Source organism: Cajanus cajan, chromosome 6 (genome assembly GCF_000230855.2).
Source record: "Cajanus cajan strain Asha chromosome 6, NIPB_CcT2T_4, whole genome shotgun sequence".
In the NCBI taxonomy this organism is placed as follows: domain Eukaryota; kingdom Viridiplantae; phylum Streptophyta; class Magnoliopsida; order Fabales; family Fabaceae; genus Cajanus; species Cajanus cajan.
In genome coordinates this window covers 52,449,809-52,567,308 of record NC_138522.1, presented here as the reverse complement: position 1 = coordinate 52,567,308, position 117,500 = coordinate 52,449,809, and the positions used below count along the sequence as shown (strand labels likewise).

The window sequence follows — 117,500 nt, the reverse complement described above, 5'->3', positions numbered from 1 at the left end:
CTAATTATCATTTTATAAAGTTTACAAAAATTTAACATTATTAAAATGTTACAAAATATCTCTTTGATAATATTTTTAAAACTGTTTTTATTAATATTTAAAATATTATTAAAAGTTTTTAACAACATAGGTCTTATTTACATTTGATAAAATGTTATAAAAGTATATTAGTATAATTTACTCATAATTTAACAATATTTTTCTAATGTTTCTAAAAAGATATTTTGTTGTAGTGTACCTAGCTACACAACTAAAATTTTCAGCTTTAAGACATTATATTATAAAGTTACCATATTCTAATGGAAAGAGAGAGAGAAAAAAAGCATTGAAATTGTCTATTTTTAATGAAAATTAAACTATTACTGCAAATATCATATATTTACATTTGCAATATATTAATTATACTATTAGTATAATGTATAATATGTAGTTTTAGTTCCAAAGACATTGTGTGTTAATATTATGTATCATATTATTAATATAGTTACACCGAGGAAAGCAATAGCATGGAAATTTTTATACCTGTGAAAACAAAAGTTAAAATCATAGCAATCATAATAAGGAAATACAATAATATTCATGGTTTAATGATGATGATTATTGGATGAAAATTTGAAGAATCTTAAATTAAAAAATATAAAAACTATGAAAATTAAATACAAATAATTAAATTAAAAAATAAAAATCCCAAAAATTAAATGCCAAGGACAATTCGATGATTAACCAAAATTCTTCGGCCAAAGTTGAGATGAATATACTCGAACCAAGGTCAGAGCGAGGATACTCTAGCCAAGGCGATGCCAAAGATGCTCCAACACAATCATGTGTAATCCAACTGAAATTGAATTGAAGATTATGTTTCGGTCACGCTCATAGCCAAGCCAAAGATAAAATGTTAATAAATAAATTGGATGAATTTTTAATAGGTTACATATGGATAATTTTTAATCAAATTTTAATGGATATAAATGTTTGGATAGTTTTTAATCCATCCTATCAAAATTTATTCATTCTATCTATTTTCTCTCCTAAATAAGAATCATATGTTGTGTTCAAGAAGATGAGAGTCAAAAAAATTGGACGAAATAAATGCACAAGCTTCGCAAGTGTTGTAAATTTGTTGAGAGGCATCTGGTGATGGTAAGTCATGATAATGATAACCAAAGGTGACATAAGGCACCTTTGAGACTTTAGGAGTAAATTAATAATTGAAATTGATATATTGTGTCGTATAAACAAGTCTAAGCGTTAAACATGTTTATTTTTGTCTCTACACAGCTTAAATACTTGTTAGGGTCATATGCTCACTCAACACTTTCGAAACCAAATAAACTATTTATCATATATTATATCATTCTTAATATAGTGTTTGGTTAAATGGTAAAATAAGAGTTAAAATAAAATAAATTTTACAATATATATTTTAAAATAAATAAATCATTATAATTATAATACCACATTATAAGAAATATTATCTATTAAATAATTTTATTAATAATATATATTTATTCAAGAATATTTAGACCGAGCTAAGATCACACAACATAAACCTAACTAACCATCAAAATACATGAAATCTTATTTTTAAAACTAAAACCCCAAAAACAATTTGAGACCGAACCCTGTTAGAGGGACAATACAAGTCCCTCATCCGTAGTTATAATGGTTAAACTTACGAGTGCCGAGGCTTGAAGATAGCAAGAGTATGCATATTATATATCGTGACTACATATTATTTTAAAAATATTAAAATAAAATTAAGTAATAAAGATATTTATAAGTAATAAAAACAGTAGAGTAATTATTGAAAAAGAATAATAGTTACTAAAAAAATTTAATAATAAAAAAACATAACGGTGAGACCAAAAATAATTACTAAAAAGTATAACCTTCGCTGATAAACACCTTCGCTGGATGTGATAATTACTATAAGAAAAAAAGTTTGGTTAAATCCCTCTTTTTGTCGCTTATAATATTTTTTTATTTTAATTTAATCTCACTTTAATTTTAAGTCTCAATTTAGTCCCCAATAATTTAAATCATTACAATTTGGGACTTCCGTCTAAATGATTTAAACGGAGTTAACTGGTGGCCACATGGATGCCACGTAGATGCCACGTAGGTGGATCCCAAAATACTTGAATACACCTAGAACCAGAACGACCCATTCTGAAACCAGAACGGTCCGTTCTGGTTACATTATTGGTGTGTAAATTTTATACCTGGAACGGGCCGTTCCAGATGCAACATTTATACACCAACAGTGTAACCACAACGGACCGTTCTGATTTCAAAATTTCGTGAATACAAAGCATTTCAAACACTAGATTTAGTAATATTGTTAATGGGAATTGATAACTTCAATTGCTAAAAATTTGTATAAATTTGGATTATACAGTGTATCATTAAGGACGATACAGTGTATCACTAAGGACAATGGTAACAAGTTTTATTTCATTGTTAGTCAAACTGGAGTGAACCACTTACTACCAAATTGACACTATACAGTCAAGGATGAAACGAAACGGTGTTTTCCCTTGAAGTCATTGACAATGTTCCCCAACAATAACAACCTGTTTTTGAGGAGATATAACCTGAATTTTTGTGGTTTAGGATTTCCCTTCAGCGTATGATTTCCTTTCTCAATAATTTCTTTAAACTTTTTTAGTATATGTTATGTTCTGAATTTTTGTTTTCAATTTCTAAACCATGTTTCTGTCTTTGAATTTATGATATATTATGAATTTTTATTTTTAATTTTTGAATCACATTACGACATTTTAGTCAAGATTTTGAACTGGATAAGTTCAAATCAAAGAAGGATTTTGAAAAGTCTTATCTTATTTGATTTTTTTTTAGTTTTATTCATAAATAAATATTAATTTATTGTATTTTTTATTTATTATATTTTTATTAATATAGATATAATAAAAAAATACAATAAAAAACATGAAGTTGACGTTCTAGAACGGGTCGTTCTGAATTCAAAACTGCCCGTTCTAACAGCAGAACGGCGCGTTCTGGATTCAGAATGACCCGTTCTGCTGCACTCATGTTGTGTTAAATTTGCATTTGGAACGGCCCGTTTCAGTTGCAAAATTAACACATAACATATGCATGCAGAACGGGCCGTTCTGGTTCTAGGTATATTCATAACATTTGACATCCACCTAGCATCTACGTGGCATTCACCTAGCATCCACGTCAACAGGAGTAAACCCCGTTTAAATCATTTAAACGGAAGTCCCAAATTGCAATGATTTAAATTATTGAGAACCAAATTGAGACCTAAAATTAAAGTAGGACTAAATTGAAACAAAAAAATATTATCAGGGACCAAAAGAGGTATTTAACCAAAAAGTTTTGTATGGATGTTAAAACGAAACTGAGTTGAATAAAAGCTCTAGATAAACACCATCGCTGATTATTTACATTAATTTTTGAATATTTCACCATAAAACCTTGTAAAACCATGAATGAAAATAAAATCATATAGATTACGGATATTCAGGCATGATCAGTGTTCTAAGAAAAACAACCAAAGTAAAGCAGTCCCTTCTCAACTCACTTTCAAAGTTCATAGTTTTTCAGTTCCACTTGAGTCCACCAATATTACATCCATTAAAGCAACCTAAACCACTCTACCCTTTATGTAAACATATTTTAGTAAATTACTTTGTAGCTACTGAAATACCTACATTATAATATGAAAAAGAAAAACATGATTTACATACCATTAACAACCAAAGAAATATTTTTACCGTTAGTCTAACAAAAGAAATCCATGTATATATTTTAACTGTGTTCATTCAAACCATACTGATCTTCCCTTGTCTCTTAAAATCAAACCATAATTCGTGAATGAATCATACTTATCTTCCTTTCCTCCTACTAAATCAAACCACAAAATAAACAAACAAAACTAAACCAGTCGTCAATTTATATTTTTTTTTTCTTCTAAAACACCTGTAAATCAGGAAAGATGATAAATCTCTCGCGTAACAATAAGTCAATTAGTTTACTAAGTTGGTGTCCGTAATATGATATTACAAACAGAATTGTTTTAAAAAATTTGAAGGATAATTCAAGAAACTTAAAACAGAAAAGGAAGGAAAAAAAAATGAAGAACCACCCATGAATTAGTTTCTTTTAGTAATAAATGTCAAGTTCCACAGACAACCGCAATAAGCAGATTCTGATTCTAATAAACATACATTAAGTGGAAACATTTTTACTATGTCAAGAATATAAGAAAATAAAACCGGCAAAAAAGGGAGTGCAAGGTCTAATAACAAATATAACACAGTCATAATACATCAACACCTAACCATACTGTGTGCCCAACTCTACAGTGAAATATCCTAAGTTACCTCACCCAGAAAAAGAGAAGCAAAATGTTCAAAACCCCACACGACAGGAAATATATAGTCCTCAATAAGCCCATGCAAACAGAAAAAATTATCTGCAATAAACAGAAACGATATGTTTTCAGCATTATATTTTAATATGGTTAGTGAAAAACAAAATGATGTAAAAGAAACTCAACTGCGCAATAAACAATTAGCATTCTAATGAAATAAGAAATGCTGCAATGAAACATAATTTCATGCCTCCATTTATGATAGATATATGTCTAGCAGTACCACAATTCATATGTCCAGTCGTCTCACTACATATAGAATTTGAGAAGACTTGTGAACACCCCAAAGCAGTATAACGCATTTCAATCAACTAAAAGCGATTTTAAACCAATAAGATGCTCAGACAATGTAACCAAGTGAATTCCACTTCTCTTGTTTTTTTATGACCCTCACTCTTCTCGTCATATCAAATTCAAATAGATTTGAGCATACAAAGTATCCTCTAAATTCCAAGACTCTCCATGCTCTTTACTTGTTGAGCTTAAATTAAGATAATAAAAAAATTAGTTTAGCAAAAGAGCCTTAACTCAATGAGCACCAAGTCCCTTTCGGAGACTGCTTGATCCTGGGATCAAAACCGCACTTTTCCCCCATTTTATCCTACCCTCCCTCTCCCTACACTTGCTCATAGATCTCCTCTATAACACACCCAGAAAAAATATTTTATTCTACAGTGATGTATCTCCAAATGCAAAACAAAATTATCATAGTCATACAAATATTGGTTTTACATTTCCAAATGAAATCACATTGACAAAACCCAGGGAAAATTAACTAAATAACTACATTGAATTACACATGCTATGGCACTTAATGTCTTGCACTCACCTTCAAAAACATTTGTAATTTTGAATTATATGCCAGTGATGTGACAGTTATTTTTCTATTGACCACACTATTTGATCCAGGAGGAATATTAACCCTAGCAAATAATAAGGCTAATAAAATGTAATCCTCAAATATAATTAAAGATTGCACGGGCATTGAAGCTTCTTATCTTATAATTTAAATTAGAGATACAATGTTATCCTCTGAGAAAAATATCATTTCACAACAAGGTGGTTTGGGTATTTAAAAGATCGAACAAAGTATTCCAACGATGTTTAGTTCAACACACAAAATTATTTCCCCTTTAGATCTCTAATTTGGAAGTAAATCAAATTAGCCCCCCCAATTGAAAATCCAAGATGACTACGAAGTTCAGGACACAAAAATTGAGAAATGGCAACATACCCATTTAACATGCTTTGTTTTACCCTCAACCAAAATCTGGAGACTATCCCTTTTGAAGTAGAGATCATAGAAGTAGGTTTTAACTTTCCCAACAAAAACTTTACCATATACACAACTAAGAATCACACACATTGTCCTAAGACTTCTTATTTTTAGGTGAAAGTCATGTGGGACCTCTTAAATAAGGACTGACTCATATTATTTAGTATAACCCACATGAATTTTACCCAATAATAATGTGTCAAAGAGTATTGTGAATGTTTTTCATTGATATTCACAAAGCAAATTGTGCCACACCAGCATGATAACACAGCTTATGGTAAAGATATCAAAGCACGCTTTGAATCATACATGTCACAAAAAAAAATATAAGATGAAAATGGGCTACAGTCATTACAATCACAGTAATAAAAACATCCTGAATCAAACCAATAATAAAACATCATACCTAAATTTCTTTCCAGGAAAAAATAATCAGGAACGAACTTCATGCTGTTTGCTTGTCTTTGTCTGGATGCCCTCGCTTAGCTTTACGTCGTGCATGGTGACTGTGTCCATGTCGAGCAGGTTTATTCACTTTTTTGCTGCTGCAGAAAATAAAAGTGTTTGTTACTATTATAAGTTCCAAAAATATATGTAGGCTTAAATATGTTTAGTCCTTGTAAAAAAAATTATTTGATTTTCATCCCTCAATGTTGAAATCATTATTTTTTATCCCTGCTATTATGTGATCCTTGTTAATTGTTTGTGTTAAACCGGGATATTAAGTGACCATCACCATCCCTAGTGACACTCACTAGTCTGCTAGCATGTCATACCTCTAAAAAATTTCAAAATCTAGAAAATAAATGTTATTTATTTAGCTTAAAATAAATGTTGGGGATCAAAAATAGTGATTTCAAAGTTTTGAGGGATAAAAATCAAATAAAAATATTAGATGGCGACCAAACAGAAATTTGCTAATTTTACAAAGACCAAAAACTGCTTGTAAATTTAAGAATGATGAAAAGTAAAGAAAAGGTTTAACAAAGTCCAAAATCAAAATCTACTTATTTTTTAGGGACTAAACATATTTAAGCCTATATCAAGAGAACATACAAATCAACAAAAAGTGATTCAGCATATGGATTTTTGAATAAGACAACTAAGACTCACCAGAAAACAGCTGAAAACACTCTAGCCACAAAAATAATTGGTAAAGCTAAAAGGGCAGAGGCCTGCAAGAGTGCAAATTGACAATATCTGTCAAATAATCTGATCACTGAGTGAATTTCAGTAATATTAATCAAGACAGATAAAATCATCCATTACATACCGCAAACCATTCCAACTCTTTAGTAGCAAGAGGTCTAGTAAGCTCGTGCTTTTTCAGAGTCTCTTGGACAGTAGCTTGGACCTTAATGAGGGAAAAAATCAATACTCAAGTAACAAAAAAAGATAATGTATCCTTATATCAATACCAGGCCAAATTTTCAGCATTCAATGATTAAACAATAATTAAAAAAGTTAACAGATGTCTTTACTATTGTAATAGCAATAAAGGCAAAAATGTTATTCCAGATTCTAAATCTGAGTGAAACTCTATCAATATGCAGTCAAGAAAATAAAATCCTAGTTCTACATATCAACCGACAATAAATGAAAAGGAACATTAACACTTAGAACCACATCTGCCTTCAGCAAATTCACTACTATGCTCAAATTATGTTATGATCTCCAAACTAAAGTAAGCAGTCATAGCATGTAATAGTCAAGAAGAAAATATCATATAACCAGCAGACACTCATACAGCCCCCTAAAATAAAATAAATACTTAAATATGGTGCTGCAACAACATCAAGTTGGCTTTCACTGTATTTCATTCTTTTATAACAACCAAGACTGATAGCAGTAATGGGCAACTACAAATATCAAAAGACAAACAGACTGCCAACCATAGTTTATATACTAAATCTTATGATAAGAAGTTACAGTGCAACAGGAATACAAGTAAAAACCATAAAATAGTTGACATCAGCAACAAATAATGACAAAAACAAAAGCATTTCACAAATTTTCTTTTGTTTAACTAAGACTGATTGCAGAAATGGGCAACTATAAAATTTCAAAAGACAAAGATGCTGGCCGAATTTTATATTTTCAATTTTCTATTAAGTAGATACAGTGCAACAGGAATACATGGTAAAAAACAATCATAGTGTTGACATCAGCAATAAATATCAACATATACAATAAAGATTTGCATAATTTTTTCAATGTCTTTGCAAAAGATGAAGACTGAAACCTGGCGATGATATGTAGTAGCTGATTCCAAAAACTTCCCATAAGCATGAACAACCACCTTTGTGTAGGGCTTCAAAACCGCTTGTACCTTGTCAACATGAGGTTTAGCTGCAATAGCAACCTGATCAATGTATGGCTTGCTGAACTTTCTAGCTCCCTGTCAACCAGCACTGAATACCTTAAAAAATGCATCAACAAACAAACAAACCATAAAGGATGAATTTAAGAGATTTATACCTGATAATAAGGATCTACAAATTCTTTTGCCTTGCTTAAGTGGGGAGCAATAGCATTCTTTGATGCCTTGTAAACTTCAACTGTTTTCGTGGTCACCAATTGCACATGAGGTTCAGCATTTGTTTTCACAACAGACCAGTGTTCTTTTACAGTCGGGATCCATTTCTTCAATTGAAAAAGAGAGAAGAGAGAGAGAATGAGAAAGAAAAAGAAAACAATTTAATTTGGCTAGGTTATCTAAGAAAATTCAGAGCTTCTTACAAACAAGGAAACTCCCAAATAGATACCAAATCTAGGGTAAAACAGATAGATGGTGAAGCAAGTCCAATACCTAGCCATAGGACACAGTAATTGCAGTAATCCTTTTGGTCATCATTACATTACCACATAAACAGAACTATCCACAGCAAAGCATAGCAAAATACTGAAAGATATAAATGGAGGCCTTACAGTTTTAATGGTTTCCACATGAGGCTCGGCCCACTTTCCAGCTTGTGCCTTTTTCTCTAGGGCCTAGAATAAATAGGAAAGACATTGAAATGAAGAACCCAACATGACTTGATAGTGGTGATAAAGAAATAAAATAAACCTTTCATAATTAATTAACATGTCAACTTTAATAGCAGATAAGAATGATTGATAGTCAAAATAAACACCAAAACATTACCTTTTGAGTAAAGGTTTCAAAGGCAGGTTTCCCATGTTTGTTCCAATGAGCCTCAAGATAGGACTGACAAATAAAATAAAATACTCAGAAGTCAGAACTTGTGAGGAAGGCTGTTCTAACAAACATTAGAGGAGATGCAACATAGACTCACCTTACTGTGAATATAGTGTACAGCAAGCCAAGGTGGAAGCCAAGCACCATGGGTCTGATTATTAACACCAATATGGATCAATTCAGTACACACAATTATAACTATTATTATAATCAAAATTTCAAAACAGAATGAAATGGCTTTTCAAATATATCATTAATTGTATAAATGGGAAGCTGCAGCTTTCAAAACCAAAATGGAAAGGCTAAAATCCTACAATTTAAAAATAGTAAAAAAAAAATGGTAGATATGACAAAAAATAAATATAGTAAAATACTAAAATCATTTCAGAATGCATTTCAAAAAATTAGAATTGTGAAAACTCGATTTCAACTAAAGATTTTTCATTTTCATATTTAAAGGGTATTTGGGCAGGGAAGGGTGTTCTAGGTTATGGATATTAAACTAGATTTAAGCAAGGCTCAAAGCAGTTTGGCATTTGTCAGGAACATCAAAATCCACAAGTTCGTCTCACCCTGGCTGTCTGCAAGTGTCTGTCTGACTCGAACATGTTAAAGCTAAGCTTTCTATGATCAAGTCACATAATCATTTGAGTTACAGGGTTCCATGGTGGTTTGAGGTTTCTATGGTCTGTTGTTTGCAGTGTTTTCAATAAAATTAAGCACTGTCAAGTATTGCTGGTGATAGTAGCCCTATCCAGACTACCCACACTCAAAAAACCAAATAAAGGATAATTATATAACATTTTAGTTTTTCTATTTTATGAAATATAAGTTATGACCTTATGTTCAGTTAGTACTTAAATTTAAATTGGAATTTATACATAAGAAACCATTATTTATATGTACATATATGACCACTCTTTTAATATAGTGTTTTATATAGTATGTGACATCACATCTATACTTTTACAGTTCACTTTTACTTGACCCTCCAGCGGATTTTGGAAAAATAAGGCATTTTTGAGAACCCTGGTCAGTGCCACATTGTTTATCACAAAAAACCAGGCCTAAAAGCAGAGGAAGCACTGACATCCCATCAGTAATGATTTATTTTCCTGCTTTTATTGTTAAGATGCTAACATTTTCAAGAACAACCCTAAAACCTTAGCCATCTAGATGAAGTATGTATAAAATAAAACGACACAATTGAAAGAAATTCTTCAGTTTCAAATAGAAGACACAGTATTGATACCAACTTGAATTTTTATATGAATCTGAATGCTTGAGGAGAATGATTCCTCAGTCCTTTAATTATAATTATCAAAAGAAAAAAAAATTACAATAACAATAGGATCCCTTGATTTTAGGGATTATACAATAAGGCATTAAATACAATAAATGGTAACTTATCAAGAATAGTAAAAACAGAAATATGGAATAATAATAATAATAATAACGGTAGATCTTATGGAAATCAGGGTAAATCAAGATCAAATCTCAACAATAATTAACCTCGACTACTTTGGAGGCTTTCAACTGGCTATCAAATTTTACAGACATGTAAGAAATATAACATGGTTCAGCTAGTCAAATGAATTGGTCAATTATTACCTCCCTCAGCTGTTTTTCTATGGCAGCTGCCTCAAACTTTGCATTCACCATTTCTTCCTAAACAAGAATATTAGGTGAAAAGCAAGAGACTTCCATCAAAAACATCATCAAGCATCCTGTACAACATAGACAATAAAATCTATGCACTAACCTCAGCCACTTTAAGAGCACGTTCAGTTTTACGAATTTTTGCCTTCTGTTCCTCATTTATCTTTTGAATCTGTGAAGAAGGTACTTCTCAAATCACCACATGATCATTAAAGAGATTGTGTTTCGATAACTCAAAATTTAAATTGATTACAGTCCTACAGGTAACTACTTCTGGAAAATTATAACACTTTGGTTTTTAATTAATTTGAGGATTCAATACAACATGTATCAAGTCCTAGTGGAAGGGAAAAGTAGACAGTAGTATGCATGAAAAATAATTAGCAAAGAATTTTCTTCTGAGCATGTTGATCACAACTAGAAATCCAGCTACAATCACAGCACCAAGGAAGGAGGGGAAAAGAGAATAACATATGAAAAGAAAAAAAGTAGGTATGGAGAAAGCAAAGAGTAAGATGCCCTTCCCATTGTGAGCATTGAACATGACAAGTTGCACAGGGTAATCCTATAACAGATCAATTTTATTACTGGGCACGTTAACAAGAAGAAGGTAATTGAAAACGGAATATAACTCAAGCATAAATGTTTTTCAAATGAGTAAATTAAGATACACGGCTTTAACAAGAACATTTATACAAAAATCAACAGTAAATAATGAATAAGAACTGGTTCCGAAGACAACAAACTTGAGAGGTAATTAATGCAGATTTGAAAGAGAGAAAAAATGTAGCCAAACCTAAACTTACATCTTCTAATTTTGAGTTCAAGTCATGAATCTTTTTCTCTGACTGAAGTACTCGAGTTTCCCAGTTCACTTTCTCCTTGTTTTGTGTCTCTAGTTCCCTTTGAAGCTTGTCCACCTGCATAAAGAATATCAGAGTATGCACTAAGGAATAATGATCATACATCATCTACTAGCTCATTCATACATAACCTGCTTCTGTAGTTCACCAGCACGTGCATGAGCCTTTCCAACCTGCTCCTCGGCATCCAACGACCCTTTTTTCTGAGAGGAAAAAAATAATAATTTTCTGAGAGGAAAAACAATTTATATATATATATATATATATATAAACAAAAACAAAAACAAAAAAAACAAAATAGCAAATGATACTGAGTATTTGATTCCGACTCTGTTAAGTGTTTCGGGATGGATGCTCTAAAAACAACAAAGTCTGAGAATAAGATATTACCATTTACCACTGTTACTCAAATTATTCTTATGTAAAGAAATACAAAAACCAATATTCAAAAATAAGAAGAAAAATGAAGAAAAACTGTAAGCCAGGTCTGGTCCCACACCTGGAGAGAAGCAATTTCAGTCTGCAAGGATTTTATGGTTAACGATCTCTCTTCAATGATTTTTTCTTTTTCTGCTACAATTTCGTCCTTGTTCTTCACTTCCTCAGACTTTTCACTGATTTGAGATTCTTCAAAATAAAATTAGGCACGATGTGTATTAGCTATGAAAACGAAACCATCAGAAGAAACCACCACATGTCCGATGAAAAAAATAAAAGTGAGGGAATTATAACTCCTTGGAATTCGAATGATAACTCCAATCATAAACCATTAGCCACTACGCAAGAAACCGACTTGTGTAGAAATCAATCAACAACATAATAAAACTCCAGAAAATGCTTTTAAAACACAACGCTTTCTGCTGAGTGACTGCACTAATTGAAAAGTTGCAAACACGACAACACAACGATTCACGAGCATAACCGTACACGGTCCTAGTTTACACACAAACAAAAAAGTTCCAGAGAAATAAAATAAAATAAAATCGTATTTGTAACTGAACAGTGTAACTTGGAAAATTGAAATATATAAAAGGAAAGAATCGAGTTGGTGTAGAAAATGAAAACAGACCGAGACTTTGGATCTTAGAATAGAGTTGATCTAATTGGATCTTGAAAGCGGAGGCATCAGGCTCTTTGGTTCTTCCTTCGATGGAAACATCGGCTTCGGCACCGGCGAGGGCCAGAATTAGGGTTACTGAAAGCGCCAAGACGAAGAGCTTCGGAGGCGCCATCGCAATGCAGATTTGCTTTGCCGCCAACAAAGCTTCGGAGAAAACCACACGCTCTCTGCGTTTCTGATATTTATTATAATAAAATTTAATAATAATAATAATAATAATAATAATACCCTCGTCGGAATCAAGGAAGCCTTTTCTTTTTTCACTTTCACTACAATTTAGTATATGCACGCACTTATTTTAGTAAATACCATATTCAACACATATTCATTCAATAAATTAGAATATTCTTTTTAAATCACTTCTCCAAGCCTTATTCTTAATTTTTTATTTTAACATATTACAATAAAATGAGTTATAATCATTGAAAATGTTTATTACAATTTTATCATTGAAAAATTGTTCACGTGAATTAAAGAAAAAACGTGACTAACTTCTAAGTGTTCTCTTTCTTAATTATTTAATTACATAATTTTTTTTAATATATTTATTAATTATACATGAAAATTAAACTGTCATTTTTTCTATCTGTTGAATTAAGAAATTTAGAAGTTTTGGACCGAAAAATTATGAAAAATAAATAATGAAAAAAAGGAGACACGAGGCGGGCGTTGGTCGATTCCACGTACCAAACTGATGTAATGTTTATTTTAATGCGATGGGATGTGAACATGTGGCAAACGAGGGGCAACAAAATCCAATGATTCACCGATAATAATAATATTGATGGAAGACAGTTTTGTTCGCAATCGATTAACTTATTCAATTACAAAAATCAATTACTAGTAACTAATAATTTTAAAAACTGTTTAGACTTTTTGATTATATTAATAGTACAGATTATTTATTAATTTTGTTGATTATTAATTTAAGTCGATTGCGATAAAATTAATTATTTTTAATGTAGTGTTTTTTCGAATAAGTTTTTTTTCCGTGTACGATACTCTAATTTAAAATCTTATTTAGAAAAATTACGTTTTTTAATTTATTCAATTCTACACAAACGACGATTTATTTCTAAAAGTTTAAACTTTTGTCAACAAAAATTATAGCAATTACAATAAAATTCGAACTTAAAATAATATGTATTTTATTCCATATTTTCGTACTTTTACTTTTTTGATATGTAAATACTTTAAAGTCTACTTAATTATTTTATGTTATACGTGAGAAAAAAATATCATTAAAAATGATAATAAAAAAAAACTAATGTTGTACATAAAATACAATATTAATTTATTTATACTTTTAAATCTCATTCCATATTCCAAGCATGATTTTAATCTATGTTATTTTAAGTGTTCAATTAATTTTCATAAATTTTCAATTATTAAATTTATTTTTTTATCTCGAAATTTGTATATTAATTAATGAAAATAAAATTAAAAAAAAGTGTGATACGAGATTGATTTATGTGGATTAAAAATTAAAGAAAAAAATAAAATAAAGGAATATGTACTAATAGGGTAATAGTATAAAATAGTATCAAAACTTTTATTTATTTTTTGTGTTGTTTTCTAATAAAATTGAAATTCATAATCATAATTTATGGAATAAATTAATTCAACATAGATTATTCAAACAAATCAACCTAATTGTAAAAATTAAGGCAATATGTAATATTGTTATAGATACCAACATTATTGTTATTATTGTAAATTTTACTATTGATAACAAAAGTTAAAACTTTAACTTTAGCTAAAGAAATTCTTAATGAAGTATTGTTCTAACTTGTATCATTTTAATGTTAAGACAAAATTGAATATAAAAAAAAAACAAGTTTGATAATTAAAAATCATGAGAATTAAATATTAACAATTAAAACTAGGGCATCAAAACTTCGCATAGATAAAACAATGATACAAGAAGTATAATGAAGGGGGGAAAATCTACAATAGTGCATTCTTTATTGTTAGTGTCTCCAAATATATGTTTGAATTATGTACTTAATTATGGGTATAACTAGAAGTATGAACATAAATGAGAAATGTGGTTGAGTAGTTGCGTTATGGGGTAGGTGATGAGGACACATGGGTGCCGCCAAGAAAGGTTTGGAATTGATCGACAAGACCACCAAAAGTAGTTGACTATTCAAGTGGAATAGAAAATGCTATGCTAAAAGGGAAAGAGAAGAAAGTTTAGAAAAATATATATTAATTTTGTGATATTATTTCCATTATGCGCTATCGCACTTTTCTTTCTTCGTGTTTTCGTTGTACCAAAATAATTTTTGTTAAAACGATGACGAGGTTGTTGGGAAAATGTTCTTGCTAATTTTAATTTACTATGGAAGTCAATTAACGTTATTTGTTGTTGATTTAATTAACGGAAGACATGGTGAGTGTGATGATACGTGTGTTGTGGGGGTTGGAGTGAAAAGGGGAATTTTAGGGATGTCACCTTCTTCTTGTTTATCCCATGAATATGATGAATAGCATGTTAACGTGACGATGACGATGACGATTCGAGCCACAAAATCTGATAACCTCAAAATATAAAATAGATTGACAGTGTCCTTCCACGGAAAAATACGGTACCAAACGTGACAGGGGAAATTAATCTTCTGCTGTGGAAGTTGGAAATTTATTTTATTTTTTAAAAAATGGTAAAAGATATATTTTTTTAGCTATAAATTGAGATTAAAATAAGACAATTCTCCTATTAGGTTTTAAAAAAATTATCAACCTCTTTCAAGATTTACAATGAGATTAAGGATTGTCTATATGATCTCAAACGTAAGTCTTAACTTAGTAAAAATTCAATATGAAATAATTTAAAAAGTATAAAAATATGTGTATAATTACGTGAAATATTAAAAATCATATATCAAAGAATTTAATACAAAATAATAAAATGTTTATACCTGATTTTATAAATTAAATGTAAATTTTAAAATATAATATATTAGGCATAATATGTGATGTTCTAAGAAAAATATACTTTAAAAATATAAATTTAAAGAAATTAATTTTATAGTATAAAAAATGAAATTTATATAAAGTTAATACTTTGAAGGTTAATGGGTTATAGATTTCATGTTTTAAGATAATAAACAATAAAATAATATATACCATGAGTAAATAGGACTTTTTATCTCTTAATTACTCTTTTTTTATATATATAGATGTGATAGCAACATCTCAAAGGTGAAAACAAAATATTAATAAGGAAGAAAAAGTGGATCAATCCATTTAAAATAGCATAAGATGAGTGGATTTGTCAAATAAAATGAATTAACAAATGTAATATGCACCACTTATTAGTAGGTAGGTTAATTCACTTTTGTGAGTTTGAGTTAAAAATTGTGGATTATCAAGTTGATCCACCTTTAGTTCATTCATTTTTAAAAGAAAAAATTAATTAAAATATTTTAATAAATATTATTAGTTCAACTTATAATTTCATTATTATTTATAGAATTAATAAGAATAATTATAATTTTTCATGCAAAGGATTAAAATATTATATTTTTATTAAAAAAGTACTATAAATGAAAATGTATTAGTAAAAAATATGTAATTAAAACAACATAATTCTATTTTATATTAAATGATAATAGTTATCTAGAAATAGAATTAAGTTATAAAAACATTAATCTAACATAAATTTACTACAAATTCACATTTTAATAGTATAAAATAAAATAAAAAAATAGATTAACAAATTAATTCATTAAGTTAACAAATTGAATCGGTCGGATTAGACGGATTAATTCATCAAATTTAACACATATTATCAATTAGACGGATTAATTCACCAAATTTAACACATATTATCATTCTTTAATATGTAATTGCACAACATGCACTAATTAAATATTATTTTAATATCACAATATTTGGTCGTGTTATAAGCAAATAATAAATAAAAAAAGGGGAAAAAATAAAGAATAGTTGATATTCATTATCCATGTTTGAACTACTCATGTACAGTATTGTTATTGTTTATGGTAAATTTTATTCGTAGATATTTGTGGGTGTAAAATATTCTGTGATCCTATTTTAACTATGTTATTAGTCTGAATGATAAAATTATTAAATAATAGAACCTAATTCAGTTGACTAAACAGGTAGTGTGATTTTTCGTATTTGATCAATAGTACAAGTTTAAATAACCATTTTTATGTTACATAAACAACATCACTATTTAATTAACCATCTTAAATAGAATTTATCTTTTAAATACATTTTTGGTTCTTCTTCAAGATTTAAAGTTAAAGAGCTTGATAACTTGGTATTGGGAACAATGACATATTGGGACGATACACTTCAATATATATATAAAGATGAAGAGAAAGAAGAAGTAGTGCTTGGCATGACAAAAGCTGAGGTCGATTCACGTTGCTCATATATTTTGTAATTTATAATTTATTTGTTCAACGGATTTTTTTATTTTATTTTATTTTATTGGCATTTTGCAGCAGGAAGGGTGGGGTACGTGTCTTATCATGTTTGTAAGATTATGCCAAAAGAAATAGAACGAAAGGTAAAAAGTTAAAAGGGTTAAAACTGACTCTACGGATGGCAGCTTCTTATTTATTCCACAACAATGAGATCACAAGTTTATATAACAACGACTCTATTTACTACATCAATTAAATCGAATCAATAAAGACTTTAATTTTGATATATTCCCAATATAAAAGATCAACTGATTAAAATACATTTTAATTATTCTAAAAGAACATAAAATAGATAAAAAAAACAAGAGTATGACAATGTATAAAATAGTTTGTTAAGGTAGTTAAAATTAATTTGAAGGTATGTGGAGTAGTTTAGTATTTAAATGCCAACGGCAAACGGTTGGTCCACATATTATTTTTGGAGATGGCAGACAGGTTACATTTATACCTCTTTCAGGGTTAGGAGTTTTTTCTGTCTACCTTTTCTCTTTTACTCACAACTCTTAATAACTCATTCATTAAGACAATTATATTACTCGTATATTTTTATTATTAGTTGATATTTACGAAAAATAGTTAAAAAAATTATGATTAACAACCATTAAATAAAAGATAACATGAGTTGTGTTAGATGTGTTTTGCATTTAACAAAAAGTAGAGGTAAAATTAATAATTAAATTACTCAAGTCTAACATTTAAGCTAGTTTAGTAAAAGAAGTTAAAGTAGTATGTATAAAATTATAACTTCAAACTATGTTATCTTTGTTATAATTTTTACGGAAAAAAACTATTTAATTTTTATTTTTATTTGATTTGTTTAATTTGTCTCCTTTGTCATTAAAAGATTCAATTTTTAGTATTGTCTGAAACGATTCGACAGGTTCTTACATTTTACAATTCAACAAGTGACAATAGAAAATATAAATTTGACTACTTAAGGTTAACATGCAAGCGGTACTTGGATATATATATATATATATATATATATATATATATATATATATATATATATTTCATCAACAATTGAAATAATAAAATAAACTCTTAATGGGATTACAACTATAATTATGCAAGCATATATAGACACAATAATCTAGCATTGAAAGCGTAAACCTAGGTTGTTGATTAAACAACAATTACAAAAGAAATGTTACACCAAGGTAACTAAAAAATCAACAATGTCATCCTTCGGCATGACCCACAAGATGAACACTTCCTCCAACCTATCCTTGTCTTGTTTTCATATTAAATATAATTATTGCAGTTTAACCATAAGAAAACATATAAGGATAAATTAGCATTCAAAAACAATTGACGAGTATAAAAGAATTAAACTAGCTATACTACAACTCCATCGATTCAACATTCAACCAGAAGTTTACAACTCAACAACATGGTAACAAGCTCGACTTACGACACAATTACACAACTTATTAACTTAGCATATGAATACCATAATTATTCAACACAACACAATAATCCGCAATGCAAATCGTTCAACAACTATAGCAACACAACATATAAATCATTGAGTGCACACCACAACAACTATATGCATTGTCACGTATTCAATTAAGAAATCTCTTATAACATTGGTGAGCAAATTAAGTAGTTTGACTCTACTGAACCAACTTAACAATGTGATATTTTTTGGGCTTGGTAAATCAACAACAAATTTGGATACTAATCCATAACGCAATAAAGTTTCTCAAATTTTGCTACTTAAACTAGGAAAATCTAATATTTTTGTCAGGATAAAACAATTTGAGTGTGAACCTATTATGACCTTAGCATGCGTAACTAAGCCTCCTATGGGATTAGTTCATCAACTACCCTCCAAATACTAATCCCCTTCTAATACTTAATTAGAAATTATGGCCTCTAACCTAGTACCTTACTCAATTTGGTCACTTTGTATATGTACGGCTCAAACTTGCTCCTGTATAGATCTACATTGGTTGCTTTATAATCAGTATAATTTGACTTGGCTCTTATATTATTTTATATTGATCACTTTATACATGTATGACTTGACCTGACCCCCATATGACATTAACTAAGATCCTATAGGAGACTCAACATTAATGGGATATTCAACTATTAAAATAACACATATCCTCTATTCCTAAGTCAATCAACACAACTCAACATCATGCCTTAAGTATTCTCAACATATCTACTTAATACTACACAACATGCAACTCTTGTTACATTCCATCATTCAACAACTTACAGCTTTCAACAGTTTAAACATCAATATATCTCATCATAGATCAATGTATAAAGAATTAACATCATGCATCAACTTATGTTATGTGAGCAATTCAATCTATAAATAATGTTCAACACTTGGTTAATGAAACAACAAGTTTATCCTTCAGCATCCCATGCCTGACATCATTTTTCCCGTGCTTGGTGACATTGAGGCAAAAAACCTTTGGCACCCATGCCTAGAGCCAAACTACTTGCGTTCGACGTGATTAAGGTAGAGAATTCGTGTGTCAATCATGTATGGCACAACAAAACCTATGCTTAACCCATTTCAAGCAGAGAACCTTTGCTTGACTAATGTCTAACATCACAGCACTAGCATAGGCAGAAAACTTCTATCTTGATTACGCCTAACGTCACTCAAATAGAGCCCTATGTCACCAAATTAGAGTGTTTTAAGGACATCCACGTCTGATGTCATTCAACCCACGACCAACATGACAAAGTCAGAAAGCTTTCATCTAACTCACACTCGATGCTACCAATCTTGCACCTTGTGTTAGAGAGATAGAGAGCCTTTGCGCCCAACGCAATGTTGTATTCTACACTTGGTAAATTCACGTTTTTGGTCCAAACCACCTGAAACTTAGAAAATCTCACACATGCAATCCATAATAATACACATAGGCACTCCAAGCATGTCAAATATAACAACAAAATCAACATGCAATCGTTACACAACAAAATCCAACAATTTCTCTTCAACATTCTCAAGGACCCAAAAACTAAACTCTCAAATTTCATCCCTACATCAATACAACCACAAATTTTAGAAAAACTCAAGTAATATACAACATCATAAATCACCAAGAAGTTAAGTTCTACCTTCTTTTACCTTTTGTATCAAAGAGAAAATAGGAGAAGGAAGACGAAAACCATTTCGAACTAACCTCGCACGAAATCACAACTACTTGATTCTTAGTTTAAGAAGCTTCGAATCTCCACCTAACTACTTAACTATGACCAGGGAAAGGTTCTTTACACTCACTGGAAGGCTAATAAGAAGAAAGGAGAATCTTGACTCTATAATTCTCTTTCTAACTCATTTCTAAACTTTTTAAATATATAAATTTATGAGGTTCACTTCTTAAAAAATACCTTATATACCCTCGTTAGATTAGCTAGCTTAATCTATATTCAAAGCAACTTCTAAATAACTGAAAACTCCTAAAAGTTTATAAATTTCTAAAATTTCTCAATAATGAAACAATAATTCGCAACAATAAATAATTTAATAAAATAAAAAATTATTTCACAAAAATTCTAGTATACACTATCATTTAATTTTTAATAATGATTTAATGTTATATTTTTGTCCAATTTTGACAAAGAATTGTTAATCTTTTATACACGCTGCACAATAAAAAAAATAATTATCGTCGTGTGTATAAGAAAATAACATTGTTAGTCTAAATTAGATAAAAAAATAATAATACTACGTTATTTTTAAAAATTAAAAGACTAAATCAAATATGTTATGAATGGACTAAATTAAACTGATTAAATAAAAAAGAAATAGAAGAGTAATTTAACCTAAAATGAAATTTATAGACGTGCTAATAAACTAATTAAAAAATACTTATATATATACTACTATAATTTTTTTTATTACATGCGACTTTTCCTGCGAATTTTTATAAAAAATTCGCAAGAAACGTTGTTCCTACAAATTTTTTTACGAAATTTTATCTACAGGTAATACCTTCGTGGATAATATATTTTTGCAAATTTTAAAATTCGCAGGAAATTTTCTGCGAAATTTATTGCAAAAAAAATTCGCAGAAAAGTTTCCTGCGAATTTTTTCGCAAGAAATTCTGCATGAATATTTTTTACAAAAATATTAAAAAAATTACTATAAATTCTATCAATAATTCTTCAACTTTCAAATGCTCACAATGAATTCATCCGAAACATTTATTTCCATGCCTCCAACATGTAATATATAATCATTTAAATTCTAAGATTATAGATAATAAGCCTAACACTCAACCATACAAAACAACTTGTAAGGTAAGTGTTGCCCCAACTTATATACTCTTTAATTGTTTTATTTTCAAGCGATGTGGGACTTAAAGTGTTTTTAAAATATTAAACTTATAAATTTAAATATTTTTTTTTTAATTTTTCCTGCAAATTTTAATTTGCAGGAAAATCCGCAGGAAAAGATACCTGTAAAATTTTTCTACCATTTAGTAAACATTACTTGCGAATTTATTTTTGCAAGAAAATTTGCAAGAAACAAAATAAAATTCTTGCAATATTTTCTTCAAATTTTTACCATGAAATTTTTTTTCTATGATCATTAAAATTGTAGCAAAATTTGTAAGAAATATCTGTAAATTATTTTTTGCAAAAAATTTCTGCGAATATTTTTTTGCAGGAAAATTCGCAAAAAATTTCTGCAATTATTTTTTTGCAGGAAAAATTTCAAAAAGTTTATGCGAATATTTTTTTCAGGAAAATTTGCAAAAAATTTCTGCAAATATTTTTTTTGCAATAAAATTCACAGGAAAAAGACACTTTTCTAGTAGTGATATATATATATATATATATATATATATATATATATATATATATATATATATATATATATCGGTGAATTTTGTAAATTTAAATTTGTGTTTAAGATAACAAAGTTGTCAGGTATGTATGAAAGCTTAGAAGGAGTTTTATGGTGTGTTTGGATGAAGAATTTTACAAATTCAAAGAATTTTAAATTCTTGGTATTTGAATTACTTTGATTTCAATTTCTATCATTATTAAAATATTTTGTTTGGATAAGTCAATTCAAATTTATCAAATTTTAAATTATTAGGTTGGATATGATAATTTGATCCCACCATGGTAAAATTGATTTTAAAAATATATTTATATGTTGAGAATTTTTAAATTAAATTTTATAAAAAATAAATATAACAAATTTTTAAATATTTAATAATTTTAAAAAATTAATATTATATAATATTTAATAATCTTAAAAATATTTTTGAATATTTAATAATTAAAAACATGAAGAGATAAGATAAAATATATAAGTGAAATAAGAAGAAGAAAAAATATGAAGAATTTCAAATAATTACTTTTTTGGGAGAATTTGAAATTTTACTATTTTAAGGAATTTCACAAATGCTTGAATTTCAAATTCCTTATAAATTCTTCATTCAAACAAGGTATTTCACCTCAAAGAATTTGAAATTCTTTAAATAAATAAATTACTCCATTTAAATTCCTCATTCAAACACAATATTAATGAATACTATTAATAAAATTGTCAAGGGAGATTGACACAGGTGTGGGATGTTGATATAATTTATTTGCTTTTTATGTTTTTTATTTATTGTTTCTAAAACATTTTAATTTTTTTATTTACTTCCAGCCTTTATAGTATACACGGGCCTGTTATTTAGTTGTTTTGGGAATTTATAAATAAAAAACTACTAAAATATATATTATATTGAGATTTTTATTTGTGGTGGTATCTTTCTTTAAATTACAAAAACACACTAAATTAAAATAATGTCAATTTCTTAAAGTTATAATGTAAATAATTATGTAAATTTACAATATAAATTTATTATTATTTTTGAAAATGTATCTGTACTGGAACCCGGTTTTATAATTAAAAGTACGTGACAAAACAAATCATGTTACTTTCATATAAAGTACAAGTAATTTTGTTTATATTTAAAATTTCTTAATATCTGTCTGGATTAATAGTAATATAGATTATTTCGATGGTTAATAAAAAACTTTTATATTTAAGCGTGATAGATGAAAAGATATTTTGAGACATGTTTTTTTTGTTCAGTTATAACATTTAAAAAAAAAATCGTATAAATTTATATGTAACAATTGATTTTTGTGTTAATGTTTTAAAAAAATAAGATTATTAAATTTGTGAGTTTGTCAAATGGGTTTGTTGGCTGGATCGAAATGTCTAATCATACTGGGCCCATCCCGTTTCCGCAAAAGCATAAGTTCAAATCAAATTACATGAGTGAAATCAAGTTAATTCAAGGCTCATGATATATACTTCTAAACAAAGAAAATGAATATATCATGAGCCTAATTAAAAACAGGCAAGCCCAATTGACTATTGAGTTTGGGCCAAGCCAGAACTACATTACATGTATATATAATAGATATATTGGTTCCATTTTTTTTTAATCAGTCAGAAAGAACGTTAGATTACAAACACATATCACTTGTCACACTTTGTATCTATGGTACAATACTAGTTATGCCTATTGCCTTTGGGAATTGAATCTCGAATCCTTCATCTGACATGCATTGGAATTTTAACTCCATCACAAAGGAAAACAAATTAAAAATAGTCCACGTGAATGTGATATGGACAACACACACACTTTTTTTTTTTTTTTTTTTTTTTTTTTTTTTTTTTTTGTGAACATACAATTCATGCAAGAGGAAGTGCAACAAATCTTTGAAAAATAAATTTAAAAATTTGTTGGTACAGCAACAAAACGCGGTTTCTGCCCAAACATGTTTTAAAAAATGGTTGTGGCAAAGTATCTTTTTCAAGAAGCTTGATTCGATCTAGAGCATAATATTATAAAGTATAGCATGGAGAATTGCAATAGATTAGATTAGTGTCTTCAAGGAAGGTACTGCCTAATGGGACGGAGACTTAACCAAGCAAGTGGATATTAATGTCTGCAATCTTCTCTACTCTGCCAGTGTTTCAATTATGGGTGTATTAAAAATTGGTAAATGCTAATCAGTGTAAAGGAAATTAGTTAATAAATTAAAAAAATATATTATTAATATACGTAATTTAAAGTGAATGCGAAGTAAATGGTATTTATATATATATATATAGGAGAGTGAATGACATTTTTGGGTAGAAAATAAAGGTCACTAACTTGATACCTTTACGCTAAGTGTAGCTTCAACAAGCTTTCCTATCACGAACAAGCATCTGGAGCACGAAATAATATCATAAAATGCTTGATTCGGGGTTGAGAAATTTGCATAAATTTCTACGCATGGAAATAAAACATGTTTAGGTATCTTTTTGGCAAAATCTACACGGTTTTAGTATAACATACCGTTAATTATATCACCTAGTTATAATCAATTTGGTATGAGTTGTTCCACTTGAGTGATGGATAAGTAGTTGTTTTAAATAGATGATACAAAATTTATTTAGTATAATTTGACTCATTGATAGAATGTTTATCATCTCATTATATATTACAAGTTTTTGAAGAAACTTGATAATTTTTTTTTACAAGTTTTATAATTGAAACTTTGTAGAACCATCCTTACAATTTTTTTTTTGGTGAAATTTGGTAAAATTTTCTTTTCATCATATATCCATCTCTCTCATTTAGACCGATGTAAATTGATCTTTTCATATAATAATTTTTATTTATTAATCTAATATTCTAATCTTAATAAAAGAGAAAATAAAAACTTCAAATGAGTGGGATATCTCACTGTGGGGGTTTTATTTAATTCTAAACAATATTTTAAAGAAAAATGATATCATTTTATCTACAAACAATATTTTCGAAATTTGAAATTAAAATTTTGAATTTTTAAACCAACATTGCATCTTGTTATTTGGTCTTGATGAGAGAAGACATTTCACTGTGGAGTGTTGAGAACCAGGACACACACAGTGTCAACACCTTTATTTATATTTGTTACCGTAACAGTGCTCAATAAACTTGCCATGCTCATGGGTACAGTGAACTTAGAATACATTATAGTTATACATCTCATATGTAGTACATAATTAATACGTAGTATATATTATTCCCTTGTGGCATTCAATTTGCATGCCAGCTGTCCCGAAACTCTATAATGGCAATTAGTTGTATTCAATTATTATTACTATATAATTGGTGATTTGCACCATATACAATGGCACTTGAGTGATTTAGAATTGAAACAAGGGTGTAATATGAAGGATCTAACTATAAAAGAGGTGTGACACGAGTTTAAGCTCTGTACCAATGCTTTGATTTGCTCAGTAATATTCACAAATTAAGTCATAACATATTATTGACTCAAATGGGTATAGCAGAAGCATGCTCCAGATTCCTGGTAGACTTTTTACAAGCATTAAAAGTCTCCCTTCCAATAAGCTCAGTGTCTCACCTTGATCATCACAATCACCACCCTACATGCAAGCCAGAGAATATGGTGAAAATTGATGACAAGATGGTAAGTGCCCTTGTCACAGTTTTTGGCATGGAAACCAATGGGAGAATCAAGAAGGAGAATGCTAGGCAAGTGGTGGAGAAGCTTGGTTTGATGTGTGGTTGTGAGGGTGAAAATGAGGATAAGACTTCATCAGGGTTTGAGCTAGGTGGTGAGGGTGGCTTGATGGATGATGATGAAGTGCCTGTGGAAGATGTGCTTGGTGAGTTGGAGGACGTGTCAAAGCGCAGTGAGCTGTTGCATGAGGCCTTCAAGATCTTTGATGAGGATGGAGATGGATACATAGATGCAATGGAGTTGAAGAGGGTGCTTCATTGCTTGGGATTGGATAAGGGTTGGGACATGAGTGCTATTGAGAACATGGTCAAGGTTGCTGATTTGAACTTTGATGGCAAGGTTGATTTTGGTGAGTTTGAATTGATGATGGGGTAGGGTACCAGTTATACAAATTCTTTGATCTTAGGAATAATGGTTGAGCTGCTAATTGTATATTCATTTATTTATTCCAGCATTCTATCAAGAATCAAGAATTCAAGTATGAAGATTGTTTTATTTTGCATTATCTGTTTTCTTCATTTCTTATTGCACTTTTGTAGGCAAATTCCATTTAGCTAGCCTTTTCATCATTTCTAGAGTTCACACATTTTTGTTTATTCTGTTTTTCCATGCATAAGAAATTGTAAATTTCAGCTCATGAACAGTTGTTCCACTGCTTCCTGGTTATATTAAAGGAGGCAAAAAATCTAAGCAGTAACATAATTCAATGAACTAGAAGCATATAAATTTGTATAAAATTTAAGCATCATCTGTTATTTGTAAGAGTGATATTGCGATAGTATTGTCAACCAAAGTTGAATAGTTTACTATCCATTCAACAATAAATTAATGGTATTCTAATAAACTAATTGATTAATTTTTATTATCGACCTAATGTATGGACATGATGAATAGTAGGTAAATTGCCCTTAAGTTCTTAATCGTAGGGTCCATATCTTTCTGTATATACAAATGAAAATATATAAACAAAATAAAATTAGATAGACGAAGTTTTGAAACAAGAAAAAGATCTCACTTGCTATAATTTAGATAAACACAATATATATATATATATATATATATATATATATATATATTATTTATTTTTTATTCATACAGTACATCATGCGAATCTTCTCCAAATAATAACATAGGTTGTGATCAGTTGTGAGACGAGTTCTATTGGCACTTAATCTGACGATTTCTGCCAGGTATTTGGCACATGAATTAGTATATTGGATCTAAAGCAATAATAATAATCAACAAATAAAAATGAAGAGAATTAATGGATCGGAATGGAAGTCTTTTAAGGAATATTTAATTTAAGGAAATGAGACAAAATAAAATAAGTTTTTTTTTAATATATATATATATATAAGCTTAGTGCATTTTTAAGAATTTTTTTATTTATTAATAGAGAAATTTTCAAAATCAGTTCTTGTACTTATACGAATCAGGTCGGATTCCTAACTCGGATAAGTCTTCCTTGTTGGATTCAGCCGAGGTCGTATGATGATATCAGTACGGTGGGTTGAGTTCTTTCTCCTTGGTGTCCTTGGTTGAGTGTCTCGGATGTACCTGCAAAAAGGACTCCGACAATCAAGTCAGTTGGTGTTTCTGGTTTCACGTATTGGTTATATCATTACCTGTGGTGGTTGTCCGAATAACCGTGTAACTGCTATATGGTTATTTTCTGAGGTGGTTGAATTATCCTTAACGTTGTCAACCTGCCAAGGTGTCTTAATGATATCTCCTGTGACATGTCAACATTTCATAACTTTATTTCAGCTTGTCTAAGAGGTCACCTCGGTCAAGTTAATTCGTGGACTCGGCTAAGCTCGGCTCAAGTCAGGTTGGTACAGTTCTAATTTGTATTCAAACAACTTCTAAATTATTATTATAATTATTTTAAATATGAGAGAGAGCAAATGATACCAAGAAAAATAACATCCTGCAAACAAAGTTGGATACTAGGGGAAAAATTGAGAATATTACTTTAAGTGTGATTTCTTTATCATTATATATTATCCACGTTGTTTTGATCAATTTTATCATAAATATTTGTAAGAAAAGTAAATAAAAAGTGAAATGTTTTTTTATAAGTTAAAATTAATTTATACAAAAATTAATTTATAAAAAAAAATTATATTATTTTTTAAAAAAATGTTAATTTTAATTTTTGCATAAAATAATTTGAACTTATTAAAAAAATCATTTTCTACTTCTCTGTGAGTGCATGCATTGATAACTTCATTTGACCCATTTTCAAAAAATGAAATAAAATTGACACATTAAGTTTAGAGAAATTTTGGCTATTGATAAGCGGTTGATCATTTTTGAAAATTGAAATGCTAAATGTTCAACTATTTTGAATGAGGTAAAGTGGAAGAATGAGAGAGGTAAAAGAAAAATAATGAAGAGAAAAGTGATAGATACAATAACCAATAAGTGATAAATAGATTTAAAAAAAAATAGAAAAAATTTAGATAAAAATGAAAAAAAGAAAATGAATTTATGTCTATAATAAACTCGTGATTTTTATCTTTATTAATATAAATACACAACCAAAGCACAAATCAAAATGCATGTACTATATTTGGTCGTATTTTAATTTGTCAGCCAAATGCTACCTAAGCATTAGCATGACCCTAATAAGAAGCCATGTCAAATAGAATTTCTTGTCCACTGGATGACATGGCAAAGTAAGATGCTTGTCTTTTTACAATTATAACTATAATCGGAAATGGATAAGGTAATAAAGTCTTTTTATACAAACTAATACAACTACTAAGACACCATTTAACAGGCATCGTTAAAGAAGAATCAAGCGAAGACATAACATAGCCTACTTATCAAATTAGACAAGACGTAAAATATAAAGTTGGATCTAATTGGAAGCTACAAATAAAGTCTAATCAAGTGGCCGAATAGTCCCACAGCTCGACTCCATTGTTGACATCGTTGTAAGCCATGTCCAAGTTTCCAATACCTGAATTCTGTCCACCAACTGTGACACCATTGTATGAACCATCATTTCCATGAACGGTGATGCTTGGAGAAACGTGAGCCATGCGCCGCAGATTAGTTGTGTTCAGTTGCTGGGGTGTGCTCAATTGACACTGTGTCTGAAGAAGTTGAGTGTTTAAGGTGGTAAAAGAGCTCCGAGTCACCATATCCTCAGCTAACTTCACCTATGAGTGGATAAAATTTGTTCAGTCACCAACGTTTTAATCAACCTAGACCCATTAGCTTATCTTAATCCTTTATCTAAACAAAGTGTTTCTTAATTATTCGGAGCACTAGTGACAGTTGAAATTCTATTGAGATATTTTCCATAAACCTAAATTAATTAAAACTATACGAGCTTCCTTTATTATTCTTCTGTTACCGCTAGTCCATTTTCAAATCTAAATAAAACAAATTTAAATTTCTCCAACATGGCAACCTGCATGAATGTAAAATGTTGCCAGAATAGTATTGCTAATAGAATCTAATACCTTGGCTCTCAAAGCTTCTACATCTGATTTGAGCACCCGGTTATTCGTATCAGCCTCACGAAATTGTTGACTAGCATCAGTGAACTGCTTGTATAGGGTTGCATTTTCCACTTTCAGTTTTTCAACCTGAAAAAGCAAAATTCAAATAAAAACAAAATTTCTTGTGCATCTTATCAAACATTGAAATTGATACTTAAATTCAATTCAGAGAGCTAGAAACGTTCCATTATCTTGATCAACAACTATTCTGATGCATCTAAGAATTCTAATATCACTATTTTATACACTTATCATATACACTCATTGTGCTCCCAACAACCAGTTACCTGCAACTCAAGGTCAGCCAAATGCGCTTGTTTTCTTCTTCTTGACCTTCTGGCAGACTCGCGGTTAGAATCCATCCTAAAACCATAATGTAATTTAAAATCTCAGGGAGGTTGATAATCATCTAAACCCTGTTTCGGTAATTTTTTTCGTAAGTGAAATAAAATAAAAAGGACAAATGAATTGTACTTCATTTATAAGATAAAATCAACTTAATTATACTCTTCAAATATCAGAGAAGCTAGATGAAAGAACTTGTATAAAAGTTAAGTGCGATTTTAGGTGATGAAAAAAGTTGGATTCATTTTTTTATTTTTTTTCATAACTAATTACATATAAGTTTATCCAATCAAAGGGTAAGTTTTTATGATATTTGCAGTGCTTTACTTAGACATACCTTTTAAGGCGCTTCACTTCAAGTGGATTTGTGCTCTGTTCACAAATACCTGCTTCATCATCCTCGTCAGACGGCTCAGAGGGACCACTTGTTGCTCCTTTAGTATGATTCTCTCTGCCCTCTGGTTTATTAGCTGATACGGGGCTGCCAACTGGCCAATTTGCAATTCAATCCATTAAATTGCATAGGAAAACTATATTTTTGTGAGCTATATACTTATTTGCTACAATGCAAACAAAATGTGCTATGATGAATGGCACTCGACATTGAAGAAATAATGGCTATATATAATATACGTAGTGGCCATACCGTTAGCAGTGCCACAAATCGATGACTGAGTATCAATGGTAGCTGTGATGGTGGAATGCTTGGGAGTGAGGTTTTGGGAACAAAGAGGGTCTGCTAGTTCACAAGTTGAAAATGAAGTCATCGCATCCTGCAATTACGAACCACTGGTTAAGCTGGATGGAATTTTGTACATCATTTTAGTCACCATAATCAACTTTTTTCCTTTTATTTTTTCACTTTGTCTGGCCAGACTTTTTTTTCCCCCTTTTCTTCACATGCAAAACAGAAATTGGGGCAAATGTACAAAAGATAAGCTATTCAGGGAAGCAACAACCCATCATTCCAACAACCCACAAACTTAAAAACGGGTCCACTTAGATAGAGACAATAATATGAAAGCTTTATAAATACATTCTCATTTTTATTTTTTACAGTTCTATAAAAAAGTCTTTATAATAAGCACGATAACAGTAATTAAAGATGCAATGCAACCATTATTTTTTTTTCTAACCTTCAAATATAATCTAAACCAAATTAAAAGCATATTTTGTCATCGAAATAAGGATAATTTTTCTAATGGAATCGAGTTATCATGTTAACTTTTCTAACTTACTAGTTACTACTTAATTTGGTTGAGTTTAACTCAAACAAACCTGGAAAAACAATCGAGTTGAATTAGGTCGATGAGGTTATTGTGTCAACCCAATTCCTTGCCCCCTTTTTAAATTAATTTTGATACATTGTTACTATAAATTTTTTTTATGTAGTAATATATTTTTGCATTTGTAACTTATTTAACGATTATGATTATGATTATGTTTACATTTTAGACTCATCAAATAATTTAATAACGTTTTAATAGCTATAAGAGTAAAACTTTTTTTTTATACTTAAATACGTATTATTATTATTTTTATATAACGTGAAAGTAAAAACACTTGAGATTTTATGTATAAAAAATAAAGGAAAGAAAATAAACTGGGTCTACGGACAGTTGACACAAGTCATTTATTAGGTATACCGACTCTTTTTCCTTCCCTTCCACCAACCCAAGATAGAGTGGTTGATTCATATTAATATTATTGCTAATGCCTCATGATGTTGTTCGTGTAGGAGTATTTGTTTCTCACGAATTTAGTGATGATGAAATATTTAGGACTCATTCGCAAATATAGCCCAATAGTAACTAGTCTCAACCTGTCAACCATTAGAATAATTTGATAGCATCGTATCAATATTACATACAACGAAAATATGTTCAATAAACTTTGCATAAATTAATTTTAAAATCATGAAAACTACTCGTATTTGGATTATTCCATAATATTAATAACAATAGTTTCGTATTGGTTTTCGCTTCTTCATTTTGTAGAAAGCTTTTCCACGCAGTTTTTCCCCTCTTTAATCTGTGGGCCGAGTGAAGTAAAACTACTTATATATATATATATATATAGAATAATATTATTTTTACAACAAGTTGTATATACTAATTAATTTTATGTATAAAACAATAGTAGTATTACTGAAAATAATAAGGAGCAAAGTTTTATTGATCCAGTATTATAAATTTGTAAAAGTAATCATAGATTAGATCAATTATTAACATAGTTGAAAGTTACATAGAGGTATAACTCTAGGTTACAACATACCACTTCCTTTCTCGAACCCAAAAACATACCACTTCCTTTCTTCTTGTGACTTGTTGAAGGAATTAATAATAATAATAATAATAATAATAATAATAATAATAATAAAATGATTAAAAACTATGGGGTATGGGCTTAGGTTGATGGAACCCACTCGAAAGTCGAAAAAAAAGAAAAAAAGAAAAAAAGCGCAATATGGCAATATCCCAAAGTTCCCCGTTCACACGAGTTCTCAACAGAAAGAACCCAATAATGAAGCGGTCCACGTCACAAGTGCCACCTTTCTATTCGGTTTTTTCACCTTCACAATCTAACGTTCCAGATCTTCTTAATCCACCTTCCTCAACACACTATAAAACCTAATTCCGAAGCAAAATTATGATCGCTCCAACACCAGAAACTCGACGCTATTAATTCATTCAATATTAATTTATGAATTTCATTAAAATTAATCCTGAAATAGGAAGCGTTGAGTTCGGCACGTGCAGGATGACGTGGCGAGAGAGTGTTAGAGAAAGAGAAGACTAACCGGTAAGAGGCTTTGGAAGGCGGAGAAGACGTCGGTTCCGGCGAGGCTGAGAAAGCGAAGGTCGTAATCGAGAGAGGGGAAGTCGTAATCCAGATCGGAGTCGGCGGTGGCCATGTGGCCGGAGAGAATCGACGGAGTGAGAGATTGAGAGGAGAGAGAAAATAGGGAGGGAAAAGGGAAAGAGAGTAGCAGCTCCACGGCTATAAATAGGACAACACAATGCGCATCAACGTGCGCTCGCTCGCTTACCACATTTTTCAAAAAATCAAAAAAGCTTAAATATATTAGATAAATTTTATTTTTGTCCACAATTTAAATTTGCTATTTTTAATCTTCTAATTTTTTAAAAATTTATTTTAATTTTTTAAGTCATTAATAATATATTTTAAAAAAATTAATTAAAAAAATTATAAAATATTAATTAAATTTAATATAATATTTTTATTAATAAAAATATTAATAGGTAGATTTTATATAATAATGTTTGATAAATTTTTTAACAAAATTTAAATATAAAAATTAAAATAAAAATTTTAAATTACAAGAATTAAAAATATACTTACCCTAAAAAAATATTAAGCTAATAAAAAAATATAAAAAATAAAAAAATGGGCGGCACTTGACACTAAAACGTACCAGAAAGTTTTCTTCCTTGTTGAAATCACGAAAGTGACATAATCCGTCACGTGGAATTACACTTCCAATCTCTACCGTTTATCTAAACCACGGGGCACTAATAAACTGACACGTGGCATAGTCAAAATTACACCTCGCTACATTTCTCCTTTCGTGTGTGTAAAGTATTTCGGTTTTGGTTTGGGTCATTGTTAACATTATTATGGTTTTCTCTTGCAATATGATAATATTAATAAGTAATATTAGAAAAATTCCAAATAGATTATAAAAAAAAAAGGGAATAAAGGGGGTAGGATTATAGGAATAGGATTCACCCGTCCTATATTGAAAATTCTAATTGAACTATGTAGATGACGTTTGTATAGAATAATAGCATGCTCTTGATCGATGTTGTTGGCTAGTGAATCATCACTCCTCTCTCTGTTTTATATTAGTATATAATGTAGTTTGTTTTGAAATGTTTGTCGTTTTAAAGAATTATAAAACATCAATTATTTTTTTAATTGTGTGTATATTTATTGATGTTCAATTTAAATTCTTAAATAAGTTTCGAATTACATTAATTCTTCTAACAGGAAAATATTTTTTTATAATAATAGTAATAGACAAAGAAAGTAGTATAATTAATTGTGTTTTGTTGAGCAATAATGACAAATTTGTTAGTATTCGTAAATTCATGGATCTCTTGTTGAGGCCGGTTTGACTTTGATTGGATGTGACGACGGAATTTCATTCTCTCAAAATGTTGGAAGGACAAGTTGAAGCTACAAGTTGCTAAAATATATTACGCTCCCCTCTTTTTTCATTTTTTTTTTCTTTCTAGAATCACATACTTTTTTATTTAAAGGAGATGATTTAATTTTATTTAACTTAAATAATTTATAATATGATAGGAATATCTTCTTAATATTTTTATTTAACACAAGAATCAAATTCAAAAATTTTATATTAAATATATGAACCCTAAACTTAAAAAGAAATAAAAAAAATGAGAGAGCAAAAAATTATAAAATTATTGAAATAATAGTTCAACGTTCTAATTTTAAATATCTGAAATATTATTTAGATACATAAATATATTTAAATAGTAATGAAATTAGAGTAATATATATAAGGTACTTAGATTTAAATTTTAATATTTTATTATGATTCTAATCGATAAAAAAATATAGAAATATATTATCTTTTTATTAGAGTATTATTTAGAATTAAAATATTTTATTTATTTTAATGATTTGTCTTCTTTTTTAAGAATTAGAATGCAAGATCGTTAATAAATGATATTGAGATGAAAAGAATCACTCAAATCTTTTAAGTAGGGTTGTCATCACGAATAAGAAGATAAAATGACCATATGAGATGTTGTCATAAATGTAAATATGAGAAATTCAACTATGTTAAACAAATTAAATAATAAATATTCACTAAGATGTTGCGGCACATATATACATGAGAGGGTAAATCAAGTTAAATAAATTTATACTATATTTTTCTATTTTTTATGATATTTTTTGTGTGTTTCTTATCACCGACATTATGTGAAATAGTAGAAGGAAGATCTTTTTTCAACAAAAATAAACAGCACAAAATTATATTGATGGAAGAAAAATATTTAAATAATATGATATGTTATTTATTAGTTGGCTTATATAGTATAAAGTTTATCATATGTGTGTTATTAATCATAGTGTATAGTATTTGAATATGAAATTTCCATATTTGAAAAATTAAAATTTACATTGAAACAGATAAAATATTGGAATTTACTTTGATTATATGACTTCTCTATTATTATAGGTTATGTTTGGCCCAGACAATTTTAGGCTTAATTAAAAGTTATCTTAAAGTTTATGCAAAAAACAAGAGCTTAAATAAGAATCAGGCCAAAATACTCTTAGTAATTAGTATCATGTTAAAATATGAGTAGAATATTAAATGACAAGAAATTTAATGTTCCAAAATTTTAACTATTAAATATAATATTCAAAGAAATTAATATTAAACGACATTACTACATTTAATATGTAGTAGTTAAATTCAATAGACATTATTAGTGTTGTTTACATGATAAAGTTATAACCAAATAACAATGTCAATACGAAAACTTATATATTTTTAGAACAAAGATGAAATTTGAATCTAGAAAAGAGTAGTTGTAGTAGGGTACGTACGAAGATACAAAAGCACGCGCATCATAATTTTTGGTTCTTTGTTTTCTTCTACGAACATAAAGCATGTCTATTCATAAAGCAATAATTAATGAAGTGTTGGATTGGATGTCATCTGTCACGGAACAAGAACATTAAACAATATTTACCACAGTTGGCAATCACAATCTCAATCATACAAAAGTTCACCTTCTCCACAACCAAAGTACAGATTAAATCAAAGAGGTAAACTCAAATATGACTACAAATTGCACTTTTGATATGCATCTTTTTAAAAATACAATAAAAGAAGAGACAGAAAAAATAAAAACAAAATGATTGATGTGATAAAAATATAAATACAATGTTATAAAACATATTATATAAATCATAGAAATTAACATATGTGCTAATAATGCAAAAAAAAAAAAAAATGATATAGCGTTACTTATTAGTTTCTTAATGACTAATGCTTTAAAGACAATAAAAGAGATAAAAATGTGGTAAAAGTGATTGTGGCAATTAGCCAATAAACTGTGGTCCAAAATGAAGAAAAGGCAGTGAAGCTTTACTTTTGGAAAAGCACTAAAGCCATTTCTGTGCCTTGACGTGACTTCTGCAATAAGCAGGTAGCAAGGAAATGAGGAATGGCAAATAAAAAGTAAAAAAAGTGAGGAGAAGAGTTTTTAGCAATTGAAAGTGGGTTTCTTAAGGAGGAAGTTGTTTTTAAAGTAATGGACTTTGATTGGGACAAGCACCGACCCAAAGCAAAAAGTCAGTAATTAACAGTCACATATGCATACATACATATCTGATTTTTTTTCCTTCTATAACGTTTATTTATTAGATGCAATCGGTAGATTATTATATACTATAAAACTTTCTTTTCTATGTATTTAATATAATTACTGATATATTCAAAAATTAAATTCAAAATTAACAATTAAATTAAAATAATTTTACACTCATTAATCACGTATATATATAATATGTTTGTGAAGACAAGTGTTCTCGCTATTATTAACGTAAATCTTTTCTTTACTTATATATATATATATATATATATATATATATATATATATATATCATGTAATGTCAGAAAAGTAGGTTATTGGTGTAAAAAAAAAAAATAATAAAGTTATTAGCATAAACAATTCACATTCACATTCATTATAAGGAGAAATGTCTCCACTAATATTATATGGTAGATGCACCCATTTACGAGAAAATTAACTTAAATTTATTTTATTTAATAACTCACATTTTATATTATATTTTAATGATTTAATAATTAAATTAAAAAATTTTAATGTATAAATAAAATTGTAAATTTTTTAAAATTAAAAGTTATTTGATACTTTATTTCATTAATTTAAATTAATAAATAACTTTAAAAGTATTTTATACGTTAATTTGAATTAAGAAAATGAAATATTAAATAATTTTCAAAATTTTAAAAATTTACGGGCTTGATTTATGCATTAAGAACTTTAAATGCAACAATTTTATCTTTGAAATTTTATGTAACATGAATTATTGAACATAATAAGCTTATTTAGATTTACTCATAGAATAGATGGATCTCTCTCTATATATATATGATAATCTGATTTGGTATACATATTTTTTAAACAATTTTATCTTTAAATTTTTAACTAATAAAAAATAATATTAAAAAATATAAGATCATGAGATTTGAAGACTAATCACAATATCAATTCATTTAACAAACATTAATAATTCTTAAACATTTTTATTGAATATTTCGACCCACTAATTTATAATAATGTTCTTACACTTGTCATGTTAAAAATTAAGTGTCCCACTCTTTTTTGTATTTTTACTTTATAAAAAATAGTTAAATTTAATATATTAATTTTTTGAAGTAGTTTTTTATAATATATAAAATATCTCTCAATCTCATAATATGTGTTATGTTAAAAAAAATCCCCAAAATAAGTATCATATATTAACTTTTTCAATGTAATATTAATTACTTTTTTTTATTTATACCTTTTACGTAGATATTATATTACATTATTTATAATAAAAATATTAATTACAGTTTTTTGATTCATAATCTGTTTAAAATAACCTAAAACGATACTTATTGTGGATCATATAGAGTATTGGTTATAGTTGTCAATAAAAAGATTATTATGAAGTGATGATTGATTGTCCAAACTCATATTATACTATTTTTATAAATAAAAAAAAGTCAAAATTTTGATATTAGATATAAATAATTAAATAAATAAATAATTAGTTATATATAAAGAGATATTTTTGAAAACGAGTTAAAAATAAGAAAAACTATTGAATATTTTTAAAGTACGAAATCTCATAAAATAATTTAATGTATATTTATATGTTAAAAGACATAAAGTTAATTATTAGAAAATGATATATAAATACTGCTTTCACTATGTAAAATCTTTTAGTCCATCACCGATCATAAGACATATAGTAGCTAGGTTTGCAATATTTGTTAATTTATAACCTGACTTTTTCCTTGTTACTTAAGTGTCTACATAAATCCCCAGTGAGCTTCAAGACACGTTAAAAGCAGCTCAGAATAGTTTATGTGATAGGGACAAATGAGAGAGAGATATTGGGATACTATTAGGATTGCATTGCATTCTACACTTGTTCGGTTTTATTTGTCATATACATCATTCATTCATTTTCTTGGTATCCACAATGTCATATCCAACCTTAAGGAGATCAGCATCTTACATTGATTTTTGCGAATAAGCATGTTACAGTGGTTGTTTTTTATAAACAACGTTGGTGCAGTCTGCACTATGGTGTTAACTTTTATGCTGCATGTATAGTGAAAGCTAGGGTTTATAACAAATTGATTAGAGATGATAATGGATGGGTAGACACGGTTAATAATTTTCCATCTATTATGTTAGATGAAAGTATGTGTCATATTTATAGGTTATGTAAATATATATTTGCTTTTATTTATATATATATATATATATATATATATATATATATATATATAAGTTGACGGTGACAGAAAATAAAGAATGATATAATTGAATACTTTGCTGGTGCATATCGCAGAAGCTTCTGGGCCGTCCTATATGCAAGCTTAATGTTAACACTATGCACTGAGTGGGACACTTACTTGCTCCACTTACAAACATTTAAAGCCCGTTTATTTTATTTTATTTTTTTTCCATAAAAATTGTTTTTATTTTTAAAATTCAACTGTGTTTACTTAAGTTTTAAAAATATCGAAATTTGGAAAATTTATTTTAAATAGATTAATAAAGTACTAGTAAAAATCCAAGTATCTTTAAAGATATAAGATGCTCTTTTTTCTTTTTATAATTATAATAAATAAAATATATTTTCTTTACATAATATTTTAAAATAAATTATTTTTATTTAATTTCAAATTACTTTTTTCAAAGGGCTTAAAACAACTGCTTATTAGTGAAACTGCAGGTATTTATTAAGTTTTTTTTGTACGAAATTTGGATAACAGAGAGAAATAGGAAGAGAAGAGAGTGAAGAATGAAAAAAAAATAGTTGATATGATGAAAGGAGATAAAGAGAAAAGTAATATTGAAAAAATTATTGTATGAATAAAAAATTAACAGTGAAATGTTAAAAGCCAATTTCACTGCCAAATTGTTTTTCTAATAGAAAAGATGGAACCTAAGCAATATCACCCTAGGTGACTGATGAGGCATGACTACTGATTATATATAAATGGTAAGCATACATTTTCTAACATTAAGTACGTATTTAAATGAAATAGGATTCTTCCCTGTAAGCTCTTTTGTCTCTCTTCTGCAAAATCTGAACATACATTAATTGCATTTAATGGTTTGTAACGATTGTTCAATTGACTGTAAGGTTAATGAATACTCCTATCAATTAGATTGGTTAATTTTGGAGATTGGTCAATTTAGGCTTTAAGATTTATTGATGAATCTCCAGTAATCACAAAACCAATGTACCACACGTGGTCATGGAAACGGATACAAGAATGTCGCAAAATAAAAAAAATATAAGATATGTACACATGACATTTATATAATATGAAAACATGATAAAAAAATTTATATATTGATATGATAATAATTTACTTAGTATAAAAAATAAATTACTGAGAGGTATCATAGTGCACAATAAAAAATATTTCAATTAGTTTTGATTCTATGACTTTGGTTCTGTTACATGATGGTTAAGTAAAGAAAAACAAGAATGATTCTCTTTCTTATTTATGTTTTTATCAAGATTTTTTTTAAAAAATCTTGAATCTACTCATCAGAGAGTTGGGTCATACATGTCAGGATAGAAACAAGTCTGTTTTATAAGTGTTGACAATGAAAACATGTTTAATTTGTGTAAATGCAGCTCACTGTCATGTCTCCGACACGTCCGCTCTGAAAAAATTATCGGACAGTGGGACACGGCATTTCCACGTCGTGTCCATGCATCATAGCTTAAAACAAATTCATCGATCGTTATGAACTGTAAGATGCATTTCGATTGTAGTTTTACTAAAAATAAATCAGAAGTTGTGAAAGACTAAAATGGGGAAATGTAAGAGCAGTTCAAGCTGTTGGAGGAGAAAAGCCAGGCCCAAACCCAACTTTCATGTGTTTGTGTGTAAAATCTAGTACTTTTTTAAAAAATGAAATAAACTTACGAGATCACCATACGCTTCCCTTAAGGTCCAAATTGGTGGCTCTCGTCATCCTTCGCAATAACAAAAAAAAAAGTATAATACTTTTGGAGAAGTGTAATTGCATTAATAATAATATATCTATATAAGAGTAAATAATTATGAGAAATTCTATGTTACCCGCACAAATTTGATAGATTTTGAAACTTTCAATTTTTAAGTTAATAATAATTAATTTTTTGTCATGTTATAATTTTACACTTGTGTTAAATATTTGATTAGAAATATTGTGAACATTTAAAACTAGTGAACAGAATAAAATTTAAACTTTTCACCTTTTGTTAAATCAAATTAGTATTACAAACATTTTTTCTTTAAAATTTTATTTTCACACTTCTATTGAATAATTAATATGGTACAAGAAAATGATTGAAATGTGAAGCATATAACAATGTATCAAAATATCTTAATTTATGAGGGTAACATAATAACACTCAATAATTATTCATTTTTTCCCCTTCCTTGCTTGTTAGAGCATCAATGAATATGCATGGTTCAACAGTAGCATCTGTATTCTGCAAACTCGTAGTAGTTTTGAAACATTCAAATTTTGGTCACGATACCAACAAAAGAGAACATCTTTATTGGCAAGGCGAGGGATTTATTCGATATAAGGGCTGGATCACATATATATTAATTTGTTAAGTCCACTTCTCATGTTTCGAGATCAAATAATTTCAATAATAAAGTGAATAGCATGTATTGCAATCCCTGTGAGAAAAAACTGGGTAAGTGAAATAGCGCCACCGATAAAGTTCATTCACAAATGAGATATTTTCCCCTCAAGTAACTTGTTGAAATTACTCAACTAATGGAAAATGACAATAACTTCTCTCGAGGTATTTTCGCACATATTAGTGAATAAAATAAATCTCCAAACCCAATTGTCAATTGACTGCAGTTGCAAGAAACTAATCCAGAGTCATATCAGCATAGTATGCCTACTTAATGCCTGAAGATTCTAACAATTCTCTCGGTCCAAGTGTTAAGAGACCACATAATCTAGCAGCACACGCATTTTTATGAAAACAAGGTTGGAAAAGTGGCTGTGACCACCAAAACCTTTAAACGTTCAGAGCCACCGGAAGAGGTTTCCCACAATTGAGTTTAACAAAAAAAATAAAAAAGACAAACGAAACAAATAATAAGCTAGTCACCATTAAAAAGAAAACATCAACAAGGAATGTGACACCAGAGTAAAATGACCAGAGAGCTCATGCCATTATCTTGGCAGACCTAACGTAAAGACTGTCCACAACCTTCCCAATATTGGAAATGGTCTCCAGAGTTGCAGGATATATAGCATCAGTCTTAGGATCGTCGAATATGACAAGGCATCCAGCACCTTGATCCAATGTTCCAGCAAACTTTTTGTCCAAAATCATCTGAGACAACTTTCGCTCCACGTGATCAATAGGAAGCTCAATAAGTTCAGCAATATGTGCAATCTCAACCCTTGAGAAGGGCTCAATCAATCTGCAAAGATTCTGCTCCAGAAGGGTATCGTACAGGGATGAAAGGTGCCTGTGGACAATTGGGTCTTCCTCCAATTGTGCCTTGAAGTCACGCAAAGCAATTTCAAACAACTTAAGGGACCGCTTAGAATGTGCATCAGCAACAGCTTTCATAGCATCCAAGTCAGGGCCAACAAATTTCAGGCCTGCTTTAGAAGAAATAATTCCACCTACATCATCAGCTTGGTTCACCATGATCTTACACAACAACATATATTTCAGGCTAAAAACAGCCTTGGGATCGTCAAGAGCATTGAATGATTCAAAAGCTTCAAAGAAATAGCTATAAGCAGTTTTATAATCCTTCTCCTCAGCATGAAGTATTCCACTCTGCAGATCTATGGCACCCTGTTGAGCTGGAGGCACATAAATAGCATTTGCAGCTGTTCTTGCAGCTGTGAGCGCAGCTTTTGCCTTTGGAAGGTTTCTTAATGAGAAGTGCAGCTTGCTTTCCAGCAAATCTATGTCTACAAGAAGAAGTTTGTCATCTAATCTCCTCACCTCTTTGACCAAGCCAGAAAGAAGAGTTAAAGCTTCTGAATACTCCTTGTTTTCCATCAGAAGTGCTGCAAGCCTTGCCTCAACTCGCTGCCTCAGAAAGGTACGCTTTTCAGCACGAGTCCATAGCACCATTTCTTTGCAGAGTGCAATTTGTAGATCAGATGTCCCTGGAATTTTAGCAACCGAGTCAATTATTCCCCTAACAATCTTTGCAGTTTTTGCCTTGGGTATCAAGGAGAAGAATGGCCTCAACTGAGTGAGAAGACTGCGCAGATCCTCTCCCCTATTCTCTGCCGTGAGATGCTGAGTGAGGTTTGTGATTGCTTGCTCTTTCATACGCAGAGCATCTGGTGAAGAAGAAGGATCATCAAGTATCCGATAAAGAATGGAGATGGTCTCGGATGGGTCTTTGGCTTCCATTGCCAGAGCAAGTGACTCAGTTGTGGCAGGAAGATGAGAGGAAGACATTGCTCCTGCTTTGAGATACCCCTGCAAGAAAACATTTGTAAATGAAGAGGAGCATTTAAAACTATAAACTTCACATTACAATCAATGGATTGGTGAGTGAAAATTATTATCTCATTGTGTAGCTTCTTTTCCCTTGTTAAAAATTGGACACCAGTAAAATGAATAGAAAAAGAGAAACCATTTTCCTGAAGAAAGGACTAAAGGAGCACATGAAAGGACAATAGATGGCAGACTGAATAGGCTTTAATAATTTTACGTTATTATACACATATTATATGGGTTGGGACAGAAAAAAATAAAAATTATATGGGTAGTGTAGATTTAATGTTGAAGTTTCTTGCACCAAGACTTGTTGAGTTCTCTAAAAAACTTGCCATCTGTCAGTTATTCAAATTGGTCGCAGAAATTAAATAGATGTTTTTTAGTCTTTGTTGTTAATAGGAATAATTCCCATCTAAAGTGAGATTATGCACAGAATGAAAATTAGGAGAAGAGGCTGTATTATTGTTAAGAAAGATACAAAAGATACAAAGATAGTTTGCAGAAATAGTAAGAGCAAAACTTGATCCCAGTCAAGGAAGGAAGAATTTCCCTAAGCCTCAAGCTAAAAGCTGAAAAATAAAAAATATATACATAAGCCCTCCTTACTCTTAAATTCCACTATTTGAAAGATTACTCAGACCTATTCCCGCTCTCTTCCAACTCCCCCAACCCTACAAATTGAAGAATCCCTGTCTTGGGTCTTCAAGTTGTAGTGGCCTTTCAGTATTGACCCAGCCTTAGTAGCTACTAGGTTAAATGAATCATGGTCCACTAGAGTAGTTGGATCCAGATTCCTATCTGGGGTCACTGGTGTATACTGTATAGCATTGACAACCATTACAGACATGCCCCAAAAGAGCCATCATAGCACCACAAGTGACATTGCAGGAATCAATTTAACACAAAACAGTAACTTTTGCAATATAATAACCAACTACAAAATAAAAATTTCCTGCTAGGTGCGGTTGGCCAATGGAAGTTCTAGAAAAAACAAAGTTAATTAAATGCACTAAAATGAAGAGAAATTCATATATCATGAAAAATCATCACAAAACAATATATTCATCCCAAATTTAACAATCCACAAAAAGACAAGACAAGAGAAGAGAAGATTTATCTTTTTAAGAAAAGATTTAAGAGAAGACAAGATTTATCAGCACCTTAAGAAGTTGTGTGGATGAAAAGAATCTTAGAATGAAACAATTTGTCTTGATTTTAAGAAAAAAAACAATAATCAACAAAAATGTAGTGCAGTGGGAGAGTTCAGAGTTCATTATCCAGTTGTTACCCTCTGTAGTGATTTCTGTGTTATTTTCATCTAAACAGGGCAGAATGACCCCTGCGCCTCTTACAATTACAAGGTCATTGACCAACTGTGATAAAAAAAAAAGTGGATACAATATGCAAAAAGCATGCCACTTTTGCTCCAGCACCATGGCATCATTATCAACAGAAACCTTAGTGCTTCCACATTGAAGGTGCTAAGTCATTCTTAGATGGAGGAAGACATCATTGACAACCATAATCACTAAAAACTTAAATGGGACTTAAATAGCACTCTCTACAGCAGTGTGTCCAACAAAGAACTTTATCATTTCACTTATATAAAAATAGGAATTTTTCATCTCCCCTCACTTTAAAACTGCCAAAGATTTACTCTCATGTTCCATCTAACCCCCCCCCCCCCGGCCCCAAACCCAAAAAAAGAAGAAGAAATTAATTATCAAAAGGGGGCCTTGTAACCTGCATGCAATAACTGATTCAAACAAGTTCATGGTCTACAATGACAACACTATATCAATTGCAACCTATATCCTCTCATTTTGATTTAATTTTATGTTTTACTCAAGGAAATGCAGAAGTAGAGGACAACACATCCAACACCAAGCCCCGCAAACTTCACCCTACACAGATCTTTGTGGTCATCTCTCTCCTCATGACCCTATCCATCTTATAAAAAAAAAACTCGCAAGTACGGATCCAAAACCAATCTATTGGAATATTCAGGAATTTAAAACAGAGATTAACAGTGGACTAGCACAGACCATGAATCCAATGATGAACACCAAAATTGACTTCAAAACATCGATAAGAATCTCGCAAACCAGAATGTTAAGCTACCCATTGGATAGATAACTGAACAGTTAGACGAATCGAAAACCCAGCTCACACACACAAGAGCAGAAAACCTTGTGTTGTTTAACACCATACTTAACGTCGTCGGCATAGAAAAGACGAAGGAGCGACAATTGAAAGCAATGAAATGTTAAAATAAAATCTGAGAAAGGGAAAAAAGAAAGGAACGGAATAACGTTACCTTGTTGGAGAGAATTGTTTGGTGGCAGAAGCGGAGTATGGTGGAATTTGGAAGTGCGGTTGGTTTGGGAAAAGTGGAAGGGTGGAAACCCTAAGACAGAAGAAAGGAGGAAAAAACGACGACGCAGGAAGGAAACAAAACAATGTCGGTTACTGTACACACTTTAAAACTTTAAACGCATCGTTGCATTAGTCAGCTCAACTCATCTAACTCCTAAGCCGAGCCGGTTCGGTTGTTGTATTCAAAAAAAAAAAAAAAAAAAAAAATATATATATATATATATATATATAATTTTATTTTTTTGTTTAAATATGTTTTTAATCCTCAAATTTAAGATAAATTTATTTTTTGTCTCTCAAATTTAAAATTGTTGTTTTTAGTCCTGTAATTTTCAAAAATTTTATTTTAGTCCTTTAGGTCACCAAACATATTTGAAAGTGATTAATCAAGATAGTTATGCAATATTAACCAGATTTAATGTGATATTTTCACTAATAGAGCTACCAATAGGTATATTTTATACAATAATGTTTAATAAATTTCTTAACAAAATTTGAATATAATAACTAAAATAAGATTTTTTGAAATTACAAGGACTAAAAATAATAATTTTATATTCGAGGGACCAAAAACATATTTATCATAAATTTGAGGGATTAAAAACATATTTAAGCCTACTTTTTTTTTACCTAAATTATATTTTTTCTTTTTATTTTATTTTAAAAATTTATATTAGCCTTTTATTTTTAAATATTCATTTTAGTATTTTATTTTTAAATTTTAAATTTTGATGATTTTTAATCCTTCTGACATAATTTTGAATTTTTTTTACTAATTTGAAATGTAAAATTTATCTCATTAAATTTACTTGTATAAAAATTATAAAATTTAATTAATATTGAAAATAAAAAATAAAATTTTAAAATTTTAAAGTCAATAAACACAGTTTTATTATTTTAAAATAAAGATAATAAAAATAATGTGAAAAATAAATTTCAGGGATAATTAAAAAATAATATGATGTTATTTTTTTTATTATTTATCTATTTTTATGTGATTTTTCGTTATGCATGTGATTCTTTTAGATTTGAACATCAATTGAATTTCAAAAAAAATTTATGAGTGAATTTGATGTGATAAATTTCATGTACTGAATTAGTTAAAAGAATAATTTAAAATTTTGTTCCAAAATCAAAGGGGATAATTGTTTTAGAAGAACCAAATTAACTAAAATTTAAATAATAAAGAATTGAAATAAATTTTAAAAGATAAATGACTAAAATAAAATAAAAGATCAGTCATATAATTTAACCATTTGTATTTCTACTTACCAATTCTATTTTAAGGATTAAATCGTTGGATCATTCATATTATTAAAAGGACTCAAATACTAACAAACATTAAATTATAGTGACTTAAATACAACATTTCAATCTCACAATTTCTCTCAATATTGTAAGATAACAGTGAGAGAATTTGTTAGGATTGAATTTCATTTATCTCACTTCTCTATCCTCTTAAGATTATCTACATATGATTCCTATTACTTAGTATCATTAAATTCTCAAAAATTATTTTAAGTCAATTCCTTATATTTAAAAATTTTAAGAATCCTAATTTTATAATTGATGCCTCAGTTTATAAAGTCATAGTCCTTATATTAAGCTCAAGAATTTATCCAACTAACAACTTGTTGAGATTTCTGTTGAAATACTTTTGTTATAATTGTAAATCAGTTTAATTCTATCAACGGTCTCAAAAACGGCAAGTATACGGCCGTTCAAGTAGTAAAATTATTGTATCCACAGGGATTAGAAGGTAATATAAGCATTTATTGACTATTCGTGACTAAAGAATAATTCCAATTTCATAGTTTGTCATGTGAATTCAAGGTTATGACTATTGGAATGAAAGATATATCAAAATATTGGTTTGTGTGTGGAAAAGGATAGAAATGGTATAATGGTTTTGTGAGGTTGTGGGGGTCAGACTTCACCAAACGTTACACTAATGAATCCTTAATCTCTTGTTACATACATTGCTCAGTCAACCTGTAACAGCCCAATTTTCAATGGGCCGTAGGCCCAATTCGTTGCCCAGAACGGGTTGTTTCAAAAGTGAAACGGGCCGTTCTGGAATAAGTTAAAGGCCCAAAATTTGAGAAGCAGAACGGGCCGTTCTGGAGGGAGGACGGCCGTTCCGGTTTGGAGAACGGGCCTTCCAGAGGGAGAACGGGCCGTTCTGGTTTGGAGAACGGGTCGTTCCGGAGGGAGAACGGGCCGTTCTGCTGGGATTGGGAACGGGCCGTTCTGGTTTTGGAACGGGCCGTTCCAGTTCAAAAATTTGCGTAGGTTTGAAGGGCCCAGAACGGGCCGTTCCGATTTTGGAACGGGCCGTAGTGGTAGGTGGGCGAAAAATCCTATATATAGGCCTCAAATCCTCTCATTTCTACACACCTCTCATTCTCACTCTCTCTTCTCTTCTGTTATCTCTTTCGTTCCTCTTCTTCTCTCTGAAGACCAAGAGGAACTCAGAGGATGAGGTTCTGTCCCAGATTTAGTTCCGATCCTTGTTTAAGGAAAAAGAGGAGGAGGTTCTGCCCGAGTTCCTATTTATCCAGGTACGGGGGAAAAGGAGATTATTTATATGTAGAGTCACATGAGGGAATTGGGTAGAGGAAGAGCCCTTAGGGTTATGAATAATTTTATAATTATTTTTTTTGGAGAATTAATTATCTTATGTGATTCTATATATATTTAGGATTACGAATATATGTTTAACTTGTAAAAATGATGTTCTGGGAGAGAGAACGAAAGTATAGAAAAGTGCCTGTAAGTTAGGTTGTGAAAAATTGGATGATTTCTGTTTGAGAAATTGAGGATCCCATTAGATTCTGTATGTGTTGAGGATTATAGATATGCTAATAATTTGTAAGAATGATGATCTGAGAGGGAGAACGAAATTGTAGAAAAGTGCCTGTGAGTTAGGTTTTGGAACAATTGAGGATTTTACTGTTTACGTTAAAATTATATTAAATTGATAATTCTGTTGTTTGTTATATTATTTTATGAATGTTATTGTTATATTATTTGATGATCCAGATGATGAATTACTTGAGGGGTATGTGAATCACCATTTTGTGTGGATTGTGTATGTATTGTGGAATTGAGATGTGGATGTGGATGTGGATGTGAATGTGAATGTGGATGTGGATGTAGATGTGAATGTGAATGTGGATGTGAATGAGATGTGATTGTGGTTCTTCACACCTATGACCAGGGGTGAGCACGGCCCGAGATTGTTACATGAGTATCGTGACCTTGGTTAACATGTCAGGGTTGAGCACGGCCCTGGAATAGGGGTAACGTGACCTTGGCACAGTGTTATATCAAGGGTGAGCACGGCTCTGGATTGTTACATGAGTATCGTGACCTTGGTTAACATGTCAGGGGTGAGCACGACCCTGGAATAGGGATAACGTGACCTTGGCACAATGTTATATCAGGGGTGAGCACGGCTCTGGATTGTTACGTGGGTATCGTGACCTTGGTTAACATGTCAAGGGTGAGCACGACCCTGGAATAGGGATAACGTGACCTTGGCACAGTGTTATATCAGGGGTGAGCACGGCCTGAGATTGTTAAATGGGTAGCGTGACCTTGGCATAGTGTGAAGTGAAAGATTTGTGATGATTGGTGTGATTGAGAATTATGATGTGATGACGATGCATGATTGATTGAAATACGATATGTTGAAATATTTATGAATATTAAGTTACCATGAGATAATATGTTGTGTTTTCTTATGTATTATATATATAGATGTTTTCTTTTCTCACCGTGCGTTTTGTGGATATGCTCTGATATTGTGACATCGGGGCAGATGATTTTCTTTAGGACATAGATTGTTATATGGAATTAGAATTATAAATATTATTTTTGAAAATCATTGGTAAACTCTTACGTTTCATTTTCATTGTCGTGGTTGTTGAAGAATAATTTTGAAGATTCTCATGTGAACCCTTTTACCGAAACTGAAAATTATTTTTGTTGAGTTTTCATTATTACAATACATGTGTTGGGGTAGTAAGGGTGTCACACAACCCATAAGTTTACTCAAACCTAATCCCTTAGAGCAAGAGCCTAGGTGCGGATATTGAATATCAATCCCTTGAGTACCCAATATCTACACCCGCATTACGGGCTAGGGTTTAAGACTACTAATGGATCAAGCTCTATCCCTAGATACAATCCCCACTAGGCATATGTTTCAGAAATAGTTTCAATGGTATTTCCCAATACTCAATGGAACCTTAAATCATGCAAAGGGTGATCAATCTAAAACAAGCATTAAACATCGAAACATACACAACAAAGAATGAAACAACATGTATATATATCATTAAAAACGTAAGGATTACAATAGAGTACGTTGATAGAATCACTCAACAATGAGGGTAAATACAAAATAGAGATGAAGGGAGAAATGAATAAATCGAAGGAAAGACCCACACACGAACGACTCCAAGCTCTGGGAATCCCTTCCACAGCTCCTAAAACGCGCCCCTGTGTGAATGAGGGAGAAACCCTCGAAAATGGCTTCAAATACGAGCTTGGGGAGATCAGATTAGGGTTTCGCGCCCGGCACGTAAGTCTTCATGCCCAGCTCGGGGTCTTCCAAATACTCTCTGCCTTAGGACACGTCCGGCGCAATTAATTTTACGCCCAGCGCAGATGTGGCTTTGCAGAGGTGAGACTCTGTTTTGATCACGCCCGGCGCGGGTCATGTGGCGCCCAGCGCATTCACTCTTCTCTGCTCCTTAGCTTCTTAGATTTCCAATCCAAAGGATCTTCAACTTTCCACTCTTCACTCAATACCTGCACAAAAAATGAGGTGGATTAAGGTATTGTTAGATGAATTTGAGTTAGTTATATCTGCACACAAAATGAACCAAAAAGAGAACAATTATATTGCAATGGTTCAGAGGATGAGTGGAATTGTTCAATAAGTCTCATCCAAAAAGAAGTAAAATTGAGACTTAACACAACTCTAAATATATTATTGGATGATTTGATTCAAAATGGATTTAAAAAATATTTTTCAACCAAAATCTATATTAAAAATCAAAAGATGGGTAAGTAGTTCACCTCAAACATTAAAAACAAAATCAAATCACTAACATTGAATAATAGAACATCATATGTATAAATTAAAATAATTACATTCGAGTTTGATGAATTACATTCAACCCTAACAAAAAGAAAGGATTAACTACTTATGATAATGAAAGCAATTTTCATGTACAAAGAAAGTATAAAAGGAAAAGATGAACCCAAAATCCCTATCCCCAAATGACTCTTGAAGTTCTCTTCCTTCAACTTTGTTTCTTGCTCTATTCTTTGTTCTAATTGATAATGTTTTTCTCTCTCATCAACCCTTAAATATGTTTGGTAAATAAAACAGAGTAAGCTTGAAAGAGAACAATCTGTTCAACCTTTTTCCAAATGATTGAGTTGATTTTTTAATTCTTTAGGGTGAAGAAAGTGTCAAAAATTTTACCGTTTTTTGGACCAAATTTATTCAATTCTTTCAAAAAGGCCGAGTATATCTTGTTCTAGCGCCAACCTTTCTCTCTATCTTTGATTTGCTAAGTTCTTACGGATCGACTAAGCGTATTGAGAAATTTTGAAGTCTTGGTTCTTCATTAAATCTGCATGAAAAATAAGGATTCATAATTCAAAATCTATTAATTCTTTATAGACTACCATATTTACACATCCTTTTGATTCCTTGAATATTTAAGGAATTAAAGCACATACTTCTTTTAAACCTAGTTAGATAAATATCAAAATAATCATAATTTCTAAGCAAAATTAACACTTTTCAATAATCCTTACCAAAACTAAAAGAGTCAAATTTACATTTTTTTCCTATTGATATTTTTTTAACATTTTTTTATTTTAAATAAAATTTAATTAAAATATACAAATAATGTGATTTCATTAGTTTTACTTTACGATGTGAATCAATCATATATCACTTTTTATTAGTTGATAATATGAAATGTTTATGTTGACACTTCAAAATTATACTTAGGAAGTGTTTGGTAAAATTATACGTAGAAATCATGACTTTCAAAAGTTATAAATTTTGAGAATGACTAAAATCATGACTTAAAAAATATCAAAGTGATTTTTTTAAGAAAAACTAAAATTTTTAAAATTTAAGAAAAGAAAAGGCCCCAAAATGTATTTAATTTAGAGGAAAAAAAAAGTAACAAGACTTACCAATGTGACTAATTATCTTGATTTTCATATCTAGGCTTATAATAATATTGAAAAACCTAATAATTATAATATATCACTATTGAATAAATATTAATTAATTAATTTAAATTATTGTACCAAATACAAATTGTAATATTTATAGTTAATTTAGTGATATTATATATAAATAAATAAATGTGCGTGTGAGATATAATATTAGAATAATTTTTTTATATGACAATAAAAAAATAAAAATAGTTGAGAGTTTAGATTGAAATACTTGTGGAATTAATAGCAACAAAATGGTGCCGATAGAAATTGAAATAATTTTTTTTGGTAAATAATGAAAGAAGGATAAAGAAAAAAAACAAGGATGAAACTGAAATAATTATTAAAATAATAATAATAGTAATAATAATGATAATGACAATACAACAATAATTTTAGGGATAATGGTATAAAGGTGACTATAATAACAATAGTAAAAGTGATAAGAATAACAATGCTAAATAAATCATGATAAGAGAGTCTGAATGTCACTTGTCATATACTTTTAATAGAGATAATAAAATAACAATAATTATTAATAAGGTGTAATATGATTAATAAATATATCATGTACCTTATCAATTAAGTATATGATTAAGAGTTTGATTTTTTATAAGTAAAATAAAATTAACAAGAATATAATGAGTACACTAACCCATATAATTTGATTATTAATATATATAGAAAAATATTTATTAAGAGTATCAATACTTATAGATTTTGTGACATACTAAATCAATTCATATCAGAACGGATGTAAAATTTATCCAAATTCTACGTATATTTTTCTTGTAAAACAATGTAAATGTGTATATGCTATGTGTGTTTAGAAAATCGTGCAGAAGGATATATACTTTGGATGTTACTTTATTATACATATCGATTCCATAACTTATGTAAAAGATTTTATAGAATCGATGTAGAATGTGCATCTAGAAAAATTTGTTATTAGTTCTCAATATTTTATTATTAATTTTTTATTATATGCAAAAAATTTTATGAATTTTTATAGTCATTAGTTCTCAATACTTTATTATTAGAATTTTTTTTATTATATAATTTTTTCTACGAAATTTTATAAAAAAATTCGTAGGAAAAATTGTTTTTATAAATTTTTCTGCAAAATTTTATCTGCAGGTAATACTTTCGTGGATAATATATTTTTGCGAATTTTAAAATTTGCAGGAAATTTTCCTGCGAAATTTCTTGCGAAAAAAATTCGCAAGAAAGTTTTTGCAAAAAAAATTTGCAAGAAAGTTTATTGCAAAAAAAAATCGCAGGAAACGTTGTTCCTATAAATTATTTTGCAAAATTTTATCTGCAAGTAATACCTTCGTGGATAATATATTTTTGCGGATTTTAAAATCCGCAGGAAATTTTCCTGCGAAATTTCTTACGAAAAAAATTCGCAAGAAAGTTTCTTGCAAAAAAACAATTCGCAAGAAAGTTTCCTGCAAATTTTTTCGCAAGAAATTCTGCAGAAATATTTTTTATAAAAAACATTAAAGAAATTACTATAAATTTTATCAATAATTCTTCAACTTTCAAATGCTCACAATGAATTCATTCAAGGCATTTGGTTCCGTATCCTCAAAAAGGATAACGATAATCACTAACCATGCAAACACAAATAAGAGGCTGTTGTAGTTAAACATAATTGGAATGCTGCAATATATTACTAGATTAATTTACGGACTCGTAGACCGTCAAGTTTACATAATCTTCTGGGTAAGTAAAACTGATTCTTCGATCCATCTTGACATCTTGTTTCGTTTTATAATTACGGGAAGTGGATCCTGTGCAGCCAACTTTTCTGCACTCTCTTTATTACTCTAACTTTTCTTTTACCATCTTGTTTCATTCTTTATTTTTTTTCTTCCTTTTCCTTTTGCGATTTTTGGCTGCAGACCCCCGGTTATACGATGAATAATTGAATATATATGTCCCACATATATATACAATGTGTATGAAATGAAAGAGCATGAAATTATTAGCATCTTTTTCGTTTTTCCTACCGAATGCCACAAGCTTTTTTGACGTATACCTTTTTCATACTAAATTAGTGATAGTTGGGATGATAGAATTATGAATTAAAAAATAACGAAGTAGTTGAACACCATTATAGCAGAAAATAATTAATGCAATATGTTGTGCAAAAGCATAAAGTAAATCAAAATCAAGCACAGGGAATTATACAAGATATGCATTCACACGACCCACATTATATTGAACAGTCAAAATCCCTTGTTAAATGGGTAGAAGTAGAACATGCATACATGTTTCTGATCATTGAAATATTACAATGTACTATAACTTCAATTTTTATTTAACACATAACTAACTCATACAAAATCTCTATTCTCATTCTCATCCATCTTTCCCTTAGCACTGGTAACCACAAAGTCAAGATTGTAGAGCACAGGAACCATAGTGAGAAAGCACAAGAAGACCAAGACGGGGCCAAATATCCATAGCAGGAGAGGAAGTGCTGCATAGAAGAGTCTGTTTCCAACAGTGTTTAGAATGAAGCCTCTCTCCAATATCTCATTCACATATTCAGGGGTCACCAAGGACATGGGGTCCTGGGGGGTATTGATTAGGATGTTAACTTGGTTTATGAACCTTATGGACAAGGAGTGGCAAAAGAAAGAGAAGAGGAAAATAGAGAGAAGAGTGACATATTTGAGTGACACCATGAACTCCCCATGACCCCCATAAACAGTGTCCTCAAGTGGCTTTTTCACACTGTAGCTGCTGCTTACGATTGCTGCAAGGCCTGAGCATAGGAGAATTGAGGTTGTGGCCATTAGGGTCGCACCCATGATTGTGTTTCGAAGTGACTGAACAGCGAGGATGTTCTTTTTGTCATTGTCCTGCATGCCATATAATCGTCACTCTTCAATTATTGTTTTGTGTTATTTCGTTTTCCAATGAAATTCCGTGTACCATGCACAAAACTAGTGGAAGAGAACATTTTGTAATATTAGGTGAAATAGTACAAAATAATGAAAAGTACAATGGCACATGCACTTCTTCATGCTACTTATATACCCTATTTGTATATGCGATTAATCGAATGACGCTTCAGAAAACTTTAATTGGGATATGATATGCGATAGATTTGGCAAAAGTCAAGAGTCTCACAAATTATGTATAGATAAAAAGTCTTTATATTATTATTATTCTTATCTTTTTTCTTAGGTTGTATATGTCATCTTGTTTTACTGGTAGTGGTTTGCTATATTATATTGAAGAGATGGTACTTAATCCTATTGGTGATACCAAAATTAGTTGCCATAACGCGTTAAAACTAGAATATACTGAGAGAACATGGGCGATAATACAAGATGAGTTTAAAAGAATTAATCATTTTTAAACTCATGCATCTCGGAATTTTAATTTGGGGAGTTTAATAATATTTTTGGTTTTCATTTTTAATTATAAACATTTTGAAAATTTACATACAAAAGTGGTATTTTTATGTTTTCATTTTCTATACACATTAATTCGTCGTTGATATTGCGACCAAGGGTAATTGATTTGTAGTGAGAGCATTGGTTGTTGTAATAAACTTTTCAGCAAAATTAATAAAATACTTAACGGGCTAAAAAGTATTCATTATTCATTCAAAATATTTTAATTATAATAATTTTTTTATTTTTTATCTCACTTATAAATACGTTGTTTGTGAATGTATCACCATACAAATAGATTGAAGATAAATAATTTAAGATAAAAAAAAATAAGAAAAGATGAATGGTACAGTTTTGATAATATATGTGATAAAAATAATTTTAAGAAAAAAATATTTAAAAACTGGTAATAAATAGTGAAATAGTATATATATTTAAAATCAAGTTTTTTTTAAATAGTATGTTAATAAAGTTCTAAATAAGGGTAAATTGGAAAATAAATATTAAAAGAGTGAACAGACGTAATGAAATTATGAAATGTCGTTAGTCTCACACTTCCTATTTTAATATTTTATTAACATGTGGATTTGCATGCACATTATCTACGTCTCGTGACTTTTTTATCCAAAGGTGTTCATTATGTAAATATATTATATAAAAGGACTATTTCAAAACATTTTACTGTTTTGTGTGGTTAATAGGGATCTCATTTTATGTGGTTAATAGGAATATCGTTCGTCAATGTAACATTATCTTGTACTGAGTTATTTAATTTTTTTTAAAAAAAAAGTGAAGTTAGAGTCGTGTACCTCAATAATGATCCTACGTACGACACAAGCAACACTTATTCTAAATAATTATAAATATAAGTGTTATTGTCTTGTAAAGAGGAGTTACTTTCTTTTAATAATGGATGTCGATACATGAAATTCATGGAGGACTAGATATATATATATTGTTTATTTTAGTAGTATTATTGTTCCTTTCAATGGTTTTTTTTTTTTTTTTGTTTGTAATGGGTGCCACTATCTCCACTAGAGACTAAGTTTGATATATTTTTTTTTATTGTAAGTAGTGTCACCACTCTTAATAGAAGATATTTTTTTTTTTTAAGTGTAGTCCTGCTATTCCCATTGGAGACTACCATTCGTGAGATACAAATCCATGAGGATGAAGTCAAATTCAATTGCGGTGTACATTATATAACTCAATAAATCTTATGTCAAATGATAGTGTCTGCCTGAAAATGATTTAAAGGAATGATTGATGTGGAATTGCTGATTCTGCTTTGATGAGTACAGAATTGTTTTAGGAAGGAATTACACTAATTAATCACAAGTTTATTAAATTTTATAATAATTGCGTTAAAAAGTTCATGGAAATTAAGCTCTAATTTATAAAGCAAAAGCTCTTCACAGTTTTATGTGCTCGGTTGAACTAAACTCATTAACAGTTAGAGTTTCATCCCTCTCAAGTTTTTTATTATTATTTTTAACTAAAACTAATTTTTTAATATGTAACTCCAATCTGATTTTATAATAAGTGGCATGTGATGTACTCATCGAGTTTTATGACGCATTTTATTGCTTGTTACAGTTATATCAAAATGAAATATGTAAATATCAGACTACACTGAAAAAAAAAAAAAAAAACTTTCATTGGGAGCAGGACATTACCTAGATAAAAAAAAATACCAAACCTAGTCTCCCAGTAAAAATAGTGACACCATATTTTGAAACACACCTTACAACCGCAAGGTAAAAAGACTTAGTTTGATCGATATAATACATATTTAAGTTAGAAATTTTAATATAAGTCATCAAATATTATATATTACCAAAACATTGGACGTTAAATTTCAGATGTAGAAGAAATTCTAAATTAAGATACCTTGATCATCGCTGCAACCCAATTCCGTCGACCAGTAGCATTGATGCCAATGATAGTTTTGTGAGGATGAGTTCGAACAGTGTGCCACAGCCATAAATGGTAAGCAATACTCAAAAGAAATCCTAAGGGCACCAATATCACATCCAAATAACACTTCTTCCATTCCATCTGCCTCAGAGTTAATTAGCTTATCGTTTTCTTCAAATTAATCACTTGTGCCTGAAAAGTTAGCAGTCTCAGTTGAATTTGATATATATTCCTCTCTTTGTGCAATTCCATATATCCATGGTTTATATACACATCAACAAAGGATGAATGTGGACTTATTTGACTACACGATTCAGTCTGTACCTTAGTTAATAAAGAATAACCCTTACTTTTCTCACTAAATTACAAACCTTATCCTAATATATTACATGTGGGGTTCTTTTTGTACACCTTTAGTCACCTATTACATGTGTGTACGTGTTTTCTTTTTCATCTTCCAATTAGTTAGGCCCATTTGCTAGCTACTTGTATATTTTTAGATTATATATATGGTATAGGTTGATCTAAAGTAAGTGACTTACGTTAGAAGATATTGGCTAATTGTATTATGAGAAAAGTTTTAAGAAAATCCTTTCAACGTTGTTCCATTTAATTTGATGTAAAATTTTATGAAATAAGGTTTTAAAGGTATAATTTTGGTTTAATTGTATATTTTGTCATCAATATTATATAATTATACAAATTTTGTAACTCAACTTTTAAGTTTGTATATTTTACATTCTAATTTTTAAAAATTTGAACATTTTATTATTAAGTTAATTGATGAAAGTGTCGTAATATAACATATAATCTATGATGTGATATATAAATCACTAATATAATTTAATATGTTAAAGTATTCATTCGTATGTATTTCATTAATCATTTATTTATGTCAATAATTAATATATTATGTTAATAAATAATGTGTTATATAGATAGTCAATGTATTATGATGCAAAATTTAAAAAGTTAAATAGTAAAATATAAATATTAAAAAAAAAGTGAATAAACTCTCGAAATCGTAAAATAAGTGATGAAAATATCAATTAGACCTACAACTAAGGTATAATATATAGCAACAATTGGCCAAATTTAGACAGAATGTTATATATGTCGTTTGCACGTACGCAATTCTCAAGATATTTTCAAGCTAAAGCCCGTACATAATAGTATGATCAGGGTACATATTTTTAAAGATAATTGATGTAATTAATAATAGACGCACTCGTATAGTTGGGGAAAGCTTTTACATAGTATGATCTATTTTAACATTTTTTAAATGTATTTTAACTATTATTTGAAAAGTATCACACTTTCACATCCTTATATCATGCAGCATATCAAACAATGATTTGATTATTTATGATAACATATCTTACGTATCATTTTTAAATGAAGCTAAAAATTAGAGAAAAGATAACATGGCTACATTAGAAAGGAAAAGTATAACACCTAAAACTTAAGTTTAATTTTGAACGAAGCAGGAGTAATTTCCTATTGCTTCAACCTACCATAATTTTTTTTCCAATTGAAAGTAATTTTATTTTAGTAAGTAGTAAATAGAAATCTAAAATTTGAGTAAAAAATTTCATTACCAAGTCAAACATGCATTTAATTTACTTAAATAAAGTCATTAATAAACTATGAGTGCATTTTTTTTTACAACCATGAGTGTATTTTAACAATCTTAATAAAAAAAAAAAGTTTATGATATATAGGTTTTTTTCTAGAACTTTTATTTAAAAAAAAAACTTTTTTTAATCTTTCGATTGAATCATTAATTTTTTTTACGGCTTTTGTCTTTTTCATTTTTCTCATTAAGTGTCTAGTAGTATTTTGGAAGTCTAAATATATTTTTTCTGGATGGAAATATGGGCATTGTTGTTATTATTTGGAATCAAAGTAGGTTTTATTTGAAGTTAGTAGAGCATTTTTCCTGCATGCAATTAAGATATAACTAGTATTTTAATCAATGTACGTAATACATAAAATAATATTTTATTATATATAACTAAATTTTATAATAAATAAATATTTTTAAAATCTAAATTATATTATTATAATTAAAATTGATATTAATAAATATTTTTATTATATAAATTATATTTTAGATTTATGATAAATAATATATTTTGTAATACAATTATATTTTTACTGTTGATAATTTTTTAAAACAAATATTAAAATTTAATTTACAAATAAATGAAGGATAAAAAAATATAACAGGTTAATAAACATGTTCTCATAAAATAAAAATTTATTAAAATATTTTTGTTAATAAATAATTCTTAAAAATACTATCTTTTAAAAATATATTATAATTTATATTGATAAAATTATAAAATAATGATTTAAATATGTATTCAATTCTTTTAAAATGAACAAGTTTTGAATTTTTTTTTTATAAATTTTTTTTTATTTTTATCCTTTTAAATTCTATAAACATTAATTTTGAGGTTTTGTAAAATAATTATTTTTTATTTTCATTTCTTTAATTTTTATAAGTGTCATATGCTGATAAAGTATTACAAATAGTTGTGGATACTGCCTGAGATAATTACTTGACATTCTAATAAAAGTATAAGTATATGTTTGAATATCAGTTCAAAATCATGTTCAACAAAAAAATACACATTTTAATAAAAAAAAACTTGTGAGAATAACTTTTTCAATGTCAGATGAGTTCAACTCAACTGATTCCTAATTACATAATAAGTAATTAAAATGGTTAATTTTAGTATGGACTAAAAACATAGTTTCAAGTTTTAGATAGAGGAAAAAAATTATAGAAATCAAAATCAAAATTCACTCATTTTATATATATTACATACATATTTAAACCTAAAGTAATTTTTATTAATAATATGTAATGAAATAGTTTAAAAATAAAGATAAACAATGTGGGTATCGATAAAGGAATACATCGATATATAACCATTTTTTGTCTTCATATTTCTTAAACAATTTTACACCCAAATTTTTAAATAGTAAAAATATACACATCTATATATAAAAGGGATACATAAATTTATAACCGTTTTTCGTCTCCATATTTTATAGACGATTTTATTAATAAATTTTTAAAAAATAATAAAAAATAATAGAAGTTATTTATATTCCTATCACTCAAATAAGTTAACGGCTTGTGACTAATTAAATTCCGAAATCTTTAATCACCAATTGTATCTCAATTTTTATAATTTTATTTTAAAAATTTAAATAAAGTATAGAAATGTGTAGCGGCCTATTCGGACTTAGGACTTAGGAGTAGTAGGAAGAAGAATGAGAATGAGAATGGCAATTGGGTTAAAATAAAAGAAGTGAGGGGCGGAAGGATAGGGTTGGATTGGAAAGTGAGATTCTGACAAGGCGCATTCTAATTAATTTCATGTGAGGCCGATTACGAGATAAGGAAAGGGCCACTCTCAAGTGGGCCCAAGCCCAACTAGTGCGTTCTCACTTCATCTTCACCCACTTCTACACTCTTTGCCCTTAGGAGTTAGGATTTTGGAGTTGAAATTTTGAACTTGGACAACTGATAGAATTTTCTACAAGTAGTTTTCAAAAGCAAAATATTGTGATGATATGGTATGACCTATTCCTTTTTGGAGTTGTAATTTTATAATGAATATTAATTTTCAGTTAATCGTTTTTCATTTTGATGTACATACTCTCGTGTGTTTTAGGTATTTAACACCATTTTCTAGCAACCTTTGTAGCAAGATTCCCATGATCAAAACCACATCTGGACAAACTACCATTCCCCCCTAAATTTGAAGACCATCGAAGTTACGATGTGCCTACAACATGTGATGTTATATTTCTCATTCATTTTCTTATCCCACGAACACCAATAACTACGTGTCGCAGTGCATGGAGGTGCATTTTTCCAATCGTCCATTTTTGAAGCCATGTTGCTAGACAATATTCTCACCCTCGTCTATTCTTGGTTTCTTGTTTTGGGTTTTTTGCGTGATGGAAGTTTGATGACAAATTATGCACAATCATAGTATGTTATAATTATATGATACTTAACAATTATAAAAGATTGATAGGTGTGTACCTAAAAAGGAAATCGCTATATGTTCGCTATCTCAATCGAATCACAAATATGTAATGAGGCAAATGTTTGTCCTCTTGTTTAATAGTTAGGGTTTTTCACACCATGTTATGATATACAAAATTATCTAATATGACGACAATTTTATAATCACCAAATGATAGAATAAATCCCTCATTTAGACACCATGTATGAGCCTAACACTTCATAATTCACTTTCATCTTAAACTCAAGTATATAATATCTATCAATTAAAATAAAACATACTGTTTTATAATTAGTATTAATAACCTAAAATTTAATTTAATAATTAAACAATGCTATTTTACAAAGCATCAAACATCTTCCACTTGGATTTCTTTTAAAAAAATTATTTTCATAATTCATATCAACTTTAGGTCTCTCGCAAGTAAGAGATAGAATGAAAACGTATTAATTGATCTAAAAAATTGATAGCATACAAATAAACACAAATCATGGTTAAAGTTAATTAAAATTAATCTTTTTTGTTTACCACATAAATCATTTTTTTAATTTAAAATAAATTTGAGAAAAAGGTTAAGTGATAAAAAGTTGAGGAGTGACTGAAAAAAAAGGGGAAAAAACGAGTGAACAAACTTAAGAAAAGGTGATATGTGATTTAGTATGTATAAAAATTTACAATAAATACGAAATGGCTGAAATTAATTCCATTTTAGTTCATACAGTGGTATATTTTATTTTATATATCTTACAAGCCATCCTCAATAATTTATAGCTAGACGCTAGTAAATCATTTCCGACTTTGAAAAAGTTGGTCAAAGAGAAACAAAAGCAAGTTAAAGAGTAAAGACATGTTTATAAAGCAAGTACGAATATAGTTTTAAATGATAAACTTGCTGGTTGCTGCATTCATTTCCACAAAGTCCCGGTTTGGAAACATTGAATTTGATGTTACTTAATTAGACTTTAACTGATTTGAGTTATTTAAGAAAGTTTGTTGATTTACACTCACTATCTTTTTTAGAAATAATATTTTAATAAGTTATTATTTTATAAGAAAATTAAAATTATACTCACTAACACATTATTTTTTTTATATATATATAAAGTAGATATACGTTAATAAACATAAGTTTTAATATACATTAATCATTATTATTTTTTCTTCACATGAAATATGTTATGTTGGTAAGTTAAATTTATTTTATTTTTTTTAAAAGAAACCAAACCTATAACTGCTTCATATATGTATTTTTTCTATAAAAAAAGCAAGTAGATATATATTAACAAGTTTTTATTTCTAATGCTACAAAATGTAACCAAACTAATACTTCAAATATTTTTAAACAAAGAACTTCAATATTGACTATTGAGTAACCAACTTTGTATATGCTTTTATAATTGCAAAACCAAATTAATAAATGATTCCAAACATTTTTGAAGTTATGCAATATTTCCAGTAAATATCATGAATGAGAGTAATGTGAATTGAGTTGGTGTCAACTTCTTTGATACCATCTCTTGTTAGTGGTTCAAGTAACAAGAAGCTTTATTTTACTTAAATAAGGTCTTCAAATTTTGTGAGCAGAAAAAAAAAATATGGAAAGAATTTTACCTCTTTAAATTAGTTGATTTAGCTTGACTCAAATAATATGGAGAATCTAAACAGAAAGAAGAAAAAAAAAGCAAAATTTGACAAGACCTTAGTGGGGATATGCGTGATTGTTAAGGACATTGCCTATTGAATTATAAATTTTCCTAGGGCAAGCTAGAGGGGAAAAACCCTTAAAAGAAAAAAAGGGTCCTTATCTTTGCAGAACTTTGGGATAACCATCTTCATCGAAGAGAGGAATAAAAGCAAGAAATGTTAATTATGCAATGAATGAAAAACTAAAGAGGTTGTCCAATCAAACAGAGGATACCTAATGGGATGCCATGGGGCATGGGAAGGAACAAACCTTTGCAATAAGTGGATACTTGATGTCCACCTTGTGCCTAGTGCTCCAAAACCGAGACACAAAACAAAACACACCAAAATCTTCCTGTAATTTAATTGTTCCAACTTCAATCACACAAATAAGAATTTTTAAACATCCTTGATATTATTTGAAAATTTTCAATTTAATAAAATAGTACAAAGACAAAAAATAATTATATTTTAAATATAAAAATAACCTTTTTTACTTAATAATTACAAATTATTAAAATATAGTATTACAAATTTTAAATTGTAGATCCATTAACATTTAATTGCACTAAGCTTCTCCAACAGTCTAACCCAATTGAATTCTCCGAGGCTTAGTCAAATTGACAACCAGAGTAAACCCATTAATGAGAATATGCTTAGAAGATGCCTGCGCACAATTAGTTTGTGTACACTAAGCAAGTAATTTGGGTGACGTATATGGATGGATCCATGGAAAACGTGTTTATATGAATCGTCTAATGTTTCTAAAATCGTAGATATGTTATTAATGAAGTGCGATATTTTTTATGTTATGGAAAAGTATTTAGTAATAAGTTAAAACGAATTGTTATCGTGAAGATGGAAGCTAAACTCAACTTTTCCAAAATTCCGTTGGGGACAACTCGTGGTAAATAGAAAAATTGCTGCAGAAAAATAATACTTTACAGAAAATAAAAAGGTGAAATATTCAATTTTTTTCAAAACCCTTTTGAATAGTAAATATGTTACTTCTAATTAAAATGGTCCACTGAATTGACGCTTAGAGCTAGGAAAAGGATTTTAGCTCAATTTAGCCAATCGGATATGACTTAACCTCTGAGTTTATTCATGATTCACCTCAAATTTGTAATGGAATGATTGGATTTGTTTGAAAAGAAATAAAGCTAATAAATAGTTTTTACATTTTAGTAATTTTTCACCTTTCCAACTAAAATATTATTATGGTAAAAGAGTGGAGTTTCATTCAGCCTTCAAAAGTGAAAAAAAAAAAAAAAATCTTACCTTTCTATAAGGTGTGAAAAAAATCTAACTTCTATTACGAAAAAACTACTATGCAACTCCAAAAGAAAATGAATTTCTATTTTTAATAAAGTGAAAAGTTATTTTTTAATATAAAATAGATATAAATATCTTTAAAAATGTGAACACCAAATAAGTGTATCATCTTTATATATAGTTTATATATAATTATGGTCAGTCCAAACATAAGACTGTTTAAACCCTAACTTTAAACTTTCAAAATATTTTTTTTATTTATAAAACTTAATAAATTAATTGTATTAGTATTAACTTTTATTTATTAATCATTATTTAAGTCTAATATTATAAGGACTCATGAGATTCAATCCTAATATTATAATTTTTTGTTAAAAGCTTTTTTTTTTTATGGATGAGTGTTAATTTTTTTATCACTCTCTCATCTTTAAAAAGGATCAACTTCAAAACTTGTTTTAGACCTCAAAAATATGTTTATTCATTTGTTTGTTTTCTAATCAATCATGTTACTGGACATAGCTGAATTGGGCCGTAACACTTGATGGGTTTTTAGTCAACAAATTTGGAAGAATGGGTCGTTGATAAACAGCAGCCTATTGATAAGAATAATATTAGCCCAAAACCTTGTTAATCAACGAAGATGAACTAAAATATAACATTTAATTAGATTAAAACATATTTAAATATTAAATTATCACATATCATTATATCTTATAAGGATAAGTAGTATGGCATATTCATTATATCACATACGTTGTTTGCCTTTTCCTAAACACAAAATTGATTGTACACTATGAAAACCATATATGTTGCTTGTTTCTATCAAATAATGAAATGGATTTTAGTTTAGTATGTATATAGTTGATGAAATGCAAAGGCCATATGATCGATGTGTGTTACAGAAAAAAGTATTAATTGTGTTTGTTATTCCAATGATTCTGTTATATGGTTTAAAATAATCACCGGCCATTTTCAGTGATAGTTTGCAATGGTCTTCAACATATATGAGGAAGCAAATGCAATGCATTGATAAGTTATTATCTCAAATGGTGCAATGGAATGCGGATCATGGTCGGAGATAATTGTTCAATTTGCTACACCTAAAAGTCAAATGGCTTATACTTTTTTCTGCCAACATAATATATAATATTTTATTTATTTTGTTCAGATTCACCTCCATCTATGATAAGTCTTCAAGTACCCCATTGGATGACGTACTCCTTGAAGTTGAACAAATTGGAATGGTAATTTCGTTGTTAGCCACGAGGAAATAGTAGAAAACCTGTATAAATTGTGCAAGAAATTAACCTGGTGCTTCCAAAGTCTTAATTTCTGGTTCTAGCTGGAGTGATTATTTGATTATTTTACTCTTTCTTCTAAAAACAAACAAAAGAAGAGTGGTTATCTTTCTTTTTCTTCTATTAATTTTCACCACCTATTTGATAGTGCATTGAACCTGTAACAAAGAGTTTTAGCCTAAAGTTGAACATGACCTAGACTTAAATTATGAAAAAACTGACTCAGCCTTTGTCTAGGTCTTTAATGTCGCGTATGTCATGGGAACTTTTATATTTTGTTAAAGCACTGTATCATCTTATTAATTGATCTTCAATTAAAATATCATTTTGCAATGCGAAAATTCCTTATATGTTTAAAGAAATATTCAGTTTTTTTTCCTATGAATTTAAATTTGTAAAAAAAACCATAAAATATAAAAATTTATAGAATTTTATCTGTAATTGAAATCAGCAAAAAATATATATAATAAATATATAAGTAGCAAAACTTACAGGAAATTTCAGCAAAAACAATCTACAAGAAAATCGTATTTTAATTTCTAATAGTATACTCTAACTCATATTTAGTGTTCAGAATAAAATAAGAAAACTAAAAGTATGAACATAATAAATACTTGAGCCAGTGTATAACATGCATTAAATAATTTAACATATTGTAATATAGACTGTAAGCAAATAACAAAGTTTTCCATAATTAGAATATAATTAACACTTAATTTTTCCTGAAATATAAATATTTTTATAAATAAAATAAAAGTATTTTAACTTGCTTTTACTTGCAGTTTTATTGGTCTTATTTCACCACTGTATATATATTACCCCAGTTCCAAATAGTTCTTCAAACACAAAAGTAAAAAAAAAAAAAAAAGTGGATGTGATTGAAGACGTGAAGCAATGCGAGAATTTGCAGATAAGACAAACAGCAGCAAACAATATTTCATTAAATAAGCATGCTAATAAAAAAGCCTTAATTTGGAAATTTGAAATTGAATACTGCAAGAAATAAACGCTTGATCTCAATTTCATGCTAGCTGTATAGTTTCTCCTTTTACTTGCTCCCCTTCCTTATATCAAATGTTTTCAAAATCCTTTGAAAAAAATAATAAATTTGATTTAAATATGTTTTTAATTTATGTAAAATTAACTTGTTTTTATTTTAGTTCCTGATTTTTTTTCTTTGTTTTCCATCTTTTTAAAATTGAAATTATTATTTTTAGTCTTTTTTTTTATATAATTATTTTTAATTACTTTTTATTTATTAAAAGATTAAATGATATAATTATTCTAAGTATTATTCACGACTGTTAGTAATATCATATATGTATTTGACACCTTTAAAAATTTATATATATCCTTAAAATAAGTTTTACTTTTTATATCTTAAAATAATTGTTAAGGACTAAAAGTAATAATTATAAATTTTATACAAATAAAAATTAAAAAAAAATATTTTACAAAGATCAGAATCTATTTATTTCACAAGAACAAAAAATAATGTTTGTAAATTTTAGAAAAATAAAAAATATCTAAATAAATTTATAAGGACTAAAACATATTTAAGTCTTATTATTAATTATTACTTGTTCAACATTTTCTTATGCAATATTGATTTATGATTATATATGGATTAAAAACAATTTCAAAAAAAATATCTAAAAGAAATCTCTTGATAATCACATAGATAACTTTAATTTAGGCAACATTCTTAATTAATCTTTTATCATTTTAGACATTAAAATTTTTTAAAAAATTCATTTCAAAGGAGTTAATTATAATATTAGTATTAATTAGATTAAAATGTATTTTTATTTCTTTATTTTTTAAAGTTATTTTTGTCTTTTAATTATTAAATTTGAGTTAATATCGTCATTTCAAAACATGGATATTTTTAGGACACAATTTTACTTTTTAAACATGATCAAATTTATCTTTCAAACTGAAAATGTCAGTAAAATTTTTGTAGAAAATGAATCTCACGAATATTAAAAAAAATCTAACAATTTTTTTTCTTCTATTCATGTCATTCACTTTTGAAGATCTTCTATTTGATATGATCGCGCCGTTGATTTAGGTAGTTGCATATGATCTTGAACGGTACACATGTACAATTACGTCGTACGAGACTTTTTAATTTTTATACATAGGACTTTGCGTTCGAAACCAAATCTCAAATCAACCGCTAGCTTTCAACATAAAATATTTACTACTAAAGTATTTAATAATTGACAATTATTCAGTCGTACCTAGTCATCCATGATTTAAATTAATGAAAACCATGGTGGATTTAACTTCCAAAACAAAGAATGGTGAGGCAGAAAGAAAGCTCTGACTTGCACTAATCACTCACATGCCTAGCATGGGAAACCCAACTTGACGTTTAACTCATCCTAACTTGGACAACATCTTTTTGTTCCTTTTCTCATGCATGCATGTGATTTATTAAATATAATATTCCTCGTTTAGAGAATTGAACCTTTTAACTTTTAATATTCAAAATTATCAAACCATGAGTCTTCTATAAATTGAGAAAGCCATGTTAATTCTAATCCCATAGTTAATATTTCTCTAAGAAACTAGAGGTCCATCCTCCATGGATCCTCCAAAGAAACCTAACAAGATCAGGGAAATCGTGAGACTTCAACAGATCCTCAAGAAATGGAGAAGGGTAGCCAACTCTTCAAAATCAAGCAGAAGTAGCAACAACAACAACAACACCACCACCACCACAAGCAGAAGCATCAACTTTCTTAAAAGAACACTTTCTATATCAGAACGTGAATCAGCATCAAGCAATGTTGTTCCAAAGGGCTACGTAGCTGTTTGTGTTGGCGTGGACCTTAACAGGTTCGTTATACCAACCGAGTATTTAGGTCACCAAGCCTTTCACATGTTGCTCAGAGAAGCTGAGGAAGAATTTGGGTTTGAACAAACCGGGGTTCTCAGGATTCCTTGTGAAGTATCAGTGTTCGAGAGTATCTTGAAGATAGTGGAGAGAAAGGACAGGTTTTTCACACAGAAATGCAGGTTTAGCATTGAGAAGATGATGGGGTATTGTTCCTCCAATAACCACCTTGATTATTCTTCTCATCGTCCTCAAAGTCCAATGTGCAGATAGTTTAGGAATATTTTGACAGTTTTATACATTTTTTATCTTTTGCTCTTTGTGGAAGCCAATATTCCATGTATGAGGGTGAGAGTGAATTCAACATATAAATTACGTGTGAGATGACCCTTTAGGAGTTATGAAGCAAAGAATACAACTTTTATGGATTGTCCAAGTCCAAGTCTTGTATTTTAGGGATTAATATTTGTCTCTCACGCAATTTTGTATCAGGGTGATGATAAGGCAAAAGCAATTCCTAGATATGACAAATCAGAGTGCTACTAATTTCTGATATTCTAGAATAGAAAGTTATGGTATTTTATTACAGTTCAATATTCATAAAATTCTTATACTAATAAGAAAAGTACTTGTTACCAAACAAGACCTTTAACAAACTCGTGATCACGCATATGCATTATATTATACAGAAGGATATAACTAGTGAATAAAAGAAAAGTTATTTAATTGGAACGAATCAATCCAAATCTTTGAGTCCAAGGTCAATTTAGACGCCAAAAGTAGACTGTAGTTTCAGGGAAAAAAAAAATACTGAAATAGTTAACGATTTTCCCCCCCTTGATCTCTACAATAATACACGCTCTAAATTGATAATTAAGAATGGAACTGTGTTGTTCATTTTGAAAACACTCCCCAGTCCCCATTTAGGTTCTAGAAACTAACTTTGCCTAGTTTTGCTGAGCAACATGAAAAAACAGAGAACTAGGCCTGCACAAACCAACTTTCGATACCTAAACATACACTTATAAATTTTCTATTTCATTTTATTTTATCTTCTTTTTTCACTATATCTTCTATCATATCTCTCTCATGTAGGTCCTTGATAGATAAGGTGAGTTTTAAGAAATTGCATTTATACATTATGTTCGCAGAATTTTTTTACAAGAAAAAGAAGATAGGAGAGCAAAGTAAAATGTGAAATAAGACGATTTGATGCAATGGAAAAACAAATGAGTTATGAGAGTATTATAAAAATATACATGTTGTAGGAATGCTATATGATAATATAAGTAATTATGTATGTGAAGTTAAATATTTGATGTGTGAGAGTGGCCACATGCATGCTAGATCTCCAAGTGATAATTGGAAGGTGGAAATGAACATACGGATAATCTACGGAATTGTCCCATCTTAAAAGCCATGTCATGTTTTCCCTTCATTTGAATTTCCTTCCCATGTGGCTTTTGTCAAATCATTGAGATAACAAGTTGCAATGCCAGAATCATCTGCATTAGGCAAACACATGTTTCAATAGTGCTGTTACGCTTAATAATATTAAATTGCAGTCACTTGCCCTCAAGTCTTGCTCATCTAAAATTTATTTTTGGTGTTTATTTTAGTAACTTACCATGAATTTAACAACACATCATTTGTAAAAGATTTTTTTGATTTATACTACTGAGGAGAAAGTCTAATTTAGTTGATTGAGCAGAAGGTACACGTTATAAACCTCTTTTATTGCGTTTTATTCTCATGTTTAAAATAAAATTATACCGGTATAGAAATTAAATTACAATTTCAAACTTATATTACACAGCTAAACACATGCCAGCATTCATTTCAGCAGCAGAAAACACGTGTAAACTGTGAAACGTGAGAAATCAGCCCTCGTTATCTGGTGGATATCACAAGACTAAAATTACAAGCCTCTGCAGCATATGCATGGAATCTTCTATTAAGTTCAAGACTTCTGCTAACTACTATGATGTATCACATGGCCAAATAATTAGTGGCATATATCATTCGTATGCTGCCTTCAACTTAAACAAATTGTTGAGAATAGTTTTAAATCTCCCCGTAACATTATTCTCTTAATAGTCCTTTTAATTACTAAGAAAAAAGAGTATTAAATGTTTTTTTAACAAGATATTAAACTTTTATTTATTACTGTATGCAAACTAGTAAGAGGATGTGGTAAGAAATAATTATTTAGAGGTTAATTACTAGCGTAATGGCGTTCCAGTTTCTTAAGAAAATGGTTTTACGGCATTCAAATCAAAACATATTGGCATCTAAAATGCAATAGATTCCATGCAAACAAAGTACAATAGTAGAGAAGTCAAATAGCTATTTTTATTTTTTAGATCCGAATTCAAGAATGTGATATCTGTACTTGTGTCATGTGTAATCAACTGAAAAATCCAGTAGCAACTCTAGTCAGATTTTCAAGGAGACCACGTGCTACCTCCATATTTAAACTATCATAATCATTACAATATGTCTGTGTAAGTGCAACTTGAGAAGAGATTCATATATGAGCTAGTTTTATCCTTGTTCATTCAACTTGTTATGAAGAGATATATTAACTCACTTTCAGACAAAATGGAATGATAAGGCGTTTCAGGGTTATTTTGCTTCTTTATTCATATATTCAATATTATTTTTTTTATAAGATTTACAATCAAGACAATAATATTTCAACATTGAGTCTTATGCATACTATCACAAACAATAGTACCTTATTAATATTATGGACCAATTTTTACTAAAATATCTAATTCTCTTTCTTAAATTTTATAAATACTTCATTATTAAGTATTTCAAGACAACAATCTTTATTAGGGAGCAAAACTAAAATAGAATTTCAATATTTTATTAAAGATTGAAAAACATCAATCAAAATAAAATTATTTTTGAAAACTAAAGCATCAATTAATTTGGAACCGGAATATGTTAGAGGCATTTCTCAACCCTCCAAAACCACATTGTTTTTAGTCAACAAACAAGCAACCACATTGTTTTTACAAGGTTTCCCTCAGGATTTCTACTAGGATCAAGTGTTGTTTTCACTGCCCCTTCTCTCTTTCAAACTATCAACCTTTAACTTTTCACAGGCTCAACTAGGAATGCATTTCTAATACCAAAACACTGTTAACTACCTGAGCAAGACTTGCACAAATAGAAGATATAAGCTGTAAACTAAAATAAGTACAGGTGATGAGTGATTAGTTAGCAACACAATGAAGCACCGTTTTGAAAACAAAAACCGTTTCAAGGTAAATATACGAATTGATAGCTTAAACCTGATTAAGATTTTCCCTTTGTAATTTATAGGTTTCCTTTTGAATATGGTCTTTAGTAGTCTATTTATATTGTGATGATCAATTCAAAGTATCAAACAGTCTATTGTCTGCTTTTCTTGCTTCCAGGATTAATTTCCCGTGTTGAATTTTGAACCGTTCCACACAGACGAAAAGTTTCCATGAACCCCAGTTTTCAACCCACATCAAAATGTAAAATATAGAAGAGAATAGGAAAGAAGAATGGAAAAGAAAAAAAGACTAGGGGGAAAGCATTTACAGGAGGAACTTTACGCAGTTAAATGTATATTGTCATACATCACGTCATATCTCATGATGTTTAACCCAACCTTAACACAATCTAACGGAATGCAACATAAAAGTAACCTAAAGCAGAGCTAAATCAGCAGAAATATTTGCTAAAACTTGAAGCTAGCGGTTTCAAATTTGTCAACCACATTTAAAGATTCCAGGATATAACTCAACTCCATTTTTTAAAAAGTAAAGGTAGAGTCAATGGAACAGGAACCCTTTGGCGAAACTTGACTGAACAAGAACAAGTACAGTCCTACTTAAAAATTCTCCAACCTTTCTAATTAAGAACAATTATATTGCTTCTAAATTTGTGAAATTGTGGAAAGAATATTAGCCACATACTAGAAGTTTGATCGATAAAGATATTAGAAAAAATCTAAGTCCCACTTATCTTATATCATTAAATAGGATCATTCACTAATCTATGTAACAATGCCTATAGTGTTAGGCATGAGAAAGTATTAAAAAAAATTCAAGTCTCACATCTATTAAAGATAAAGTAAACAAAGAGTTTAAAATAGTATCAAAATCTATCTTAATTGTTGTTGGTCTTATTAGGCAACCGCTATGTCTTATCCTGTGATGAACAATTCTTGTCTTATAGATGATATTAGAGTCTATCTAACCATTATTATTGAACTTATTAGGCCACCTTTTATTAAGTCATTATTGGACCATCACATATGTCTAGTTTTGCAAATTTTGTGTTTTGAGATGTTCAATCCTCGGGAAGTGTACTAGAGATGTGGAAACAATCCTCATCTTTCAAGTAAATTTCCAAAGGTTGAGTTAGACTCTAAATCTCTTTCTTAAACAGAGGTTACGAGACATTAGAGACCACTGAGAAATATTCATGAAAGAGGAAATGTAGAACAGAAGTTACTTACATTACATTTTTCCGAACATTGACTTTGAAAAGCATAATTACTAGATATAAACTAATATGTATTAAGAAGAGATACCCCCTTCCCTTACATTGTACAAGAATGTTTGATGGGACAAAGAATTTGGCATTGGAAAGTCGATGATCAATTGGTGGAATCGTTGAAGTCAGGAAAAGTGAGGCATTTGAAGACCTTGCAGTTGGAACACAGGACATATCCAACCTGAAGAAGAAAATGTTAATATGAATGAGTATGATGATATGATGTTAGTTGACTTGAGTTGACTTACGGCTTTGCAGGAGGGACATCGACGGTAGATACGCTTGTTGTTTTCTGCTTTGACGTTGGTCTTTTGGCCTTTGCAGAAGTCACAGACTAACCACCCTCTTCCATTGCAAGGCTCACACAAGATACCCGCATCAGAATCAGCATCCACAAGCTTTGCCTGAGTCTTAACGAAAACAGAAGGGCTATGCCATTGCCTGAGTCTGAGAGTGGAAATTGAAGGAAGGTGAAGAGAGGGTGCAAATGCAAATGTAAGGGACATGCTTCATCACCACTCCACACTCCACATTCTTCCTCCTCTTCTTTCTTATCCCACTTTTCCACATTTCCATTTCTAACCCTCTTTATATTTATGTTAATGGATTCGGCCCAACCAAATGCCGGGTTTGGGCCCAACCGAAACACGCAAGACAGACCCACTACCCATTCTTCTCAATCACAAACCCGCTTTAAAGGCTACCTAATTTAACCTTCTTCTTTTATTTTATTTTCCCTTCAAAATTTAAACGTCTTTATTATGGCTTAATTCAGTAATTCCACCATCGGATAACACTAACAATGTAATATTCACTATCAGAATTAAAGTTACACATCAGTAAAATATATATGGGATAATTCTTCTCATTATAATTTTTTTTATCTCCAAATTTTATAGATCATTATACCTTCAATTTTTAAGAATTTTTTTTAATAATTATCATTAACTTACTCTAAATAACTATTTATATTATTATTTTTTATTTTATTTTATTTTAAAAATATTTAGAGATATGAAATGTCTTTTTTCTCTTAATATTTAATAAAAGATTTTATTAAACATATTATTTTATCAACTCCTAAATCCCAAACAAAACAATTTAAGTGAAATTCTTGAAAGAAAATCACCTCAACCAAGAAGGTTTAGAGAAGAAGGAGACTTACGAACTATAACATTTCTCTCTAGAATTTTCTCTTTCAAGATTTTTAAAAAACGTAAAAAACGAAACTTATGATGTTCAATTCTAAATTAAAATCTTATATACTTCATTATTGGAATCAAATTAAACCTCTATCTAGAAAAATCTCAAAAACTACTTATACTCATAAGAAATTCTCAAATTCCAAATTTTTTTAATACAAAATAACAATTTATACAACAACATATAACTAATTAAAATAATAACAACAACTTAAAACTTACGGTACCACAAAAAATCTTATTGTTAATTTTGAATTTTGAAATAAAAACCTGAAATTAAGGTAGGATTCGAATCCTTTACGGTCCAGTTGGCACAATGGAATGTGTGGATGGGAGGAAAGGAGAAGAGGGGATGAAATTTGAGTGGATTTATGATGAGTTGGGTTTAATAAGTGTATTTGGTGTACAAGAAAAGAGAATAGAGTGGAAAATAACCATGATATTCATTTATTTATTTTTTTTACTTACATGAGATTAGGAGATTTGAGGAGAAATGGTAGATTTTTACAGTTAAATCCTTGTGTTTATCATGTGAGTACATAAAGTGGAGTCTTTCCATTACTTCAAGGGAGCTTGACTTACTCTTTGAAAATTCATATAGTTGATTATGTCACCATATAATCCAATTATATGGACCTTGTATTTTAATATCTAGTAATATAGAAAGAAGAATTTATACAACAACTCCCTCCCTTCCAAAACTACTCCTATATTTTTCAATATATAAATGTTATTATAACATAAATTAATATTAAAAATAATTAAAATAAAATAAATATATCAAAATAATTAATAAAGGCGTGTTTTAAGTTTTACCTTAATAATCAATAAAATTTTTATAATATAAATGATTACAAATTATTATTAGATATCCATTTGAAAATTATTGCTTCAAAAAAATTACTTTTTGTTTTTTTTAATATTTCGGCAGAATTAATGAAATTATAAAATTATTAATTATTTTTTCTTCCAAAATTATTCATATATATATATATATATATATATATATTAAATATCTCTTATCAAAACCAATTATCAAACTGTTATATCTTTTCTTAGACTAATCTAATCGTATACGTTATAAATATTATTTTTGCAAAATAAAAAAAATTGGATAAAATAAATATAGATCATATGTAAAATTATATTTTTAAATATTTCAATGAGTTTGAATAAATTAAAAGAATCAAAATATATATTAATATTTTTCATTAATAATTATTTTATAATATAAAACATTACTATTCATTATTAGATTTATGTTAAATTATAAAAATTAATTGAACATAATAAATGAATAAAATTGAATAGAAATAAATACATATTTTATGTTAACAAATAAAATAATTAAATAATGTTTTAAAAATATTTCTACAGGAGCAACTAAATTAAAATAGTTGAAATCTACACTCTACGTAATTTTTCTTTTTAAATAAAGCGAACATATTTTACAATATTTTTCTTCCTAAAATATTCCACCAAAATATTCAACATATTATATAGAATTAAAATTAAAATTAAAATTAAAATTAAAATTATTATTATTATTATTATTATTATATAATAGCACATTAATATGAAAAACTATGACAACATCATAAAAATTAATTATCCTAAAAAAAGTTATCATATTTTTAAATTATCTTTAAACATTTTAAAAGATTAATTTCTTAAAATTTAATTAATAATTAAGATTGTTGTTAAAATAAAATAATTTGACAAATTATTTCAAAAAATTAGTTTTTTACCTTTTCATAAAAATAATTTTATCAGAAATTTATGTAAAAATAATTCTCAAAAAATATTATTTTTAAAAAATATTATTTTAAATAATAAATTAAATGCGGAAAAGATGAGCTTTTTGTGTAGTGAACACTTCCTTAATGAATCGTTAAAAAATAGTTGAATTGTATTTTTCTCTTTTTAATTTTCAACTCACGTCCTTAATTTTTAACTACATAATTTTAATTCTTCAATTAAAAAATGCAATTTTACTTGACAGTTAAATATGCATGCATTGAAATTTTAAATTCTAAGAAAAATTGTCCATTCAAAAAGCGGTCATGTTAATCCCAAGCGTGTAGTTCAGTAGTAGGGGTTGATCCACACTTAAGCAAGGTCAATTTTGGGGTCAGCTATCCCACCCTTTGAGGTGCCTACAACGTAGCGAGGAGATTAGTCACTACTATCGACAGTGAATACTCCAGGGACGAATAAAAAAATAATAATTATGTTTTGACTGTATAAAATAATAATATTTAAGATTAAACTAATTGAATGACACTTATATTTAATATTTATTTAAAAAATTATACAATATAATATTAATATGAGAAAAACTTAAACACAAACATTTTATTAATCTGAAAAAATAACACTTAAAAAAGTTTACATTTATCCTAAAAAAAATTGTTATTATCTAATTTAATCAACATATTTTCACACATGTTTATTATTTGGGAATGAGAGTATTTTTTTTAAAATGTTCTTATTATTATAAAATCAATCTTAAAAAAAATAATTATTGTACTGACCGTACTTCGCACCCGGGCTCCGAGTCCGGATTAGCGATACAAAGCCACCCCAAGCACACGCTGAGCGACGTCAGCCCGGTATTTGGGGCCCGGTATTTGGGCAGATCATTCCTGTTGGATCCACTCGACATTATGGGACTCGAAACGTTGGATTGATAGCGTTGCCCGAAAAATAAAGGTCAAGTTAACACATGCGGAGAACCTGACAAACCCCACGTGGGTGTGCTCGAGATAAAGTCGAACAAGAAAGAAGGATTACTCGAGAATAATTGAAGTGTTGAGACTCTCCCAGAACCAGTAGGTAATTAAGCCAGAGCGGTTACCAAAAATTCAATCGAAGAAACAAAAGACACGTGGGAAGAGCGGTTAAAGGAAGTTACAATTCATGACCACGTAGCAAGCATAATGGATAGCGGTTATGAGTTAGAGGCGTACATGCACAAAAGTAACCACTCTTGATTGTTCTATAAATACAAGGATTACGTACCTTTACAAAGGTCGGAAAACTCATACTCTAACCAAATTCTGAAGCATTCTCTGCTTGCACATATGGCTTCCATGCAAGGAATCATCTTTGGGTATGATTACTTCTCGGCCACTTGTCTTTTCTCTTTTTAGGAGTAGGATTAGTGTAGTCTTTCTTTTCTCTTCTCTCCCTTTAATTACGTAGTTATAGACTTTAATCTTGTAATGCTTGAACATTATGTAATTTGAACATGATTTGTATTGCGAATGTATACATTGTTCATTCTATTCATATTGTTATTTGCATGCGGGAACATTGCTTGTTTGTTTTAATCGAAGGACATTTCGAAACAAGTAGTTGCTAAGACTTTTTCATCCTACTCTCCATTCTTGGTAACACGATAACACAGTAAAGCACCTAAATTGAAATACGTTCGTGTGCTAGTCTAAATAAAAAGAACCCAGGATTTGATGGTTAATTCCACCGTAAACAAATTGGCACGCCCGGTGGGACCCGTTTAATTCAGAACATAATTGGACTAGTTTAGGTGTGTGAATTTCATGAGATTAAGGAGTGGGAGAACTATGTCTACGTCTAATAATCCGAATGCAAGCCATAATAATGCAAATGTAGAACAGCCTAACCCCAATCCTGATAGTGCTACTAATGTGACCGGGGGGGCAAGGTCTCCTCCTGTGTTACTCGAAAACACAGCAAGGCCAAATAATGTAACTCAGGAACTGGTAGATGTCACGAGGGAGTATCCTTGGGGTATGCCACCTAATTGGCGAAGTACCCAACCTATACATGCTGATATGCCAGTACCCTTGATAGGGCCTAATCCCCAAATGCATATATCCCCACAGGGATATAATCCTGGACCAAACGGCATGGGGTTTGTTATGCAAGACCCCTATCAACATATAGGAACGAGTCAGGAAGGTTCGTTAATTCGACAAGGCAGTTACGTACCCACTGGAATTAGTAACCAAGCTATGATGGCTCTTAGACAGCAAATGGACCATAGTAATCATGACATGGTCAATTTGTTGTCAACTCAAATGCATAACATTATGACTCCCCTGTATGAATTGATAAACAAAATAGGGGATAAACTAGGTGAGGGAACACCTTCGAGAGCCATGAGTGCGAACTTGAATGACAGAGAAAACCTTGGGGGGCATGGAAATTTTCAGAATGTAATTCGACCTAATGGGAATCCCAATGATCATTTAGACCAGATGGTGGAAAGAATATTAAATAGGCATGGATTCGATGTAGGTCGAAACGAACGCCCATATTTCGTGTCAGCTTTTCCTGATTATATTACCCAAGCAGAACTACCCCGAGGAGTAAAAGTACCCAAGTTCTCGAAATTTGCAGGAGAATTGACTGAGTCAACAGTCGAACACATAGCTAGGTATGGAGTCGAATGTGGGGATTTAGCAAATAACGAATATTTAAAAATGAAATATTTCCCTAGTTCATTGACTAAACATGCTTTTACATGGTTTACTACCTTACCTCCTAATTCGATACACACATGGGTACAGTTAGAGGGTAGTTTCCATGAACACTTCTTTAGAGAGGAAACAAAAGTTAGTATAGTCGATCTGATGAATATCAAAAGACAAGATAATGAAACTTTGGATGACTATTTGAATAGATTCAGGCAATTAAAATCTCGATGTTACACCAATATACCTGAACATGAATTAGTTAGGATTGCGGCGACAGGGTTAGATTTCTCGATACGCAAGAAGTTAGTGAACGAACAGTTGAGGGATATGGCCCAACTGGCTGAAAAAGTGAGAAGGATCGAACAAATTAAACTAGAAAAAGAAAGGTTGAGAAAATTTGACAAATTTGTTCGAAAGGAGAAGGTAGCGTATTTAGAAAATTCAGATCTTGGGGAAGATTCTAATTGTGAAGTCTCGAGTGAGGAGTTTGAGATCAACTTAGCAGAACTACGCCCTGGCCCTACGTATCAGTGTCAAATGTTAAAACCAGGAGATAATGTAGAAGGTAATTCGAGTAAGAAGTATAGTTTTGATGTAACCAAAGCGGAAAAAATATTTGATATTTTATTAAGAGATAAACAAATCGTACTCCCAGAAAATCATAAAATTCCCCCATTCGAGCAAAGAAAAGGAAAGAAATTTTGTAAATATCATAATATGTATGGTCATTGGACTAACAATTGTGTGCGTTTCAGGGATTTTATCGAAAAGGCGATTACTGATGGTCGCCTTGCTTTTGAGGAGAAAGATATGAAAGTGGACACAGACCCATTTGCTGCTCATACTGGATATGTCGAGCCAGTCTCGATAGGAGGGATCAATATGGTGGATGTCACTGTCGAAGAGGATGACAATATTGAGCCCATTTCTGATGAGAAGCTCGAGGAACTAATGGAAGATTTTGCTAAGGAGCAGGAGCCCATTTATCCTAAAGAGGGGGATAGCTTAGTTGATTTCTTGTCGAAAAAGAAAGAAGCTGATAGAGAAGTGATGTTATGCCCTCGATGTAGTGCTGTATTTGATAGGGCTGCTGCTAAGGCTTTTGAGGAGTCAGATATGATGATGAATTATAAGGCTGAAAACCTTCGACAAAAGCCTAAGCCCAACGTCGGGTTGAATGCTGGGTTAACTATGAGGCAGGTTCACATGCCTCAATATAACGCTCCAGTAGGAAAGATGGAGATGTATAATTCATCGAGGTTTGGTAACACTTTTGTTCCAAATGCTAATGTGCTTATTGGCAAATGGAATGCACCGCCAAGACCTATGGTCGGAGGAATAGGTCGAGGGAAACAAGTGATGGCTTATCCACGGAACCCAGTGCAAGGAAATCTAGGGAAATTCCCAACGGGAAGTTATGGTCGTGGCTTTCGACAACCTTTCAACAATTTGAGTAAAACTCAGTGGAGAAGACAGCAAAGGATGCGGAAAGCTACTTTTGAAGGAGTAAAAGGAAATCGTTTTTCGATCCCTGTTCCCCAGAGAGGAGAGTCATCTCAAAAGTTCGTTGAAGATGATGAGGAGGACATGATCACTGATTGCTTCGAGAGTGGCTTCGAGGACTCTTTAGAGGACATTTGTGGGATAGTTTCGATCTTACCAACTGAGTATGCTGGAGCCATGGAAGTTGTGAATGAACAAGAAGATATCCATCGAGAGGACTTCTTCGAGGACCCCAATTATGAGTCGAAAATCGTATGGGTTAGCCAAATATCAAGGGTTATTCCCAAGTTTAACACTGCTGTGTTCGATTCTCCTACTGAGGAAATGAAAGGACACCTCAAGCCTTTATTGCTGACATTGTTGATTGAGGGGCAAGAGGTAAATAAGGTTCTTGTTGATGGAGGGGCAGCTGTGAACATCCTACCCAAGACAATGCTGAAGAGGTTTGGAAAGTCCTTAGCGGATTTAAAACCTCACAACATAATGATTTCGGATTATGCCGGAAAGTCTTCTCAGCCTGAAGGTATGATTCTGCTCGACGTAAAAATTGGAAGTGTGAGGAGGACTACAATGTTCATAGTAACGCCATCTAAGGCAAACTTTAACGTCCTGCTAGGTCGAGAATGGATTCATGGAGTAGGAGCTGTTCCATCCACTGTACACCAAAAGATTTTTTTTTGGAATGATGATGAAGGGTTAAAGATGCTTGAAGCTGATCAGAAAACCTATGAAGTTGGGATGTATTTCGCTGACCAACAACTTACAGCGTTTGCGAAAACTAAACCTTTCGATGCTTACAATTCTAGAATGATGGATGAAGAAGAAGGCATCAAGAAGACGTTTTGCTGGGATGTAAGGAGAGGTTTTGTGATTCGAGCCGAGAAGGATTCGGCTCCACTTGAAGAATGAAGGATAAAGATCCTTACTCGAGCTTTTTAGCTCGAATATCGGCTTACGTAGCCGATCGAACGGCCAATATGGCCGAAGAAGTTCAAAGTGAAAAAGCATTTTTGAAGGAAGTTGATAAAAATAGTACGGCCACATGGGCCGAAGAAAACCAAAAAACAGGAAATCAAAGAGACCAAGATGTCTCGAGCAAAAAAGAAGATCGAGGAAACGGAAAAGGCCACGCGGTCGAAAAAAACAACAGAAAACCAAGAGCAAGAGCTAGATCCCAAGTTGGATTGTATCTTCGACGACTCACCATTGGGATTCGAAAGAACGGAGAAAGAGGAATATAAGTTAGAATCTCAGGATCCACTCGAGGAGGTAAACTTAGGAACGGGTGAGGCTAGAAGAGTAACCTACGTGAGCAAGTTCTTGCAAGGAAACCTAAAGGAGGAATTGCTTCGAGTTTTACATGAGTATAAAGATTGCTTCGCATGGGATTACGAGGAAATGCCAGGATTAGATCGAGAATTGGTGGAACATAGGTTACCCACAGTTCCTGGAAAGAGACCTGTTAAGCAAAATCTCCGAAGATTTGCCCTTGAAGTAGTCGAGAAAATTAAGGAAGAAATTGAAAGACTGCTAAAAGCGAAGTTTATTAGAACTTCAAGATATGTTGAGTGGGTCTCGAATATTGTGCCTGTGATTAAAAAGAATGGAAAACTCAGAGTCTGCATTGATTTTCGAGATCTCAACAAAGCAACGCCCAAGGATGAATATCCTATGCCTATTGCTGAAAACATGATAGACGCAGCTGCAGGTAATGAAATTATGAGTTTGCTTGATGGTTATTCTGGGTATAACCAAATTTATATTGCAGCTAACGATGTGCCGAAAACTGCTTTTCGATGTCCAGGTGCCTTAGGCGTCTATGAATGGGTGATGATGCCATTTGGATTAAAAAATGCTGGTGCTACTTATCAGAGGGCAATGAATTTAATATTTCATGATCTAATTGGTAAGTTTGTACAAGTATATATTGATGACATAATTGTTGGGTCGAAACGAAAAGAGGATCATCTAAGCCATTTAAAATTATCTTTCGAGAGAATGAGAAAACATGGTTTGAAAATGAATCCACTAAAATGTGCTTTTGGTGTTACAGTAGGAGAGTTTCTGGGGTTTGTCATACACCAGAAAGGAATTGAAGTGGATCGAAACAAAACGAAGGCTATTATGGAGACTAAACCTCCATCGAACAAAAAGGAACTTCAATCTCTCCTAGGTAAAGTGAACTTTTTGCGAAGATTCATATCGAACTTGTCTGGTAAAACTAAAATCTTTTCTCCTCTTTTACGTTTAAAAAAGGAACAAGAATTTCGATGGGATAAAGATCACCAGAAAGCATTCGATAACATCAAAGAGTACTTGGCTCATCCTCCAGTACTCGCACCAATCTCTGAAGGGAAGCAACTGAAGTTGTACATTTCAACTAGTGATTCGACTATTGCGGGCATGCTGGCGCAAGAAGATGAAAATGGCATCGAGAGAGTCATCTATTATCTAAGTCGAATGTTAGTAGGAGCAGAAATTAGATATTCTCCTTTAGAGAAATTGTGTTTAAGTTTATATGTTGCTTGTACAAAGTTGAAGTATTACATTAGGACTCGTGATGTTGTAATATTTTGTCGAAGTAATGTGATTAAGTATATGTTGTGTAAACCTGTTTTACATTCTCGAGTTGGTAAATGAGCACTTGCATTAACTGAATATTCACTTACTTTTGAACCACTAAAAGCAGTTAAAGGTCAAGTACTCGCAGATTTTCTCGCTGATCACTCGAATGAGTCAAAAGAGATTTTATACTTAACCACGAAACCATGGCAATTATATTTTGACGGATCGAAACATGAGTCAGGCTCTGGAATAGGTCTTTTAATCCTAAACCCTCAGGGATTGCCGACAAAAGTGTCACTTAAAATGAACAAAAAGTATTCGAACAACGAAACTGAGTATCAAGCGTTGATAGCTGGACTCGAAATATTAATGGAGTTGGGTGCTCGAAATGTATTGATTCGAGGGGATTCACAATTAGTTGTCAAACAATTAACACAAGAATATAAGTGCTTAAATGAGAGGTTAATTGAATTAAAGGCTCGAGTCGTGCAATTACTTAACACTTTTGATGAAGTCGAATTACAACATATTCCTCGAGGCTCAAATATCATTGCAAATAAGTTGGCTCAAACAGCCTCAGGGTATAAAGTAAGTGAAGAATGTCTCGAGTATTTAATCCACACAAAAAATGAATTGGTGGAGCACCGAGAAATTATGAATGTTAGTTCAGTAAGTCAGCAAGATTGGAGAAGCGAATTGATCGAATACTTGCGAAATCCCAACCTAAAGGTAGAAAGGAAGATTAAACTCCAAGCCCTTAGTTATCTTTTACTGAATAATGAATTGTATAAAAAAGGGTTTCGACGGAGTTTTATTCAAATGTTTGGGGAAAGATGAGAGCTACATAGCAATGGCGGAGATACACGAAGGTATTTGTGAAGCACATCAAGCTGGAAAGAAAATGAAGTGGGCATTATCAAGAAAAGGTTTGTATTGGCCAACTATGATCAAGGACTGTATCGAATTCGCAAGAAGTTGTGAAGAGTGTCAGAAACATGGACTGATACAAAGAGTGCCGGCCAGTGAGTTGCACTCGATTATCAAGCCTTGGCCATTTCGAGGGTGGGCAATGGATTTGATTGGCCAAATACACCCACCTTCCTCGAAGAACCACAAGTATATACTAGTCGCCATAGACTACTTCACAAAATGGGTAGAGGCTATTCCTTTAAAAGAAGTCGAGCAAAAAGACATAATTGATTTTGTCGAAGATCACATCATTACAAGATTTGGGATTCCCCAAACAATTACTACAGATCAAGGCACAGTCTTTACAGGTCGAAAATTTGCTCAATACGCAGAATCGAGAGGAATCAAGCTAATAGCCACTACACCATATTATGCACAAGCAAATGGTCAAGTAGAGGCTGCGAACAAAGTAGTGATTGGTTTAATCAAAAAGCATATTTCCAATAAACCTCGAAGCTGGCACGAAACGCTGGTTCAAATACTATGGGCTTACAGGAATTCACCTCGAGATGCCACGAAAACTACTCCGTATAAGTTGGTATATGGACATGAGGCTATTCTTCCTGTTGATATTAATTTACAATCAATTCACATACAAAAACAAAACGAATTACCTGTTGAAGATTATTGGAATTTAATGTATGATGAGTTGATTCCTTTAGAAGAAGAAAGGTTAATGGCCTTACAGAATCTTGTTCAACAGAAAGAAAAAATTGAAAAATCATATAACAAGAAAATCAAAGTACAACAATTTCGAGTAGGGGATTTAGTTTTAAAGGTGATACTTCCCATAGAACAGAAGTCTCGATACTTAGGAAAATGGTCTTATAATTGGGAAGGCCCCTTTGTAGTAGAACAAGTATACACGAAAAATGCCTACGTGATTAAAGAGATGAATTCGAACATAAGTAAGGTAATAAATGGGAAATATTTGAAATACTTTCATCAAAGAGAAGAATGATCCATTGTACATCATACAAGAAGTCTGAAAATAAAAGCCTACTTATTACAATATTTGGACTTAAAATCTTTAAAAGCATTGTAAGCCTCATCTAAACGCGTCCTTCGAGAGGAACATTGAGCTTCCAAATGTTTCTTCTGCTCTAAGGTCTTCGCAAGTCGAGAAGAGATGACCTTGCCTTCCTCCTTGAGACCCGTTTGACGCTGCTTGATCTCTTGACTTTGAAGCTTAATAGCATTTTTCTGCGAGCGAGCTCTCTCTAACTCATGTTGGAGAGATTTGATGGTTGCCTCTATGTCCTTTTCTTCTTGATGTAATTTCTGCAGAGAAGACACCATTTCCGCTGTTGAGTCCTTGATCTTAAGCAAGTCAGTTCGGAGCTTTTCGAGTTTAGCACGGTCTTCTTCGCTTTCAACCTCGACATGGGTCACCTCTTGAAAGGAAGTAGACCATTGAGATCGAAGGTCCCATGCGAGGCTAAAAGGTTTGACAAACTCTTGTAACTCAGAATGGACCTCAGGAGGAAGGCTCAGGTAGGATAAGAGATCGTCCATCATTTGTTCAACTTCTGTCTTGAATTCAGGAATAAGAAAAGCCTGATCAAGATCATCAACATATGCCTTTGCTCGAAAGGAATCAAGCAAAGGTTGATATGAAGGAACCTCAGAAACTGGCTCCACGGTTTTATCCTTCTCCTTCTCCGACCCAGAAGGACCACTTGTCCAATTATCTAAAACTTCGAAGATACTGTTAATATCTTCATCTTCGTCGTCGAAAAAGCTCATTAAGTCCAGGTCCGGAGAAGGAATTGACGAAAGACCGTGGACAGAAGAAGTAACCCCGCCTTGGGCTGAAGGGGAAGTTGTGAAGGGTCGAGGCGATTCAGTCGAACCTGTATAAAAGGAAAATACATCAGAAGGTGTCATTAAAGAATTAAGATAATAAAGTTGTAAAGTCGAAAGAAATACCCTTGTTCGGACTCAAGGGAGGTCGTAGCTCAAAAGAGGGTTCACCTTGAGCAGAGTCTTGTTGCAAATTCTCTTCATTGACAGCTGGTTCCGATTGAGGAACCTTATCTTCTTCGATTTGAGGAGGAATTTGAATGGAGGCCATTATCGAGGCCATCTCGGTACATTCAATTGAGACATGACCAACTATAAACAAAAGAAAAGATAAACATTTGGTGTTATTAAAATAGACCTCGAGCCAGGTAATGAAAGAGAAAGGAACAAAAGTGAACCTGTGGGGACGTCTCAGTGGCAAGAGGAATATCTCTCGACATGTCTCGAGAGGAATCAACATCAATAATATCAATACCCTATGATGAGTGAACAATGTTAGAAAGAGTTAATAAAATCCAGTTGAAAATGAATTATTGGTCAGAATACCTTGGGTACTGATTTCATCGCATCTTGAAGAAGTTTCTCAGTAGGAGGTTTCTGAGTTTTCTTAGGAAGAGAAACTACTAACTTTCCCTTTCCTTTATCCTGCTTCTTCGTAGTCGAAACCTGAAAGTAAAGAAACAAGATGAGTAGGATTTAAAAGGATAAGAAAATTTAAGGTAAAAGAACTCTCTTACTGTCTTGATACTACTTGACTCGACTTTTTGCTTCTTAGGGATTTCGATATTCTGAAACATGAAAAGTAGAAGATAAAATGAATGAAGAATAATCGAAGAAGCCCAAAGAGGGGGTGAGTAAAAAACTCTTTACCTTAGAACGAAGAGTAACCTTATCAGAAGCAATCTTTCTTTTTCGACCTTTTGCCCCTTGCACACCTTTGTCATCATCGCTTTCCCAATTAGGAATCTGATCAGCGTGTTGGGGAACGCGTTGAGGAATAGCAGCTGGATAACAACGCAGAAGGATGAGATAAGTACACACAAAGATGTGAGAAAGGATCTTGGTTATAGTTGTTTACCGGGGGGAAACTTAGTGTTATCGACCCAACATAGTGGCCACCATCTTCTTCGAGGAAAATCGTACAGGGAACATCTCGCATAAGTAACTCGATCCTTTATCGGGATTGCTTTATGCTCAGGGTAAAGCGGGTCGAGTGTTTTTACCCAAGGAGGGTAAGATAAATACTTGGCTAAACCAAAAAGAGCATTGGGCAAAGGTGGTATACTTTTAGGGCAAAATTTTTCGAAATCAGTTTTTCCTCGAGGATTAATTACCTTTTTCGAGCGAATGTTCCTATGTACCATTTTCGACAGAGAGACAGAGGCATCGAAGATGGTCCGGAACATGTTGTCAGGTCGATAACAAACTTTAAAAAATTGTTCAAATTGATAAATTATAGTTTGATTCTTGAAAGTACCTGATTGCTTGGGACCCTGCGAACAAGAGAGAGGAGAGTTTATCAGCTTCTTCAAAAAGCCATCAAAATTGATGAGCTTATCTACAATATAATAACACCACCATCGAAGGTAGCATGTTGAAACCAAAAATGAAGGGGAAAAGTTGGAAGGCGTAAGCTTAAGTTTTTTCTCTGGTCGAAGAATGAAGTTAGTGACTTCCTCATAATTGCCCTCTTCGACACAAATATCTGCATCAATACTTTCCTTACGTCGAAGAGGTAGGGGTTTCATTTGGCAGAGACCAAATTGTCGAGCAAAGAGTTGACGCTGATAAGGGTAGAGTCTAACATCTTTTTGCCTCATGCCTGAGAAAATGACGTCCCACGATAAGAACCCGAACCAGATGTCAGTCGAAGAAGGATTGATGCTCCCAACCTGATTATTTTGACGTAGCCAGACTGAACCTATTAAATTTTGTCGAAGAAAAGGGGCTAAATCCTCGGTGAACTCAGTGAAACTAAGAAACGTTCTAATATATTTTTCAAAATTATCTACTAGACGTTTCCGTGGGGTAAGGGTAGTCAAACGAGCTCCTTCGAGTTCACACAGTGAAATGGGAGTTGAAGGTAAATGGAGCCTTTTCTCGAGAATGGCGTTGAGCCATAGTTGGAGCAGCCATAGTGGACCGGAAAGATTTCGAGGCCCTGACTCTCGAGAAAGACTCTCAGAAGCTTCGTCGAGGCATGTGTATAGAGAAGCTAGAAGCAACTTGCTCAAACATATGTGTTTCTTTAGATGAAGAGCCTGAGCCAGAACATAGTAATATTTTGGGACTTGGAGGGAAGGAGTACAGAAAACACAGGCCGATAACCAATACATCAGAAATGCAATGTGTTCTGAAGAGGAAACAGGGGTACCAGGTTGTCCCATATGGGCAGTAATGAAAGCCAGATAGGTTTTTTTATCCCAGGTGATCGAAATATCCTTAATCGAGATTTCCTCCTCAAAGGCATTAGGATGAAACCTCTCCCCAAGAGGCAGTAACCCTGTTATAGCCGCAATGTCGAGCAAAGTGGGGCAAACAAAACCACAAGGAAACTCGAAAGCCCTAGTTTCTCTATTCCAAAAGAAAATAGCAGAGAGGAGCATTTGAGGGTCGAAAAGGTGAAGGTCAAATTTGGCTAGCTGGATAAATTCAAAAATACCTATCTCTTTCCATTCAGAAGACATAGAGGCTTCTATACGGGTTAGCCAAGATAAATGTCTTTCTTTAACAGGGGGAAAAGCTCTGAAAATTTTGGTGGTATCGGCAAAGAGATTTAAATCTATCTTGGGTGAGTAAATGAAAGGGATGGTGGTGGTATCCTCAGGAAGAAGGGTATTACTAAACTTCTTGTTGTTTTGACCAGCAAAAGGACCAAGAAAAGCATGGATAGAATCATTCTCTAGGGAGAAAGGAAGAAGTACCTGAGATTGATATATCTTTAAACTGGCCTCTTCCATGCCGGGAATAGGAACGAAGGTATCATCGCCCTCTTGAACCTTACAGACTTGAGCATTGGTAATGAACAAAGGAGTGCCCTGAGTAGGAGTAGCAGTGGCCATGGTGGATGCAGTGGTTGTGGTCAGAACAGGAGTTGAGGTAGAGGTAGCAGCAGGAGAAGTTGTAGAGACCACAGCAGCAGAGCTGGAGGCAGCAGAAGAGGCCATTGGAACCAAGGAAATAAGGAACTTGGAAGAAAGAAAGAATGTGGGTGTGCAAGGTTCGCCGGAGAAGAAGATTCTGAAAGCAAAGGAAACTTGAGCGCGAAGGAAACAAACGGTGAAGGTGATTTTAACCCTAGGGTAAAAGATAACAAGTTAAAGGGTCACAAATGAAATGGGCTTTTCTGAGTAAATTCAAATATAATTTAATGATTGTAACAGCCGCCTAAATATTTTTGGTAACAGTAAAAAACAGAAAACACGCGCCGTCTCTGCCATCAAGATCAGTGCGACAATGGTCATATACATTAAATGCGAATCCAGATATGAGTCAGACTAGGGTATCATCGAAAAAATGCGTGCTTTAAGTAAACATCCGTAGGAATTCGACTTTCTCTATATCAGCATATATATCAAGATCGAATTCCTAGGGGGGCACTTGTTGGATCCACTCGACATTATGGGACTCGAAACGTTGGATTGATAGCGCTGCCCGAAAAATAAAGGTCAAGTTAACACATGCGGAGAACCTGACAAACCCCACGTGGGTGTGCTCGAGATAGAGTCGAACAAGAAAGAAGGATTACTCGAGAATAATTGAAGTGTTGAGACTCTCCCAGAACCAGTAGGTAATTAAGCCAGAGCGGTTACCAAAAATTCAATCGAAGAAACAAAAGACACGTGGGAAGAGCGGTTAAAGGAAGTTACAATTCATGACCACGTAGCAAGCATAATGGATAGCGGTTATGAGTTAGAGGCGTACATGCACAAAAGTAACCACTCTTGATTGTTCTATAAATACAAGGATTACGTACCTTTACAAAGGTCGGAAAACTCATACTCTAACCAAATTCTGAAGCATTCTCTGCCTGCACATATGGCTTCCATGCAAGGAATCTTCTTTGGGTATGATTACTTCTCGGCCACTTGTCTTTTCTCTTTTTAGGAGTAGGATTAGTGTAGTCTTTCTTTTCTCTTCTCTCCCTTTAATTACGTAGTTATAGACTTTAATCTTGTAATGCTTGAACATTATGTAATTTGAACATGATTTGTATTGCGAATGTATACATTGTTCATTCTATTCATATTGTTATTTGCATGCGGGAACATTGCTTGTTTGTTTTAATCGAAGGACATTTCGAAACAAGTAGTTGCTAAGACTTTTTCATCCTACTCTCCATTCTCGGTAACACGATAACACAGTAAAGCACCTAAATTGAAATACGTTCGTGTGCTAGTCTAAATAAAAAGAACCCAGGATTTGATGGTTAATTCCACCGTAAACAATTCCCGAACCCGGGGATCTCGTCCCAGATCAGAACCGCCCTCCAATTATATCATATCATATCGTATCATATCATATCATATGATATCTTATCATATCATATCATATGATATCTTATCATATCATGTCTTATCTCAGGCCCAAGGCCCAAGACAACCCTAATTCACACAAAGGTATGTGCATTATTTATACGAGACTCATACTCCCACAAACACTAACTTTAGCATCGGAGTCTCTTTTGCAGGTACCACCCCCATCTTGGGGCACCAGCGTACCAGTGAAGGAGGCTCGCCGATCTTACCCGGCGGATCAGCTCTACAGCAGATTTTCGGTAAGAACAATTATATTATAATTTTTCATACTTTTTTGATTATTATTATTATTATAAAAATATCAAATCTAATGTATTTTTTTTATTGTTATTTATTTGACGATTTGAAACAAAGGAACAAAACTCTTTGCCAGTGATTTAGACATAAAAAAAAAATATAATCTTTATAATTGTATCATCATTTGAAATGATATAAAATATAAAATAAAATTATTTTAATAAATAAGATTTAGATTATTATTGATAAAAGAAATTTACTAAATCTTTATACACTGTACGGATAAATCGACTAATTTTCTTAAAATTCATTTGATCAATTATGATTATCACATAATCAATTATATGAAATTATTTAATAAAAAAATGCTCAAATCAGCAATTTAGTTGTAACTTGTAAAGGACAATTTTATAAATTAATTTATAATATTATTTTAATTTTTATTTGATCCAATATTAATTAATAAAAAAATAATCTTTCTTACAATTCTCTTTTACTTCCCCAAATAACTTTAATTTTCACTTCTTTTCTTACCTAGTTCTATTCTCTTTTTTTCTCACCTATTATCTCCATTTTCATTCTCACTAGCAAACATAATTAGGGATGGCAAAAATACCCGCACCCGCGGGTATCTGCGGGTAAAACTCGTTACGGATAATAAATAGATAGACTAATTGGGTACCCGCAGATAATGGGGACGGATAATTTTTTACCCGTTTATAAACGGGGCGGGAGTGGGTATGATGATATCCATACCCGCAGGTACCCGTTTAATAATATTTCTTAAATATTCTAATTATCCTTGTACCACATAACCCTAAAACTATATTCTCTCATCTTATTTTCTTTCAAAAGTGATGTTGATGAAGTTACCAACATGTGTTAAGCATGTTATAGAATTATATTGGATGTAATTTGATTGATTTTCTAGCTTTGATTGGACCAATAAAATTTATGTATTGTAAGTTATTTACTTTCATTTGAAATTATGAGATTGAATTATTGTAGCTTTGTGATTAGACTTTAACTTACTTGTGAGATTAATGTATATTAAGTTATTAATTATCCTGCATTTTTATTATTATTTCAACAAAATTAACGTTAAATACAAATTCTAAATTAACAATGAATTTTTATTTTTTAATATTTTAATGACATTAAATATAAACTTAAAATTATTTATAATATAATTTTTTTAATTTATTAAAAGATTTATAAATATCCATGGATATCCGTAGATATTTAAGAAATTCATGGATACCCGCTTAATGGATACTCGCACAAATATAAGATAGGTATAAGGCTAATTTTCATCTCGCAGAACAGGGACGGTTTACTATTACCCGCCCCACGAAGCCCCATTGCCATCCCTAAACATAATGTTAAACAATACTTATATTCGATCACTAGAGTCGGCTGATGGTAGATAGTTAAGGGAGTATAAATTAAGTCCTAGACTCAAACCTTGTCGTGTAGCTTTTGTTATTTTGAATGGCAGACACACACAAGTTGAAAATCTTAAAACACTAAAGCAAATCGTTAATAATATTTTCTTTATAGTGTGTTTGGATGAAGAATTTTACAAATTAAAGAAATTTTAAATTCTTGGTATTTGAATTACTTTGATTTCAATTTCTATCATTTTTAAAATATTTTGTTTGGATGAGTCAATTCAAATTTCTTAAATTTTAAATTGTTAGGTTGAATATGATAATTTGATTCCATCATAGTAAAATTGATTTTAAAAATATATTTATATATTGAGATTTTTAAATTAAATTTTATAAAAATAAATATTAATCTATTTTTAAATATTTAATAATTTTAAAAATTAATATAAGATAATATTTAATAATTTTAAAAATATTTTTGAATATCCAATAATTAAAAGGATGAAAAGATAAGATAAAATATATAGGTGAAATAAGAAAAACAAATATGAAGAATTTCAAATTCTCCCATTTTTGTGAGAATTTCAAATTCTACTATTTTGAAGAATTTCACAAATGCTTAAATTTTAAATTCTTTGTAAATTCCTCATCCAAATAAAATATTTCACCTCAAGAAATTTGAAATTATTCAAATAAATGAATTATCCTATATAAATTCCTCGTCCAAACACACCATTAGACATATGATCATATTGACCTTAAAAACTTATCTGGAATATACGTTCAAACTTCAAGATAGAACAACATCACAATAAAGATGAGGAACAAAACTAGCAAGATCATAAAATAAGTAGAGAACCTAAAGAAAGTGTGGAGATTTCAAGTGAGTGAAACTCATAACCAGTGCAAAAAATAAGGGATATATTTATTAAAAAAAATGACGGTCACAAAATAAAATATTTTATCTTATAGATCTAGTCAAGGATGGCAAAAATGGATAAAAAAAATTTAGACTGAATCTTGTCTTGTGTATGTAGCCGCGTTAAATTTTGAGACCAGCTATCTTATTCTTTAAGGTACCTCTAACATAGTGAGAAAATTAGTCACTGCTATTGGCGGTAGATACTTCAAAAAAAAAAAAAAAAAAAACCAAACATAAAGAAGTTATATTTCGAATCTCATTAACTGGAATACTCGAGATTTATTAGATTCTAATACGAAGCTATTGAAATACACTCTGCAGCAATTTTCACATTAAAAAAAATACCTACATTCTCAAATGATGTTAGAAAATGCGATTGAGACATGTTTGAATAAATTTATTTATAAAATTTATGAATGATGAAAAAAATAGAATTAACTTTTTTTATAAGTAAAAGTTAGCTTGAAGTTGTTATATTAATTTCTTAAAAAGTTGTTTAACTTATACACGAGTTACTATTAATTTATAAAAAGAAATTCTATTAAGCATTTTATAATTTTTTTCAACATGGCGTATCTAGCTCAACATTACAAAGTGGAACTTTGCATATATAGGGAGGTAATGATTAAGTGTTAAAGGTGATGCAAAATGGGTTAAAGGTGATTAAAAGGGTCCAAATTTCCATGGGTTCATGCAAAATGGTTAAAGGTGATGCAAAAGGGTCCAAATTTCCATCGGTTTCATTATAAGTTATCGATGCTGTTTCAGAGGGTCTGTAAAGAAGGACAGGTGTTACCTATTTCAAACCTCAATTTCATGCAAAGCCGCCACGACATGCAATGCAGCCTCACCTCTTGCCGCGTACCCTTCCACCACCTCCTCCCACACTGCTATATACCACATTCCCTTCTCTATTTACACATTATTATTCCATCTCACCTTGGTTCAGCCTTGAAAAAACAAGAGAACAACACCAACCATGGTTGATCAACCAAGAACTGGAGCCTCTTACTATGGTTCGCCCTATGGAACATCCTACCAGACCAACAACAACAACAACCCACCTTCACGCCAAACCGTTAAGTTCATAACAGCCGCCACTATTGGCATCTCACTCTTGCTTTTGTCAGGGTTGGTCCTCACAGGAACTGTCATAGGGTTGGTCATAGCAACCCCTCTTCTTGTTATCTTCAGCCCCATCCTTGTCCCTGCTGCTTTTGTGCTGTTTCTAGTTGCTGCTGGCTTCTTATTCTCTGGTGGCTGTGGTGTGGCTGCCATTGCTGCTTTGTCTTGGATTTACAACTATGTGGCTGGGAACCATCCTGCTGGTTCTGACACCTTTGACTATGCAAAAGGGTACCTTGCTGATAAGGCAAGAGATGTGAAGGAGAGGGCAAAGGATTATGGGAGTTATGCTCAGGGTAAACTTCAAGAGGCCACACAAGGATCTCATTGATCATGTATGCGTGTATGTGTGTGTATGAGGTTGAACTGAAGTTGGTGGTGGTGCCCTTGTCGACTTGCATCTTCAAGTCCTGCTGTTAATTTCCAGTATTATGTGTTTTTTGTTCTGGTTTTAGTATCCTGTTTGTTTTCATAGCTAGATCAATTATTTCTTTTCTATCAGAATGTGTGTTGCATTGTTTCCTCGTTTAATGTAGTAATTTCTTTTCCCTTTTTTGTGACCCTTTGCTGATTTGTCTGAAAGATAACAAAACACTATCGTGGCCGCGGGATAAGGAGAGGAGTGTCACTAAAGAGCCTAGTTTATTGTTATGTTCAGATGACAGAAAAAAATCAAAGATGACTATAACGCAACACACATCTCTAAAATACCAGCATAACTAAGTTACGGACTTGATCTCAAGCAAGCATGAGATCAAAACAATAAAATCCTGAACTTCTCTTGCATGTAGTAGCCACGTCTAATATGATGGAACAGGAAATAGAAAACTTGCTAAATTAGTACCCACAAGTGGCTTCCAAAATTCTATATTCAAATGCCACATGACATTAGCTGGAGAAGAAACGATGAAATATTGCTGAGTGTAACTTAATTTAATCCGATGCTGGTTTGACGTCATCATCTTTTTTTCGTAAATGACACATAAATTGGATACCATATTGTTCCTGAGCCTCTGCCAGTGTTTCCCGTTTTTTATTAACATGTTAATGGAACCAGTCATCTCCTGTGTCAAGAGATTTATTTGTCTCTTCCCGTTTGTGATTGCTTGTGTCAGTGTTTGTTTGAAAGTAATTATTAATGTTTTCACCATTTGTCCAATTTCATGTTGGATTCTGAAATACAAACTATGTTAGAAAGAGTTTGTCCATCTAGAACTATAGGGTAATAAGAAATTTATGACACAGGAATGTGACTGTACATTCTAAGCAGCCCCATATTAAAGGAACTAGTGCCTTTTTTTTAACCATGATAATTTTTTTTAATAACTATAGTATTGATATTTTAACCATGATATTTTTTTAAATAACTATAGTATTTATACGATATCTATTGGAAGGAATGTTTAATTTTTATCTAAGTAGTGAAAATTTTTTATCGAAGCACATACACTGTGATTTTTTGTCAGCATTAATTTAGAATATTTCATAACTAAGAATAGTCTTTTATCTTCTCAGAATTTCATAATTAAGAATATTTCATAACTAATTAAGAATAGTCTATTGCATATATTTAAGAATATTTCATAACTAAGAATAGTCTTTATGAGAGATTGTGAGAACACAAGGTTGTTCCTGTTAACATAATCTATAACTAAGAATTGTCTTCGAATGAGAGCGCACAAAAAGTTGTCCCCTCAACATTATTTCATACGAGTCTAGTGCCTACCTGCTCTCACATGAAATATGAATATTTTATGACGCAATTCGACTCGATTGAAGATTAATTCTTAGATATTTACTAAAAGATTTCTCTAAATAACTTTTTTCAATTCTCTTTCTTCTTTTAAAGATCTTTTTAGTAGATTAAAAAACTGTAGATTCGCAGTATGATCATCCCTATTCAATTATGATAAAAATAAAATAAAAAATAAAAAAGGTAGGTATCATCAGGGATTCTGGGAAGACAACTATAATAAAAAGGTATTATTCAAGACCATGCAAACGACTCAAAGAAAAAACGGCCAGATAAACTTTTTTGATTTTATAAATGTATCATCCCAAATTTTATATAATAATTAATTATTATTTTTATATTTATAAAAATTATTTTCCTATTTTTATTAATTAATAAAAAGGGTTCTTTTTATATATAATATTTTAGAGGTTTTCATAAATAATTATTATGTATTTTAAATATTTATGAGGATTATTAAAGGGATTTTATAATTAAAAACAATAAAATAATATTCTGGGTTCAGAACGGACCGTTCCTAAAAGTGGAACGAGCTGTTCCAAATTTTTAAAAAGACTTGTGTTTATTGGTCCGAAACGAGCCGTTCTAAAAGTGGAACAGGTCGTTCCAAATTAGTAAAGAGACCTATTTTTGAAGGCCCAGAACGGCCGTTCCAAATTTTCAAAGAGAACTATATTTGTTAGCCCAGAACGGGCCGTTCCCAAAGCGGTACGGGCCGTTCCAAGCTTAAAAAAATGCCTAAAGATCTTAATTGAAAACGGGCCGTTCCAGTTATGGTCTTTGTGAGAAAAATTTTACCCCAGAACGGGCCGTTCCAGTTTTAAATTTTACATAGGAGGAATGAGTCCAGAATAGGTCGTTCCGGTTTCAGAACGGGCCGTTCTGGCCATTCCGAATTTCTATAAATAAGAGGGAGGGGGCCTGTGAAAAATCATAACACCCAGAGGTGAAAATTTAGAAAGAGAAAGAAAAAGAGAGAGAGAGAGAGAAAGAAAGAGGGAAAGAGAGGAAAAATGAGTAGAAAAAAGGGTCTTGAAGTTTTTATGCAGATGTTCTAAGGTAAGGGGATGATAACTTTATCTCTTTAAAATTTTATTTACTACTATATTTATTTATTTATGTCATTTTTATGTATATTTATTTAGTGGGGTGTCCCTAACCTCATTTATTTGCTTAACCTGTGATTATTTTTATCCATAATAATTATTAAGATGTTCATATTTTATATTGTTTAATTATTTTATAATGATTGTCATTTTTATTTATATCATTGGTACTTTTAATATATTTTTTTTACATAAATATATTTTTTTTACATAAATATATTTATTGTAAATATATTTTATAATCAACTATAATATAGTTGTGATATTTTGGACTCGTTTTGTTGTTATTTCTTCATGTATTTATGAAGATAAATATTGTTCTATGACCATAGAAGATAAAGTTTAATTATTTGTAACTGGAGGTTTGACCTTGGGAATTTAAATGAGTAAAGAATGAAGGTGAAATATCCTCTTGTTAATTAAGGTGAAATATCTTTTTATTGATTGGTATTATAATGATGCTCATTTATCCTGACTAGTCACTACAAGTATAATTCAAATTTTATTGTATCATGAAAATCTAATATATGATCTATATATTTATATATATATATATATATATGTGTGTGTGTTTAATACTGATTATAAATAATTCTGTATATTCTTTTGAATTATTGTATTTATTAGATATTGTTCTCACTTCTCTCTTTTCTTTATTTTTAAAATTAAATATATTATAAAATAGATGAATCTACTTGGGATTCCAAATCATTTTGCAGTTGTTATTACTAGTGTCCTACTTGGAAGAAATTGAAATATGAAAGCTATTTGATGGATCTGTTATAATTTTATTTTCCAACCATATTATTTCAATTGTAATTTTCTTTCCACTATCAATGTAAATATTGTAATAGAAGTGGAAGAAAGAAATAATATGTAAAATAATACATTATCGTAAATATTTTAGAACGATATGTCATGTAATAAATTCATAAAATATTCTTTTTCTTTATCTTTATCTTCATTAAAAAAAATATTGTTAATGATATAATTACAAAAATATTATATAAAAAAATATATAATTATTATTATATAAATCGGGCGTTACAATAAACACTTTAAAAATTAATTTCTTTTATAACTAATAGAAGAAAAGATAATAAGGGAAATACACCCAAGTTTATCCTAATTCATAATATAACACAGGGTTAAACTTGCCAACATCCACTTTTAAGCCTGGACGAAAATGCTTTAAAATGTTGCGTTCTACAAGAATGTGTCGTGTTTCAAGAGATACAAATAGGACTTCCAACTTCCAAGATGTAATTCACTCCTTCCCCCCCAAAAGAAGGGCCTCCAGCTATGTATAAACCTGTATGTTGGGAGGAATTCTTTTGAACAGAGGACTTCCGTTTTTGACAATGCTACGAAAAAATTAAGTATTACCAATTCATTTTATATCTTGCAATATGTGTTCAATTTATGCATATAGATCTCTAATTTGGAGAGGGGGTCATCAAATATTAGTATCGAGATTGTAGAAGAAAATAATACAATATAACATTTATAAATATATTACTGAAACCTTGTCATTGTGAAAAAGGTAGCACTGAGATGCTTATTAAATCATCAAATGAATGATTCGGGGGAACTATTAATTATGAACAGTGAATAGTATATTTGTATTATTATTAATCGAAGCATACAACTCTGCACAGTGCACATAATACAGAATTTTTATAAACTGCAAACATCAAAGTTCAAGTGCTTATTAAATCATCAAAGGAAATTATTCGGAGGGGAACTAGTAATTATTAACAGTGAATAGTATGATTCTTAATCGAAGCATACAACTCTGCACAGTGCACAGATTGCAGAATTTTTATAAAATGTAAACGTCAAGGTTCAGGTGGCTTATCGTTTTCTTGCTTGTAGAAGGTTTCGTAAGTCTGCACTCTTGGCTTTGATTCTGGCAATTCCAACTCTTGCATAAAGCCATCAGTCATCTTGACGAAATCATTCATGTGAACTTGTTTCCATTCCTTTCAAGTCAAAAAAATAAGAATAATCAGGGGGAAAAAAAGGCCCTCTAGAATAGTGAGTGATGCATGAAAAGGGATTTGAATTTGAATTAAGACCAATCGAAGAGGTCTAGCTCAGTTGGTTGTGCAAAGTGCAAACATTGTTGAAACTTGTAAACTCTCATAATGAGTTTGATTCTTGTGAATCCAAAATTTTTTAATTAGAACTTGAAATGAAGAAACCAAAAGCACGTGTAAGGTTTAATAACAAGGACACAAACTTGTATATATGTCAAAATGGGTGTGTATGAAGTGACGATCCAGTGAGTGAGGCCTTTAAGATTTAAACCTTAAAAAATATGTTTTAACATTAATATAAAGAAATCGCCCCCAATAAGTTAATACCCTCCTTAATCATAAGTACACAATATCAAACTTATGCTGCAAAATACTGATGAGCCAAGATGCTTGAAAAATCTTCACCAAAATCAGAACACGAGGGAAGCAAAGGGAAAGCATAAAGAGAGGTGGTCAACTATATACAAGTTACCAAAGAATAACTACTACAACGTCATCCGCATTTTAATTTGTATGCACAAAAACAAGTAGCCATAAGTTGTTCATCAAGGAAATTGAATCATTATGCCATGCCAATTACTAATGTTAAAAAAGTTTTTAACAAAACATATACAATCACATCTGATCTGGAAATCTCGTCTTCACCCAACTACCCTGCGGTTGAATTTCTCAGTTGTGAACTTAATCAACTTATAGTGTGTTATGGTGAGAAATAATCATTATCTTTTATGGCAAAAACAAATCAAGAAATAGTTGTTTCTACTTTTTCATGGTATTGCCATATCATATGCTGAGGGGATAGAAATTGTCGAGTGTTAAACACACTATTAACCCCCTTTCCCTATATCCAAAGTGTTTTATAATGCAAGCATAAGTCAAACAAAGGCCTTGGTCACAAATAGCTGGCATCATTAACTAAATTTCCCAACATATGAAGAAGAAAAGAGAAGAATAAATGTATTTGAACTGTGAAGATATTTTTATTCTTTAAAGCGGAGCAAATGAAAATAAGAAAGATGGCATGCTGACCTCAAAATCCCATTCTGCATACAAGTTGGGATCGTTTGGGTTGCTCCAAACATAAGCGTAAACTTGTAGATTTTCAGCCTTGTCCTGTAAAATTGATTTTGGCATTCGTCTGAGAGCAGAGAGACTAAGCATGTAATATAATTTTGGGAAATGTAACATTTGTCCCGTTTGTTATAATTTTATTTTAACCATGTTATTTATTTAAGAGAATCGAGTCGGGAACCAAGTACTTGTTAGTTGCCTCGTTTAGGCAAAGGGTTAATGGATGAGTAGAAAGTGGAACAAAAAGAGTGACTCACAATCAAGGAAACCTGAAGATGAGTTCTAGTATATTCAACATCCTCAAAGTCATCTAGAATATTGAGTTCGAGTCCGGAGATGCCGAGAAGCACCTGGTAAAAAACAAATGTATGTAAGATGAGTGGATGGATGGATGCATATATTTGAATAATGAGTTATGTGTAGAAAGAGAGAGACCCTGCCAGTAACTTTGTTATTGGGGACGGGGAGAATAGCGGGATAAACGCGACCTTTAATCTTAAACCTATGACTGCAAATAAAAGAGCAAGTTAGTTAGGTAATAAAAAATGAAAAGGAAAAGGAAAAGGAAAAGGATTGTGAAGAGAAAGAGAAAGAGACTAGTCTTGAAGGATGGCGGGTGCGGTTGGAGGGACGCGCTTCAATAGGGTTTGGACAACCTCATCGGCCAAGAGACTACCGTAAACGAACACGTTGTGGGTGTCGCCACTCACACAATTCACCTTCACGCTCATTTTCTCTCTTCTACCTCTACCTCTACCTCTACCTCTACCTCTACCACTTCCTCTCTTAATGCTATATGTATTACCAAAATCACGTCCTCACTCCCACTACAGTTAACATTCTAAAAGACACATTAATAGTATTTACCTAGGATTGCCATGTTAGATTAGTAAATAAATAAACGCCTGTCGTTGTTTTTCTTTTCTACCTTTTTCTTCTTTCTTTATCATCCCCTAAACCAACGATCCAGATTTTTCAAATAAGGATCTTTTCAGAATACCAATCAAACACTCATTTAAACCCTCATATTACCATTCACTCCTTTTCCTAATTCCTTATAATTTCTCATACCGTATGCCCTGTCACCCTCTAACACTTGTTACTAGTTTTCCTTATTTTAAATTTTTAATCTTTGTCCAAAGTATAGGCTGTCGCCAGGAATAAGGCAATTTTTTTAGAGCTTTCTCATTTTTAGAATAGAAACCATCACTGGATACCATTCAAAACTCAAAAGCTTTAGCAAAGTAAAAGTTTGAACGTTTATTCAATTATGCTAATATAAATCAACAAAAATTTATTAGTTATTGAGGAAAAACAACTTGACGTACAAAATAAAAATATATCAAAACTCTATTAAAATATAAATTAATCATTCATACATTATCAGTAAAATATGATTGACACTATTAAAACCTAGTAAATTTCGTAAACCACACAGAACATTTTAACAAATTTTTTCACTTTAACATAGCCTAAGTTTTATAAATCAGAATCAACAAAACTGATTATCAGAATCATTAAATCAACCTTTTAAATACTTCAACACGAAAATAAAGTTTATATAACATTTTAAGATTTTAAGGAATATTACAAATAATTTACTGTTACAACACTTTCATAGTAAAATATAATGAACTTTCACGAAATTAATCAGTTTCATAAAACAAATACACAAATAAACCCAGTCTCAAGGTTGGATTTCTCCAGCCTAATCAACAACGGAATCAATTTTAAATGCTTGAATGTTGAAACTTGAAATCTGTGTTTTTTACCACTAACTACCAAGACCAAAAACAGAAGTTTAACATGAGTGGATAATTGCTTTGTATGCAACACCAATTCACCAAAGTATACACGTTACCTTGGAGCTATATGATGAAACAAAAGGTTATCCATGGTACATAAGATATAACCCGACGAAAAACAATATCCAACCAAACAATGTAATCGACTACACATTGTCAACTAGTTCATAAAAGAGATGACGAGATATAATTTAGCCGGGCACGATTCTGAAACAACGCAACTTTTTCACATGCTCATCGGCTCTGGGGCACCCAGAATGTCTAGCAAAGAGTTATGAGGCTCCATTTCCTCATGCCATAGTGGAAGTTGGTCACCAGGGTAGAAATTCCTGGTCACTCCCTCAGAGTTTATCTACAAGGATTTCAAAAATCAAAATCAGGGGGTTTCAAATTATTGTATATATGTATAATATGAACCTTGTGTTTAAAATACAAGTTGCCCTTTTGAGTCAGTTCAATTGATTATAAGCCAAAAAATGTGTGTACAGGTTCCAATTTCCCACAATGCCAACTGCCTCTTCCTCATTCCCTTACCCCTCTTCTACTTCATAATAAATGAGCCTCACTTAGAGCAAAAGTAAAGAAATAATAATTGGTTAAGATGTCTTACAATGACTGTTCGGACCACCCCACCACTTGCACCATCACGAGCAATAGCCAGTGAAACTGCCTTCTTTACTAAATCCTGTCATACAATAGATATACTGTCAGCATAAGGATTCAGAAAAAAGTTCACCCCAAAAATATCATCCTCATAATCTCTAATAGCTTCCAAATTATTAGTCATTGTTCATATCTGAAACATATTGTTGCACTGGCAAGAAAAGCTGATTAGGTCCCCAAAAGCCAACAACCACCACAATATTTTTGGTACTTAAGTCGTTTTTTTTTTAACTTAATACAGGCAGCAGTAAGAATGAAAAAACATGCCTCAGCTTCATCTTTGGTCATTCCCTCTTTCCAGGCTTGGTCAAAAAAACCATACAAGTAACTGGAGCCCGATCCTGCAAAAGACAAATCAAGTAAACCACAGCTTTACTAACAAAAGCCATGCATCCCAAGGAAAAAAACACTAACAGTGAAGAATTTAGAAACTTTTGTGTTTTAGTCCCAGACTCCAGTAAAAAAAATGAATAGATTTGCCAAAGGGTCCATGCATCACTTATTAACTAAAATAGATCTATACAATGTCAAACCTTAATATCAAAGGAATAATATGGGCAACTGATACAGGCAACATATGTATATAAGGATACTAACATGTATAGCTGAAAGTGAATACAAAAATCATAATAAACTTGTATTCATAAACACGTTTAATAGTCAAATACCTCCGATAGCAAAAGGTTGCTGCACTATTGTTCCACCCAGAGGAACTCCAAAAATTTGTCCACCTTCATATTTATCCCAACCACCAACGATTAACCCAGTCTCTAAGAAATTCTGCCAATGAAAGTAAATTTACAACAAAGCCAAATATCAGCTACCCTGGTCTCTAATAATAGATAAATATATAGACAAGACAGAGCAAATCTAGTAGTACCAATCAGGCAAACACAATAGTGGATCATTTGATAATCTTTGGAATCAAAATACTTGGTTTCCTATATCATTTAAATGTCCATGTCTAATCTAAAATTTAAAATAGCTATCTGAGGAAATTGTGTCAGTAACATCATTGATAATTGTATCTCCTCCCACTTGACCAATTAGAAGATATTTCAGCTTAAAAAATGTCTCCTAAAGCCCCTTCCAAATTTATACAGTAGCCACTTTCTGAAACTTTTCGCCATCAAGACTACCTAAACATGCAAATATTTAACTATTCTAATCCTAACAGTCCAAAGGGATTTTGTGTTGCTCAGCAGGAGCTTTAACTAAATATTAGAGATCATTTGAGAAATTGGGGTTGTGCAGTCCATACAGCCGCCACACCCAGTGGGATAAGGCTTTTGTTGTTGTCTTAGTGAAATTGCCTCCAATTGCTCCTCACATTTTTCTCATTAATTTTCAAAATAGAAAGACAGACCATCAGATTATATTATATCCCTATACAAAGAAAAGATTTTAAAGTTCCAACTTGGTTTATGTCCACTTCACTGATCAAATTAATCCAGTTCAAAAGTAATGACTAAACTTTCAAGCAATCAGTTTCATTTTGGTCTCCTCGTTACTCAATACTCTTATTTAATAAATTCTAAGTCTCGTACTGATTGAAATTGGAGATACTTTAATGCTATAATTACAGCCCCCAAGACTAATATAATCAACCAACTAATGTGAAGTGAATTTGACATTTATTTAGCTCAGTTTTAACTTTATCAGTTTACAAGCTTGAGGTCTGAATGAACATAATAACATTTCACGTTAGTGAACAAGAAAACACAGGGTAATTCAAGCTTTGACAGAACAAACCTCAAGTCAAGTCTTATGGGAAGATAGTAAAATCTTAAATGGAATTGATACTATCATTATTGGTGGAAAATGAACCATGCCAATCTATTTACCAAGAAAAAGCTTTAAAGTCAAACCTTGTTGTTATATGACAGAAGCCGGACAAGGTTTGCAGCAACTTTAACTGTTGCAGGTTGTCCAAGTTGTATCCTACACGTATAGAAAACTCAAAATAAAGTAAAGATCATTGTAAATACTCACACACACTAAATCATAATCTAAAACTCTACTTTGAAAAATAGAATATCTTATTACTGAATAATAGGGAAAGTCGCGTCACTCACGTGTGTTGATGGAGGAAGTAGCGCACATAGTCAGAAACAATTTGAGAATCTGCAGCCTGCAAAAAATACACAGATCGTCATTTTCAGGGCATAAAAAAATAACAGTAAAAGAGAGATTCCATAATCATCCTATGCAAAATTATAACCCAATTATGCTCAGTATCCCACGCCTAGAACAAACAAAAAACATTATTTAAAATTATTAGTTTCATGAATGCAAACAGAACCTTCACCATATCGTCACCCACATATTCCACACACATTGATAAAAAATAAAAAAAAAAATACTTTTAGCTAGGAGCAACATTTGAAAATGAGAAACATATGATGCAAGAGATCGATGGAACCTTTGATAATAACAGACTAAACAGCCAAAAGCCTAATTGTCCCCCAACACATCCAGTTCACAACAACTGAGTTTGAAACTCCATTATTTTAAACCTCCAAAAAAACATTCAACACCATACATTACGAGGAATGAAATGCACGGTCAAATCAGACACAACAGATAAATATCTAAAATAATAGAAACACAAAATCAAACCCAGGTAATAATGATTATAAGCATAAATGAGCATAACCAGAAAACAATTTGACATGCACACAAGAGTGATAGGAAAGAAAGAAGAGTACCGATCCAGAGCGACAGACGTAAACATTATCAGTGAGCTGTGTGATTTTGTCCGAAGCCCGGTTGGCAACATACACTCCTGAAAATGAAAAGTAACAATCCCCAAATGAATAACAAGAAACGAATCTCAATTGTAAATGAAGAAGTCGGCACTAATTAAGCATGAAGCTGTCAAAAAAAAAGAAAACGAAAACCCTAAATTAATTTAGGTTGGGTTAGTAAAAGTGTACCAGTGCTGGTTCGAGAGTCGGCTCCGAGAACGACGCCGCCGTTGTAAGTAACGCCGATGATAGTGGTCCCCATAGAATGGGGAGCACTGAGATCCACCTTCTGATCCATGATTACGATTACCAAAAAAGAAGAAGAAAAGAGGGTAAAATGTAGAGTGCCCTAGCGCGAAGAAATTCAGGTCTCATTCTTATTGTTTATACTTATACACTATTACCATTACGACTTGCTGGACAAGTTTTTCTTTTCTTTTCAATAGGCCTAAAACATTATTTTACTATTCATCTATTATATTATATTATTCTACAATTATATAATATAATTTGTATTTTATTTTAACAATAATTCTTTAAATTAGTTACTGCATACTCCAGGAACGAAAATAAAAAATTATTATTTATTTTATGTAACAAAAATTTAGGATAAATACTTACTTATAATGTTTAGGATTTTAAATATATAAATTATATTTTAAATTTATTATAAATAAATAATTTATATTATAAGATTTTTATCTTTAAATAAATTTTTAAAAATATTAAACTTAATATAATTTTAAAAATTATTAAAAGACTTTATATTAAAATTGAATTATTATATGTTATTTCTACAAAATTAATTTTATAAAAGTACTATATCTTGAGGGGAATAAAATGTTATAAAATTTATAAAAATAACAAAAATAAAATATTTTATTTTATGAAAAAAAAATTTGAAATTTGAACATTATACTATATTTGAATTTTTAAATGACTGTAGTTGAACAAAATTATCCTATCCTATCATTCTTTTGAATATTTTTTTTTTATAATGTGAATTAAGGTTTTGTTTACATATCTCAAATTAGGTGAAATAAAAATAGAAGTATTTGATGAAATGAAATTGTGTACAACAATATTTTACTCCATGTATTGCACAGAATAAATATTTAAATTTTTAATTAAAATTTATAAAAATAAATACTTTGAAGTGTATGAATTATATTATAATTAAAATTAAAATTTACGATAGATAAATATTTTTAAAATTTTACATTATATTTTGGATTTATAATAAACCATTTTAAATTGTGATATAATGTTGGTTTTAATTATTAAAAATATCTTTTAAAATATTGAAATTTAATTTATAAATGAAGACAAAAAATAATAAATTACTGTAATAAACATAGACAACTGAGATAGCTTAGGGAGAAAAGTGGTCTAATTGTGAGAGATAATATACAAAAAATGCACATCTAAATAATAGTAATAAAAAAATACCTTGAGTGTCTAATCGAGACAATAGAGAGAATGAGAATACCAATGAGGTGTAAGTTTTAATTTATTGAATATAAAAAAATTAATTAGGTTTTATTTCATTAAATCTCATTTTAAATAATTTAGATAATAAGAATAAGTATCGCTGCATTGCATTTCATTTTATTTCATATCTCATAATCTTTTCACAATTTAAATTAATATATCTCGAAAGTTGCCGATATAAATAATTTATTTATTTTAATTAAAAACATGATTCAATGTTTCACCTTAGATATGAAATCACAACTTAAAAATACTATTTTATTCTTAAAATAGGTCGACATATAAAAATAAAATATAAAAAATTAATTAACATAATAGCGAATTGCACTTGTTTAATCAATTGAATTATACTTCCTTCGTGCACAAAATTTATGTAAGCATTTATCTATCGGTGCTTTTCAAAAAAAAAAAAAAAAGGTTTTAATGCTGTAAAAAATAATATTACTCAATAATTTATTTGATGAGATAAATAACTAAAGTTTTTGCAAAAAGTTTTATTAACTAGAGATGAAAAACATTGATTTATATAACTATTCTATAACATTTATTATCAAACCAATCGATGATAGATATTCTTTGTAATCTTAACTCTTAAGATTCATTATTCCATAAATTATGATTTTCAAGCTCTCTAAAAACCATTAACCTTTTCTTCACCCCTACTTCCGTTTAGTCTGTTCCAACTCCTCTCATCATGGATCGAGGTTGTTAGGCCCATTCCAACCTCTACTTTGAATTCTCGATCAATTTAGGTCAAAATTAATTCGAAATATGGCACAACATTCAAAATCTTACTCTAATCAATTCAATTAGCGTTTTTAGTTCGGCCCAATCCGATTAGTGTTCAACATTCATCATTATTATTTTCTTTGAATTTTGATATTTTTAACTAATAATTAATCTCAACATATAAGAACAAATATTAAATTTACTTTACACTAATAAATCTCGCACTTCATGGCGGATGTAATTACTAGTTTTCCCTGAAACATATGACTGCCATAATGTGTTGAGAAAATGAGTGTTGCTGTGCAGTAGACTTTACTTGTTATATAATCTGTTGACTTTTATAATTAATAAATTAAAAAAATCATTTCTATTTGATTGATTTTATAAAAAAATCTATTTCATTCGTATGACCATTAAACTGGAATGAATTTTCCTTTTTTTCTTATATATTCTACCCATATTCTATTTTTCTTAAACATATAATTCGCTTATCACATTAACTAATTTTACTAGTTTTTTTAAAAATGTATAAAAAATATTTGCAAATTTGCAATAGAGAACTAAGGGAGTGAACCATGATTGACTTATTGCAAGTATTCCAAAAATATCATGATCCCCAAACACAGATTTACCATCGTAACATAGCAAACAATAAATTAATTCCACCGTCCATATGACCAAGGCGACACCAATTGATAATAGACAAGAACTTACTCAAAACAGAACTTAATTTTTCAATTATAACATAGTGCAAAATCAGTCAACATTCCAATTCGTCTCACTGAATTCAAGCAATGTCTCATGGGAATGGAAGCAGCCGCTAAAGCTAGGATAAGTGAGATAGCTGTATGATGTATCGAAAATTGAATGAGGGTTAGCAGGATCCGCAGTAAATCAGTTTAGTCGCAGAACTCAGCGTCCGTCAGTTTTTGTCAAATCCGGCTCCTCAACTATCCAATGCAATAGGTTCTGGCATTGGGTGCAGTTGACGAGAAGGAATCGGTACGTGAGGAGGGTGAGCAAGTTGTGCTGGTCCAACCGATTTCTTCTCCTTTGATACTACATTTCCCACACCAAGTACTTTCCTAACTTCATTGGCAAGCTCTATCACTAGGTCGTCCTCATGGCCTGCACATCAAACCTCTTAACTCAGCACAATGCATATAAGCAACAAAGTGCTGACAAATTTCAATGTGAAACTAGATTATGTACTAGTTAGGGAGATAACTTACCGATATCATACATGGCCTTTTCTAGAAGGAAAAGGTAGTCTCTGTTGTTTCCGCAAGGACCATAAGCAGTTGCTATTTGCCTGAACGGTTAAACAAAGATTAGCGGAACCGACGGATAGATCACTTCCACATAAAAAAGAATGGGGAGAAAAATGTATACCAGGCCATGTCATCCAGAGGGGCAGGTCCCAAGTAATATTTGTTGTTAACTTTGTCTGGAGTAGATGTGAATCTGTAGATTGATATGATATCTATTAGCAAACTCGTCCTTGTCCTCATAAGTATGATCAAAACAATTATGTAACTTAGCGCATCTTTGATTCAACATTAAAACTTATTTTGAAAAAATAATAGCTTATTTTTGCCTCTTTCTGTGAAAAACAAGCTATTATTTCCGAAAAATACTATATCCCCAAACAAGCACTTGTATATATAATCAATAAGCTAAAGAAATTCATAAACGATGTCTATAACTTACACTATTACGTCAGTTAAAGTAGGGTGCAGTGAATCTCCTTCCTAAAGAAAAGATGGCAAGTTAGAAGTAGTGATTATTAATTAAATATTAAAATAACAATCACTTGCAAGTAAGTGGGAAAAAAAAACTTGATGATTGGTGTAACCCACCTTGAAGAAGCTTACGATAGTCTTTTGGTCATATTCACATTCCCGTCGCTCCAAATACTACACAACAAAAGAGTGACCGGTTGGTTGAAGCCCGAAAGTACATAAATTTGCTAGGAATGTTTTAAAAGTGTACGATGCTTATTTACTAGAAATCACTAATGAAATGCCACAAACTGGAAGCCGTTTATAAAAGTGGAACTATAAACCAGGGATCTTGGGTAAAGGCCAAAGAATCCTCATAGGACATGAAATTATGGTTTGTAGAGATTACTAACGAATGCCCCAAAATTAAACAAAATAGAAAACAAAAAGGGCACCCACTATTAAGACTCCAAAATTGTTACAAGTTGCATTCGGGTCATAGCTACTAGTAGTTTGGTGACAAACTAAGGTGAAAAACAAAATTACCTGCATAGCCAGCTTTTCCTTTTCAGGACCTCCTCGAACACAATAAGCAGCTCCCCACTGCAGAAAGATTGAAAAAATTTTAAGAAAAATCAACATACCAGAATTTAAACACGGCAAGATATACAATGCTCCATCAAGAGCCAAGACATAAGCAATAAATAATAGTTAAAAAAAACAAATTTGTATTAATTATACATGTTGGGTGGCAAACCTAAAGCTACCAGAGTCAATAGAAATAACACATGCACTTACGCAAATAGCCCCTTCTTTCTGTTCTAATGTGCAAGTTCTTGCAGGTTTTTCAGGGGTTCCCCGGTGATCAATGCACGCTGCGAAAACGAAATTAAATTTAAATGTCTAAGCAACAGTGGCAACTATGTAAATTCAACAAGGTACGGCACGTGAGGAAGGGCCATACCTAAATCAAAGACGCGTCTGTAATCCTTAATGAAACCGACAATCTTCTCATCGAAATCAAACCCTGGGTTCCACACCAGTGAACCGTAGCCAAAAACCCAGAAAACCATGGTTTCTGAGAAAACATCCAGAATCAGTCAACATTCAGAAAATGAACGTATGAGAAGAAATGACAATGACAAAACTAAACTGAAATAAACAAAATTAATTAATATTTTAAGCTTAAATTAACAGCACATTCGTGGTGGTGAAGTGCAGCAACAAATATGTTAGATCCGAAGCATTTCATTGTGGAACAGAACCATCAAGACTCAGCATTTATGATATTGATTAACTAGGGAATTAGAAGAAAAAAATAAAAGGAAAAATGGGTGAAAAGGAAAGGGAAATCTTACATTGGGATCCGAGCGGGCAAATGAGAATGGAAAGGCTTTTTAGGTTAGGATTAGGAGGGAGAAGAGAGGTAAAAAGAGAGGAAAAGGAAATGCTAAACGCTTAGGGTTTAGCAAATAAATTAGGGTTACAATGGTTCCTCCTCTCTTTCTATCTGCTCTTGTTCCCTCTTTGTCTCGGATAAAGGCGTGAGGCATTCCGCATTAGAAAGATTGGTATTTATGGTGTAAGCCTGGCACGCGGATTCAACGGCCTCGCCTTGCTGTGCTCCAGCAACACAACATCATTCTCACGTGCCCTGCTCTCAGTGTCATCTTAACATATTAATATTCATTATTCAAAACACTTAATTAATTTAATAATAATATATTTCTTTTATTTATATATATTATTTTTCTCTTACTCCATACTTATCTTTCTCTTAATAAAACTAAATTCATGTCTTATTCTTTACTCTTTTGGCCAACAATTAAAATATACATCTCTTAAAAATTTTATAATTAATATATTTTATTAAATTAAAAAACATATTTTAATCTACAAATAATTAATATATCAAGAGATGAATTAATTGTTTTAATTTGAGTGTTATAAATAAGGGGGTAATATGTTTTTTTTTCTCTATTTTAATTTAATTAAATTTAGACTTGTATTAATGAATACTATTAATGCTGCTTGGATTTGATACATTGAACCTGGACGATATCCAATTGGTATCGTTGTCAGTGCAGGTGCAAACCACTTGACTCAAGCGTGTGATTGAAATTGGAGAAACCAGAAAGAATTACCTAAAATTTAGAAGGGAAAAAAAAATCGAGTAAAGTGAATTAGGTTCAATGAACCTGGACATTTTATGTTAGAAGGAAAGAAGAATTTAATGGTTGGCTAGTTGTGGTTGTTGGTTTGGTAAATTAGGTTCCAGTCTATAGGCTCCGGCACGTTTGGAATTTTGATGTTGAATTCTATGGCTTACTTTTTTAAATTCCATTCAAATTATAGTGGCATAGCCAATAGGATAGATAGGTAGTGAACAATAAAAGGGAAAAAAATAAATGAGGCACTAAAGTACTCTATCTTAGGTGGTCCATTATTTATTAAAATGGGTGGCACTTCAATTAATATGATGTTCATAATATTCACTTTATCTTATTCTAAATATAAGTAATAAAAAATAGCATATTAATTAAGAAAATAAAGTTAATATTATCTCTATTTTTATTATAAAAATTTAAATAATTTTTTTTATATAAGACTCAATTCATATTATCTTACATATTTATTATGTTTAAACTAAATTTTTGTTAATTAAAATGTATTTTCTTAATGTAGTCAAATATATTGGTTATAAATTTAAAAAAAAAACATATATTATAATTAATTTAGAGATGAATAATATGAGATATGTACTTTAATTGGTTAAAAGATATATAAATATTAATTAAAAAAACGATAGGTAGTTTAATAAGAAGAAGAAAAGAAAAAAAGAAAAAAAAATATATATATATATAAAGGATCTATTTATTATTACAAACAAATTAACTATTTTTTTAATTTAGTGAATTAAGTAATTAAATTATATATATGAACAAGTGTAATAATTTTTTTTAAAATAATTATAATTTTAACATTTGAAAAAGTACTAAAATGAATGATGTTCTAAACATGCAATTTTTTTTGGTTCATTACTCTCACCATGTAATTTAATATTAATATTTTTTTTAATTTATCTTTTCATATATTATTTAATCACCACAATTAAAAGTTATGTATTTATTATTAAAGTGGATTATTTTAGTAAAATTATACCCAAAAGTAATACATTCATTATTATTTTCAATTTATTCATAAAAATCTTTAAAAAATAATAATTATGAGACAAACGGAGTATTATTTAATTGCAGTGATCTCATCTAAAAAATAACTTTATTTTTTAAATCATCTCTTTTTAAAACCTATATTAAGAAGAAAAAATAATCATTAAAAATATAATTTCAATTAAATAAAATTTTGAAATAATAATATTAAATAGAATAAATTTAGTTAATATTTGTTTATATTTAAAATTATCAAATATGTACTTTGTGTTTTTTATTGTTTATATTCAAAATTAAATGAAGCATAAATTTATAATTTATCTTCTATGTCATAACACTACTTTTTCTTTTTTAGTAGCCTTTCATAATTGGACAAATTTTCAATTTGGATCCAATAGATTAATCTAAGTTTTAAAATGTTATGATGCATTACTCTCCCAAAACTCTTTCCTCTTAACTCCAAGCGTGTGGTTCAGCGGTAAGGGTTGATCCACGCTTAAGGAAGGTCAGGGGTTCGAATCCTGCATTGTGTATGCAGTCGCGTTAAATTTTAGGGTCAGTTATCCCACCCTTTGAGGTGCCTCCAACGTAGCGAGGAGATTAACCACCCTTTGAGGTAACTCTTTCCTCTTTGACTAAGCTACTGTGTACAGCGTGTCTCCTATCATGTAAATTATTGTTACAAGCGATTTTTCTAGTGATAGCATCACTTATTTTATTATTTTTCTTTTCTTCCTCTTTTTCTCTCTCTCTCCTTTGTCACGTTAATTTTAATAATAATAAAATTAATTTAATATACAAATTATATTAATATTATGCATGCCAAGTGTATACACCACGGCCTAAATATATATTTATAAATACATAAGATTACATAATAGTCGTCAAATCATTAATTTTACACCCCATTAAAAAATTGTAATTTATAATTAAAATGGGTATAAACATTATTTTATTTAATTTTTTTATTCCACAGTTATAAAAAAAATATAGAGTATTCATAAGTTTACTCGATTGAGAATAGTTTATAAATAACTTTAAATTCTCACATTGTTTTTCATAAAATCAACATAAAAGAAACTCTAATATAAAAACATTTAATTGCAAATGTAATCATGTGTATTTTTTAAAACTGCAATGATGAACAGTAAAAGGAAAGGGCTATTAAAAAATTGATGATACTTAAACATTTGTGTAAAAAAAATACAATTACCTCTGCAATGAAGATTATAAAATAAAATATTTGTCAAAAGTATATATCATTAATTATTTTACTATAAAACTATAAAAGTAAATAAACTATTTTATTAAAAATAAACAATAGTTGAATATTATATTTTTATAATAAAAATTCCTTTAAAAAATAACAATTCATATATGTATATTAAAAGTTTTGAATTTTGGGAAGAAAAAAAAATCGGGGAGTTGTTTATTAATAGATTCGTCGAACATAGATTCATATATGATAGATTGTTGAGTGGTCTTTAATGTTCCAGCAATGGTGTAAGATACTCTACGAAACTCCGGCACCATGTAATAGGTGACAATGGAATTGTTGGGAGGGAAACAGATAGTAGTATCAAAGTATGGAGCTACATTGAAATGATATATATTTTAGATTAATGTAAAGGTTATCAATTGTGATGTCTAGTGGTTCACGATAAAATCTGTTTTATTTTAAAATATTCATTAAAATAAAAATATATAATTTTGTTAAAAATATTATCAATATAATTCTATCATTCATTTTGGTATATTTTAACATGACTTTCAATAAGGCTTAAAACATAACTTTTAATATAAAAAATTATTTATTAATTCTCTAGTTTTAATTTTTTTTATCTATATTATTAATAAAAGGAATTATTCAATTTGGGGTACACATTTTTTTTACCATTTTATTTTTACAGTCACCTCTCAAACTACTCTTTCACTTTTTACTGTTTTTGAAAAATCACCTTTATAATTATATTTATTCAAAAAACTTATTATTAATTATTTACTTTTTAAAATATTTAAAAAATAGACGGATATATACGGTGTCTCTTTTACACTAATAATTATAATTCATATTTATTAAAAAAATTAGTTAGAAGAATTAAATGTGTTAACGTTAGTATTTTTTTCTTTAGAATTAAGGGATCTAATTAAATAAAAAAGAAAGAAAACTTATTCACCCCTCTTTGATCCTGTAATTTTGTAAAACAAAATGTTTCAATTTTTTTAATATTTAACAAATATTCGTGAATACTAGTTGAAACCACAAGTGTATTTTTATAATAAAAATTGGAATGATTATTATGAAATAAAAGCCTCTTATATCATATTCAATTGGAGTTGCTCTCCCAACACCTACAGGTTATAGTAAAATTGTTTCAAATACAAAATTTGTACCATTGAAGATAAATTGTGTGAGTCTCATATAAAATAAATTGTTTCTTTCGGCAACCTTTTTTTTTTTTTTAATATTGTGGGGGTGCTTTAATATATAAAGATTTAAAGTTACCTTTGTTCCACTCTTCATATTTCTAGCGGTTAAATTTTAGTGAATTTTTTACTGAAAAAAAATGATGGAGTTATTTATAGTAAGGATGATATATCCCTATAGGAAAAATAAGACTAAATTGATAAGTTATACAAAAATAATTTTAAATGTAAAAAAAATTATTTGTAACAATTTTTTTTATTAAATCTATCCAATATTATAATTATATGTAATTTTTTTAATAAACTGATATAACTTCTCATTATATAAGTCTCTAACGAAGTAAATAGTATATCCAATTACATCTTTATATCTAAATTAAAAATTCTGAAATGTGAAACTATTTAAATTAATGATTATTAGTATGTTTGCAAATATAAAATAAAAATAGTATTTTTTTCATAGATAAGATGCTATTCATATTAACTCAAAATTTCATTCTATAGTCATCATCTTCATCGGCAAAGAAAATTTTCAATTAATGATGTGTTTGTTTGGTTGTTGTTAGAACACTTTTCAAAGTATCCAAAAATAAAAATAAAAATATATAAAAAGTTTATAAATTATCATTTAATGTAAAAAAATCCAAATTAAATTGTATGTTAAATAATTTAAATTAAAGCAAAAATTATAAGATACAAATTTGTACTTAAGTCGTATTTTGGAACTTTCCACACCATAAACCTATGACTTACAGCAAATAGAAGTGGATCACTATTTTCAAAGCGACCCACAGAGAAATACGGGGTTACCTGCAAATTTTGACCATGATTTGTTTTACCTTTGAAAACACGAAAAGCCGCAAACAAGGTGATTGACCTCATCTTTGGTTAGGTATCGATCTCAGTTTCTTCCTCGGTCATCCTTAAATTTTTTTAATGATGTGTTTGGATGATGAATTTATATGGGGTAATTCCTTTATTTGAAGAATTTTAAATTCTTTGAGGTGAAATGCTTTATTTGGACGAGGAATTTACAAATAATTTGAAATCTAATCATTTGTGAAATTTATTAAAATACTAGAGTTTCAAATTCTCCCAAAAATGGGAGAATTTGAAATTCCTCATATTTATTTTTCTTATTTCATCTATATATTTTATCTTATCTCTTCATTTTTTTAATTATTAGATATTCAAAAATATTTTTAAAATTGTTAAACATTATCTAATATTAATTGCTAAAATTATTAAATATTATCTAATATTAATTTTTAAAATTAATAAATATTTAAAAATGGATTAATATTTATTTTTATAAAATTTAATTTAAAAATCTCAACATATAAATATATTTTTAAAATCAATTTTACTATGATGGAATAAAATTATCATATTCAACCTAACAATTTAAAATTTAAGAAATTTGAATTGACTCATCCAAACAAAATATTTTAAAAATAATAGAAATTGAAATCAAAGTAATTCAAATACCAAGAATTTAAAATTTATTGAATTTATAAAATTTCTCGTCCAAAGACACTGTAAGGTCTTGAGTCCATGGTCTTTTTATAGGTTCCTATATTTTGACAGTCCTCCATGTAGTATATTATTACATTTCAATGAAGTGCAGGAGTACAATTACGCTATTTTGTGAATCCATTACGACATGAATTAATAAAAATTTGTAACCCTTGATCAAAATTATTATGAGGGGGTTTTTCATTTTTTTCCCTCAATTTTATTGGCCCAGCACCCGTCTGTGCTGTCGTGCACATAGTAATTCCGATTGGAACCAACTGTACAATTGTGACAGGCTTTTTTTTTCCAACCTATATATATAAAGATAAGGAAACTTCTAGAGTACCACGGGTACAGTCCCTTAATTTTTTATTTTATTTTTATTATAATTATTTAATTTTTTGTATTTTAATTTAATATTTTTAATAATTTATCTTTATAAAGTTTTTTATATTTTTATATTATTTTTATATTTTTTAATTTTTATCTTAATATAACATTTATTATAATTAAATAATTTAATATTAATATTTTGCTAATATATTTTAGTTTTTTTTGTTAATTTTTTAAATTTATAATATAAATTAGTTTTTTAATTGTATTATTTATTATTTTTCTTTTTTATTTTAATGTTTTTATAATATTATTATAATTTTTAATTTTTAATTTTTAATTTTTTAATTCTGTCACATATAAATAAAATTTATAATGAAAATTGACCTTTTAATTATTATTTTTTAATTAGCTTTTTTATTAATTCATCTTATATAAATTTTTAATCTAAAATTTATATTATTTTAAATTTATTTTTTAAAAATTATTTGTTCATATAATTTACAGTACCAAAACTTTTTAATTTTTATGGGTACCATAGCAATTCCCTAAAGATAAAGCTTAGGTATTTTGGTACTGTATTTTAATAAAATCAGAGTTTTATTTCAACAATTTATGCAATAAAAATTATTTTCAGTTATTGAGGTGAAAATTTATTTTTTATTAAAAAAACAACATAAAAAATATAGAGAGCATTTAAGTTTTTGTCTTACATATGCTTCACGATCTTTATAATTTTTTCACGAGTTTCTTTCATTCTTGTAACGTAGTTAGTAGATTGGAATGAGACGTTCCCAAATTAGAACAGATCATTATAAACTACTAAAATAAGGGTGATTTAGTAGCCCAGAACGGGCCGTTTCCAAACTGGAACGGACCGTTCCAAACTACTAAATAAGCCTATAAATCATGGTTGGGAACGGGCCGTTATGGTTTGAGAACGGGTCATTCCAAACATGGTCATTATGGATTAAAATGTAACCCCAGAAAGGGTCGTTCTGGTTTGAGAACGGGTCATTATTGATGTGAATTTTATACATGACGTATTAGTCCAGAACGGGCCGTTTCGGATTCGAAACGGGCCGTTCTGACCACTCCTGACTTCTATAAATAGGTTACATGTGTCCAATTGAGGAGAAGAGAAAAAAGGAACTTAGATAGAGGTTTTAGAGAGAAGTTTTAGAAAGAAGGACTCTGGGTCTGTGAGCTCCTTTCTTTCCTGAATTTCTCTGTATGATTCTTCTTCTCTTCAAGATCGCTAATCTCTTCTGTCTTCTCTATTAGGAAGCTTACTTTTGGAGGATTGAAGTTTCGAGTTGAGCTTCGGAAGGAAATTCTACTTCTTCTCCATTCTTGGCTATTCTGAGCCAATTTTCAGGTGAGAAAAGTTAGAATGTTTGTTGTTTAGGTTGTATGTGAGTTTAGAGACTCAATCGATGCATGAATGTTGAGAATCAATGGTTAGATTGGAGAAATTTTTCATTTTGGGGTTTTTGGGAAAATTGGAGTTTTGATGATTTTGATGCATCGGATAAGTACATGTTGATTTTGAACTTGATTTTGAGTTGTATGGAGTCTGTGCATTGTGTTCTTGTGTTTGCAAGTAGCTGGATTTGCTAGTTTGGATGATTTTTTGAACTCTCTGACTGGGATTAGGCCGGGCGCAAGTTGAGCGCGCCGGGCATGAAAGAGCTTAGGGCTCGGGTTGGATGTTAGGTCGGGCGTGATTTAGTTGCGCCGGGCGTGAGTGGGTTTGATGTTTTCGGATTGAAATTGATGCTCATGCATGTTTAAAGTTGAAGTTTTAGATCATGTATGTATGATATATGATGTATGGTGAGGTGTGATTCATATGTATGCTTGGTAATGATATATATGAATTTTTAAATATGATATGGCATGTGTATATGTTCATATGAGGATTATTATTGATCATGATGGTGGGTAGACCATATATGATGTATGATGCATTATTGCATGTGATGTCTTATGGCATGAGTATGATTATTGATCATGATGGTGGGTAGACCATGTATGATGTGTGATGCATAATTGCATGTGATGCCTTATGGCATGAGTCTAGCCTATGACTTGAGGAGAGGGAAAATATTTTCGAACTGGAAGAACTCACATAGAGTCTCTTGAGAGTGGTGCTTGGATAGGCCACTGATATATGAGAGTGGTGCTCAGATAGGCTACTAGATTTGGGTGAGAGTGGTGCTCAGGTAAGCCACTAGGTTAGGTGAGTCTCCTCTAAGTCCTTAGCTAGTGTTGGAGCGGAGTATGAAGTCATGGGTTATCCCCTTAACCAAGTACTGGGGAAGGTGCGTGGATCCTTGCAGATAGTCGGTGGGCGAACTCCACAAGTGACTTG

General features: G+C 30.4%; 11 protein-coding genes across 14 annotated transcripts; 3 read left to right on the top strand and 8 right to left on the bottom strand.

Moving 5' to 3' along the window:
• Window positions 1-4,121: 4,121 nt before the first annotated feature.
• LOC109796600 (uncharacterized) lies at window positions 4,122-12,723 on the bottom strand. 4 transcript variants are annotated; one of them, XM_020356294.3, is made up of 15 exons: window positions 12,487-12,722; window positions 11,917-12,044; window positions 11,549-11,620; window positions 11,361-11,474; window positions 10,658-10,726; window positions 10,507-10,563; window positions 8,993-9,046; window positions 8,842-8,904; window positions 8,625-8,687; window positions 8,175-8,339; window positions 7,939-8,094; window positions 6,970-7,050; window positions 6,810-6,871; window positions 6,103-6,238; window positions 4,122-4,462 (listed from the first exon to the last, which is right to left on the bottom strand). In XM_020356294.3, the coding sequence occupies exons 1-14, from the start codon at window positions 12,647-12,649 to the stop codon at window positions 6,142-6,144; spliced, it is 1,344 nt and encodes a 447-aa protein (XP_020211883.2). In that variant the 5' UTR covers window positions 12,650-12,722; the 3' UTR covers window positions 4,122-4,462; window positions 6,103-6,141. The 4 variants fall into 4 exon arrangements, with proteins under 4 accessions (XP_020211883.2, XP_020211882.2, XP_082933721.1 ...); XM_020356293.3 differs by having other exon boundaries at window positions 6,103-6,241; window positions 12,487-12,720; XM_083077595.1 differs by lacking the exon at window positions 4,122-4,462 and having other exon boundaries at window positions 6,147-6,238; window positions 6,806-6,871.
• Window positions 12,724-25,214: 12,491 nt separating this feature from the next.
• On the top strand, window positions 25,215-26,020 carry LOC109795705 (calmodulin-like protein 2). The gene has a single exon (XM_020355217.3). The coding sequence runs from the start codon at window positions 25,309-25,311 to the stop codon at window positions 25,888-25,890; it is 582 nt and encodes a 193-aa protein (XP_020210806.2). The 5' UTR covers window positions 25,215-25,308; the 3' UTR covers window positions 25,891-26,020.
• Window positions 26,021-28,005: 1,985 nt separating this feature from the next.
• BZIP9 (basic leucine zipper 9) lies at window positions 28,006-32,370 on the bottom strand. The gene is made up of 6 exons (XM_020356757.3): window positions 32,176-32,370; window positions 30,022-30,148; window positions 29,713-29,863; window positions 29,318-29,393; window positions 28,992-29,117; window positions 28,006-28,685 (listed from the first exon to the last, which is right to left on the bottom strand). The coding sequence occupies exons 1-6, from the start codon at window positions 32,287-32,289 to the stop codon at window positions 28,410-28,412; spliced, it is 870 nt and encodes a 289-aa protein (XP_020212346.1). The 5' UTR covers window positions 32,290-32,370; the 3' UTR covers window positions 28,006-28,409.
• Window positions 32,371-40,527: 8,157 nt separating this feature from the next.
• Window positions 40,528-44,666, bottom strand: LOC109796786 (26S proteasome non-ATPase regulatory subunit 11 homolog). The gene is made up of 2 exons (XM_020356579.3): window positions 44,512-44,666; window positions 40,528-42,173 (listed from the first exon to the last, which is right to left on the bottom strand). Exon 2 carries the CDS (start codon window positions 42,150-42,152, stop codon window positions 40,884-40,886), a length of 1,269 nt encoding a protein of 422 aa, XP_020212168.1. The 5' UTR covers window positions 42,153-42,173; window positions 44,512-44,666; the 3' UTR covers window positions 40,528-40,883.
• An 8,349-nt stretch (window positions 44,667-53,015) lies between these two features.
• LOC109797627 (uncharacterized) lies at window positions 53,016-56,408 on the bottom strand. Its single transcript, XM_020357729.3, has 2 exons — window positions 56,129-56,408; window positions 53,016-53,698 (listed from the first exon to the last, which is right to left on the bottom strand). The coding sequence occupies exons 1-2, from the start codon at window positions 56,294-56,296 to the stop codon at window positions 53,168-53,170; spliced, it is 699 nt and encodes a 232-aa protein (XP_020213318.1). The 5' UTR covers window positions 56,297-56,408; the 3' UTR covers window positions 53,016-53,167.
• Window positions 56,409-66,968: 10,560 nt separating this feature from the next.
• LOC109798130 (SAUR-like auxin-responsive protein family) lies at window positions 66,969-67,855 on the top strand. Its single transcript, XM_020358359.3, has one exon. The coding sequence runs from the start codon at window positions 67,051-67,053 to the stop codon at window positions 67,573-67,575; it is 525 nt and encodes a 174-aa protein (XP_020213948.2). The 5' UTR covers window positions 66,969-67,050; the 3' UTR covers window positions 67,576-67,855.
• A 3,891-nt stretch (window positions 67,856-71,746) lies between these two features.
• On the bottom strand, window positions 71,747-72,401 carry LOC109797921 (chaperone protein dnaJ-like protein). The gene is made up of 2 exons (XM_020358088.3): window positions 72,090-72,401; window positions 71,747-72,022 (listed from the first exon to the last, which is right to left on the bottom strand). Exons 1-2 carry the CDS (start codon window positions 72,345-72,347, stop codon window positions 71,945-71,947), a joined length of 336 nt encoding a protein of 111 aa, XP_020213677.2. The 5' UTR covers window positions 72,348-72,401; the 3' UTR covers window positions 71,747-71,944.
• A 19,994-nt stretch (window positions 72,402-92,395) lies between these two features.
• On the top strand, window positions 92,396-93,105 carry LOC109797119 (oleosin Ara h 15.0101). Its single transcript, XM_020357040.3, has one exon. The coding sequence runs from the start codon at window positions 92,411-92,413 to the stop codon at window positions 92,885-92,887; it is 477 nt and encodes a 158-aa protein (XP_020212629.1). The 5' UTR covers window positions 92,396-92,410; the 3' UTR covers window positions 92,888-93,105.
• Window positions 93,106-97,009: 3,904 nt separating this feature from the next.
• LOC109797118 (AIG2-like protein D) lies at window positions 97,010-99,803 on the bottom strand. The gene is made up of 5 exons (XM_020357039.3): window positions 99,123-99,803; window positions 98,961-99,033; window positions 98,783-98,875; window positions 98,484-98,567; window positions 97,010-97,397 (listed from the first exon to the last, which is right to left on the bottom strand). The coding sequence occupies exons 1-5, from the start codon at window positions 99,254-99,256 to the stop codon at window positions 97,254-97,256; spliced, it is 528 nt and encodes a 175-aa protein (XP_020212628.1). The 5' UTR covers window positions 99,257-99,803; the 3' UTR covers window positions 97,010-97,253.
• A 467-nt stretch (window positions 99,804-100,270) lies between these two features.
• Window positions 100,271-104,126, bottom strand: PBA1 (N-terminal nucleophile aminohydrolases (Ntn hydrolases) superfamily protein). Its single transcript, XM_020358412.3, has 8 exons — window positions 103,930-104,126; window positions 103,702-103,778; window positions 103,069-103,124; window positions 102,862-102,934; window positions 101,662-101,773; window positions 101,261-101,334; window positions 100,941-101,015; window positions 100,271-100,682 (listed from the first exon to the last, which is right to left on the bottom strand). Exons 1-8 carry the CDS (start codon window positions 104,036-104,038, stop codon window positions 100,557-100,559), a joined length of 702 nt encoding a protein of 233 aa, XP_020214001.1. The 5' UTR covers window positions 104,039-104,126; the 3' UTR covers window positions 100,271-100,556.
• A 2,544-nt stretch (window positions 104,127-106,670) lies between these two features.
• LOC109798174 (gamma-glutamylcyclotransferase 2-1) lies at window positions 106,671-109,248 on the bottom strand. Its single transcript, XM_020358421.3, has 9 exons — window positions 109,040-109,248; window positions 108,646-108,759; window positions 108,480-108,556; window positions 108,228-108,284; window positions 107,820-107,876; window positions 107,671-107,711; window positions 107,353-107,424; window positions 107,193-107,272; window positions 106,671-107,088 (listed from the first exon to the last, which is right to left on the bottom strand). Exons 2-9 carry the CDS (start codon window positions 108,752-108,754, stop codon window positions 106,907-106,909), a joined length of 675 nt encoding a protein of 224 aa, XP_020214010.1. The 5' UTR covers window positions 108,755-108,759; window positions 109,040-109,248; the 3' UTR covers window positions 106,671-106,906.
• Between the last annotated feature and the right edge of the window lie 8,252 nt (window positions 109,249-117,500).

Excerpts from the sequence above, each read along its gene's own strand:
- LOC109797921 (XM_020358088.3), bottom strand. The coding sequence starts at position 72,347 with ATGTCCCTTACATTTGCATTTGCACCCTCTCTTCACCTTCCTTCAATT. Across the intron at positions 72,023-72,089 it reads GATGTCCCTCCTGCAAAGCC|GTTGGATATGTCCTGTGTTC; the intron begins GTAAGTCAACTC and ends TTTCTTCTTCAG.
- LOC109795705 (XM_020355217.3), top strand. The coding sequence starts at position 25,309 with ATGGGTATAGCAGAAGCATGCTCCAGATTCCTGGTAGACTTTTTACAA.
- PBA1 (XM_020358412.3), bottom strand. The coding sequence starts at position 104,038 with ATGGATCAGAAGGTGGATCTCAGTGCTCCCCATTCTATGGGGACCACT. Across the intron at positions 103,125-103,701 it reads ACGTCTGTCGCTCTGGATCG|GCTGCAGATTCTCAAATTGT; the intron begins GTACTCTTCTTT and ends TATTTTTTGCAG. Across the intron at positions 101,335-101,661 it reads GCAACCTTTTGCTATCGGAG|GATCGGGCTCCAGTTACTTG; the intron begins GTATTTGACTAT and ends TGTCTTTTGCAG.
- BZIP9 (XM_020356757.3), bottom strand. The coding sequence starts at position 32,289 with ATGGCCACCGCCGACTCCGATCTGGATTACGACTTCCCCTCTCTCGAT. Across the intron at positions 29,394-29,712 it reads GAAGTGAAGCGCCTTAAAAG|GATGGATTCTAACCGCGAGT; the intron begins GTATGTCTAAGT and ends TTATGGTTTTAG. Across the intron at positions 28,686-28,991 it reads TAGAAGCTTTGAGAGCCAAG|GTGAAGTTAGCTGAGGATAT; the intron begins GTATTAGATTCT and ends ATCCACTCATAG.
- LOC109796786 (XM_020356579.3), bottom strand. The coding sequence starts at position 42,152 with ATGTCTTCCTCTCATCTTCCTGCCACAACTGAGTCACTTGCTCTGGCA.
- LOC109797118 (XM_020357039.3), bottom strand. The coding sequence starts at position 99,256 with ATGAGCGTGAAGGTGAATTGTGTGAGTGGCGACACCCACAACGTGTTC. Across the intron at positions 98,876-98,960 it reads ATAACAAAGTTACTGGCAGG|GTGCTTCTCGGCATCTCCGG; the intron begins GTCTCTCTCTTT and ends GTTTTTTACCAG. Across the intron at positions 98,568-98,782 it reads ATCTTCAGGTTTCCTTGATT|GACAAGGCTGAAAATCTACA; the intron begins GTGAGTCACTCT and ends TCAATTTTACAG.
- LOC109796600 (XM_020356293.3), bottom strand. The coding sequence starts at position 12,649 with ATGGCGCCTCCGAAGCTCTTCGTCTTGGCGCTTTCAGTAACCCTAATT. Across the intron at positions 12,045-12,486 it reads TTCTAAGATCCAAAGTCTCG|AATCTCAAATCAGTGAAAAG; the intron begins GTCTGTTTTCAT and ends TTTATTTTGAAG. Across the intron at positions 8,095-8,174 it reads TTGTAGATCCTTATTATCAG|GGAGCTAGAAAGTTCAGCAA; the intron begins GTATAAATCTCT and ends GCTGGTTGACAG.
- LOC109797627 (XM_020357729.3), bottom strand. The coding sequence starts at position 56,296 with ATGGAATGGAAGAAGTGTTATTTGGATGTGATATTGGTGCCCTTAGGA. Across the intron at positions 53,699-56,128 it reads GGGTTGCAGCGATGATCAAG|GACAATGACAAAAAGAACAT; the intron begins GTATCTTAATTT and ends TATGGCATGCAG.
- LOC109798130 (XM_020358359.3), top strand. The coding sequence starts at position 67,051 with ATGGATCCTCCAAAGAAACCTAACAAGATCAGGGAAATCGTGAGACTT.
- LOC109798174 (XM_020358421.3), bottom strand. The coding sequence starts at position 108,754 with ATGGTTTTCTGGGTTTTTGGCTACGGTTCACTGGTGTGGAACCCAGGG. Across the intron at positions 107,712-107,819 it reads CTATCGTAAGCTTCTTCAAG|GAAGGAGATTCACTGCACCC; the intron begins GTGGGTTACACC and ends TCTTTTCTTTAG. Across the intron at positions 107,273-107,352 it reads CCTCTGGATGACATGGCCTG|GCAAATAGCAACTGCTTATG; the intron begins GTATACATTTTT and ends TTAACCGTTCAG.
- LOC109797119 (XM_020357040.3), top strand. The coding sequence starts at position 92,411 with ATGGTTGATCAACCAAGAACTGGAGCCTCTTACTATGGTTCGCCCTAT.